Source organism: Chamaea fasciata, unplaced genomic scaffold (genome assembly GCF_029207755.1).
Source record: "Chamaea fasciata isolate MVZ Bird 193981 ecotype frontalis unplaced genomic scaffold, bChaFas1.0.hap1 SCAF_1, whole genome shotgun sequence".
Classification (NCBI taxonomy): Eukaryota; Metazoa; Chordata; class Aves; order Passeriformes; family Sylviidae; genus Chamaea; species Chamaea fasciata.
This window is the reverse complement of record NW_027094086.1, coordinates 125,645,015-125,751,000: the sequence shown is the minus strand read 5'-3', so window position 1 is coordinate 125,751,000 and position 105,986 is coordinate 125,645,015. Positions and strand designations below refer to the sequence as shown.

Sequence of the window (105,986 nt, the reverse complement as noted above, 5' to 3'; positions counted from 1 at the left end):
AGCACTGTGAAAGCCTCTTTTCAGTTCCCTCACATAAGACAGAGGAGCTTTTGTGGTCTCCTGGCCTGGACTTTTGAGTTTGTAATACATTGTTCTGGCATGTTGATTACTGATGTTGAGAAGAGCATTGAGAGCTCATAAGGGAACAGTGTTCTCCACTGGGCTTTAAGCACAACAGCTGCTAGCAACATTGTTCTTGGGTTTACTTGCCACTGAGGAAGTTTATTTTTCATACATACATGTGCAGTACACACAAAGGCGTATTTCTTTTTCTCAAGAAGAAGAGAAGGAGGGAGGACAGACAAGGATGGACTATGAGTGCTTGGAAGTGTTAAAGATTAAGCTGTTTTCAAGAAAGTATTTAAGCACCTAACTTTATGAATACACATATCAAACCTATCTGCCTTGTTTTCATAATAGGAAAAATTTTGCAGATCTGTGTACAGTCAAGAATAAGCTGCCTTGCAGTAATAGTATGTTCACTCTACTTGTAATGGCAAAATTAGACCCTGATTTAGGAGTTTCATTATGCTACTACCAAACAGAAAGCATTCATGTTCTATTGGTTGTAAACACAGCATCATTTTTCATCTTTATTTCATTTCAACAGAAAAGTGTTAGGAATCCTTAGAACTAACAGGACATCATAGTACTACATAGTATTTCTATTACATAAAATACCATAATCTTAGAGTACAAGTACAGATTATGCACAGGACAGGAGTCAGCTTCTGGAATCACTGCTCTAAATACCCATTTTGACCATAGTACATAGTGCTATTTAGAATTAGATCTGCTGTAAATGGTTATGTTAAATGCAGCTATATTCAATTGAGTGGTTTAATTTCTTGCCAGTGCAGACTCACACAGGCTTCAACTGCAGCAAGAAAATACTGGTGGTGGGAGATGGTAGACAGTAGGATTATGGTACTGTCTCTCACAGGAGAACTAAGAAATCATACAGAAAATGTTTTGCTCACTAGACTATAGCAGGAGATGCTCTCAGACATCTTTAGACATCTTTAGGCTGCAGGAACATTTCTTTTAATGAACTTTGTAATCTTCTTGTAGTCTTCATTTTTACTGACTGTAAAAGAATTAAAAAGAGGAAAATGGCCCAAACAAGGCTATTCTTTTCCATGGACTGAAATTCTTCTTCAGAGTTGACTTCTCTATAGGAAATCTTCAGAAAAAAACATTCAAACTTTGCTTTAGGATACAACTCCTTCAGCAGCATCTCACTGAAGTTCTGCCTTTATGGCTTAATTGAGCCAAAAGCAAATATATAAGCCAAAAAATTATTATCTAATAAAACCAGAGCTAGATAATACTTTGCTGTGCTGACTCTACAAATCCTTGCATTTTCTTTTTTAAAGACAATAATTTTATCTTTAGATAAAGAACTAGTTCACTTTTCCCTTCTCACGGCTAGGATTTCTGATGCTAAAATCAAAGGAACTTCTGAAAACACAATCAGATCTTTAATCTACTCCATGTCCTAAATGTCTAATTACATCCTCCCTTGACTGGCCTAAAGTTACATTGACCTTCTCCGCCTATTAGCCCATTACCTTATGCTAAAAATGAATATACTACACTCACTTCAATTACAGCTTCCAAGGTGCAAGGAGAAGGACTGACCAATGGGAACTGGGGGGGCCACCATGGCATAAAATTTATGGATTATTATTTTGGCCCTTCTCCATCTGCTTGTCATTTTCCTCTCGACTTTAAAGCATATTTGCATTACAGGGGGAAAAAAATTGCCCCTACAGAACATAATATGTAAGTTGATTTTTTTTTTTTTTTTAAGTAATAACAGAGTTATTCCAGGGGAGCAAGCAGAAGGTGAAACAGTCTATACCAGGCTTCTTCCTAAATACATCCACACTTTCACCCTGTGAGTGTTCTCTCCTCAAAGGGTTGTTATGAGTGTATTGAGAACCACAACACTGTACATTTTACTACCACATTTAATCAGTCAGCAGTGAAATTTGGGCCTCCATGCACATGAAATGAAAGCATCAAATGAAAGCATTGATTTTTATTGTTTGTTAGACTGCAGATCATTGCCTCAAAAATTAGCTGCATGGAGGCAAGCAGGAGAGACTGGAACAATCTGATCAGTATCCCACTGAAAGGCCCAGAGACACACAGCTGCTTTTGCAGTAACAATGCTTTGATTGTTTTAAAAAAGCCTCTTGACTGGTGCTAGAAGAGCACAGCTCTCCTTGCTGCTCTTCAACAGATATCACAGAGGTGACTCAGGGTCATTTACCTTGATAACATTTTGCTGGATGCAATCAAGTGATTTTAGTATCATTTGCCCAGCAGTTCACCATGCTTTGTGTTGTCTGATACCCTTGCTACAGAACAAGCAGCTACAGAAACAATTGTGATTAAAACAGACCACTGATTGGAAGATTACAAATTTCCCTCGAGCCTCACATTTTCACAGAGGTGTCTCAGAAAGGACACAGTGGGCCTTGCAACACATCAGAGTCCCCATTTAACCAGCTGAGTGGGATGCAGATATCTCTAATGGCACCAAAGATTACTGTCCTTCCCGACACTAACCAGCTATTCTCCTACTGTACTTGGGTAAGAAGTGGCAGTGAATATCCTACCAGCAAGAACAGGCAAGAAGCCCACTCTAACAATTCCCTACTCTCTTTCTAGATAGGCCCAGGCAACCTTCTGCTGCCAGACTCTGTCTCATCCTAGCATCTGCAGATGCATTCAGCATCCAAATAATCCCGTGTGTGAATTCCCAAAGCTCAAAGTGATCCTTTTTTAAGATTGTGTGAGGAAAGATGACAAAAACTTGTCTGATATTCAAAGCAGCAAACAGGGATTCTGGTACCTGTATTTCCTGTTGTCTGTGTGAAGTGAATCACTGAATTCCAGTCCTGTTCTCTACCTATTAAATGAGAATTTCCTCAATCCTTTCCCTGTTTATTTAAGCTGCTCTGTCTCTTACCGTGTGTTTGTACAATGCTTGACCTAGTCAAGTCAATTCTCAACACTGACATCTTGTAGGTGCTGCTCATAACCCAGACAGCTGCCCGGGTTGTTGGTGCCAGGCTGTGCAGACTTGCTCAGAGCAGGATTAGACGAGTACGATGCCTCAGAGACCTGCTGAAGAATGGGTGCAGTTCTACCAGCTGTGGCATCAGGGCAGCAGAGGATGGGCAGGGGCCAGCCCAACTGATAAGTAAAGCTTTTATGTTCTAACACAACATAAGCTAAAATTGGTCTCTTGCCCTCACCTGTTCAGCCTTGACACTCCATTAAAGCTGTAATTATGAGTATATCTGCATCAGGTCCATGAAAATTCCTCTCCAGCTTGGGAGCAGCTGCTCTGGGGAATAGAAGTATAAAACAAAGACAAGGCTCTTCTGTGTTTGCAAAGAAATAGCAAAATCCTCAGGTGCTTCTTTACTTCAACTTGGAAAATGAAAAGATTTGCTCTTAAAAAGGCTGGCATCTTGTCTGATTTTCCACGTCCTGAAACTTTTCTGCTGCTGTTGTTGAAGACATGAGGCCTCTCAGCAGTACAACTCATTTTGTTTCTGGCAGGTGTTGTTTTGTGGTTGATTTAAGGACTGTGACTGTTGATAATGCATTGGATGTTTCTTTCATTATAACTGAGTTACACTGGGTAACAGACAACCACTGACATGGCATCAGTCCAGAGACTGAGCATGAGGAGTCCTGTCCACAGTCAAGGGTATGAACTGAGAGAAACAAAAAGTGCTCACTGACTACAGATGGAGGGATGAAGATTATCAAATTTCTTGTTCATTCTGAAGCTTTGGTTTTACATTTAAATGTTGCCTCCATTTTTCAACAAATGTCTCCTGGCTGCTGCTATTGGTTTCACACAATTTCATCACTCTGGCCCAGTGACAACTTGGAGTTAGGGCCTCTGTGGTGACTGCTAATGGCTATTGTTTTATCTCAACTCTGACTTATCACAGGGGTGAAAAACAGAAGCACATATATCCTTTATGTGCCAGACTGCTGTGCCTTCAATCAGTCCTCAGCAAGGACTCAAAGATGAATGATTTGCAGGGAGTGCAGTGACACTAAGTTAGAAATCCCTGTATCTACAGTTGTGCTGAGATGAAAGACTGTGCAGATATCAGTGTCCCTAAGCAGAAGGGCAGGGCTCTTTAAGTGACCCTCAGCAGGCAGAATCTCTCAGATTTAGTAACAGGCTTTCACAGAATGACCTATGGCTTCAGAGGCCTTCTGTCAGTAAACCAGGAGGAAGGGATATAACCATTTGTCCTTTTTAAAGCTTTCTCATTCTTCCTCTGAAGATTCAGTTTGGGGTTGCATCTACTCATGTGTTGAATGTATCATATATTTATCATATACCATCTGAAATACAGAATCTTTAAACCATGAAGACTTCCTTAAATAGATTCTGTTTACAATATGCCCATGCTTATTTTTTTCATACATAAGGAGGTATTATTTGGAAAAGAAAAATCCAGCAGTAGAGGCCTTGAATAAAATTATTCAATTAGAAAAAAAATTGGTTTTGTTCATATCCCACTGCTGCTTCTCCTCCCTAGACTCCTGCCTGGACTCTTAATCTTCTATGATCAGTCCTGGGAGAGGTGAAGAGGAAGGCCTTCAGAGAGATGAGAACTGCAGAGCTTACCCTTGCAGCACTTCAACTACCAGCTCTTGCAGTATTGCCTCCACTCACTGGAGTTCAGTAACACAACTGAAATCTCAGCTAAACAATCTGTTCCTCCACAAGCTTGTTTATGTGCCCTCCTTACTTTGTTTAAAGCCTGCTAAGTAGTGTGTTGTGGCCATGAGAGATGGAGAAGGGGAAACCTATATTCTGGTAAAATGCTGTGATGTCAACAAAAGGCTTAAAAAAGTATGCATTAAAAAATTAGTATTTTGGCAGGGTTTTATGTGAGTTTACAATTCTAGTGGCAGATGCTGTGCCAAATTCTCTGAAAGGCTTTCAATTTTCAGTATTAAGGAACTGGAATGTATGATGTGGTTTGTTTGAATCATATTCCCTGGGAGAGGAAAGCAAAAATGATTTTGCAGGGACAGGTTTTATAAGGTCTTCAAAGTGAGTTTACTGTTGTTTTTCTCCAAGAATTGAAACTTAGGATGTGAAAGAAAGCTTTCTGCCTAGCACCCCCTTGATTAGCTTTCAAATCAATTTTCAAGCGACTTAGCTTTTAATATTTAGCAAGCAGAAGTCCTAATCTTGCATTCACTGAAGTAATTTTGAAATTTAGTGTTAACTTAAAAAGAAAATATTGTGAGCTGACAAGATTTAAAAAATCTAGACTACAGCTGAGCAAGGAGATGAAATTACTCCTCCCCACCCACACAGTGTTTGTCATCCCTGAAACCTTTTTCTTTCATCGTCCTCTCTTTGGTTTGTTTCTTCTTCCTTTTTTAATCTAATCATAAATACAAACCTGGGAGCTCCCTAGGATAAGGGTTGGTTTTCCTTTTGGTATAGCACACTGTAAGAGGCTCAGATTTCACATTGAAACACTTAGGTATTGTAACTGAGAAGAATTATGCTTTTTTTTTTTTTTTTTTTTTTTTGCTTACGTTTTAGAAACTGCAACAAATTACAGTACTTAAGTATAAGATGCTCATAATTTCTCAATGGAAGAGATTGAAACTTTCATGCCACAGTTCAGGCTAGCTGGTGAAACTGTCCATGGCCCTGGGGGAAAGTTCCTTTGCAGGCACTGAAACTCTGCAGTTCTTATCACTGGCAGCCAAACAACTCTGTTAGGGCTTGAAAAAAATCCAGTCTAGAATGCTTAGCTCTCTCACATTCTGCTGACTGAAGTTTACTTTTCACACCAGAAATCAAACCAAAGGGAGTATTTGATCTTTCCATTCCCTCCCGGAAGCTGATTTTTAACACCCTTTTGCTTCAAAACAAAATTTAATGTATTGGTCAAAATCCAAACATGAACAGGGACTGGATGCAGTTGCTACACAGCTGGCAAAGCTGTAGGACCTGCTACATCACGGCTTGCATGTACTACACTTGGGAGTGCTGTTGTGTCAGAATAGGGGCAAAGACAGGTAAGTCAGCTCAGAACTCCTCCACTCAGAACTATGACCTTCTTTGCAAGCAAAAAATTGGATCATATATAATTCTGAGTGCAAATTTTTGTTTTATTTTGCTGGGCTATATTAAGTATTTCATTGTGCACTTCAGATGCCTGTTGACTAAAAAGACATGTTAAATATCCAGCCCGTGGCAGAGTTTTTGAAAACTCACAAATACCTCACAACTATAGAGCTAAAATGAAGTGCCTGGGAAAGACTTCTGGTAGGAAGCAAAGCAAGCACTGCAGAGAATGAGACCAGTGGACTGCACAGATGCTCAGTAGGCCTTATCAGTCTTCTGTGGTTTAAAAAGATCAAGTTAATTTATCTGTTAAAGCATGTATCTGTTGTTTTTCTTCAGGAACATTGTTAATCTATTAATTACCTCACTAAAGATATTACAACTACATCTGAGCTCAGTTATCTGACTAAAATTAATAACAAATTGTTTCTTTCTTTAAAAAATAAAAATAAACCCCTCCCCTCTATCTGGGGAGCCAGCAGGTCTCTTCACTCACCTAAGAAAGAGGTGCTTTCAGAAAGCCAGAGAGTTGTTATATTCCATACTATTTGTTCTGTATGTGACCAGGAGTTATAAGCAGCACTTATAAGCTCCTATTATTAGGAGCACTGATAAATTTCCAAACAGGGGTTGGAGAACATCAAACAAATTGTTTGTGCCCTATTTCATTGTCTCAGTGGGGAGTTCTCTTAACTGTTGCCTCTGAGCACCAGACTTAAGGAGCTGCAATATTATCACTGTACTACTACCTACATTATTATACATTAAAGCAGAGACTTTAGATTTTTCACAGCCCTCTTGGGAACTTCGGCATATCTCCCATAAAATTTTATTTCCATACAGTGTAATCTCTGTGAAATCTGTTTCTATTGCTGCTGTGCCTTTTTAGGAGAGATGAGCAACCAAATTTCCTCTTCAAGGTGTGCACTTAACTTGATTTACACAAAGTTATTACAGATCAACAGCCTGCTCGTTCTCACAGTGAACCCTGTATATTGGAAGGGCATCACCTCTCACTTGTTGCCAAAATGGTGGGAACACATCCAAGAGCCAGCTGTGCACATCACACAGGCACAGGCTCCCTGCTCCAGCCAGCCACAGGAGCAGGCCAATCCCTGCAAATTAGTGGAGCTTTAGTGCTTTGTCTTTTGTGACTGTCTTTGAAATGCTCTCATGGCAGGTTTCAGTGCACTATATTTGTCATTTAAGCATTTCATTAACCATATGCTAACTCTGACTCTGTGCACTGAGTGCTGTGTGCTTCTTCCTGTCCTGGCACTTCCTTTTGGATTTATGCAGCACCTGAAGAACAAAGCATAGCTTTTAAATAAGTAACTGTTGCAAGCAGATGGATTGTTAGGAAATAACTTGTTTAAATCAACGTTTCATCCTATAAACACTTAGTCAGAAGCTTTAGTCAGAACTTATAACTTTTTTTCCACAACAGTAAATCAACTGAGATACAAATTTATCAAAGAAAAATTATTTGTTCTGATGTCCAAGGTCTGTTTGTTTGCTATTACAATTCCAGCAAATGTCAGCACTTTTATACATGTTAAATAGTTATACAATATTTGTAAAGTTCTTTAGAAAAGAAAAAAATATTTAATAGCAGGGGTTTTTTTCTTTCCTTCATTATTACTCTGTGCTAGCAATATCTCAAACAGCAATAGTTATACTACCAACGTTTCCATTATTATTTTGGAGCTGGGAAAACACCTTCACATATCAAATCTGTCTATACAGGGGCAAAATAAAACATATTGCTCTTATATTTGTAATTGTAGTACTTACAATCTGCTTGCAAACTGCTCCCGTCATATTAAAGTGATATATTTAAAAACTCTGCAACCCTTTTCAAAGGAAGCAATGCGAGAAAATGGCAGCTAATACTGAAATCTCAGCTTGATAGAATTTTAAACTGTTTAGAATTACTCTGGCATGAAAACAAAAACAAAAACAAAAACAAAAGAAACAAAGCAAAAAACCCCACCAAAAAAAACACCTCTGAAGTGCCCATGGCTTTCCTAGGGGAAAAAAATACTGGGGAAAAAAATATTGGAAGCCATTCTCTTAACTGGTAAGATTTTTAAACAATAGCATTGAGTCGTACTGCATTTCAGCAAAAGAGTGTGATGACTTGAGTCAGTAGTTCCAAAGGGAAAAAAACCCTATAAAAGCAAAAGTGCCTTCCACCTGGGGTAGGAGGTGGGGAACCTGTTGCTGAGGTGAATTTCAGTCTTTGACCAGTATGCAACTATTGAAAAAACCTGCAAGCCAAGGCTTGCTTGTGTGTGGTATCACACATTGAACACTGGAATTGCTCATGGTGGAGAAGTCTTACCTCATGTAATGAAGGATTAAAGTAGGAGTTATTTTGTCCATTTATTAAATAAACATATTTGCTGGGTTTTTTTAGCACCAGCTTCTCTGTGAAGTGGGGGTGGAAACCAGGGGTTTCTGCAAAAAATTAAAAAGCTTTAAATTCTTTAAAACTGCCCCATAACAAGTCCTATATCCAGTTTGGATTTTGTGACTATAAACTTTGTATCATATGAAGAGGGGATCTATGCTAAACCCTTATTAATTACAGTCTGGTATTAAATGAACAACCAGTGTGGCTGGAAGTTTTGTGATACAAGTCCTTAACACAAAGAGGCTGTTGGGGACAACCCTTCTGCTGTCCCACTCTTATCACAGAAGGCGCATTACTCGTACAACCACACGAACACAAAGTGGTCAGACTGTTCCCCATGTTCCACAGACATGGAGTCACCACCATTACAGCCATCCCATCAGAGGGTGAAACAACCAAAATTCACGGAGCTTGGAAGGTGGAGGTTGCAATTTCAGTTATCCTCAGTGTGACTAAGAACATTTATGAGTTAGTACAGCTTGCTTTCAGCTAACACACCTGAATAGAATTGAAGATGCAACAAAGTCTGACTGTCAGTATCAAAGATGAGGCTTTTTGTTTGTTAGCCTGCTATGTGGCATTATGTTTATTTATGAAAATGGAAGTGGCGAAACATAGATGTTAGACTTCATGTGAAGATATGTATGAAATGACAGTAAGTTTAATTAACTGGTGTAATCAGAGTGGTAACTTAAATTGTAACACACAGCAACTCTATCTCCTACTGCTCTAGAGATTATTTATTTTGAGGAAACAAATTAGATTTTCTACACCAACTACTTTTTAATAATCAAAGCACAGTAATTCATGCAGCATGTAAGTTATCATAAAAGAATTCAGCAGACATAGCGAAGATGATAAAAGGCTTCTTTGTGCAAAACATTTTGTACATCAATTTAAGAGATAGTCTTAAGAGCAAAAGTTGCAATTTGTCAGCTGTTTCATTCTTACTGCTTATATTCAAGGGGGTTCTCAAAATTCATGGTGAAACTGCTGTAATATTTTATGTACCTTGTAACAACTCAAAGCAGTACTTTCAGGACCATTTAACAATTCAAAGCAGTATTTTAGCTCTAATCTGAGATCTAGGGTATAGGTGAAGAGAAGTAACTTCAATTTTTGAAAGTACAGCCAAGCTACATCTGGTTACTGTAATGATAAACATTATTGCTATTACACAAACATTAATACATATTACCCCACCCTAGGTCTGCCATGTCATTGTACTGAAATGCAACTGATTTTCTCTTTCATACACATTGAGAAATCTGCTCTGTTTCCACATGGAGCAGCACTAATTGGTGGTGTGAGGTTGCTAACATGTCTCACTTGTGAAGACAGGGGGTTGGGATCCCATCATATCCTGTAGCTGGCAGTGCACAGTCCTTGCAATAATTCCATTCTTTTAATGACTTCATTCCTTTGTGTCTGACAACTAATTCAGCTCTCTGATGCCGCTGATTCCTTCCTATCCCTCCTTCAGCATTTGCTCAAATTTGCTGGTCTTTAGTTCTGGCCATATCCAGATCCATATCTGCATCTGCAGTATATGGCCAGATCAGGATCATTTGTCTGATGTTTCACTTTTCATTTCATTTGAATCAAATTTGCTACACACAACACATTGTGCTATTAAAAAATAACCCTAATTATTTGCTATTGAACTGGATAATAAATGCCATTAGCCTGTTCTTCAGAATTATGATATTTAATGAAAACAAAAGGAATATTGTGCTTATCTGGCCATGGAAATTCAAGCCCACTATCTTGGCTTTGGAAGGAATTTCTTATCTGCTGCATCACTAGATGTGGTTGTATAACAACAGTCATACCTACTTGAGTGGAATTTAACTTTAAAATTATCAGCACTAATGAAAGCTCTGATTTAATGTCCTGCTACAATGAACCTCTCATGAACTGCTAGATTTAATTTCCAAGAATTGCTATTTCCATATGAAAGACGATTTCTTGTGAAGAATACACGCAGCCTTGCAAGTAGATGTTTGATGATCCTTTGTATTTTTCTTATCTGGGCACTGAGACAGCTCCTGAAGTGAAGGAGGTGATATGTATTAAAAGGTAACCTAAGTCTCCACTGGGTAATAATATTAAAATTTCCAAGAATCTTATCTTTCCACTGTATGCCAATTCTTTCTTGGCAACACTTCATCCAATTTCATGGTCCACATCCCTAATAAGGACGATCTAAGTTTCTCAGAGGCAGTTAATTGCGGCATTGGAGGTCTGGCCCTCTCAAACCTGCCCTGAACCAAAATTATCCCTGGGCCATTAAGGATTTTTTTTTTAAAAAAAGAAAATACAAAAATGAAACTACCATAGTGAAGAAGCTGCATGTCACGCAGGTACTGCTTCTTTTTCTTGAAACACAACAATTTGTCCCTGGCCGTGTCTTCTTCTGTGTGGAAAATATTTATAGCATATATATAAGAAACCTATGTGGAAAACAATAAATTACTATTTATACTGGTAAACTGTGTAAACATGAAAGGGGAGAAGGGTTTTAGCCCAGATGAGGTTAAGTTGCAGTTGTTTTCATGAGCTAAGGAATGCTGAGCCAGAAAGAACTCAGATCAGCAGAGATTAGATAGGAAATGAGAATAGTATCAGTATGTGAAATTACCCCAACACAGAAATTAGGCACCTCCTTATTTTGCATTAAAAATTCTGCACATGGCTTGAGCCTTTCACCATTGTTTCCTCTTACATGTATCTTGCAGTTATTTTCAGCTATCATCTAAGAACAGCCCATTCCCCCCATTTAGCTACACACTTGAAAAGTACACTTCTTTCTGTATACCTCCTTCATTGAAGACTTCTACAGGATAATCAAAGCCTTGCTTTACCCTTACCTTCAATTACCAGAGGTTGAATGTGTCAACTCTTCTACACTCCCCCTAATTTAGATACCATTACTCCATAACACCTGCCCAGTCTGCACGTTTGACTTCTAAACTAGCATGAAGTGTACGGGAGGAGTTAATCCACTTGGATTGTTATTTAATAGCTGTTTTGCAGAAGTGCCTACAGGCATTAATTAAGATCAAGGTACAAAGAAGACTTACACTGAAAAATAGTCTCACCCCCAGAGAGATCATAATTCACTTCATAGCAAGTTACAACAGGTAAATGTGATAAATTAACACTGTAGGGAGTGTCCAAGCACTTTCTGGAGAGTATGGATTATTTCCATGTATATATTTACAAATACAGGTATGCTCATGTTGTTGAAGATGATAATTTCGGTCTAATCTTAACGTGATCTCCCTGATGTCATAAAACTTTTTTTCCAAATAAATGCATAATTTATGAGATTCCTTCTCCACCTACTGTGTTGGATATGCCATACCTTAGAAAAAAATCAGTTCTTTATCCCTCTCTTTTCAATAAAATACTATGTTCTGACTGTTTTTCAGCAGAATAAGAGATAAAAACAAGCCGTATGCATTTTATGTTTAAAATCAAAATACCTTCCACGGGGGTAGGAGCTAGCCAATATCCATTCTCATGGAATTAATTGTAAAATGTATTATTAGGAAGCGCTGTTAAAGTTTGAACAGATCTTGGTAACAATCAGACATGAAGGTTTAGGAGACCATAATATCTAACAGGCCAATTTTTCCATTAAAAATAGGGAATAGTTAATTTTGTAGGTGGAGATAAATGTCAATTTGATTTATTTCAGCTTGTCAAGCTTTATGAATAAATCTATTATCTGCAGTAATATTCCTTAACAGAGTATTTCTAGCTGGTTTCCTCCAATTTTGAACCACTGAAAACCATCCATGAAGTAATTAAGGCCCACTTTTCCTGTCACTGTAGATGCTTCTCTATTACATTGTATGCTGTGCAGTTCTTTATGTTATGCAAAAGTACTGTAAAATACTGCCAAATCAGAAACCTTACCAGCTGGCCTTAGGGGTAGTAACTTACCCCTCCTTTCCATAGATGCAAAATCACCTTCCTATACAAACAGGCCACTTCCTCCAAAGAGAATCAGTTGCAAGATCAGGATGTAAATAACCAACAAAGATAAAAGCAGTGAAATATCAATCTCAGATGTAAGCAAATTAGATTTTTGCTATTTTTAGTAACACTAGAATGCATATCCTAAGACTGTAATAACATTGAAACATTACCTACAGCACATAGTGGATTTTTTTTTTTTTTTGCTATTTTATGTCCTTTTACTATTAAATTACTTCTCTTTTACATGAAATTCTCAGTGATTTAAAATATGGAGTACAATGCTTTCAAAGGGTAAAAAAAAGAAGTACGATTGTCTGAATATTCTTGTAAATTAACCTTTTTCAGCAGCAACATCTAGAATTCTTAAAGTCCTCTAGACAAAAAGGCAAGACTAATACTGAAAATGCCACTCCTCTTTTACTGGAGCCCAGCCGGTCAAAGATTTGTGTGGCTGCCCAGAGTAGCTGTGGATGTCCCATCCCTGGAAGTGTTCAAGGCCAGGTTGGGTGGAGCTCTGAGCCTGTAAGGGCCTTCGAGGACGGCAGGGAGAGGGAACTCTGCAAACCTGAGACACTTATAGAAACAGGAAGTTTTATTGCAAGGGTCGTGGGTGAAAAGGGTCTTGCCTTCAGCCACCAGCCTCCGCTGAAGGGAAGCCCCAAGGAGAGAGAGAAAGAGAGAGAGAGACAGAGACAAGAGCAAAAGGGGTGAGAGCAAGAGAGAGGGATATGAGGTAAAAGCAAAAAGGGCCAAGGACCCCGTTACAATACATTATATTTCCTTTTCTATTGAACATTCTACTTTACAGTGACCAGCCGGTGCAAGATACAAAACTTACAAACTTTGCATACAGCCTATGAGAACTACTATATTACCATATCACTCTGTATTCTAAACTCTAAAGACCGCTTTTTCTTATCTACCTTTTCCCTGATACCTTGGCGGGGCTACTCTCCAGAGCCCCTTTGTTTGTTATCATCTAACTCATCACCAAATAATCGCTGTCTTCCTGCCTGCCCTGCCTACATCTCAAAGCTAGCTTTCATTTCTATTTCACTCACAGGTTTTATATTTTCAGTATTTCTTGTCAGGCAATCATGTTTGTAGGCTTTCCCGGTCTCACCTTTCCCAACATGAGCCACCTGGTCTAATGAAATGTGTCTCTGTCCACAGCAGCGGGGTTGCAACTAGATGATCTTTAAAGCCCCTTCTACCCAAAACCATTCTATGATTCTATGATTGTGATACTGAGTGCAGGAAAACATACCCTTGAACTGGGAGACTAGAGTAGCACAATAGCTTTAGCTAAGAGTTAAACATACGCTTTTATCACAAAGATTGATTATTTTTTCATCTAAGGGCTATAGATGAAGATTTTTGTAGCATGCTCTGCTCTGATCTTTCTGTGTGCTATTTTACACTGATCCGGGGTACCTCCGACACAGGCAGCAGTAACCGTCTGCATTGCCACAGATGTGCTAACTGCAGTGGCAAAGGTGGTAAGTGAAAAGAGCAGTGGGAAGGAACAGAACCATCGTACGACAGCAAGAAGAGCTGGGACAAAATACTCCTCCAGGCCTCCTCTAACACCTGTATGCTCTGAAACAGTAAATGTAGTAAATGTGTTATCAGACACTCGTAATTAGTTCTGGGAAACACTTCACTGCTCCCACCAGCCTGTGATATGAATATGCAGGATTACTTAACATATCTCTGTGCTGTGGGAAACCTTTCTTGCAACCTAGCCAGGTGCGTTCGCTCAGACCCGAGCACTGCTGCCGGGCATCCATCAGGACGGTGTCATCCACTACGTTATTCCCAGCTCCTCCCGGTCTGTGTCTCCGGTTTCGCGGGGACATGCCAAAGGCAGACACAACACGTACGATGAGAGCCCAGAGCCAGGCCCGGGGCACTTTCATTTAACAAGCACCGCCCGTGCCGACGGGCCCTCAGCAGCGGGCCGGCCGGCGCGCCCCCGGCCACAGCGCAGGTGCGCGGGGAGGCACGGCCGGGGCCGGCAGGGGGCGCGTCAGACTGACAGCACCCACACCCAACGAGGGCGCGCTCTCCCGCAGAAGGGGCGGGGCACCGCAGAGCCAGCCCCAGGGCGGCCGGGGGCGAGATGGAGTGACAGCACCCGCGCCCAATGAGCGCGCGCTCTCCCGAGAAGGGGCGGGGCACTGGGCTGCCGGAGGGGCGCTGCCGCCCGCCGCGGGGCGGAGGGGTTGCGGTAGGCGGAGGGCGCGGCCGCGCCGGCTTCCCCCGAGCGGCCCGCGTGAGGCTGCGGCTCCGCCTCCCGCGGGGGGGCAGGAGGAGCGGCGGGGGCCGTTCAAAGCAGGGCGTGGGCGTGGGTGGGGAGGGCGCCTTCCTCCGGCCGCGATCCACCCGAAGCGTTCGACGACTCGAGTTCTCTCCGTGAGTGGCCTGCGCCGCCGGCCAATGGGCGAGGCGGGGCGCGCCTCGGTGCCCGCCCCCCGCGCGCGGCGAGGCCAATGGGAGACGGCGGGGAGGGGCGCGCGGGGCTAGGCGCGCGCTGGGAGGCGCCCCCTCCACCAGATGCAGAGGAGAGTCGTGCGGGCGGCGGTGCCAGCGACGGGAGCGGCAGCAGCGGCGGCGGCGGCGGCGGCGGCGGCAGTAGTAGTAATAGCGGGTGCAGCAGCAGGAGCAGCAGCGGCTGCGGGAGCAGGAGCAGTAGTGGCAGCGGGAGCAGCGGCGGCGCGTGGGCATGGGGTCGCGGGCAGCGCGCGCCTCCCCGCGCTGAGGGACCAGCGGTAGGCTTGGGGCGCGGCGAGGGGCGGCTGCGGGGGCGCAGGTGCCGGGAGCGGCCGCAGCCACCGGGCGGGGCGGGGGACGTGTGGCGTTGCGCGTCGCGCTGCCCGCGGCCGCCCCCGCAGTCGGGGCGGCGGCGCCGTGGCCGGCGCGTTGCGGCCGCGCAGCCCCGGTGCTGGCGGAGCGCGGTGTAACGCCGCTTGTGTCGTTGGCAGGATCCGAGCGCAGCCGCGGAGCCGCCTCTGCTCGTGGCAGCCTGCTGTCACCTTCCCTTCTGGCAATGGGGAATGGACTCTCGGACCAGACGCCGATCCTCTCCAGCCTGCCTTCCTTCCAGAGCTTTCACATCGTCATCCTGGGGCTGGACTGCGCTGGGAAGACGACGGTGCTGTACAGACTGCAGTTCAATGAGTTCGTCAACACTGTCCCCACTAAAGGATTTAATACGGAGAAAATCAAAGTGACGCTGGGCAATTCGAAGACGGTCACTTTCCACTTCTGGGATGTGGGCGGCCAGGAGAAGCTGAGGCCGCTGTGGAAGTCGTACACAAGGTGCACCGATGGCATCGTGTTTGTGGTGGACTCCGTCGACGTTGAGAGGATGGAGGAGGCCAAAACAGAACTTCATAAGATTACTAGGATATCTGAGAATCAAGGAGTGCCTGTCCTTATCATTGCTAACAAGCAGGACCTGAGGAACTCTCTCTCCCTTTCTGAAATCGAGAAAATGTTAGCAATGAGTGAGCTGAGTTCTTCAACACCCTGGCATTTGCAGCCTACCTGTGCAATCATTGGAGACGGACTTAAAGAGGGACTGGAGAAACTACATGATATGATAATTAAGCGAAGGAAAATGTTGAGGCAGCAGAAAAAGAAGAGATGAGTTCTTTTTTGACCTTTCTATTTTAGAGTAGTTACATGGTCAAAATTTGACGTAAGACAGCTTCCAAACCCAGGCCAGCCTGTTTGGATGCCGTTAAGCTTAGTTACGTTAAACAATCAGTTGCACAACCTTGCTGTGTGCAGGAAGGCTGTGCAGTTGTGGATTTTTTTTTTTTTTAACTAGTCTCTTCTGAGTTTTTTGGCTCTGTATTATTTCAGAAGCCCTAATAGATGATGTAATGCTATCAGGAAATGGATGGGTGGGTATATGTGACATGGATGTCTAAATAGCCAAATAAAACGAGGGTTTTCTGCTTAGTGTTGTACTCATATGTTTGAGAGTGCCCTCTGCAAGCAATTTGCGTTGAAGGTGTTCTGTGTTTTTAAACTTCTAATGCTCGTAAGTGGAGTGCTTAGGTGAACATTATACAGCTTTAAAAACATGTATGAAGCTAGTAACCCATAATTTTGTTGAGGCTGGTTTTTTTTACCTTGTTTGAGAATTTCTATGAAAGCTTGGCTACACGTGTAGGTTTTTTTAATTTGGCACTTTTTGAAATTGAATCATATTCAGTTCAAACACTTGAAATTTTAAGTGCTGTGGATTCTTCAACTGGTAAAAGAAAGACTTTGACAAGTAAAAACTGTAAACAACACGATGGAGCATGAAAAAGTGGTTTCCCAACATATAGCATGTTTTTTGGTCTGTAAGGTTTTTATTTTTTAGATGTAGCCATTCATCATTATGCAGTGCTAATCAGGTTTAAACTGTTACTCAAAATTAGTAATTTATTTCTGAATGGTGAGTATTATGTCCTCCTAGTATCAAAAGTCAATGAATTGCAGTAAAGGAGCTATAAAGAACAACTATGGCTGCTGTGGTTCTAACCAGTGCACCATTCTTTGCCCTATTGGTGACTTTCCTGGCAATATGACATACTTATAATGAAGTAAAGATGGAGTTAAAATTAGTAGAGCACATCTTGTATCTCCCCAAAATACCCCATTTTATTAAAGTGGTATTGCTATGTCACTTTCAACGTATGCTTTTTTTGTTGTGACTCTTACAGTATTTTGTGGTTAGGAATGTAATAATGCTTTATACACTCAAACATTAGACACTACCAGGGGTGGGGAAGGGGGGTGGGGGGCGGGGAGGGAAAGGGGGAAGAAGATTTTCAAGATTGGCCTGTGTTCTGCTTTAATTATGCTTTAAGCTGTTCTTGTTTACAGAGTGTGCAAACAGTGTTAACTGGGCAGGATAGTGCTTGACCGAAAAGGGAGGGTAGTGTTTCTTACTGGTACAGAGCTTCAAGTGACTCTTTAGATACTTGGTTAGCAATTAAAAGGGCTAAAGCAGAGCCTGGATTTTTAAGACTAACTTTAGTGGTGCTGTAGAAATTCATCAGAATGTTAGATTATCTTTAAACTTTTGTTGGAAATACCAAAATAAATAAAGTAAAAAATAGCAAAATCAATTTCCTCCTTTGAACCAGCAAAGTAATACATTTTTCTTACCTGCTGCCATGTATCAGGAGGATGACAGCTACAAACCTGAATGTCAATCGATGTAATTTAGCTATGTTAAAAAAAAAAAAAATCAAACTTCTTAACCAGCAGCTGTTCGACCAGGAGGTAACCAAAAATGCACTTTAGTGTCTTCAATAACTGAAAGTGACAGCTGTTTGTTTTTTTTTATGACATCTTGGTCCTTTTTGAATAAACTGAAGTAGCTTCCAGTGGAGCTTTTGTATGTTGGTTATATATGTACCTGCACTGGTGACATTGTAAGTCACTTACTCAAGTAATGTCTATATTTATAGAAATGTGGATGACTTCTTAAACCTCAATAAACAATTCAAAACAAGCCTGCATAGAGAAGGTGTCTGACTTCTTGTGCTGCAGTGGTACATTCTTACCAACCTCTGTGCACATAGTTCTGCTGTTACTCGAATCAGTATTTCTGTTGAATAACCACAGTCTTAAAATGTGGTGAGGCTTATAAATGTAACTTTGTTAGAAATTGGAGGTATCTCATTGAAAACTTTGGATCAATGGTATGTCTTTATATTCACAGAAGAAATATCTGCTGCCATGATTCTTTTCCAAAGTGATGGCTCTTGCATAATTTGAAACATCTTGTATCTAGCTGAGCCTATTTTGTGTTATGTGCAACATTTAATAGGCAGTGTTGGGCATATATCACGTGTACTCTCAGGTGGTACTTGATTTAGTGTCTTTAGCCTTGTGTATCTGAAGCTGAGGGATTCATCTGCAGTTAAGCCTTGGGTGAATTTTCCTCTGGGTTGTTACACCAATGAGTAGAATATGTTGATATGGCAAGCTTCTATTTAGTTTCAGGACCCAAACATAGACAAGAAAAACTTTTTGTTTAGCCTGCAAATGGAAATGGCTAAGTTTGAACAAAAATACCCAATCCTCTCTTGAAACCCTGGTATTTAATTTTTGTTTATGTAACTGATGGCACATCAAAATGTAGGTTACTCTTAGTCCTGAGGAAAAAGCTGTATTAGTGATGCTGAGTCCTATGAATTTGGTGTAAAACTGGTATAATCTGGCTAATATTTTCCTTCCTATTCGATGCACTGTACTCCTAGGCTAAGGAAGGTGAGATGGCAGGCTGTCTCTTTGTTCCTGGTAAACAAACTGATACCAAATACTAATTGCTTCATTTTCAGTACTGATGAGGCTTCTGTTGGGAATAGTTGAAAAGGCATACTGCTTGAAAAAAAAACAAGTGTGTTTTGTTCTGCATATTAAACATGCTAGTGTTTTATCTGGTGGCAGTCTCCCTAAACTCTTCTATGCATAAAAACAGCAGTGAATGATTTTAATTACAAAGGCTTGACAGATCTGTACCCTAGCACTCTGGAGGAAAAAGTGAGAGAAGGTGGAGAGTACTGTTTCTAAAATGTTGTGGCTCTTACTGTTAATACTGACTTGGAAGTAGAAGACTCTAGGGGATGAGTTTTAAATTCAAGCTATGCCTCTATGTGTACTAGAACTCTTTTGCTTGAATTTTACAGTGACAGTTCTGAGAGTACAGTGTACAAATGTAGCTGTACCTCTGAAACTGTGTTTTTTATTACTAGCCTTCAGTATCTGAACTGATTGAGTTCCTGCTGGCACAGTCCTGCCAGCTGTGGATCACTTTCCATATGATAAATTGTCAATTCTGGCCTAAGTACTGGTGTGTGTAAGAAAAATTTTTACAGTAGCTGAATAAGCAGGTGTGATTTTGCTGCAATGCTGGAGTTACAAGTCTTAAATTGAAAATATTTTTGCTAAAAGGACTGCATCTGAACGCTGTGTTCTTCAAGATTTCAGGTGACTATCTTAACCTGCTTCTTTCAGGAAGTAAGGAATTGCATGTGAATTGGTGCTATTGAACAAACTACAGGGTCTTGTCAACTTATCACTTGTTTGAACTTAAAAAAGTTTGCACAGCATTGCCTCAGCTATTTATGTACGTGCATTCTCTAGGATCTCGTCTCTGTTTTCTAGCTGCGCAGCTGTGTGTTAGCATCAGACTGTTTCAACTATGAAAAATACTGCAGGATGATGAGGCTCCTTCATGTTCTCACATCAGTTTTAAGTTGCATTGCACTGAATGTACATTTATATTTGAAAACAAAAGAAACATTTTGCACTTCAAATTTTCGTGTTTTAGTGAGACACGATTTGTGTGTTGCTAAAACGTTTGTGTCTTACTTCGTGTGGAAAGCAATAGGCACAGCCAGCCCATGCCTCCCAGCCTGACCTGGGTGCTTCTGTAGCCCCTTTGACACAGCACCCTAGTCCTGCAGGAGTTCATTACCCAGGACTTTGTGGTCACAGACCAGCGAGGAGCTGGAAGCAGTCAGGTGGGGGCTGGCTAAACCCTTCGGGACCTCAGCAGGTCTGAGTGAAGGAAAGTTTTGTCTTCTTGGGGGATGTTATCTGTATCTTGGATCATTTGTTTATTAATAGCAGAGTGTTAATTAGTGTCTGGCTGAAACTTGTTGAGAGGTGAGTGCCATTCTTGTCAAGAGGGAGGATTTAGATACTACAAATTGATGCTACAAAGGACTTGGTAATGCAGAGTGTGGAAAGCATAGTCGACCTGCATCCACTGTATATGGGGCACTAGTCTGAACATGCAGTCGTGAGTCAGCTGTCAGATTGTAGTGCATAAAGGCTGGCAAATGTGTGCTCATAATGCTGCCTAACTTCTGAGAGAGAAATCTAGGCATGAATCAGTGCTTTTAGGATCAGTGTTTTCACTTTACTGGTGGGTGACTCATCTTTTGAGAGGGTCACAGTTTACAGCCCGTTCTGGTAGATTTGTGTCCCCAAGCCAAAACAACCCTTGTTGCTGCTGGGAGGGATGTGTAGGGAGCTGTTTGTTTAGTCTGGGGGCTGAGGTTAGCTTTTTCTTTTATTTTTTTTTTAATCCTGACTGACATAGGTATGTGAAGGCCTGCCCCTCATGCTGCTCTGCAGGCTGTGATTATTTTTAGGAGCAGTATGAGACTGCAGAGCTGTGTGAATAAACTGAAGGGAAATACACAGCCTGGCTTCACAGCAGGGTGATGCTGGGGGTTGTCATGTGTACTCTCACAGCCATCCTGCCTATCTGAGGACAAAATAAAGGGCCAATACACTGCTGGTACCTTGCCCTTCTTTAAAGCATTAGTCAGTCTTAAACCATCTGTAAAGAAGAAAATTGTAGTTTTGTAGACCTGGCTGACAAAAGACCCACAGCAAATGAAGGACTTAAGTTTCCTCCCTGCCAGAGTACTGTTCTATTCGAGCTGGCTGCGAGTGAGCCCAGGGCCTCTGGGTGAGTGAGTGATGCTGCCTGCCTCCTCACCACGGGACTGAGAAGTCACACACTGATTTTATTCCAAGCCAAACCCAAAATCTAAGGCCAAAAAGTAGGCAGGGTGGCTAGACAGACAGTACTTTGAGGCCAAATACCTGCTTGCAAACAGCTCAGGAAAGTAAGAGAGAATAATCCCTGAGCTTTGAAGATTATGGTTTCTTAGTTCCAGCTATATTTACACAGCTGCTCCACTAGAATTAAGAGCTAAAGATGACAGAATAGTTAGAAAGGAGAAGGTCAAATACAGTTGTTGGCTGTGGGGTGTGTGGAAGGAGAGAGGATTTGAAACTGTTGCGTTTTCCTAGCTTTTCAAGACACATTGAGCCCTAGGGAAATAGATATGATTTTGGACTGCTTAATTGGTTCAAAATCTTTATTCTTTTATACACTGTAGCTTTCCTATTGCTGAAATGAAACAATACCTCATTTAAGAAAGTCACCTAATCACTGCATTAATCTCAATTGACAAAAGAGAAAGCAAGGTTGTTGAGCCTTGTTAAATGTGCTGAGGACTCCTGGCTGGCTCACAAGCTGCCGTATTTCAAGGTTCTTTCTAAAAATACCGGAATGGTAGAATTTAGGTCAGACAAATTAAAGGTGTGTAGCCTGATACCTCAGACACTACACATAGTCCAGAGGTACCACCAACCCTGTAACTGCTTATCTTCTGTTACCAGTTTGTGAATGATAATTTAGGATGGTTTCCTTTGGACCATAACATTTTCATCCCTTTCCTGTTTCAATGCCATTTGCCTTGAAAGCTTTAACAGGTTTTTTTTGGTATTAGAACGTCAATGAATTTGGTGTCAAAAGGATGAGTTTGTGAATGGAAAGGATCAGGAAAGAGTATTCACCTGTGCTTTAGTGACTTGGTTAGGTAAAACCAGTCTCTTTGTAAAGCAGGCTTAACAGGATGAAGATGACCTTAAAGAAGGAAATTTTCTAAAAATATCCTCTTGTTTCTAACATTAGCTGAACTACACTCATCTTAGAATTATTGTATGCATTGAAACATGGGCTGCTGTTGTTCTCTTGACACCAGTTGCAGGATGACTTCTAAAATGCCTTCAAAAGTTTGCAGACAATAGGTGTAAAGTCTCCACAGTATTTCTGAATATGTATATATATATATAATGTATATTTTCAGTTGTCTTGAGGTGTTCCTGTGGGTCAAATTAGTTTCTAATAGAACCTTGATCCTTTGGGAAACATATCAATATCTCTGCAAACAAAATTTATGCCTATTACAAGGGATACAGTAAAATGGCAATCTATGGATTATTAGTAGCACTGTTTCCCTTGAACTCCGGCCAGTGAATTTCTATATAAATCAGATATATGTATAGATATATTCCATTGTTCTTGATTATGCTGTATTTTGTATAGGAGCTGAATTTTGCTAACCTAAGAAGTATTAGTCTTCCTGATTTTAATTAGCTTAGAAAATTGACTTGTACATTTAAAGTCACTGTAATTTAGCTGTAATCAGTCATGTTACACTGGAGACAAATGGGATTCATGGACTGTGCCCACACTGATGCTTTCTGACAGCTCTCCTATTGCCACATCAATACACATCCCTCACTGTTTGCTATGGTAGCACTGGTACCAGCAAACTGTGTTTCTGCATGGTTCAGCAATTGTGTTTCTGCCACTCTGTCATAGAACTGGCTTATACACAGTTTGCTTATGTCCTGCTATTGCTATAATCATGAGAGGAGACAGAAAACATTCTGTACAAAGACTCAGGTGTACATTGCAACTTTAAAACAAATACACCAAAGAATGTAAAGTCCCAGAGTTAATGCAGGAAACTGGAAGTTTAAGACTGAAGACTAGTGCATCCAGCCCAGCCACTGTTTGTTGGTCATTTTATCTCTGAAGTTTCTTCATTGATGTGTAAAACAAGAATCACGTAGTTGCTCTTAAATGTAAATCCATGCTTAAACTTCTATGAGATATTAGGATATTTAGAAATACAGTGAAATGGAAAGTAGTAAACGGTGCTACTAATTCAGTTTTTTCAATTGACTTGAAACATATTTGTGTTCAATAGTTATGTACGAAGAAATCGTACTATTTCAAAAGTAATGCATTTTAGAGTTTAAAAATACAAGTTCAACATGCTGTATTATCTCTGCATGCACTTCAGCTTCATGGAAAACAAAAATATTACCATAGTTGAAAATAATAATGTACTTCATATACATCAATGAACAAATATTCATAAACTGTATCAGTTTATGATTACCTGATTTTTGTTTGAGGTTGACAATAGCTATTAAACAGAAGTGGTCAAAAGTATTTGCTGTTATGTCTAAATTAAACTGAGATGAACATATGGTCTCCAAATCAGGCATATGAGTGTTTTCAAGTAATGGTGATTTGCAAAGATCTTGAGTTAAAATAACATTGTCTTAAAATAAGCTTTTATTTGGAATAATTATAAAAATGAGTGGAAATGCCTTTGAAAAAGTAGCTTTATTTTATATAGTGCACTGAGAAGAAGTATGTTAGTGTGATTTCAGACCTCAGGGTTCAGAGGGTCTCCTGTTCTCGCAGCCTTTCTTGGCTGTAATGAATCAGTCTGCACAGGATGTGGCTGCTAACAGATGATAATGCAAAGTGAAGGGCTGGGCCACAAAAAGCCCCAGGGTGGCTCAGCGTGGTGCTGAGTTCTCACGAAGAGCTGATTGCTTTCCAAAAATAAGAACAGGAACTAGGGCAGATAATCCATGTAAAATGCACTTTCCACCCTTACCCCTTCACAATAATTTATTATTTTCAATATTATAGAGCTTTACATGTTGATTACATACGTAATCCATCTAGGCACCCACATCAACCTACACACACTTCTGCTGTATTCTTGCAAACCATGCTTGTGAGAATTTCTCTGGGATCCTGTTTAGTGGGTGTAACTTGAGAATATATAAATAGATTCACGTTTTCCCATCTTTTAAACCCAAAGGTGACTGCAAACATGACAGCAGAAATATGATTCTTTGAAATTATTTCCTGGGATTTAAATCTTTCATTTTATTAGGCTAAGGTAATCTGGGCCGTTCATATTGCATGGGAAACATGCTCTTGTTGGTGGCACTACCACTGCTCAGACTTCATGTTGTGTCAGCACTTTTTATAAATATAAATCCTTATTTCAGAAGCTTAATAGCATAATAAGCCTTGCAATTCTGTATGTGTTTCAAACTTGGCACAGAGTATTCATTTTGCCCTTTACCACATTAAATAAAAAAATAATATATATATTAGAGGGGAATGTAAATAAACAAAAAGTAAGTTTGTGTTTTGCTGCTTCTTCTATCTCAAAGTTAGTTTTGTTTATGAAGTGAAGTGGTTTGAACTTGCAGCTCCAAATGGAAACCTTTGAATTTTTTTTTTCTTAAGTCACAATAGTTAGCATTTGCAAATCAAGCCTACACACATCATACAAACTTTCAGAACTCACTCACAGCAAGTGAAATTCTCTCATCAGTGTCAGTGGAGCCATTTCTGTGCAGTAACAGTTGTAAAATTGAACATGTACAGAGAACAGAAAGGTGAACATACTTTTCCTTGGTTTTTTTAAATTTATAATTTCGGGTCTTCTCCTTAACAAAGTTCATTTTCTTAACAGTGATGATATTGAAGTAAATCAAATGCAGCTTTTTGTCCATCTTGTGGAAAAAAACCCCATACTTGTAAAATTTCCAGGCTGTTTTTTAAACCATTAAAAAAAAAAATGGAGCAGGCTCCAGAGTCAATAGAAATGTTGAATCTTTTGATGTTTGCTCACCCCTTCTAGATAACCCTGAAATTATCCTGAGGGTTACTAAGGGCATAGCTGGCCTGGGTATAATATCTTCTTGCACAGACGTATATTTTTTCTTAAAGGCAGAACTAGTACAGAGATCCAATATTAATGATAGCTTTAGTCTGACCTAAATCACTTCCGGCTTTTTCCTTATGGATTCACTTAAGCCTCTGCACAGGGGGTAAAGGATCTGGCTGTTTGAATCTGCAGTACTTCATTCTTCCTTTGCATTCATTTCATCTGCACGTACATGCCTGCACAAAGCACTCTTCCTCACCAAGGAGCATTGATCTGCTCAGAAGACTAGACATACTCTTCAGTCTTTCTTTGCTTAGCCAATTTTATAAAGGGTACAAAACCTCTATAGTTGGAAAAAAAAAAAAAAAAAGGCACTTTTTTTTTTTTCTCCTTTCATTCAAATCCCACTTTCAGTGAGTTGGTCATAATTATCTACCTTGTGTTGGAAAATTCTTACTCACTTCAAGCAGTTAGGGTCAAGTTAGAGTATTCTTCCACTCAACCTGATTTCTTTCTCTTATTTACCTATGGGAAGCTTACCACATTTATAATATCCTTGCAGAAGAAATGCTGTGTGTTTTCAGTATAATACAGGCACAGCAGTCAGGATTCAACTTATTAAATATTAGACCTATAAAAATTAGGCATTCTTTTTCAATTTAGGCATCTCGAGGTCTTTTCACAGTTCATGGAAAGAAACATGTTTGTCTAGGGTGATTCATATTAGTTCAGGAGTGCTATCCAAAGGGGGTGAGATAAATCACCCATGCTGTGTCTTGTTTCTCTCTCTGCTCTACAGAAAGCATAAGCTGATTAACTCAAATATAGACACCTGCCTTTTACACCAACTGTCTATATTTATATCTGAAATGATAGCCCCAAATCTGTGCCAGCTCCTCTGCTGGAAAATGCAGGTGTCTGCCATTTGAAATCTGTGTCACTCTATGGCAGCTGAGAGCCTCATGCAGCGCTTTGCCTTAGCAAACCCACCCCAGTGCTTCTGGGTGTTGGTCAATGGCAAGAGTCTTTGTAGGAGGAAAATACAAAGCCCAGTGTAATAAATAATATCTATTTTACAAAGTGCAGTGAAATATTTTATTTACCATGAAGACTACATTTCACAGTCCAGATATTCTTGTTAAACAAATTGTAAACCAAATTACTTCCTCTTACAATGTCTCAGTAAAGCTACTTGTGCATGCAAAGGTAGATTTTCCATCAAATTCAGTGGGTGGGAGATAAGGCTGTATAATTGTGCAACAAAACTGTAGTCTAGAAAATCATCTAGAAAAGCTTTTAAGTATTAAACTTTGATTTTTTTTTTTTTAAATGCTAGTAGAACCCCACCTACACATTGATACTGTAATTGAGTCCAGCAGCATCTGCACCTGCTTCTGCACCTGTTGGGAGTTGCAATTGCTCTGGTGTGACCACAGAAAGGCTACTGACAATCAACCTGAAATTGTTAAAGGGTGAGAGGGAGTTGCTGAAAGAAAGTTTGCTAGTTGGTCTTTAGGCCTGACCTGAGCATAGAAACAGGGTGAGAGTACAGAGCTCCATAAACAGAGGATATTATAACCTGCTGTGATGTCTCCAGGTTTCCTTCTGTCTAATAAGGTATGAGTTACTGAAAACTTTTCTGATGAGAAACGCCTAACTTTGGAGGGGGTATGAAAAAGGGGCCTTCTTGTCCCTGTGTTGTGATAGTGTAATATTTTCTAAAGTATCTATAATGGTCAAACTTCTTGTTGCTTAAAAGGTTCAAAATCCACTACAGATAATACTCTGGAATTACATAAAACTCATTTCTTTAGGAAACCCAGCTGAAATGCTGGATACTAGGTTAGAGGGAGGAAGATACCTTCAAAGTAGAGATTTTAGGGTGTGGTGTTATGAGCTTTGGGTTTTAGCAAATGACTAAACTGAGCATATTGTGCATTCCTGTAGGCTTGGGGAAAGAAAGCGTGAGACTTTGTTTGGTTGAAGTAATTGCTTGATCTTAAAAGAGAGCCGTTGTGCAGGCTTATGGGGATTTCTGCATCCCCTAAATCACCCTATCATCATGTGAAAGCACCATGAGAGTGTACCTCCTGGGGGCTTATCTCTGATGTGAGACCAGGTGCTATGACATCCTATCAGATATCTCTAGTGAGAAAATAACTGTACAGAGTCTCCAAAGCAGATATTATCTGCTTCCCTAAACATCCTGTTCACTCTGTGTATTGTGTGGATTAAACTGGGTGGTGAAGACATCGAAACTGGAACTGAGACGCCTGCTGGAAACTTGCATTGTTCCTGTTAGCTCCCCTTCTCTGTTCCACTGCAGATGTGCTTAGAAAGCCTTTACCTATTGCTTCTCAGGCCTGGGGCAGTGAATTAATTATTCATAACATACAGAATTCAGCACTAGTAAGTGGTTGCGCTGGCATTTAAAGAGTTTTCAGTTCTGAAGAAGAGTGGTGCAGGGGTTATACTCCTGCAGAGGAGTACAGGACCAACAAGGCTGCACTTGGATATTTTGGGTAGAGCAGTCTGTAGTTTTCCTATTCCTAGGATTGGAACCCGGCAAGCATTCATCTCATTTCTAATATGGACATGGTTAGGCCATTGATGTTTAGTTTTTTTAGCATGTTTTAATTATTACAAAATGAAAAGTACAGATGTGGGAGCAAAGACTTAAACCAGTCCAAAAAAAAATACAGTCTGCAAAAAGATGTGACAATGTTTGGGAGCTATTGTTAAAACAAAACAACAACAGCCCTCCCTCCTCCCCACGCAAAAAAAGTCAAATCCAAAAAAACAACATTAAAAAAAAGCCCAGAAAACCCTTCAGCTAACAAGTGACTCTAAGTTTTGTTTAGTAATAGTAAGATTTCGTAGAATGAGGGATGTGGGTTTTGCTGTGGCATTTTCGGTGAGTTTTTCGGGTGGGGGGGGTGGGAGGGGTTAGTGTTTTGTTGGGTTTTTTCTTTTTTTTTTGTTTTTGGATTTTTTTGGGTTTTTTGTGGTTTTTTGTTTGTTTTGGTTTTTTTTTTTGTTTATTTTTTTTTTGTAGGGGTTGGTTTGTTCATTGTTCAAAGTGAGCTACAGTTGTACTCTTTTTATCAAGCCATTTAGTTCAGCAGTGAAGTTCCATTGATGCAATCTGGAAAAGGTCTGGTGGTGAGCTTGGCGGCAAGCACAGGAGGGCTGCTTTTTATCATCATGCAGAGCTGATGGAGGTGTTAGGTTACTTCTGTTGCAAAGCCAGAGCTTGTTGCTGGCACCCAGAAGCCCTCCTTTAAACAAACTCTAGCATGGCTTGGGTTCTGTGAGTCTGCCTTACCCAGCTCCATGGCGGGACTCCCCCAAAGAGTGTGTTCTGAGCAATTAAAAGCTGTCTCAGTGCCAACAGCAGGTCACCTGGAGGAAGGATCCGATTTTGTATTACTCCTTACGTCTCAGACTCCTGTCCCCTGCAGTGATGGCGTTGGACTATAATGCATTTCCATCCACGTACTGTATTATGACTCTGAAAACCTTGATTTAAATCATGGTGCAGATCAAATAATCCCATATCTAAACAGAGCCCCTGATTTTTCTCCCTCTTTCTTACCTTTTAAAGCTCAAAGCGAACACTGAGAGTATTGCAGTGACCTTGCTACTCTTCCATAAGGAATGGAAAACCAGGGTAGGATCTCTTGAGAAATATTTTGATGGGGAGTGTAGTGAGTAATTTGTTGTTACTGTGTTTAAAGAGCCTTTTGCCCCTCTTTGGTGAGCTGTCAGGTGTCTAGAGCTAGAGAAAGTCTGTGTAGGTGTCTCTGGCCTGCAGAGCAATGCTACCCTCTGACTGACCAGTCAGAGGCTTCATCTGACCTGTGAGCTCCAAAATGTGCCATGCTGCTCACAATCTCTCCTGGGGAAGAGAATTAGAGCCACTCTGGCATGAACTATTGGTATGGTGGCATCCCTGCTGGTGATTGGGGCTGATTATGACTTCTCTGGACATCATGGTGCTCTTTGTGCTGGTTTAGTGAAATGATCTACTTTTTGCTGAAGTTAATATATAAAAAAATCAATGACTGTTCCTTTTTGGATACTTTCACTGGTGACTCTTTGGCTGATAGGTGTTTGGACAGACTTTGGTTACAAACGGATGTATGCTTTCCTCCAGGGAAAATGGGGGGACTAGGAACCCTCACTATATCCCTGCCTCTGGGTGATGAGGCTGGAGGTGCTGCCCTTTCTCAGGGTGTATCCCAGGTCGCACCAGCAGCACCAGGGTGTCCTGCGTTTCCCCAGCACGGCCCAGGTCCCGTGGCAGTCCCGTGTGTCCCCGGGACACAGCCGTGCTCTGCTGCCACGTGCGGCCGCAGCCTGAGGAAGCCCTGCGGTCCGAAGTCCTCTGCTCCCCTGGAACAGCCACGCGTCGGAAGGGGTGGGAGAGCTCAGCCTGCCGACTCAGGAGTCTGAGGGGTTCGAGGTGCTGCGACAAGCTGGGATGAGGTGTCTGGTGTAATGCTTCTGACCAGCTCCTCGGCAGGCAGGGCTGGAGACCAGCTCCGAGCAGATCGTAGTCTGTTGTATGGGGGATATTGGCAAATGGCAATAAATTGTTCTCACTTTGGAAGGTGTTCAGATAGAGATACCTAGCAGGGACAAGCCAGTCTTCCCTTCCCCCTCCCTCCCCCTTTGTCCTTCTGATAACCGATGGAGAGTAAAGCACTTCCTTTGGAAATGCATTGTTAAGCCTTGCCCTGAACAGTGGGTCCTATTGCAGCTTCTGAGTGAAACATTTACAGATCTTATCTGCAAGCTCTGCGTTCTCTGTAAGAGAGCTGGAGATGGATCTGTTCTTACTCACTGCCTCTCCAAGGCACGTGAAGAGATCCAAGTCATGCGGAGAGGTCTGGTCTGGGCAGTGTGTACTTGACACCTTTTTCTAGTGCTTCAACACAACACAGTGCCATTTCTGTGCTTTGAGTGCCATTTCTGTGCTTTGTCCTGGGTGCGTGGTCTTTTTGTGGCAAGCTACTTCAGTGTCTCTTCTTACAAACTTGTCTGTGGCTTCCAAGTATTAACAGTCTGTAAATTTCTTCACTGTGATGAAGTGAAAGGAATATAATCCAATGGAGTGCTGCTTCTCCCAGGGAATATTGTCTGGATAAAGGCCTTCCTGTAACCAAAATTTTGGTTATTGTCTTTTAAGAATGGTATTTCCGGTATTAGCATTTCCCTATCAGTGGTTTTAATGAACTTTAAAAGTAACTTGAGAGGTTTATTCAATCTTTGGATTATGATGTATTTATTTCTTAAGCTCAGTATTAAGGCTAGATTTGATTTTATTTTATAGATGGAATCTCTGACTTGTGAATATGCATAGACATATGCAGAAGAGTTTAAAAGTTTTTCAAAAATGTAAACAACTAGATTTTGGCTCTTTTTATTGAATGAAGCATTTAATAAAAATGTTGATTTGCATGCTGTAGCTGTGCTGGCACAGGTACCTGTGCAGCTGTATTGTGGCCCTCACAGTGAGCTGATCTGGCTTCAGTGAAATTCCTGGGTTATCTTCCAGTTTATCAATTCAGACTGCAGCTGGCTGGACTCCATGCCAGCACAACTGGTGGGAGTCATGCAGAGAAGATAGGGCCGGATGGTGGGAGTACCTAAAACTAGTGCAGCTGCTGCTGAAGAATTTCGGATCATGAAATCAGGGCCTTGATATTTGCAAAGTAGTAACAATGTGCACAAAGCATAATTCAATGAAACGTTACTTTGTTTGTTTGTAAAAGCTGAAAAAAATGTTACTGAGTTGAAAGCCTTCCTAGGCAGGGATCATTGGTCTCACTGCCTGTCATCAGGGACGTAATGAGCTGGAGCTATTTTAAGCAGAACTAAGAGGTGAACCTTAGTTCTTAACAGTGTCTGCCTTAATCTAAAAAAGTTTCTTATGAATACCGTTTTGATGTTTTCTTCTGGAAGAAAATGCCACAGTGTACTGGTGGCATTTTTTTCCATCTCAAAGCAAAGATTCTAAGTTTCTGAAAACTGCAAATGTGCAATTTGCTATACTTACTAATGGTGATTTGCTCTCTAATTCATTGGTCAGAATACAAGCCTGTTTCTGCAAAGCAGGAGGAATTTTGTAGTCTAGTATGTTATAAGCCACTTTTAAGCTTCTCAATAACTGCCTGGAAAGTAAAAAGGGTAAAATCAGAGGTTGAAAGCTCTTATTACATTTTAAAATTTCTGAGGTACCAGGAAATTTGTGAGGTCAGTAACAAAATGTGATGACTATCAAACAGTTGGAAAATATTTTTTGTGGTACTTAAGGAATTTCTTGGAATTTGGTGTGGAGGTTTAATTGTGGGTTTTGTGGTTTTTTTGGGGTTTTTTGGTGGTTTTTTTTTTTTGGGGGGGGGGGGGGTTTGAGGGGGGGGGTGGTGTTGGTTGCTTTGGGGATTTTTTTTCCCTAACCTTCAAGGGCAGAAGGATTGATAATCTGATCGTCTTCTTAAGGCTGGCAAATAAAGTCTGGAGGCATCATGGTGGTTCAGGACAAGGAACTATCTGTTCTGAGGGTCATACTGTGGTACCTCAGCCTGACTGGCTGTTTCTTGATGTGCTTAAAGAAGGCAGACCTTGATCTTAATTGTACCTATGCTCATTCCTTTCCCCTTCTTGTTCCCCCACCACTCTGTTAGGAAAAAATTTGATCTGTTAGAAATATCACACTTTCTTAACTCATTGCTAGTTACCTTCTCTTAAAGTTTTTTGTCTTCAATTAATATGGGGTTGTTGAACATACACAATACCTGACTTCAGTATTAAGTGATGTTGCAGCTTACATTCTGATGTGAAATTATTGTTCTCCAAATTTCATATTCAGTTTCAGAAGTGATATTTGTAGAATCTAGTAGATATTATCTACTGACAGCTTCAACTCTTGGCTAGAGAATTTTAGACATGTATGAAAGCTTATGGTGATAACAAAGCAAACTGTAATTTTTACTTCCAGTTTCCTTAAGTTTTTGAATTGAATGTTTGAAGTGAAACATTATTTCTTTGGCTCAGATGGTGTTTATTTTCCATTCAGATGGAGGTGAGCTGTAGTTTCTTTTGAGATGGATATAAATAACTCTTTAAAAGATGCAGTAATGACAGTGCTGGCTACTGTTACTCTGTCAAATTGTTTGATTAGTGATTAGATTACCTAGTAATCCAGCAGTGGAGGGTGCAATTGATCTCTGCTGGCACCAGAGCTTTGCCATTCTCTTCCTTCCTCAGCTGGAGGGGCAGCCCATGGGGCAAGGGGCAGCAGGGGCTTCTGCTGAGGCTGGAAAAGAGCCATGTACCAGAAGGCTGCTGCGTCTGGCCTTCTGGACAGGCCAAATAGCTGCCTGTGAGGTGCCACTTCCAGGTGGTTTGGGTGCTCTCACTCCAGCATGAGGAGGTGCTCTGGCAGTGAGAGAGCATCTGTCTGTCTTGCTGGTCACATCTGACCCATGGGAACTGACGACTCACTGCTGAGGCCTCTCTATCTCTGGTGACTACATAAACTGGAACGTAGGCAGAGGAGCTCCCTCTGTCCCGGTAAACCATTCTTTCACTTCCTGTGTGTGGATTTACTAGGGTTTAAAGATGTGTGGGTGTGTACTTAAGGAAGTTTCAGCTTCTTCATTCTCTTCTAAATTAACAACTTGTTGTGGCTAGGAGCTTGGGCTGTCCCCGTTGGATGCTGCCTGTTCCCTAGCTTCCCTGGCAGTGATGTGGGCTGGGGGAATTGTCTGCCACTCACAGCATCCCTCTACCCCCTGCTCAGTCAGCTTGGGGCTCACCCACTTCTCTTCCCTGGTGCTGCCTGTATCAGGCCAGACACCCGGGCTAATAAAAGAAAATAGTAGTAACATATTCATTATTTTACAATGAATGTTATAAAATAACATTATAACATAATATTTGGTCCCTCATAGATTTTTACCCAGTCTTGCCTTTTCTAAATTTATTTAGAAAAAAAATGATCACGTTCCATTGAGGAATGCAGTTTGCCTTTAAATCTGGCTGACTTCATTGTGATTTCTGTGTCTGTTTGGGTAGTGGAATGACAAAAGATCTTGAAATTTCTGAAAACAAGCCTGCTGAGAAATATAATAATAAAAAAGAACTGGTATGATTCTCCTTACCTTACTTGTGTGTCTTGTGGTATACAGGTAAAGATCTGTTATGTTCTGCTTAGTCTGTTTTCTATGAGGTAATTGTTTTTTCTGTCACACTTCAGAAATCAGGAACTTATCCTCAATGGAATTGACTAACATAATCCTGTTACATGAGTATCATGTCTTAAGCACTTCAATAGGAGGCTTCACCATTTTAATCTATAAACCACCTCTATTAAGATTTGAATTTATGGTACTATAACACCATCTGTTAATTATTTGGTATAAATAGATGTTCATATATACTTTGTAAGGCATGATCACTTATTTAATATGCTCAGCCTCCTAAAGCAGAATTTATTAATGGTAAACCATATATATATTTACACATGGCATTTCTAGGGACATTCTAGTTTTCAACAGTTGAATTCAGGTTTATTATGATTAGCTACCCTTGGTGCCTACTCAGAACACACCTGGACATTAAAAAGATGCAGTACCTGCTTTTAAGGTTTACAGACTACTGGGCTAGACTTGAAATTAGTGGGAGGGCATTGAGGAAAAACAGGGATAGCTGGAGGAAAGAACAAAGGCTGTGCTTGCGTGGTTGTGTGGCTTACGTCACTTCGTTAAGCAAACAGGGTGGTTCTGCTAAGCCCTCTGACTTTGTAGTTGTGAGGATACGTGCCTCTTGTACCATGCCAAACCATCCCACTGATAGAGAAGTTAAATTGTTCTCCATCTACTTGTCATCTTGCCAAAAAACAAAGCGTAGATTGTGATGTGGGGGATAAGATCAAATGTAAGGGATCAGTAGTGCCTTTGGGAATATCTCCCTCACTCCTTCTCATGGGAGACTTGCCCGCTTGCTGTCCCCAGCTTAGTCTTATTGTTGCACTGTTAGTATTTCATATACATGTTCTTTTTGTAATCTTTTCTGCAGCAATCATTCCCTGATAGGGGGTAATGGGTATTAAAAAGGAAGATCCAACAAGGATGTAGTTATATCTCTTACATGCTGGACTTTGTGCTTCCGTCTGTGAAATTTCAGCTGGCAAAGCATTGATGCAGAATGACGCTTTGGCATTGTTTTTACATGTACTGGTGTCGTAGATGCAATCGCAACAGACAAAAATGCTGGTGCTGGTATAATTTTGCTAGGGAGGTAAGTGAAGTTAAAGCATTATACCACAATAAATAAACCTTTACTCATAACATGAAGTTGCAGATAAGGAAGGATCTTCCAGTTTTACTAGTCTGTCTTGGGTATGTCTGTGATCTTAGTGGGTCTTTCCCATCCTACCTAATCTGAATCTGATCACATGAACTAATGGGGATAATCAGTTAGAAAAGATTAATTTTCAAGGGAAGATTGTCACTCTTGCTTGAAACGCTTCTGCTTATCTGGAAGTCTCTTTCTTTCCAAGGCTTGTGAAGGCATTTGGGACCAATGCTGGTGCATTTGTTAGCACTGCTACAGCCGCTTACATGTATGGAGAAGTTGTTGCCAGCACCTAAAATGTTCTCTTTCCTTCCAGCATCCTTAGCCTGTCATCTGCCATGGTGACTACAAAGACTTGTTCCCTCAATGCGTTGCTGTCTTGATGTTACTGCCCTACTATCACCATATGCCTTCCTGGCTGCGTACAGTGGATTTGGGGCTTGTCTCCAAGATTCTTTTGTTGACTAAGTCGGTTATCACCCTCTGGAATGTGCTTGGGGTGACTCTGGCACACCTGGGAGGAAATGAAGGCCACTTTGCCCCCATACCATATACATTATGGCACATGCCACAGTCCAGCAAGGCAAAGTCCTTTCATCAATATCACAGGACTAGGTCAGGCAGCTGTAATAGCCCAGGTCTGCACAGGTCAAGAATTACATGCTTCAAAGGCAAATGGGGCGTGTAAGGAGCCTGAACAAAACTAAATAATGAAGATAGCCTTTTAGGAAAATTGTGGGTTTTGCACTCTTCCTCAGTCAGGGTACTTAAAATAGTTAATTCCGGTTAGTTTGCTTCAGATAGGCAGGTAATAGTATATAGTCTTTGTTGCTGAAATTAAATTGAATTCAGAGGGAATCTGTCTTTTCTTTATATCTGAATGTGCAGTAGGCTCTGGACTCCTTGTAGCAGGAGCCTTGGACTGCAACTTGTTCTGTTTGATGCAGCACTGTGTGCAGGGGCAGCTCTAGGCTGAGGAAATTATTCTGGAGTAGCTTAGCTGGCTAAACCTGGCAGCTGAATTATGTTAATCAGCATTCCTTGCTTAATGAAAACCAAAGTGAGTTATTGAAATATCAGTCACACTTCTTGATGCCACCTCAGCTGATGTGACCACTTTTTGGATGTGATCCGAGATCTTTGCTTCAGCACTTGCCTGACAGTCATCCATCTCTTTTTTTTCCTCAGCTGTGAGGAGGGGTGCAAATATGTATGACTGTTACTACAGTAACACTGTGATTGAATGTTCTAGTAGGAATGTGTTTATCTTAAAACCTATATTTATCTTTTTTGTGAACAGTCTCAATTTAGCTAAGACCCTTTCAAAGTGAAAGTTTAAATTTATTCCACTAGAAGATGCTTTCTTGTGACAAACTTAGAAATATATTATGAACAAATTGTGTGTGCAGAGGGGGCGTTGTCTGAAAAACATTCTTTTTAGAAATGAGCTAGATGCCTGAAATATCTACCTACAGTAAGCAATAAAAACTATTCAGCTGATTTTTCCCAACCAGAGCAATATGATAACAGATTGAACTAAATTGAAGAAGGCAAAACTGAACTTCTGGGTCTGATTTAATGTAAGTGGCAAAAAAAATGTATTTTACTTACTTGCATATACTTGCATCAAGCCTTGAATTAGAAATGGAGACAAGGAGAAAAACAGTGGGCAGAAAAGGATGGGAGCCTTTCAACCACTTTCAGCAGATGTTGACTCAGATTCTTATTCCATGCCCCCTTAGCTAAAAGACTCTCCTGTGTAAGCTAAGGAGAACCACGTCCTATCTCCTTTCTTCCATCTGCATTAAGTCTGTGGGCCTGCTACAGCATGAGCAGAAATAAGCAATCTACTGAAGCCTGTGGGCTATCTCCTTGTTAAGTAAATGCTGCCTATCACAGATAGAGCTTTAGGCTATTAACCAAACTTGTCCAGCACTGGGAATACTAATGAGCAACCATGGTTGGCAGTGATGGAGACAGGACTCTCAGGCTCATGAAGGCTAGGATTGGTTTTCCTTGGGAGGGTTTTTTGACTGAAATCTCTTGTCCTTGGCTGGCCACTGACTGTGTTTTGTTTCACTTTTTGAAGCCAGACTGCCTTTTTTTTGAGAGAGAAGTTCAGGTCCAGAATGTAAAGTAACTTGGGAGATTTATGATATGCGAATATGATTATATTGCAATTCATGTAATCACTGGTGTCTTTGTTCTTAGAATTGAGACAGCAAGTATATTAGAACTTGTAACAGGACCAGTGCTCTTCCAGTTAGTTGATGTAACTGGTCTAATTTGTATGAACATTGTACTTAAGACCTACTTATGGACCTGCACATCATTGTGCAAAGGGCTATGCAAACACACACCGAAATGTCAATATCCAGCCTCGTAATTTCAATAAGATGACTAGGAATTAGAGAAATACAGGATGATGGAAAACGGGAAGAAAAGAGCAGTGAGCAGATGCTGGTGTGCTATATGGACTCATGTAAGACAACCATCCTTCAGAACTGGGTTGGAACATACTGGTTCCATCATATACCGTACTGGTAATGAAACAAAACATGGGGGCTACTCTGCCTTCTCAGGTTTCCAACTGCTGACACCTAAATGAGACCCATTCTAACAGGAATGAAGTGATTTGAATATTATATTGGGTTTTGGGGTTTGTTATTTTTTTACCACAAAATTGAAATGCCTTAGAAACCACGCTGAAGCCTCTTTACTCATAGGTGTTGTCTTGGAGACTGGAGAGAGTAAGACAGTTCCAGAGGATGTACAGGAAAAAAATGGGATTTTATTCACTTCTGTTGATGTTCACTTCTGTGCTAACGCCTCTGACTTTGTAAAGAGGTGTAAGTAGTCTGTGAGAATCCATGCAGGTGCAGTGTCTGCAGTCCCTCCCCTGGGAAATGATTTATCAGCAGCCTAAAGCAATAACTAAAAGAGTCACCTGCCTTATGCCATTGGAGTTGGCAGTAATGTTGTTGTGTGAAGGTTGCCATGTGTGTAGAGAGGCCATCATCTCTTTCTGCCCTGATCAGGAAAGAACTGTGCTGAAAGCAGAAAGTCTCTTCCATGCTACTTGAAACTTCAGGTTAATGATTCATTTGACTGTCTGGCTTGCCTGTAAGTGCATTGTCAGGTGATCTTATTGGAACGACAGGGCAGGAGAGCTCTTACCTCTCCTACTATTAATGTTTGTTTAGGCATATAGGTATTTCCTGCAAAGCCAGCTCAACAGAGCAACTAGAGCCTGGCCGTGCAATCATCTGTGGTGCAGTAAAGCTAAAAGTTCAGCCTTTAGTTCAAGCTGTTCTGCAGTTTGCATAGTTTACTCTTTTGAACTTGGCAGTATAATCTCTTCTGCGTGTTTCTGGATTCTGCTTAAAATCTCAAACACACTGGAGTTTATCTCAAAAAGTAAATGGGAGAGTAGGGAGAACAGAGTGCCTCTGAAAGTCTTACTTCAAGTTATTTCTTCCCTTCTTTAGGTGAAAGAAACTTCATGTAAAGTTGTGCTGGGGTATCTTCTTGATCTTTGGACAAGAAAAGCCTGGATCTCAGCATTCATGATCCTTGAATCAAACTCTTGCAGGATGCACAGTCCATCTCCCAAAACCACAGCCAGCTCTGAAGTTGGGTACAGCTGCTCAGAGCCTTGCCCAGTCAAGTAGTGAATATCTCTAAAATACCAAACCAATAAAACACAAGAAGTTCCACCTTAATACGAGAAAGAACTACTTCACATTGAGGATGGCAGAGCACTGGAAACAGGCTACCCTGCGAGGTTATGGAGTTTCCCTTTCTGGAGATATTTGTAACTCACCTGTATGCGTTCCCTTGTAACCTGCTCTAGGTGACCCTACCTTGGTGGGGTTTGGACAAAATTATGTCCAGAGATCCCTTCTAATCCCAAATATTCTGTAATCTCAAAGAATTGAGATAATACAAAGGGCAGCCTGGCCTAATATTTGGTCATCTTTACTTTGATGCCTCCCCATGGGACTCAAGGGCTTCTGATGACTGACTCTTTCAGCCCAGTTAATCGCATTCTACTTCCTTATGTGCCAACCATCTATCCCATACCTCTGACTTGGCTGTTGTAGATGCTGAGGGAGACTGTTGGGAAAGCTTTGGGAGACCCAAGCTAAAGGATATCTACTGCTCTTTGTTCAAAGTCACCTTTTTCTTCATAGGAGGAGATCATATCAGTTGAGCACTATTTCCTTTTGTTAGCTCTCCATGATCTTCTCATTTTTGCTGTGCTTTAGAAATGGCTTTGAAGACTTGCTCCACAGTCTTTCCAGGGACTGTGATTAAGTCTGCGGTTTCCGAAGATAATCCTTCTTGAAGAGGAATATGACCTTCTTGCATTTCTAAAGTAATTGGGCCCTCCTGAAAGTGCCATGACCTGTTAAAGGCCAATTGAGAATGGCATCTCAGGTGTGCTGGCCAGCAGTCTCAGTGGCCTCATTTGTCACATGAGACCCTAGGACCAGACAGATATTCAGACTGCTCTCCCATTGGGCAGAGGAACTAGCAAGGCCTGAGATCAAAACTCTCCAGTAAAGGCCTTTTCTTCTTCTGTTTGCATCAAGTTCCCCCAGCCCATTCAGCAACAGAATCATTTTTTCTATAAAATTGCTTTTTATGACTCTGTACCAGAAGAAGACCTTGTTGCTTCCCCTTACACTTTTTAATTAATTTTTGGCTCTGAAGCAGCTTCAGCTTCTCTAGGACCCTCCCTGTACACTGGCATTGTTCATGTTTCCTTAAACCTTCCGCTTTGGTATGCTTTTGTGACATCTCATCAACTCATTCAGGGATGAGTTCAGTCTTTTTCAAAACTAACAAAGTAAGTACCTGCTTGACACTTTGAGTAAAACAAATATTTTTAAGATTAAAGCTCAGAAATAGTACCCTGACAGCATATATGATTACCCAGGGCTGAGGTAACTTGCAGTGCTTGAGAAAGAAGTATTGTGTGGGCTGATAAAGTATTTGTGGGTATGTAAAGGGGCTGCTAAAGGTGATCCTATTTTTGATGAGAACTTATGAATATTCACTCACTTCCTTTTCAGTTTTAGTAGCTATTTCCTATTGCAGCCTGCTGTGTATTGAATTGTTGGGGGTGTATTCCACATCCACTCTTCAGGTGTTGCCAACTCTCCCAAGCATTCGTTCTGATTAAAGGAATTGCTGGGCTATATTATCTGAATTCTTTTGGCCTTATTTGTGCTAGCCTGAAGGAGGAGCGAAGAAAAAACACAATTTTAAGGGCTTCAAGAGCTACAGCACAGGCAGCTCCTACCAGTGTGGTACAGGACAGGATCAAGGTAGCTGTTACAACCAAGCTCCTGATGACTGGTTACAAGTCCAGGAAGCAATTACTGCACTACTGATGGTTCTCCCAGCAATCAGGAGGAGGGGTTTAGCCTGTGCACTCATCAACCCACTAACTTGGTTTTGGTCTCTGTTCAGCCTGCTGAAACACTTCTGGCTGCAGAATCTCCTGCGAGTAGAGCATGAAAGAAAAATATAAAATTTCTCTGAGCTAGAATGAATATCAAACTCAGTTGTGTGCTGCTTGACAGATAGCTCTGTTGGAGATGAATGGAGATAAATGAGAGCTTGGAGCTGTAATGTGGCTCTTAGTGCTTGAGCATGTTTCACTGGCACTGAGTTTAGCTTTATTTAGCTTGGGAAAGCAGACAACGCTGTGACGTCCATTTTATAGATCTATTACTAAAACTGACTTTTTTACAGCTTCTGCTGCCTTAAAGGCTGCTAGAAATCCCCAGGATGAAGCCAGAAAGAACATAATCTGTTGAACTGTGATGCTGAAGCAGATTTGCAAACATCAATAGTGAATAAAATATTCTGCTTAGAAACATAAATCACTACAATCGCTGAAATAGCTGACTATGATAAAAAGGCGATGAATTTTTCATGAAGTACAGCAATAGCACCAGATGGCTACTGGGTTTGTGGGAGAATCTTTCCATTTCACATTAATTCTGAAAAACAGTTAATTAAAAGCAGTATGCAGTAATGAACTGGTCACACACAATGTTAGTTTGGAGCTAAAAGAAGTGGATGGAGTCAGACTTGTTCTAAACTGGTTATTGTCCTGGACTTCTACTTGAGATCTAGCTCCATGAATTCTTGTCTACACAGGTCTCTCTGCAGTGTGTAGGTGGGTGGTGTTTGGTTTAAATTGCTTTATGCTCACACAGTTGTCTTCTGTCCTTTTTTTATCTTGTCAAATCCTTCTATAATTAACCTGCTTTCAAAAGAGATGTTACTTCAACACAGAATGGATGAAACCACTGTAAAAGTTCACGGGAGCTTTTCCCATGTCATATGAGCTATGCTGGTAGTGTCTGCAGTGCATGGCTTTGTTATTTGAAAGTCATGTTAGTTTAGTGTTGTGCTTTCCAATGTTGAAGCAACATTTATATTGAACATTGGTATGTGTCTATTACTTAAATTTATGGCAGTTTCTAGCCAGAAGTGTATTATGTCGAGCATGTGCTGCCCTTAGTCATGCCTGCTGACCTGCTTTGTCACCCCTAGTAGGATAACAAACTAGCAATCTTAGAGTAAAAGTACAAATTGCTGTTGATGTAATGCTTAGTGAAGGAGTAATTTGGGGCTCAACTCTGTGACCTGTCAAAACCAAAGAAAAATGCTTGGTTAAGGATTCCTCAAGCAGAAAATTAATTGTCCAGAACTTTTTTTTTCCTTTCTTTTTTAAAATATTTTTTTCTTCAAACCTAGGTAATATTCTCGACCTTCATTTGGAAACCTAAATTAAATTATAGCCACCAACTGTGGTTTTTGATTATTCTTTTTCTTACCTTTTTATTTTCATAGTGGCTTCTCAGCCAGTTTAACAAAAGCAAAGCATGGTTTTTATCTATTGTACTTCTGATCACCTCACTTCTGAGTTGTGGGAAATGAATTTGAATATGTTGTGGCATATGTACAAGTAATGACTGCCTTAAACTTTTCCAGAGTAAGATTTAATGAACGCTAATCCATATGAAGTTAAAGATTTTTTTAGTAATGTGACTTTATTTTACTGATTTTGTCAAGCACCCTTCACAGCTTACACCCTCGCTAGGAGAGCCTTTTTATGGAGAATTTATCTGCATGTACTTTGCCCTCATCAACCTGCCAACACATGGGTGTACCCAGTCTTGGCAGTGAAGCTCAGAGTTCTTGTTCAGCTATGTGGTGGGTGATGTCCACATGGTACAGTACATATCATGGAATAGCTTTGGGGAGAAACAGTGTAGCTACATTAACCTGATGCTATTCCTCAGCTAATGTGCTGTGTCTTCCTGCAAACCTGTTAACAACTGAGGTTGGCTGACACAGCTTTCGAACTAGGGGTACTCTAACTAATCAGCATATACATTCCTGAACATACATTTCAAGAGCTACACACACTGATGAGTGAGTACACACATAAAAAGGCAAGGTATAGCTTATGTTCCTGTATATAAAATAAATTAAGATAATTAAGTCTAAATATTAAGTTATAACATTGCTTTAGATTAGCCCCCAAATTATGTTAGTCTGATGCCACTGCACTCTGCATGTGTAGAGATTAACATGTGTGGCTTTGTGGGTGGAAGTGAGGAGGGGATAGAGGGCACCTGATCTCCAAGTCTAGATGCATAGTAGGTGCTCGGGATTAGGCTGGGAAGCAGGGGGCTTGTGCAGCTCCTCTGGGGCAAGTAAGGCACTCCACCAGAGAGCAGGTGCTGTCTCCCAACACCGGCATCTTAGGGGCAAATTACTAAATGGTATTTCATTATGGGCTGTTTCTGGCAACAGACTTCTGGTTTGGTTGGTGGTGTTTTTCTTGCCTTCTCTAGAATATTGTACTGCAATATTATATAATCATTCTTTACAGGCCTTAGGCATACTGCACCACTGCAGAGCTGGCCAGCTTGGGTCTCAGAGCTGGGACTATGGCAAGAAGTGCTGGAGCTGCAGGGAGGGTACTGTGTGTCCCCTTCCTTTCAGGAAGCCGGCATCGTTTATGTGGTGAAGTGTGCTGTTATCTGAGCTGCAGCTCCTTGTTTCTGAGTTCATGAGTCTTACCTAAAAGCAACTGACCTGTAACTCCTGGGTTTTCTTTTGTTTAATTTAAACCCCCTCAGATATGACCCTGAAACCAAGCGAACAGGAAGATTTAAGAGCAGACTTGACAAAGCCTATTAAAAAAAAAAAGTAAGAGGGGGGAGGAGAAATGAAACTGTGCCAAGCAGTTATGGAGGGGTGAATGGACTAGAAAAAGAGTGGTTTGAAGTAGAGGAAGCTGGGCAATATGCAGAAGCAGACTTACAATGTAGGTAACGTTACTCTGGTGTAAACATGTGCAACATGCTAATCCAACCCAGCTCTGCAAGATTCTTGTATGAACACAAGGTTCAGAGCATTGTCATTCAGTGGTGTGCCCCAGCAGAACCAAGCGAATAAAAGCAGCTCCCTGTCGGTGTTAGTCACTGTGGCTCAATCTACATGTGTATGTTGATGATTGCACAAACAAGCTGTATTTCAGACGTATTTAAGTCTGTGTTGTAACTGTCTTGAAATGTACTCTGAAGATTTTATTGTAGTATTTAACTAAATAAAATTAGTAACAATGCAACTGTTCACTGCCAAAGTCATTCCACCTTAAACAAAACAAACCATTATCTTTCTCTGTCTACATTCTCTGGGTATAAACACAGGACTGCTTTTGCTGGCCGGTGAACTGCTCTGGCTATTTATAGCATTTGAAAAATATTTCCAGATTCTCGTTACCTATTAACAGGCTGCTCTTCTTGATGTGGGACAAAATAAAAAGTCTCAATGATCTTGAAGTGGACAGATAGGGAAAGGCTAGAGAATCCTGAGAGATACAGCATTTCTCTTGTCCTTTTTGCTTTTTGGCATTTGCTCCCAAATCACACTGCTGATCTACAAGATACTCATGAACAATTCTCTTGTGAAAATACTCTCTGAACAGCTTCATGATTCAGAGGAGAGGAAGATAAACACCTCTAGGGCTCTCACTGCCCCCTGATATCTTGTTTTACTGATGAATGCTGATTAGCTGGACCTGAGAAGTGGTGTTCTCAGTAAAACAAATGCCAGGCAGCAGGAAATGTGTGGTTATGTTGCTCTCATTTAATGTTTTCAATTTTTTTATTGCTTTCAAAGTCATATCTCTGTGTCTGCTTGCATAAAGTATATAAACAATACTGCACTTTAGTGTAAAGAAAACATAGCTGAACATCTGAAAACCTGTCTAAAAGTAAAATGAGACTTTGTGAAATAACATGGGAGAACTTCATACTTAAACTTCACATTCCTGACCTCTGGCAACTGTTTAAAGCATACTGAAGGAATGAACTCGGGGTGTTGGTGGCTCAGAGGTCTTCAGAAGTAATTTTCAAATAATGGTGTGTATATCTTCATATGCAAATATACACACGTGTATTTGGGGGAATGTGCGTGTCATGTGGCTGCCCCTCATCTCCCCTTCCCTCCCCTTGAACCTTGCATGCTGCGGCTGCTAAAAGCACGGAGGCAGGGCGGTTCCCGGCGCTGCCAGGGTTTCTATGGCCCTGCCGAGGTCCCTGCTGGGGGAGGGAAGGTGCGTGGCTCCATTCACTCCTCCTGAATTGTGCAAGGCGAACGTCAGCATGAGGTCAAAGAAAGAGTCAAGTGCATTGATGCTATATAATGTTTTTCTTCCAAGTGTTTTTTTTTTTTTTCCTTCCTCCTCCCTGTCCTTGTCTTCTTCTTCTTCTTCTTTTTTTTTCTTTTTTTTTTTTTTTTTCTTTTTTCTTTTTTTTTCTTTTCATGCTGGCAGTGCCCCTTTCCTCTTCTGCTATGACAGCATGAGACAGGGCAAGTGTGGCCTTGGTGGAGTTCTGAGATGGAAGCGCGTTTCCTTTCCCAGTGCGGCGCTGAGTCAGAGCGGCCGCGGGCAGTTCCTGGCAGCCGCTCCCGGCCGGGCTCCCGGGGCCGCGCCCGCTGCCGCATAAACAGAACACTCTGTCTGCTTACGAGCTCTGTACTTCGGCCAGTCCGGGGCGTTTTTTTTCAAAGCTGTTCTATTGTTGGTTTTCCTTTGATGTGCAAAGCTGAGCAGGAGCGTGAGTGCCTGTTTCTGCAGCGAAGAGCTCGGGAGATAACAATGTTATCGGAGCATGAGATGAATATCCGTGTAATGCTGTTAATATTCAGATAGCACCGGCTTTTAAGAGCTAATGGAAGACTTTAAGACTTTCTGCCAGGCTCTTCTGCTTGTAACGTTTAGGCTGGACTACCCCACTGAGAAAAAGGGATGTATACGAAATGTCTGAACTTGATTTAGTGTAGTCCTTAAGACGACCAGAACCAACCCAAACTCAGCTGTACATATGCTTCTGTGTGTAATTAGACAGGTAGTTAGAGGCAGTTCCACATCAGACAGATGTGTATCGCTGCCCACAGCTAAGCAAAGCACAGGCAAGGAGCAGGACTACTTCCCTGCTCTTCCTCACGAACAGGGAAGATGAGGAAAACGTGGTGGGCTAGAAAAGCCTCAGAAGAGTAGACAGCAGTACTGTTGATTTTCTTACAGGGGAGAGGTTATTTTCGAGCTTTTTTCATCAATACAATTAGGGTGAGGTGTGTGGGCACAATGTCAGGTGGGAGAAGGGCCAGTGTATTAAAATTTTAGGATAAGCTACACAGCCTTCTGTTCTTTGGGTGGATGCAGCCCTTGAGAAGGACATCTTTTAAACCAATGGGAGGTCAGTGGAAAGATCAGAGGACGTGTTCAGAGCTTGCTGTGAAGTTTGCAAGGATAATGAAGCTTCAGCACAGTCTGCTGTCTTTGCAAACCACCCATGACTCTGGTGGCAATCTTCAGACAGGGTGTTTTTTGTTTATTGTTGGTTTTGGTTGGGTTTTTTTGTTTGTTTGTTTGTTTTTGTACCTAGCTAAGGTGGGTCCAATAGCCTGCCTTATTGTCTAATGTTACTTTTCCATTCTGTGTATAATTTGAGAGATAGGCAAACATATTCTTCTAGATGTTGAATAGGTACATTGCCTAGATTTTTTTTTTTTCTGCAACTGCAGGGCTAACTGAAGCAACAAGCACATCCAAGATCTGTATTAGATGATGCAGTAGACTACTGGTGCCTTTGTAGTTCCCTTGTCCTTTGGTTCATAGAGCAAGGGAGTGAACTGGGAACATGAAGTACACTTTCCTGTGGAGACACCAGGTAGTGCTGAGACACTTGAGTGTCTGAAAAACCTAATAAAGACATATAGCATATCATTGTGCTATATGTGCACAATCCTTTGGTTAGATTTCTGAGAGGAAAACAAGGAATTAACACCATGCAGTCTCTAGCAGCCATTATCATTAATAATGTATTAAAGAGCAAGTTTATAACCCTGAGGCTATCATCTCAATGCATAATCTCAGAAATGTCAAGGTGACTCAGGATGATGTGATGGACCATGACATCTCTGAACTACTCTGAAACATGTTGTGCCAAATAGCACGCGTGGCAAAATGCACAGGGTGCTCAGACAAAAAGGCTTTGTTGCCCTCCAAATCATAAACACTCTTCTCCTTGGCAAGGATACATAGCAGCAATGGTGTGTATTGTCTTTGCCTTCTGAAAATGTGGGCTTGTTTTTATGGTCTGCAGCTAATTTGGGATTTGAAAGATTCTGTCAGCAAGTAATAATCTAATTCCCCCCTTTATTGGGATAGAAATACTTTTTGCTCATGTTCATGGTTGGGGAAGTTAAGTATGGCTCAAAAAAATTTAGGCCAATAGGGACGTATTTGCCACATTGTTGCAGTCTAGCTGGAAGTTCATACAATTAACAATGTCTGTCTGTGTTAGTTTTTGGCTCTGTCACCATACCTCTCTCTCTTAGATAACATTATTCTTCTGAGGACAGCAGCCTCTGTTCATACAGTGGGATAACCAGCACCGTGTTCTTGTTTGTAAATTGCGTTAGAGAAGCTTTGACCTCTTTCCTGGGGTCAGTGCAAATCAAAGTTGAGCACTAGTGCCAAAATCTCTCATCTATTCTTTGACTAGCAGTGCTGCGGTTTTTTAATTGGATGTTTTGGTGACACAATTCAATTTAACAACAACAACAAAAAAATAAAAACAAAAAAAAAAGTTGATGATGTGAAGAGACTGTAACAGAATGTTATCTATAAAGGGTAGTTCATCTGAGTGTCTTCATTTTTGAGTATATAGTTGCAAATTCTTAGGAAATAGCATTCCTAGTAGGGACCAGGTGGTTGAGCCACTCCTCCCACCCTATGACCTGATGCTTTCATATTTTTTTATATAGAGACTTTTAATAATAGCCTTTTATTATGTTTAGTGAACTTTTTTTTTCTTTATAATGGGCTCAGCTTCCTGAGCAGCAGAACATCTACCTCCCTTGATAATTACCCAGGAGTTTCTCAGAAAGCCCTTCTCTTAGAAAGCTTTTCTCTTACAGCACATTATATTCCCTCAATAAATTTGATCTGCCTTTTGCATTCTAAGTGGGTTTGGACATTTTAGCACCAGTTGACTTTCTAAATTAAAATAGCCTTGCCTGTATAAGAGTGCAGGTGCACGTTTGTTGAGTCTGGAACAAAACTGAGACGGACCCTTGCCACTTTCAATTTTTTATGTTAGAGGACTAACACCTAAGTTATTCTTGGGCTCTGGTGTGGCTGAGGCTGTGCAATGGGAAATTTGTCTCTGCCCATTGTGTGTTACAGCACAAAGTGACTTTGGGTAGTGTTAATGCGAGTCAGCACTCTGTGGTAAAAATCTAGCTTTTACTGAGTTAGTAGTCAAACTCTCATTAATTTCTAATCTCTATAGAGTCAGGCTTGTAAATCTCTCTTTTTTTTCCCTTTCTCCTCCAGCATCGGGCACAAAGGCACATATGAGCACCTACCTGCCTATACTTTCTGTTTTAAAGCCAGGTGACCGTGTTCGGTGAAGGTAGGGCCATGCCTGAGGCTTCAAAGTCGTGGTGAAAGGCTTTCTCTGCTAGGCTGGGCTTGGTGCTGTCTTAACATGCTCATGCAGACACTTCTTTTCTAGCACAGCACATGAACTGAAAACACTCTCATCTACTTGGCAGAAGCCTGCAGCATGCAATGCAGAAAGATCCCTGTCTGCCATCCAAGTGAATTATACACCAAGCCTGAATTCCTCACTTCTTCTCAGTTCTTCTCTGTAAAATGATGGCAATTCTTTCACCCTTTTGTAGGATGGTTTGGACGAAAGGTGTTTAATTGATGTAAAATGTAATGGTTAGGAATGTACCTCATTGTTTCCAGCTGCTCATGCTGCTGACATACAACCCAATTCCTTTCCTATCAGTCATTACTCCAGCAAGGAAAAATGAGTTTTGATTGCTCTTCAAGCAGTCATATCCCGAGTTCATGACACTGCTGCTGTTTTACCACCCTAATGAATGACCTTGATTTTACTAGTGCTTTTCCAAATTCTGACAAGAAAAGTAACTTTTGCTTCTGAAAGTTGACTCTAAATACGTGTGATTGACTACCAGTAAAACTGAGGCTTTATCTTTAAGTTAGGAGATTTCCTTAGCAAGGAGCTGAGCTGGCTGTATCTGAAACAGGTTTCTTTCCTGCTGGCTTTATCTCATTGAGACTCTGCTCATTGAGTGTGGGGCTAGTAACTTGTTCTACAGGCCATTGATCCATCACTAGTGTCTCACTGTAATCAAATTGCCTCTGATGCTACTTTAAAAATTTTCTTTGTTTTCTTTTCTGGCTAGGAAAGGTTGTTGAAAGTGCAATAAGTAAAAACTTATCAGACAGTGTGTTTAGAGCAGTTCAAAGTGTCTATAAGGTTTAATTAGCTGGTTTAGTCTACAGCACAGACAATTCTACAACTTCTAATTTCCTATGCATTCCTTTTTCAGAAAGGCATGGATGATAAAGTCACAGGAGTGGTAAGGAGATGTGACCTTCTTCTGAAATAATACCCAAACCAACATTATCACCCCTCCACCAAAAAAAACAACCAACCAAAAAAAAAAAAAAAAACAAACCCAAACCCCAAAAAACCCTACAAAAAAACAACAAAGAAAAAGCCCCCCCAAAAACCAACCAAACCCAAACCAAACACCCACACAAAAGAACTTCATATATAGTTCTTTTTAGCTCTCTTCCTTTTCTCTCCTGGGCCTGTGATGCTCTTGTGAGACCTGTTTGGATTGCAAAGTAGCAGTTTGCTCTTGGCAGGTCTTAGAAGAGTTTGATGAGAGAGAGGAGTCATTATCTAGTATCTGCCAGCAGCTCCGGGAAGAGAGAAATGGAATTTGGGTCTCCCTGAAGGTGTCTGAATTAAGAGAAATGCAGCCTTCAGGTGCTTATTATGTATAATCATATAACCAAGGGTTAATTAGGAAAGCCCCTGTGGTATTTAAAATGTTTGAGGAATCTCCTAAGGCTGAGCAAACCAGGATTTGGGATAGAACCTGAAGTCTTAAGAGGTAGTCCCGTGGGACTTTTGCAGCCCCACGTGACTCACTTTCACTGGCTCAGCTTGCTCTTTTTCAAGCTGTGACGCAGGTGTTAAAGCAAGAATAGGGAAGTATTAATGCCTGATAAGCAGCATTTTGCAAAGTCGCTAAGTAATTGAATTTGAAGCAGATTACCCTATTCACAGTCTGAATGCTAGCACATACACTAGCACAAACAGAGTCTTGTATAAACAGGCATGATATTAACTCATTTACTACGTGTTTGTCAAGGGTATGTATGGTTTTCTCACGAATGCCAAACTGCAGGCTAGCTCTAGCAGCATCGGATGTATTAAAAAAAAGGCTGGGGCTGTAAGAATCAGCGAGGTAAAACCTTTAGGTACCAATAATTCACCATGAGGAGTCCATAAGTACTGTAGTGTGTCTTCTGCATCTGGTATGCAACAGGTTTTTGAACATTGGCTTGATAAACCTAGAAATCCTGACTACATCTTTGAAAGCAGCTGTGTAAGAATAGTCTGTATAAAAGGAAATAGTCCCTTTTGTAGGAATATACTTGAGACAGCTGTGGAGCTCCTACAGAAATAAGGCTCTGTTGTGGGTTTTTTGCCTCATCAGATAATCTTGACAGAAAGTTCTCAATTCATTTGCTTAAATGACATAAGATAATTCAAACACTATAAGGCACTCCAGTGATTTCTGCTTTGTCTCTAGCTGCTGTTCCAGGAGGGTACAGGTCCCATAGTGTCTGATTGAATACACAACTTTAGGCCTTGGATATGCCAACAAAAATATAAAGCAAAAGGGAACTAATTTCTTCTTTTAGTACAGTACTGTGAAAAACTGTAGAGTAAAAATTTTTCAGTTCCTAAAATACAAGTTTCTGTAGCATCTTATCTGCTTGAGTAGCTGAAAAGTCTCTTCACTAATGATATAAGGGCTTTGAAGGTGGAAAATGCTTTGTTTGCTTCTTTTCTCAATGTCAGATACTTTGCAGCATCTCTGACCAAGAGTTTCTAACTGTCTAGGATGTGATATTAGGTTTTATGGGGTTTTATTTTTTTAATAACTTACTTTGATCTCATAATTTGTTTCCTAAGTTCTAATCAGTAATGAGTTAGTCTTGTGTCACTCAGTTCTCAGTTGAGATCCGTGTGTTAATGAAAATCAACATCAAGCTGCAGCACGTATTCCCTTCCAGGACTGTATTATGCAAGAAGCAGCAGTAAGCTGTGCTCAGGAAAGCCTGTTTGAGAGCACGTAGCTGTAAGCACGGGGCCAGAGACTGTGGGGCTGCACAGACCATAGCAGGGCTCCAGCATCACAGAGCTGCACATCTAGGCAGATGTTCTTTAACAAAGGGTTTGATGTATGGTGTTTATGACAAGTAAATTCGTTTAAACTCTTGTTCAAAAGCAGTTGAACTTAGATCCTACAATTGAATGCTGCCTCACTGTAGTCTGCTTAGTCTCCTTACTGTCTTCACAGTAGGAACTATTTCTAAATATATTGATATGAACAGGGGACTTTCCCTGACTTTGACAGTGATTGGACTGGATATCTACTCTTGTGCTGGGATTTTTTGACAAGTTTAGCCTGACAGAGTTTGTGCGGTCAAGACTATCTTCAGAACTACATCAATTACAACCAACAAAGGATCTTACTGTTTTCTCTTAATGTTGAATAAAATAAGAACACACCAACTTGCAATGATAGCAAAATGTGTCTGAGGAAGGTGTAGGCATAGAAAATGAAATATTTCTCTCTGTTTTGGCTCTTTGGTCAAAAATAAACCCTGCTCTTGAACCCAGCCCTGCAGCTAGTTCAGGGAAGTTCTAAAGACAGATTCTCAAACCTGTCACTGCTGGGGGGAGATGTGGAGGGTGAAGGTGGGAAGGAAAGATTGTGAGTTCAAACTTGACAAAATCTTGTGTCTTTGAAAGCTGAAATTGTTAAGACTTACTCTATGGGTTAGTAGCTGCAAATTTTTCATTAAAACCGGCATCAAGAGACAGCTATTTGCAGTCAATTTTCTAGGAGCAGGATTAAGTTTGAGAAGGATGGTTTCTAGTCAGTGTAGCTCTGCTGTTCTGCAGCTGTTATGATGTTTACTAGGTTGCTTATCCTCACAAGGCTGAAGCTGCACCTAATCACAATGTCACAAGTTCAACATGAAATTCTTGTATACTGTATTAATCCTTATCATACTATTCTATACTTATAGCGAGCCAGGCAACAACAGGAGTGTGCAACCCATCTTTAATTTTATTGGGTCTTTTTTAATCATTCCAGTAAGTGAGTAAGAAGGATGGGTCAAACTCAGTATTTGTCTGTTGTGGCAATGTACTCTTCAATAACACTGGGTTATAAGTGTTCAGTGGTGGGGCATCTGGCTAAAAAGGAGGTTAGAGTATTGCAAAAGAAGTTTTCAATTGAGTTATGGATATCATAAAAGTGACCTCAGTTGTATGGGAGTGAAGAGTAGAGGTAAGGATAGAACCCAAGAAAATGGCTGATCAGTCTCCACGAGGCAGGCAGTGGGTGTTTCTAAGGAAAGTGATCCGTGCTTTCCTCCTTAAGACTGTGCTGTACGGCCCAGTGCCACAGGCTGGGGGTGGCAATCAGGCAAAGCATTCCAGATGCAGGCTCTTGCAATGAAGCCTTTTTGTTTTGTTAATTGCTTGCAGGCAGGGAGGGGGCTCTAGGCTTCTACATCAATGCACGAGTACCTGATCAGCTCTCATGTCTATTGCCTTGGGGCAGTACTTCTTTCTTTGGGAGAGGTGCCTTCAGAAGCTGTTAGCTGCTGTTAAGTGCTGCTGAATAACCATCAGGTATTTTCTTCTTTCTTCCTATTTTCTTTTTTTCTTCCGAAATTAGCTCCTCGTTGACTCTCAGCCTTTCCACCCCACGTACAATCTGTTGTTATCTGTGTTTGAGCCCTGTTCCCAAGGCCTCTTTCTGGTTTTGGTGAGGACTTACTATCTATTTGCTTCTCTCCTACGTATTTTTGAGATGGACAGTAGCCAATATCAAATACCACAAGGAAAATACAAAGACTCTTCTAATACTTCTTGTATCTCTGGAAGAAAAAAAATTGCTTTAAAGTAACCTCTGCTCATGAGTTCGTTTTTCACTTTCCCCTGTTGCCCTATTTGCTTTCCTAAGGGCACTGCCTCCCACCTAATGCAGGTGTGAGCCAGGTGTTCCTTATGACTGAAGATGGTCTATTTGGGGCAAGCATGTGTCAGCCAAAGTCCCCACCTGCTTTCAGAGTGTGTTCTTCAATGTGAAATTCAAAGGATGTCTTTAAGGTCAGAGGAGATTTTGTTGCCGTTTGCTTTTGGTTACATGTCTGCATCCTTGCTATAGTAATCAGAAAAGTAAAATTGAGGCAAGTGCATATAGCTGAATTCTTGACAGATGATATAGTTTGAATGTGTTCATATATGTGTAGAGACAGTTTCATGAAAAGTGTAAAAATGAGTCTATGAGGCAAGAAAGACTTAGTAGTTAATATTGGAGAGCTGGTGCTGGTTTTGGCTGGGGTTAATTTTCCTCATAGTGGTTAACATGGAGCTATTTGTATGTAGTAGGTTAGTATGGAGCAGTGTTGATTATTCAGGGATATTTCAGTTCCTGCTGAGCAGTGCTGAGCCATAGCTGCTCTTGCTTCCCATCCCAACACTGAGCAGTTGGGGGTGCACAGGGATTTGGGAGGGGGCACGGCCAGGACAGCTGACCCCAAATGACCACAGGAGTATCCCATACCATGTGGCATTATGCTTGGCAATTAAACTGGGGTCGGGGGGGGGGGGAAGCTGATCGGGGAGCTACTGCTGAGGGACTGGCTGGGTATTGGTTTGTTGGTACTGAGTGATTGTATTCATTTGCTTCTCTTTTATTTCTTGTGCTTTGTTTCTTTTTGCTGTTTTCATTTCATTATAATTTGTTGTTTTAATTTTATTTCAGTTATTAATCTGTTCTCATGCAAACCCATGAGTTTTCTCACTTTTACGCTTCTAGTTCTCTTTCCTCCATTCCACTGATGGTATCGAGTGCGCAGCTGTGGGGTACTTAGTTGCCAGCTATGGTTAAACCATGGCATAGCTATTCCTGATGACTTCACTTTTTTATACTGGAAACCTTTTCATTAACTGCTCTAGATTTTCCTAGAGAAGAAATTTGGCTTTTCTTTCTAACCTCGCCCCCAACCCCCCCACATTTTTCTATTTTTTTTTTTTGTGATGTTGAAACTGTTCCCTTAATTTAATATTTTTTTTTTCATGGGTGTCAATGACAGTGGTCGCACTCTCTGAAAAATCAAATATTTTGATGAAGAAAATGAACAAACACACCAATTCAGTGGGTATATAAAAATGTATTGTAGAAAATTTTTTTGCCTTCATTTTAAGTCTGTCTCAAACTGACTGTAACATAGAAACATGTCCATTTCCAAACTGTTTTTTTTTTTTTTTTAATTTATTTATTTTTTTTTTTTTTTAAATTTTGCAGGATCTTGGCGTGCATTATTTCACATATGCAAACATGCTACTAGGTGTCTGAATACATATTACATTTTGGTCATTTTTCTATGGAAAGTCAAGATATCTGAAGAGAATTTATTATAAGACCTGAATGGAATTAGAAACTGAAACATAGCAGTGCTACAACAAGGATAAATTTATACCAAGGGCAGCTCCAAAATGATTTGCATAGCTTTAGTTGTTTTCTGCTACCTGGAAACCTCAAGAGGCTGAATATATTGTTACATACTTGCAATTTATAAGGGCTATAGGTATCTCTAATCCACAGTTTTCTCTTCATAGAACCGTGTTTTCTGTTCCTGAGCCTGGCCTCCTGCTATATTTGTGTAGCTAAGTAAGGTTTTTTTTCTGCAATATCTTCGGGCGTGCCTGAAAAATGTTTTCTTTTGATAAAGAATTTGTGGAGGTTTTTTTCAGAGCAGCCCTCACCATAGAAACATGTTTTCAATTTAATACTGATAGGAAGCTGTTTATTTACAAAAAATAACGAAAACCCCCCCTTTTTTTTTTTTTTCATAGTCACCTCAAAGATGATAATTTCCTAACTCACCTGAGGAGGACCATAGGGTGAGGATGACAGTACTGCAAGTTTGGAGGTCACTGCTCCCTTTGAGAGGCCACTGCTGATAGTGTCACTCCAACAGGATTTTGCTGAAAGCCTTTCCCTATGTTCTCGCCAAACATGGTGCTGGTGAAATCGTGGTTGTCAGAAGTGCTGGTGTGACTGAAGAGCTCTGTGTACAGCACTTTTGGACAGTGCAGTTGTGTGAACTTCCTGATGAGCCCCAGTAGCTCATGCCCTTTCTGCCCTGTGCTGGAGCTGCCTTTCATAGCCATCCCTGCAGTCAGGAGAGAGCTCACTTGTATAATCCTCCTGCCCCTTTCTTACACAGGGAAACAGAGGAGGGGGTGGGGAGGAATACACAGATGAAAATCCTGGCTGGAGCCCCTGAGCAGGGCTGTGCTGCAGCACTGATTCAACCTCTGTGTGTCATCTCTCTCACCTGGTCCTTAAAACTGCTCCTGTTGGTGGTCTGGTCCCAGACAAGAGTAACCATTGCCAGGAGAGTCCTTTTGGTATCACTGGTTTGGATCTGTTTCTGGCTGCATGGAGCCTGGGCTGCAAGCCTCCAAGTATGAGCCTCCTTCTTTGCGGTAGCTCCTGAGCAGCTTTCCAGAGAAAGATCATTTATTCCCAAGGGCATTTTCTCTGACTTTATAGAAAAGGCCTTGGTCTGCTGCTGCTGCTTTCCTAAGAATGATTTGAAAACCTTTGATATTTGAAAGCTGAGCTGTTGTGATCAGACAGATAAATCACATGGGTGTCTGGGCAAGAGTGTTCAGTGTTAGATAATGCTGCAGAAAACCCCTCCACTTCCTTTCAGTGTCCCTTTCAGCAGGGCTGTTCATGTAGTCTGTGACTTCAGTTTTGGATAACTATGGGAAGTCCTATACATATTGGGATTACAGCATCAAAATTTACTTTTTCTAAATGATCTTCAGTGTTTGCTTTTAATTTACTCCAAAAGTCCACATTGGCAAACTTACTCTGCCAACTATTTATAAAATATTCATGCAAACAAACAACCCCCTGAGGCTCAAACTGAAAAGTTCTTGCAGATTTCATTGAAGCGTTTTTACTTTTTATTTGCCTTATATTGTTTATTACCTTTTATTAAGGTGCTGAGGCATTTTTTGAGGAGCTTGAAGCATTTTTTTATTTTTTATTTTTTCCCCGCTTTCTGCTCTGCATCTCAGAAACACACAGAAGAATACTTAGGAACTGTGGCCAAAGACATTATTTTTCTTTGCTTTGTGGCCAGAAAAACTGAGTTATGAAATTCATGAAAATGTGAAGTCTGAGATGCGCCGTGCTTTCTCCCATTCCAAACATTGATATGGGATCCATGGACTTTCCAGGGTGCTACCATGAGATACTTGAGTAAGAATTAACAAATCAAGACCTCAGGAACCTTGTTCCATGAAAAGAATATCAAGACACGTGTAATGAGAAGACAGTTGCAAACAAATAACCTCACTTCTTAGTCTTGAAGATTGAATAACTCTGTATGTATTAGCAAAATAAATTACAAAGCAAATATGCTCAGGCAGTGCATCCGGAGGGACTTCATTTTGCAGCTAATTTATTACTTTTTTTCATGTCAGCTGGCTTGTCAGAAGATCTACTTATCTCCTGTATGAAGCGTTGTCATTCTGCTAACAGGAATAATGTTTTTTAAGTCAAAGAATGAGATCCTGTAAGGCCTGTGAATGAACAGCTTAGCATTAGGCAAATACCATTTACCTAGCAAACAAATGTGCCTTTTCAATTGTATGTGATTAGCTTAGGTTAAAATTTTCCCTGATGGTTCATGAGCAGAGCCACTGAAGGGACAGGACCACTTAAAGCACAGGGCGCTAAGGAAACTCGGCTCTTGTGTGCTGGGCAGGAGGCAGATGCTTGTCCTGCTGAGTCATCGGCTGTTTGGGTTTTGTCCTTAAAGCTTCAACTTCCCGAGTCGGGGAACATGTAATTAGCACAACGTTTGTCTTTTGTCTTGTCATTGTACTCTTGGAAACCCAAGAGCTTTACGCGTTTCAGTGCACCTCCCTAACCTGAACGATGCAGTAAACCTGAAATACGCTCTCAGAGGGTTGGTGGGTTTTTCACCCCACCATACCACGCAAGTAGCTGGGGCTTAAAGGAAATATAGTGTGTTCCTCAGCTTGCTGCAAAATTATCAGAGCTGGCATGCTGGGTGTAAACAACCCTGCACAAAACCCAGCAGGGTGTGCTGGATGGCCTTCTGGTCAGCCTCATGGCAGCACCCTGCTGGGGTTGAAGCAGAAGCCCACAGTTTGTACTCCATGCTGGAAATGCAACAGAGCTTCATTTCTGAAATGGGGTTTAAGTTTTGTTCTTGGTGGCAGGTCTGTTAAAGCATTTTCTTTTAAATGAGCAGGAGCAATAATGTGGCCATATTAGCTCGCTCAGGCATCTGGATCACCGCTAGAAGTGTCAAGCATGAGGGGACGTGAAGCTTAAGTCTCCCATAAGACCTACCTGTGAAACTGAGTTTAGTGTGCATAGCAAAACTTTTAAACTGTTCCAAGGTGAAACTGTAGATTAATTCAGAATGAAGTATCTGACAATAGTTCAGGCTCAGAAGGCCATCAAACTGTTATTCTGTTTTGGGGTTTGTTTTTTTTTTTTTTAATCTTTATTTGTATTCATTGTTGGCACAGTAAAGGAATGTGAATTCTTTCTTTTGTTTTTGCTATGAAGCCTTGCAAGCCTCTTTGCCCAAAGCAGGTTTTTGATTGCAAGTGAAGCCACATCGTTTAAGTGATAATCTCTTATTTTCTTCCAGAGAGGTGTAGATGTAAATAAATTAGTCCTAAATTACTCTTGGCAACCCTTTGTTCAAGTTCATGCATGCTCCTGGCACTCATGCCTGCATGCCAAAGAGTTCTTGGCTAATACTTGTCAACAGAAACCCTCACTCAATGCAGGCATCATGAGTTACCTGTTCCTAGACTGGCTCAGATGGAAAGGATAGTCTTTCACCTCTTTTCCCTACTAATTACAGGGCCAAGTATTGAATTATCCAGAGCCTTGTTAGGAGAGGTGGCCGCTCCCCTAGGAATGGAATGTTACATGCCCATCATTCTGAAGGCATCCCTTGCCACCTGAGGTTTATGGTTCAAAATAAGAACCTTACACATCCGGTGTGCTGACAACAGATATATGCTAGAGACAGGTGTGCAAAACCAAAGCAATTCTTTTCTATTTCCAAAGGATAAACTTTAATACCTCTCCCTCTGTATTAACCCACAATTTTTTTGAGGACACTCATGAAAAATATGAGTACATCATGCTAAAACTTGCCTTTATTGAAGAGGGCTTGCAGTTAAGATGTTGCATGTCCCCTTTCACATGGGAATTGCATAATTTGAGTGTGTACTTGACATTCTTCACTTCCCTGCTGTAAAATTCTTTATCAATTAATTATTAATGACATTTATTGTAGCATTCTTTCTACTAGGTCACTGACCTCTCCACTTTTTAAGGCTGGAACAGATTGATGCCATTTGGATCAGAGTAGAGTTGTTCCTGTCAGAGTAATGACTTCCCTGATGAATACTGAACTGAAAACAAACCACAGAGTGGATCTTCTGCCTAGCAGGGCCATGCTTACAGCAGTATGAAAGCCTAGTTTGGCACAGAAAGTATTTTTCCATATAAACCTATAAAACAAATGCTTTAGTATTATAATGAGTTTAGGTGATTTGACTCAAATATGAAAAATCTCCAATGTTAATAAATTTCTGAAACTGCAAAGACTGGAAGTTAGGAATGTTGGAAGTAGGTGGATTTTTTTCATCTGTGTAGTTGTCTTTCTCATTGCAGAGAAGATTCTAAAAAAATATTAATTACTATAGAACTTTTAAAATTACTAGAAACCAAGAAAACCTAGTTAAATTATAAAAGTCTGCCTCTGTAATTTAAAGCTCATATTTAATACACAGATGTAGGTGCAAGTGGGTTGCTGTGATTTTTATATTGAGCATGTTTGGTATGCTTTGTGCCAGTGGTGGGAAAGATGTGGGATTGAAATGAAGATGTAGTAGGACAAGGAAGGACTTTTTGGAAGGCTGACTGCTAACATAAAGAAAGAATCTGGCACAGAGCTGAAACTCCTAAAGAAATTCACAGCAGCTGTTAGTGACAGAGCAGGAGGTCAGTGAAAAGGGAAAACAGCAGGAAAAGGCATGAAATCAACAGGTAACACTTGTTATTCAGGAAAGTTCTGGGAAATCTGCTCGCAGCAACCATGCAAAAAGGGAAAGCAAGTGTTCTGGGTGACCCTGACATATGCAGCAAGGAATGTGAAAGCTTTTCTGAATAATTTTAGGCATGTTTGATCTTATATCCTGTTGGAAGAATAACTTGAAAGGTCTGGTTTGGATGAGACAGAAAATGAATTTTGTAATGAAGAAGTGATTTGGAATGCTATGCACATACAAAGAGGTCCACAGGGTACCTCTCTACACAGGCCAAAAGGTGTGTGTAACTTCAAAGTGTATAAAAGAGACAGAAAGGGACTGACTTAGATCCCTTTTTAGGCTTACAAATAATGAGCTTAGAATAGAGCTGTTTATCTTCACTATGGGCCTGAACGCTTCCCTCCCAAATACAGTTAGTCAAGACAGTATAAACTATTTCTGTTGCTTCATCCTTGCTGCTTGCAGGACAAAGTGTTATTGTTGTTGTTTTTAAATAAACTGCAGATTTGTGATTAGTTTCACGGAAGAAAGCTAAAATTACTTAATTTTTTGTGTGCATGGTCATTCCCCCACTAAGTTTAGCTTTCTTATCTGTCTCAGAGGAGAAGCTCCGGTCCCTGGGGGAGCTGCAGTTTCTTTTGGGCCAATGCTAGCATACAGTGGAGCAAAACTGAAATGTACTGATTCTTTTTTCATTATTTCTTTTGCTCAACTTGCAAAAGAGACACACCTTATTTAAGACAAACTACTTGATGGTTTCACAAGGTTCCTTCACAAAGTTTGCAAAAAGGAGTTGAAATTTATGGTATGAGTGTGCACTGAAGCTCTGTTGATTAATGAGGAGGAGCGTGTGGTAGAAAATTACGTCAAATCACAGCAGAAATTTCTGTTCCCTTCTTCAGCAACAATGTTGAATGTAGCTATAGTTTGCTGACTGCTTTAAAAGATAACATGATAGCCAGGCAGGCATATTGTGTTCCTTGGAGAAAAAAGAAGAACAGAAACTTGTTTTGTTTTTCAGATAAGACAGTTCATATTCTGTCTTTTCTACAAAGTCTGGAGCTGGGTGCTGGGGTGAATGTCAGGGGCCAATTAATCTGTGCCTCTGTGCTAGTGTGAGGTCAAGTGTACCCAGCCCTCCTTAAAACATGTTCTGCTACTGTCTGCTCTTGAAAACCTTCAAGAGTGATTTTCCAGTCTTCCTAGCTAGTCTTAACTTTGTGTTTCATCCCTTTCTCAGTGCCTTCATAATTCACTCAAGTATTTAATTTGAGTGCTAGTTATTGGAAATTAAGCTAATGTTCTTGTTTTCCTGTTCCTAGTGGCTATGAAAAATAATTGCTTTCTGTCTTATTTTATTTGGAAACTCATATTTTATCTGCCTCTGGCTTTTTTTTTTTTTTTTCAAAGCAACCATGGCAGTTCTTTGGTGGATTTTACTGCATTTGTTTGCCGCTGAATTTTCTATATGAAGTTTTGTTGCAGAAGAAATGGGATCTTACAGATCAGGACAACTTTGCTGAGGCTTTATTAGAGCTGTAAACTGAAGATATACACTTGCAGTTATAGTATACTTACAGCTTCCATTTCTGGATTTCCATTCTAGATATCCAAATGCTATTTAATTTCACTCTGTCCTTTCCAGAGCTCTCTTGCTCTCACTTGGTTTTCCTATACCCCTCCCAAGGGTGAATTTTACTGTAGTGTTCCTCTGATTTAACATGAACAGCTGCTCAATCAGGAAAGCAGAGGGGAGAGCCTGTTAAATATTAAAGGGGAAACTTAGTTCCTTAGCAGCCTTTTGACTCCTACAAAAGCATAAACAAAAAAAGTACACCAGATTTTCCTGTGAGATTCAGGAGGGGCTCAGAGGTGTGAACACCAGTCAGACCATTATGATCATCTTTAAAATTTCACCCTGCATTTCCTACAGGCATCTGGGTTCTCATGGCTGATATAGAGCAGGAATATTTAATTTAATGCCAGATGTCTCTTTCTAAAGGCTTCAATTTATTGATGATATCATATTACCTGTGTAGATTTCTTGCTTAAATATGACTGTGGAAAAACAGTGTAAATGTTATTTCTAGTTTGGGGTTCCCCATCAGTCCTTGCCTTTGTTCAGCTACTTTGCACTCCCTTTCAATCCAATGTCCTGTGCTCCTTATTAGCATTTGGCAGCAAACATTTGCTTTTTCCCACCACAGGTATTTATTAAATCAGCCAAAAGAGTCAGGAAATCCCCCATCACATCTGTGGTCAAGGTTTATTATAAAGGTGTAACATTTTTAAGTGATACACCTCAAGACATTCCAAGGGATGTCTGCTCTAAGGAAAGAAAATTGACTGAAATAATGCTCTGTTAAGTGTCTCTCCCGTCAAAACAGGATTCTTTGCCTATTTATCCCCGTATCCCTGTAGCTGTGAACAGTGGCTCTAGCAAGAGCAGAACAATTAAAAAAAATTTTTTGTGCTCCTAAGTGTTGAACAGAAGAAAGCATTTCACTTATGCTGTGTGAGTGGAACAGCCAGTTTCTCTCCCAAGGAGAACAAGCACAAAGCTCAACTGAAATTAGTCATTGTTTGTTGCATTTGCATTCAGCAGGAGTGCATGGAGGGCCCGTGTTGCTGAATCACTGACTGTGGCTTGCTTTCCTACAATAGAGAGAGGTGATGGGTATGAATAATGCTAAGGTCTAAATGTGTATAATTCTTATGCTGTCTTTATTCTCATGGATATGTGGGACCTTGCCATGTCAACAGCAATTCCTCTCTTCCCTGCTTCATCCCCATCAGTCATTTCTAAGGTTATTTGCATGTGAATCCCTATGGACACCTCTGGCAACACTGGGGCTGACCTGCTAAAAGTAGATCTCCTCGGCTTTCAATCATCTTGCCGCGCATAATAGCTACATAATCCTGCCTGGCTGCAAGAAAATGACTGCACACTGAAGGAAAGGGCAGATCAAGGTTCTTACTCTAACTACTCAGACAATCCATGCTGGTGGTGAGCAATTGATCACACAGAAACTATGAAGGTCAACTTCCTGATGTGCTGATACCATCCACCAAATTGCTCAAGGTATTGACTGCACCCATTAAGTTAAGAAAGCGTCCACATTCCCCAATCTATTTCCTGGGGGCTCCTCTGCATTACCCTGGTTTTGAACTTGTATCTCTGCTGACACTCACAACTGTTTAATGGAGTCCATTCTTCCCCTTGAGGTGGGTGTGTTATTAGGTCTTGGACATTAGATAATCTCACCTGACAGCTAAGCCAAAGTTTGGCTGCAGAAACCTTGTCTGAGGGTCGGTTGGTAGCACAGCAGGTTGTAGTGGGGAAGGTGCAAGTTTCAGAAGGGTAACATAAGAAAATGTCATGCTTAACACTGTAGAGGATTTGGAGCTCTTATTTCTGCAGAGGTGGAGTTTCACCCACAGTCTGTTGTAACTATATCATCACAGATAGCAATAAGAAAGCAGAATTGTGGCATTTGTGAAGCTGTTTTCATGAAGAGGAGGGTGCTGTGAATGCAGCTGTTGCTGGCAGCAAGAACAGCTTGGAATTGGGTTAGGCAAAGTGGCACTCACATAAGGAGTGTGTGGGGGGAAAGAATTGTAAAAAGCAATTGTAGGAAATACGGTTTGGGAAAGTGTCTCTAGATTCATTAACATGCGATATAATTAATTCTCTGCCTGTGCTGAAGCGCTTGTGGTTATATAATAAATAGAGGCTTGATGGGACAGTATGTAGTGCTGTCTCAGCAGGAAAATTGCATATCATGAAGTAAAGAAGCTATGAGCTATCTAGAAGCTGATAGTTTTATATACTGCTCTTATCATACTTTTCTGAGCATTGCATGGTGCAACACAGTGCAGAGAGTAAGAAATTAAGAGCAGTATTCTTTTCACTTTTAATTATAGGATAAATGAGTTCTTGGAAGTTTGGTGAGTGCAATGCACTCCTGGTCATTCTTCATTTAAGCAGTGGAAGTCAACAAAGCTTGTTTTTCAAAGTGTTCACTTGGTATTTTTTGAAAGATCATGAGAGGATGCTCCAGATGATTGTTGTCTGGGTGTAAAGGATAATAGGATGAATAGATAAAGAGAAGGGGTAAAATGATCAATTTTACATTTTCTAGAAGCATTTATTCTCGGTGTCCTCATGGAGGAGTCTTTACAATTACAGAACCGTGGGGAGAAAAAATGAAAACACATAAACTTGAGGATATTATGAAGCTGCTCCCACTGCATCTTCTGATACTGTTTTTCCATAGTCTGGATGTTGACCACTTTCCTCTGACCCCCTCTTTTCTGATGGGATTTCTAGAGAATTCTTTTTCATGACACAATTTTGGTCAGACCTATCTATGGGTATAATTGGGGATTTGTTTTTTCTCTTCTCCTAGTTTACCTATTAAAAAAAAAATTGAGAGAATTTTAACTTTATTAGGAACCAAACTGACTTTTCTAGAGTTCTTGTACTGGTTTTATAGAAGCATTTTGCTTCTGTGACTTTGGAGATGTTTGATAAATTTCTTATTCATGTCATCTTAGGCTCTGAAAGTAAGAGCTTAACTGATGTCTTTCAGCATGGAAAACCCTGTAATTTTCTTGTAAAAGAATATTCTTTTCCTGAAACAACTTCCTCAGTATTGTTAAGTGGGTTTCCTGTGGCTTTTTTTCATCATCTCTGAGATGTGAGGCTAGCTGTTCTACTCTTCAAAAAGTAGGACTAGCTTCTGAAAAATAAAGTGAAATAATTGGAAAATATTTAATTAGTAATAAATTTGCTGAATTTTAAGCTCTTCCTTTTTTCCCCCCCCTTCTTTTTCTAAAATACATTACAACACACACATGTAAAAGTTTTTTTCTATGGTTTAAATAAATAATTTGGACTACTGATTTTTTTTGTTTTGTCTTCTGTTGTCATGGCTTGGGAAAATAAAGACTATTTTCTTCAGGATGCTTCAACTTTCACATGCAAATATTCTCATTTACTTCAAAGACAGTAACAATCTGTGAAAGTTATAGTTCTGTTTAAGTCTTTGTAGAAGCATGGTTTTTGTTTCTGTTCTTTGATCCTGGAGGGTACAAGTTCCACATCCTCCTCGAAGAAACTCTTCTAAAGCTGTTCTGTACTTGCATGTAGATGTCTTCTTGTTCGCAGTGATGCAAGTCCCTCTTGCTGTTCACATCTGAAATAACAAACAGACTGCAATAACCGCTGTATATTAAGAACACTGTTTTTCAAGTTCACAATTCTCTTCCCTGCTTCCTGGTCTCAGCCCCACAGTCTCTTTGAAAATTAAGGAATTGAGTGCCTGTCAGGCTACATGTGCTAAATCCTGCTTGGGACAGGAAGACCTACTGGGTGTTAGCTTATGTCAATTAGCATCCCTTTCCCTGAAAGGGAAACTTCATGTCTCAAATTCACATGTGCATTCTGTTTATATGCTTAGAGACAACTTTTTTTTTAGCCAACAGGGAACAGTGAATTTTATAACTGTTAATTCCAGAAGTAGCTGATAAAAATTAGAATGAATTTACAATGCATTCCAACAACTGAGACTCAGTCCCTAGAATATCTTACTGAAATTCCTCTCAGGACTTATATTTATGGAGAAAAATAATGGAAGAGTATGAATGAATGCTCTATAATTTTGTAAACAAGAAAACAATTTCTATATTGTAAAATTTATGGTAAAAAGGGAAAGAAAACACCAAACTAGATGAACAGAGAGAATAAGCAATGAATGGTAAAACCTGATATTCTTCAACAGTCAGCAAATCATCTTCCTTCTGGTCATCTTTAAAGAAGACAATATAGTTCTAAAAATGCTGGAAATGTACTTTACTTTCGTTTGTCTTGTAAAAGGATGATCTTGAAAGAGAACAAGTAAAGGAATAAGTTTTCTGTTTTGTGCATATTCTACTACTTACCACAGAATGCCAATTTTGAAGACAATGCCTAGATGTTATAAGAAGACAATTGGAAATCCTGAAGGACCTGTATGCATTCTGCTTTAAGAATCGTCTCTCCTGAACTTTAACAAAATAAGGTAAAACCTAACGTTTGGGCTTTTTTTAAACTTCCTTTTGGGGAAAGGGGTATTTATAACGTCAAAGACTTCCACAAAAAACCCCTGCTGGTTCAGTCATAAAATCCAAAGGAACTAAATTGAGTGTTGAGTATTTTGTGGGCTGTAGATAGTACCTGACATCTTTTTTACAGAGGATTTGAATTCTTCAGGTTGCATGGTTCCTCAGGTTGCATCTATTTTACAGTCCAAGGCCAAATGTATGTTTTTGCAAATATGGTATGAATATGCATATTTGCAAAAATGAGGTTTTTTATTACCTGACTTACCGAAATCTACCAAAATTAAATACAGTTAATTCTACTCAGAAACTTTCAGACTTTGTATTTCTCTGGTGAATAAGTAGTTTTCTTTCACTTGGAAAACCCTGGTTTGAAAAAGAATCCTTTTGGGGACTGTTTTCTCCCAGAAGAAATCCTGCATTGCACTGTCTCTTGAGTCTCTTGCAACAGTCAGACACATTTCTTCTGGGAGAAAGCACAAGCCAGCCTTTGTGATTGGAGGAAATGATTCCTCTTTCCATGTTATTTTACATCCTGTGATGATAGACAAATCCATTAATGACTATACTTCATGTTAGACTAAAGAGAGAGAATAGTGTTAACAACCAGGCTGTGCTTTCTGAAAGCCCAATAAAAAAAAAATCTCAACCTTTAAAACAAACTAAAAAATTAAAGGTTGTGTGTCAGAACCCTTGGAATACTTCTGTTCCTCTGGCAAGTCTACCTTTGCCAGTAAATGTTTTAATTTATTAAGAATTATCTGACTATTTCTCTTTGAGAACTAGTTGGTGTTTTTTCTCTTTCTTATTGAGTCTCTTAAGTTCTCCTTCATTTTTACTGAATATTGTCCTTTAAAGTGGCATTAATTTACAGAAATATTTAAACAATGACTCACTCACTGAAATGTCATTTACACGGACCCTCCTTGAACAAGTGTCACAAAATACGTATTTTTTCTCTTTACCTATAACTCTGAGCACTCTGATGTTTTCAACCTTTTCTTCACAACCATAAAGTCATAAAGCTAGAACTAATTATTTTCAAATCAAACTAAATGAAAGCTGAAATGTTTTTGTAAGATACTCTGAAAACAAAATTTTACTCCCCAGCAAACTCAAGTTATAGGATTTGAAATAAAATGTTAGCAAGAAGACATTTAAGGATGATTTCAAGGAGTCATTATGAGTTGATGTCCAAGCTATGAGTTGCCCTAAAGAACTCCTCCAATAATTCCTGTAATAAATACGCTGCAATACAATAGATAAGCCTAACTTATTTAAAGATAATGCTTGTTCTGTCTATATGGGCACACATTGATGACCTAGTCCTACATTTTAAATTAAGGGTAAATGTTTGTTATATTTAATTTTTTTCCCTTAGTGTTGCTGGCAGTAGTCTTTCAGCATCCCTTGTATGGCTCCCTTTCAAACCTCTGGTGTCCTGTGTAGATATGTAATAGAATAGCAGACAGTGGCTGTGTCATGAAGGACTGTTTACTCTTGGTGTTGCTTTGGAACTTTGATGAAGTTGGACTCTTTTTGAAGAGCAGCATCTGAAAGGGAAATGCATAATGTATATCCTATGGTTAGCATGTATTTCCTGTGATGAATAGTCTGAGAAGGTGGTGAATTGTAGTCAAAAACCACCTGTGGCTTGATGCCACAGGACCATGCTGTGCTGGTTTTCGGTGGGGTAATTTTGTTCTCACTGGCAAGGATGATGGATTTGTGCTGAGCACAGGGTTGGTAATATAGAGATGGTTTTGTTATTGCTGAGCAGGGCTTACACAGAGCCAGGGCCACCTCTGGTTTTTCTACTGCCAGACTAGCAAGGATGTTGGGGGTGCACGGGAGGCTGGGAGGGGACACAGCCAGGACAGGTGACCCAAACTGACCAAAGGGATATTCTGGGCCATGTGACATCATACTCAGTGAGGGGAAGGAGCGGGTGGGGGAGTGGGGGGAATATTTGAAATGGTGGCATTTATCTTCCCAAGTACCCATTGCATGTGATGTGGCCCTGCTCTCCTGGAGGTGGCTGAAAACCTGCTGGCCTACAGAAAGAAGTGAATTAATTCCTTGTTTTGCTTTGCTTGTGTGTGTGGCTTTCATTTCCCTAATAAAGTATCTTTATCTCAACCCATCATTTCTCCAACTTTTACCTTTCCAATTCTCTGCTCAATTCTCTTTTTGGAGGACTTGAGTGAGTGACTGTGCGGGGTTCAGTGGCTGGCTGGTGTTAAACCATGACCCATTTATAGGTAAAAGTAAGTAACTGATCCGGTCCCCAGAAGGAGAATACGTAGGAGAAGGATCTACTATTGCTTTTGAAAACTTTAAAAAAAAAGCTATGATTGTAATAATTCAAAGAAAAAAAACCCTGATGCTTCTCTTGAATATCCTCTGGCATCTAAAACCTGACTCCAGCTTTGCATGTCCTTTCCCAAGCATGCTGAAAGACAAAAATGTTTGTTTTGAAATGAAACAATAATCTTGCCCTGACTTTAAGAATAGCTTTTATTTAATTTCAGCTACCAAGGTTATGTGCCTTTTTTATCCACTTAATACAGTATCATCTTATCAGTCTCCTGATGCAGAAAAATCAAAATCAGGCTAGGTCTCTCTCTTCCTTGGTGTTCAATCATCTAGTTGATGTGGACTCGTTATTAAATTGTTTTATGAAAGAAAGGTGGGGAGCATATAAAGGCCATACAATGAAATCTGTTATCCTAAAGATGTAGTGTGTTTGTGCATTTCCCCTCTCTCCTTGTTGTGCAACGTGGAAGTATGCCTGGAAACCGCAGTTATGGGACACAACAAAAAACCCCAACAACTTGGGGAAATAGAAACTGGTTCTCCTCTGTCAAAGGAACAAAAGCAGGGGAAAGTCTGCTAAAGCAAACATCTCGGATTGTGGCAGCAGGACTTGAAAGACTGGACCTGCCTTAATGACAGTCTGCAAGTCCTTGCTGAATGAATTTGTACAAAGCCCTAATGAAGACAAACAGTCTATTTAGGCCTGCTGGAAGGCTCCCATTCAGCCAGCAGCTGGCATGAATATTGTCAGTCAGAAGACACAAGCAGATGACAAATAACTGAATATGTGGAAAAAATGAGATGACAATGAGCTGATTTCTGATTAACACTTCTTTTCTTCTTCTATAGATATTATAAACACATTATTCAGGGTTGTTTGTAATGGCCTCCTAAATGCCAATAAGTCACGCTGAAGCAGTGTGCAGATGGGAGGCTGCTGCTGGATGGGAGGACAGTCCCTCTCCACTGGAGCCGCGGGGCCGCGGGGCACTTTACATCCCAAGGTATTCACAACTCTGTGCTCCCAAAATAACTTCTGTGGAGTACAAGAAACAAAAGTCCTATGTAAGCAGGGTTGCTATGAAGTGCTGGCCGACTTTTCTTGCTCTGATTACAAAAGGAACAACAATTTTATGAAGATAGGGGTAGGTTTACTGTCAAGAGTAGAGATGGCAGAATACTTTAAAGAGCATTATCAAAGTAGAACAGCCTTCTATATTTTTTCTTCAGTCTTCACAGACTTTTGCATGTTCTTTTTCTTAGAATAATGGAAACCATCAAATAACTGAGAACTCTAGGCAATTAAAATTGTCGAGGAATTGCCCGGAGAGGCCTTCTGCTGTATACCAGCAGTATAAATGGCCCTGGCCTGCAGTGCTTTGGATTCAGCCTGGCATCCAGTGAGACAAACAGGACTGCTGGGCACAATGGTTAATTTACACCTTCTAGAAACTGGAGATTTGATGTTTGGTATCTTGCCTTTCTTCTTCCCCTTGACCCCCATATCTGTCAGACTTGCCTTACACAGTCACAGTTCCTTCCTTGATATAAATTCAGGAGGTACCAAGCAGATAAGTTCCCCATTGATGTGTTGAGCTGCTTGCGGGTTTCCCAACTTCTTCAATGGAGAAGAGTTTGTGTTGGGCTACATCTGCCCATGATATCCATATCTGATGTTTGACTTCCTTGGAAGTTTAAATCCTAAACCAGAACACAAGAGTTTCTACTTCCTAAACTCAAGTGGTCAGTCCAGCTGAATGTGGCATTTCTTCAATATTTACAGATCAAGTGTTTATTTTGTACGTGGGACATCTTTTAGTTTGGTTCTTTTGCTCCTCCTTCCCCCCCTAAATCACTGGACAACTGCTCTCAAAATGTTTTCCTTATTGTATTGTAGGTTCTCCAGTTTAACAGGACTGAGATGTGTGTGTGAATTTCTGTTCATATGCATAGATAGATGATGCCTACATGGTCAAAATGTTGCTTATGCTTCCCTGCAGAGAGGATTGCAGTGGTCAGCTGATAGATCCGTTCCTTCCAGAGGCTTCAAATCTACCACAACTGACTCAAATTATTATTTATCCAGGATTCAGAGTACTATTTTTTCGCCCTTCTCTTTCTGTGTAGTCCTCAGTAGTCTGAAGTACTTATAGGCATTTGAAAATCCCACTTGGTGCTTATTTACTCTTTTGAAATCATGTTGAAAATATAGCTCTTAGCCATTTTACATCTATGAAGGATGATGATACTTTCTTTCATGGAGGATTTTTTCACAGCGGGGGGAACTTGGTCTGCTCCAGTAATACCCAGAATGAGGTTAAAAACCAAAAAACCAACCTAAAGATCAATTTACTGGGCCTCCTTCTAGTGCCCTCTGCTGTGCTTGAGTGTTGAGTCTCTTTCCCCATGCGGTGGGAGGCACCTGCCTTGGCTTCACAGGCTGTGGAGGTGTTTATATTTTTCTGACTCTGAGAAGTTCTAGTTTTAAGGTGCACTAGAGATGATGCAACTTCAAACTGATGCCAAAAGGCTAATTTTGTGCATCTCCGTCCCCCTCTCCATGTAGATTTTCTGAGTACTGAGTCAGCTGTGGTCTGGCCAGGGCTTGGGGGCTCAGGCATTAAAAGGGTGTTTTGCTTCTGCCCCTCTCTGCACTCATTGCTGCTTGTAGTGTTCCCACATGCCTGCACAGAGGCTGTCAACAGGAGAGAGGGACTCAGGCACACTTACTTGCAGTTCCTCTGCCAGGATCCCCTTCCATTTGGATGGGTGCTGGTGTGGCCAGACCTGGTCTTTGAAACTTCTCTTTCTTCTTTTCAGGTTCAATTTTTCATGTGTTGTGGCCTTATGAATACCCTGAATGACCAGTTATAAATGGTCAATAAATATAAATGGTCAAAGTGATAAATAAATCAATAAACCCCAAATAATCAGAAAAAATCACCCAAAAATCCTTAAACATGTGTTTTTCTCCTAAAAAGCCCCGTATTCCTGAGAGATGCTAACTGGTGCTCTACTATGTGCTGGATTATGTGGAGATTTAGATCTCTGCATATTTTAGCAGTATCTGTATCCATCAATGCACATTGAATCTGCCCCTTTTTCCTCTGTGTCAAAATACATGGTGACAGTTTGTGAAAATAACATCTGCCAACAAGAAGTACACTAGGCAGTGAAACAAGAGCTACACTGCAGGAACTGAACTGGGCCTGGTTCAGCCTTTTACAGGATGGCATTTTTTTTTTGTACAGTGAATGCATAACATATCTTCATAATAAGTAATGCCTGTTGCAGTGGTACTTTTTTAAAGGTCTTGGGGTTGGTTCCATGTAATTTGTAACAAAGCAGATGCAGGCCTTCACTATATGTGTTGTTAAAACACCTCCCTTTGCCTTCGCAACTTTTTAGTCATCATAAAAACAGTTTAAATATTGTTCAATATTTTTTTACTTTGGTATCCTAGACATATGTACTTTAAAAAATAAAATAAAAAATAGGCTTAAGCTAATATGCCATCCTCAGATAACTTGTACCCATTCTGCAAAGACTGTAGTTCATTTTATTTCTCTCTAAGTGATGTTTCTCAATGATTTTAGTGTAGCACACCGAATAGCAATTACATGGTTAAATAAGTATATTGAAATTATATTAATCAAGAAAATAAGCAAATGACAGAAATAATAACCAAAGATGGATTAAGATAGAGAAGGATGCATATAGGGCTAAATCCCTGCTTAGGATGAGCTTTCTTCGCTTCTTGTTTCTGCCTGTGTGCCCACCTCTTAAGCAAAAGAAATGTCAAGTTGACTTTTTTTATTATTTTTATTTTTATTGGTTGGGGTTTTATCTCATTGCAAGTTCTTCAGCTAGAGTATCTTACTGTTGATGTGTATGCCAGGGAGTACATCCTGGGGTCCTAGTTTGGTTACGCACTCAAAAGAGTACAGTAATAGTGTTTAATGATGGGAAGATGTAAGTTTAGCACTACACACAACAGATAAATTTTGGGAATGCTGTTGCTTTCATGATATGGGTGATGTTGATGGCATTCCATCATTCTGGCTATCCATAGCCACAATTTTTTTCTCATTTTGTTTAGAGGCATGCTTTTTATAATCACTTTTTTCCCAAAGGAAAAATGGCTGTGTAGTCCTAGAGAATTACACTAAGGGGAAATTAGCTGAAGCTGGTCTCATCTAAAACATGCCTACAGCATCATGAATTCTGTGGGCTGTGCCAATGTGTGGTTGGGACTATCAGGAATTTCCCAGGTTAGACTTGTAATTTGCAAGCAGTTTGAATGATGATCCTGTAGATTTAAATATCTCTAGGGTACAAGTACTGGAATCGTATAAAAGTATTGCTATGGGTGCGAGGACAAAAAGCATATATGAAACAAAGATAAACTCTGTTATGTGGCTGATTTTGGTGGTAAAAGAATAGACAGTCATATAAGCTTTTTGTTTGAAATAAAAAACAGTAGCAGCAAACTTGAAATTTTAAGATATAAACTCACTATAGCCTGTCAACAGGAATAGTGCCATGAGGAATTAAAAAAAAAGAAAAAAAAATCTTCTATAGCGAGAACTCTGTCTGTCTGTCTGCAGTGCATGTGATGTGATAAAGGGTTTTCTTTTCTCTGTGTGGTCCCATTTGATTACAATGCTAGGAGAGCCTGGCTGCATTCCATATATAATTAATTGCAGCTTTGGTTTTAGATTGCAGCGGGGCCAGGCTGCCTCTGCCCCTTGCGCTTGTTCACATCTTTAGATATCTTTCCACCGTGCCAGCTGGTGAATGAATGGAGCCTTTCACAGCAAGCCTAATAGGCATGAATGGTTGAGTCATTGTCCTTGCTGGCTCTCTAGTTAATCTAGTGACAAACAAGGTTGGAGCTGCTGCAGTTGACATTCTCTTTATTGCCTGCGTTTTCAGCGTAAACACTGTGTGTAAAGGGATTTCATCTTTTTGCCAACTCGTTTCTGTTTCTTGCTGGTTTTGGAAGGAATTTTGTACCTTGCATTCTTTATGAAGAGGTAGCTGTAAAAACCAGTATGTGTTAGGTTCATTTGTTTACTCCTAGTTTCCAGCAAAGCAGACAGTTGAATGCCTCAGGTTGTGTGTTTATGTTCCAAGTTTTACAATTATTTTTTTTAGTCCTTCTGAGGTTCAATTCTTTCTGCGTTGTACATGAAGTTAAGTTACACTAAGCTGTTGCTTCAGTTCTTGCCTGGTTGTAGGGATGTGTTTCTGAACTGTTATATATTTTTGCAGTAAACAAGCGTAAATAAAATTTAAAAAGTAGGTTTATTTTCTTACAGATAAATGTAATAAACGTGAAAAAAGAATATTTTTAATACCCTTTTTGATATGCAAAAAGCAGAAAATGTAATCTGACTAGGACATTCTATAACAATAGAATTTTCAGTTTATTTGAAAAGAACCATTTTTTTCTGAAATACTTCTAATACTCTTCTTATTAAATACTAACTGTTAAACTAACTTTAGATAGCATGTAGTAAAAAGACTTGTCAGAAATGCAAATAAATTCCATGTAGTGTTTGAAAACCATGCATGTTTTCATAAATTGTTTTCCTTGATCAGGATTATCTGACAAATTGGGGGCTTTTTTAAGTCAATAAGGAAAAGGAATGCATGCCAGTTTCTCATTTCCTTGTTTTCTAGTTCTGTCAAAATCAAAGAAGGGAAAGTGAGTCAAAAGGGCAAAACCAACACCCAGCAAAACTGTTCACTGAGGATCTTGTCATTTATGGAGCCAGGAAACAAAAATGGAATTCTGGCAGTTGCTTTTCTTCTGTAATGAATTGTGTAGTACAAAAGAAACCAAACAGAAAAAACCAAAAAACCAACCAAACAAACAACCCCCCCCACCCCCCCTGCCCCCCAAACCAACAAAAACCAAACAACAACAACAACAACAAAACCCACCAAAAAAACCCAAACAAAAACAAAACCCAAACAATGAAAACAACTCAATGACCTTTTCCTGGCTGTCCTACAGGAGAAAACTGTTTTGCAATGGGAAATGTTGTCACTGTAGTGGTGTCCGTGTAACCGGGTATGATGCAGGCATGCAGGGAGTGGCCTTGGCACTGTCAGGGACCTTTCATGTGCCTGGGCTCGTCAGTACCGCCACCAACATTGCTGGGGAGGCATTTTGTGCTCTGCTCCCCCTTATCCTGGAGAAGCCAGGAGGGTGGGAAGTATCCTGAGCAGCAGCATGGGGGTGTCTGGGCTGCAGGGAGAAGCAGGATGTGTTACAGGGCTTCTTGGACAGAAGAGCCATGCTCTGTGTCTGTGCTTTATGAGATTATCTTCAATTGTAGTTCTTGTATGCTTGCCTCCTTGTTTTAACAATACACGTCCAACGTTCTGGAACCTGCCTGGGCCTCTACCTATCTGTGCAGTTATAAATGAGCAATATGTGCGTGTCACAGTCCTTAACAGGCCCAATCTTGATTCACACAAACATCCTGCAAGTTGAAGAGTTTGCCTGGAGTAGGTGCTGTCAGAGCTGTACTGTAGAGGAGCCAGGAGAAAAACTCTTATTAAAGCTAGAGGAGAAGTTTGCCTAATTCCCTGCTAACCATGCTGAAAACCTCTCCCAAGAGACGCTGTTTAATAGTCATAATTTAATTTCATTTGCATTAGTCCTCTTTGCCTAATTAAAAATGTATATAAAAAAGCAGAAGGCACAGAGAAAAGAACTGTTAAACTCTTCAGTATTTAGGGCTTTCTGTGATGTTTCACCAATGCAGTAAGAGCAGGAAGAAAACAGCCTGTGTAGACTTATTTGAACAGTAATTTGAACATTAATCCCCCCTGCAAAAGATACATTTGAAATGTGGTGTTCCAGAGTAAAATGGGGGGGGGGGAGGGTGCAAGGGAGCATGGAGAAGAATTCATTCCTTTCTTCATTCTGTTGGGGAGCTTCCTCAAGAGCTGCACATGTGATGTAGCCTGTGTCCTTCAATCTTGATGTGCACCACTGATATTAGGCTGTCTGTTCCAGGAGTCTCTGTGACTAAAGGTCACAGGCTAAATATTATTTCATTCTGTATTGGGGAAGTACAATTTGAAACCTGACTAAAAGAAAAATCTGAAATCCAAAGTTGAATTATGCTCATAGAGATTGCTAAAATCTCAGTGTATGAAAGAAGTAATTTTTTTAAATTCTGCCTTTTGTGCAATAAATAGCTACTTGAGTCGGCATTATACTCTGCACAGGAGTTTCCTGCAGAGGGTTCAGTGCAGATTTGTTAGCATTAAGGAATACCTTGGAAGGATTATGATAAGAGTCTTAGCAGACTAAATCTCTGGAGGACATTCTTGATAACATGTGACTGGCTTCTGACTCTTGACCTTCCCCTTTAAAGTGCTGGCATCAGGATAATGATCACAAAGCCCCATAGAATATCAAAAATTTAAAATATTCCCTCCAATTAAGAATTTATTAACATGGAAATGAAATATGACATATGTGGAAGTCCTTATTGGTGGTGATACTTCATGATGACATAAAAATAATGTTTTCAAACCTTGTATTTTGATCCAAAGAATAACCTTAACTTAATTGAAAGATTATTATTCAGAAAAGATTACAATGAAAGCAGAAAGGAGCAGAGTTCTGGATCTGATTATTCCCGGTCCTCTTCTGATTTCCCTATCTTACCCATCACCCTTTGAATCGCACTAAGAATCTAAAAGATGGTTGCCTTGCATTCATGCTGCGAGACATCCATTTTTCTTCACTGTCAGCACTGATCCATCTCCACTAGTGCAAGCACAATCCACTCTGAGGCACTGTACCATCACCTTTGTGGAGATGAGCCAAAAATGTTTACATGAGGCTTAGAATTAAAGTCTAGCAGGCACCTGACATGCTCCCACTTGTTCCACTCAGAGGTGTTCCTGAGGTAGAAGCAGTTGGCATCTTTTCAGGAGAAAAAAATATTGGTCACACCCCAACTACCCTTAGAAATAGACCTTCAGAAGCAAATACAGAGCAATTCTGCATTTACTATTCCTATGCTGTTTTAAACAGAACTATAAATTTTTGTGGGACTTTGATATTTTTCTTTTTTTCCCACTGAAAACAATCACGTTTGTTCTGCCTAAAGAGAAGATTTTTCTTAAATCCCCTTGCAAATGGTCCCTGATCTCTGTTTATATTTCCAAATCTTTCTTCCTTCCCAGCAGAGTGCGTTTGAGGGAGGGGCAGAATCACTATGGCAGCAGGCTGCTTCCCAGACATGTCAGAGAAACCTGCCAAGTTTCTTGGGCTCGTTGTAAATGGTGCTGAGATTCGCTTTTGTGCTCCTCACGTCATCATTTGAAAATAGCAGTGTTTGAATGAGGATTTCACACTCCCTTATTCTGTCCCTGGCAGGGCCACTTGTGTTTCCTCGTCCATGTCAGTCTCATGCTTGTTCCTGGGAGGATGGAAAGGAAGCAGTGGGGCAAAAGCCTCCTTAATTTGCTTCTGAATACAAAGGTCTCATCATGCCTGTTGTACTGGAGCACTGGTACAAATCGAAAGAGCAGCCCCCGGAGAGTGTTCAAATGGGGTTTTCTGGAACTGTGTCTCATTAGTTTTCTCATTGGAAGGTCAGAAGGGCTCAGGAAAATCAGTAGCAGTGGATCAGTCCCATCGACACTGCAAGACTCAGCTGTTTTTTTAAAAAATTGTGTCATGGTCAGCAGAGCAGCTATTGCTGTTCAGTCCTCCTGGGAGCAGAGAAACTCGCAGAGATAGATGCTCTCCTTGGAGGTTGTGTTATTGTCATCAGGAAAACACTTCCACAGCTTAGGCATGATGTGCTTACTTCAATCTGTCAGATTTATTTCCAAGCTCTGTTTTTGGGTCATTCTTTCAAATTGCAACTGAGAGATGCTGAGATGCCACGCCTGGTCTTGGATTATGTACTCTTGCAGGCTGAGGGTTGTGGGAACGTGATAATACTTTTGAAACACCTACCTCTCAGTGCTGTGAATCCATGAGGAGTAGCCTTGTGTCCAGTTTTTGTGGAGTCCTCACAAGTTTTCAGCTCCACAGTGTGGACAAGTCCTTAGCCTCCAGCTGTGTCAGCTGTCTCATTTGGTGACACCAAGTCAAGAGAACGATGTAACACCTTTTCTCATAAGTTTGTGTGCTTTGTTTTGGGGATATCCACTGGAGAATAAAGGTGTTGGTCCATGCCTGTACACCAGGTTTTGATGTGTGCCTGTGTTTCAATTATTCGATGTAATTTACAGGCAACTCTGTTGATTCTGTATGAAATGGCTGAGTTTTGAGCCAAAGCTACCTCTGTTATATGCTTTAGAATTACTCTCCAGAGGTATCCATTTCTTTCTACTGAATGTAGGGGAAACATAAATTCCTAGCATAAGTTCATTGAGTCACCCTGTTGGTCTGTATGCCTTTGTAGTGCTGAAGTAAGTCATCTGAATTCACCCATAGTCTTTGAAGTGCCTAATTTAGAGGTTTTTGTTGCATTGTTCATTTGTTGTTTGCCATTTTTCTCTCTTTTGCACTGATAGCAACAAAGAAACCCTTATTTCAGTGCAATTCCATCAGTCATGTATAGAAATAGAACAAATACTTGGGAAATCAGAACAGATCCCAGAAGGGCCTTGTGGCAATTTCTATTCCAGCATCAAAAAGTACCATTTACATAACACAATATCTCCACTGAAAGGAATAAACTGTAATTTAATGCAAGACCTTTTGTCTTTTATATCTTATATTTAAATAATAGATGCATAAAATTAAAATTAAAATATTTAAAATAATGATGTTAAGCCAAACACCTCACCTTAATGAAGCTGTGAAATTGGAGCCTGTTTCTGATGCACAGCATCAAAAGTTTTCACTCTTGTATTAGCAAGCTCATATTAACTGATCTAATCCAGTCTGACTTTATATTGTCGTAATTCCAGGTGCACCCCCTGCTCAGCTTCAATTTATGTAGTACTGGGCTCCCCCTGGTCTCTTTTCCTCCCTCCCTCTAAGACTGTAGACAGCTCAGGAAGGGTCACTACCTGCTAAGACAAGCATGGACAAGAAAAGTAAGTATCTGTACTTTTCTTGCCTTAGACTCATACACCTGCTTTGTAAGTACCTCTCTAGAATCTCTAGTTATTATAAGGAAACAATACTCTTTTTTCCATTAAGAAGTGCTTTCCTTTTTTTTTTTTTTTTTTTTTTTTTTTTTTTTTTTTTTTTTTTTTTTTTGTGTGTGTGTGTGTGTGTGTGTGTGGTTAGATAATTCTCTGGAAGTGAGGAGAGGTCTCCCTTTGTTTTAACCAAAGGCTTTAGCCTCACTACTGAAGCTTCCCAGTATAGGACTTTTACAGTCTGTAAGCTCCCATGGGTTTCTTTCTTTATGCAGGATTTCCAAGGAGTTACTCTGCCTTTATTGACTGTGGGGTTGTTGGGGCTTTCCCCCTAAAGCTTTTGACCAACTACTTGCATCAGCTTCCATCCCTGTCTCCCTCATTTTCAATTCCCTCCTAATGCTTCCTCATTGGGAAAGTGTTTCCTTATAAGCAAGGAGCAGCCCAGAAATGCAGCCCTGCAGCTTTTACGCACTGCAACTGTCACATGTACCTCCCTGAACAGCCAGATTAAAGGAAGCCAGTTTCCAAAATGTTAAATGTTAGCAAAGATCACCCAGCACATGCTTGATGTGCCATCTGTTACAAACAAGAATGAGGCTTCAATGGAGGAAGAAAGAGAACAAATCCTGCTTCTTACTCTGTGCTCTGCATATCTTGCTGTAACATGATTTTTCAAACTGCTTCAGGTTTCCTTAGCTGATTTGACTTTCAACCTTTACCTAATACATGCAAACAGACTTTGCAGCTACTTCGGTACCACATCTCAGGCGTTGGTCATTCCTACTGCCCTTCTAGCTGGAAGCCTGGTGCTAGGAAGTCCCTAAATGCTCTTAGAATAGATAAAATTAAGACTCCTGTAGGAAGAAGCCCCAAGATTCTTTGTATCCAGAGTTTGCAAATCTGAGCTGCTCCTCTTGTTATTTCCTTTTGGTCTTATTGTTCTTAATCAGGTGATGGAGGACAGACCCATTAGTGCCACCACTAATTCTATTTACAATGCCTTATATGCTCCAATTGCAATAAATCTCAGACTACATTGTGCTTTGGCATCAAAACATATTGTATTGATGATATGAAGAAGGCTAAAAACCCCTGCAATGAACCTAAGTCTGTTCTTCTTTGACCCTTGCAGTTGCTGTCAAGTGGGCAGCTGTAACCTGACTTCTTGTTTTCAACCCTCCTCTCTCTCTCTCTCTTTTTTTTTTTTTTTCTTTTCTGAGTATGCTCTTAACAAAAGAGAACATGACCATCTTTCGCGTGGGAAGCAGAAGTTCAGATTCTGGGTGCTGTTTTACATTCCCTAGGACTGGTGATTTTGAGTTTTTACCTGCCCATCCTGCAGGTGTTGAGATCAGGATTTTCAACAGGTTCCCCCTTTCTCTTACAGAATATTTTATGTTCTTCTAAGGTAAGAATTCTTCTAGAGGGTGAGCGTTTCACAAGAAATGCCCTTCCAGTAAAGGACTTTTCTATCTTCCTGTGCCCCCCTTCTCCCTAAGCCTGAAGTGTGGTGCCTAAAAGAACAGGATTCTGTAAGATAGAAAGTGTGAAACCATGCGTAACTGCGTACATGTTTTTGACAAATCTGAGGAAAAATGCTTAAAAACACGGAAAGAATGACTGATCTTTGCATGGCCTCACTGAATCCTGATAGTACAGGACCCCTTTGCACAGAGAAAGCCCTCTTTGCACATCAGCAGTAACCCAGGAACTTCTGCTGAGGGTTGTGAGAGAAGCTAGATGAACTTTTTCAAAGTCGTTGATCTGAAATCAGGTTTTTTGTTTGGGGGTGTGTAGTATTTTTTTGCCTTTTCTTTTGTTGTTGGTTTGGTTTTCCTTTTTTGTTCAGGTCAGCTAATTAGGATGTATGCCAGAAACCAAGAGGCTACTGGAGTGTGGTAGCAGTGTTTATGTCTGTTGTTTATGACCCTGATAGTAGCCAGCTTTCAGACTACTACTGTCAGGAATACCATGCATGCGACTGGAATGTAAGTATTTGTGAATACAACACAACTACTTGCTTTTTCCATATTTATATAAAAAGAGATTTGTAGTTCTTCATAGTGAAATTGCCTTTCTTTGGATGCAGATTTTACTTTGCTGCAAGCTTGAGGGGACTTTCAGACTTCCTCTTACACAGGCATTATCCTACATTACAGCAGCCTTGTCACAGTTAGTGGGTACTTGAGATGTAGACGAGGGCAGAACCCAGATTGTGCACCTTCCTGTCAGAGTAAGGGAAATTATAACACCTTCCTATGAGGTTACAGTAAGGCTTGTACGTCATTAGGAGTTCTGCCAGGGGAAATCCGTATGTCTGACACCTTTAAGAGATCCGAGCTGCATTAGAAACTCTTCAGTTGCAAAAAAAGCTGTTGAATCTTCTTGATGCAGACACAGGGAGAAAAGGTTTTGGTAGCATAACTGAATGTACTTCTGAAGGTTAGAAATGTGCAGCACTGCAGTTAAACGCACCTGCAGAATTCCTGGAGTCTGCAACACTTCAGAGGTTTCTGTAAGAAATGAATTACAGAGCAGCTCCAAATAAGGGGAAACTGGGAGATTCTGTTTCCTGGTTTTAGAGCAGAGTCAAAGCAGACTTCAAAACAGAAGAATTTTTTCATACCTCTTCTGAATGCACAGCTCTCTTGTTTCTTTCTAGTATGCAACATAAAGTGACGGATTAATTTGTTTTTAAGTGGTTTATTGTTTTTTAGTGTTTCTTTTAGATGTGGATTGTCTATCCTGGAAGGGATTACTGCACAACTGGAGAATAAGTCCCATAGGGCAAGAATTCAGGAAGGGAAAATGATATTTCATTAGGATGCTACAATATTAGATTGAATTAATTGCTCATTTACATTACAGGCAAAAGACTAGAATGCAAGAGGTGCTGGGTCAGCAAAAGGAAAAAAGAATGATAGGAAGGAAACTTATCAGTTTGATTCTTTTCTGTATGATTGCTGCTCCCAAGTGGATTAGAAGAGTCCTACTAGAAGAAGAGAGGGTGGGCAGGAGGGAATTTCCAATCAAAGATATCCCCAATCTTGTTTATAAACAAGATTAATAACAAAGGAATTCTGATCTGGCTAAACAAAAAAACCCACTTTGGCATTTTGCCCTACTTATCTCCTTTGATACTCTTCATAAAATCAAGTAATTCACTTCAAAATGTAGAATAAAACTTATTTAATAATTTCCTTGAAACGTCAAACTGCTACTGGAAAGGACTGGTGAAAAGAAATTGCATTTGCATCTCTCATAGGAATCACACATGGCAACCAAAGTACTATCACTGTTTTCAATATTAAAACTCTACCAAGGTTTTGTCCCTGGTACTGCATGTTTATGTCCCGAGTGTTGATGTGGCTGGTTGTGTGATAATACAGAATAATGAAAATCCTGAAGAAGGTGTCACATTTTTACACAATGCTTGAAACTGGTGTAGGGAGCAATTGTTGTTGTGTTAATGTTTGGTTTTGATAAAAATGACAGCCATATCTAGACAGATGCGTTGAGTGAGCCACAAAAGAGCAGGTTCTGATATAACACTTCTGACAGGGAGTGTTTTCTGAGTGCCCAAGCTGAATGTGCATGGTGTTGTTACTTTTATAAGAAGTCGAGTAACACAACAGCATCCAGGCCCTCCTAGAATAAATCTGGAAATTCTATTCTATTTGGAGGAAAAACCACTCAACTATTCCTAAGTCAAATAGTTCCATGAGACAAAAGGTCTAGCTGTTATGTTGTGGCTTCTTAAGGTTTGTGTCTCTTAGTAAATTTTCTGATTAAAATGGCTTGTGTTTGAGGGTATCTGTTTCTGGTTTTGAGGCATTTGTCTTCCTCCTACAAGGATTTCTGGATTATAATGAGGGTTTTTTTTTCTGTTCTCTGAAATGTGTGAAACTTTTCACCTTCTGGTACATTTGGTTGAAACTGGTCAACATGTCCTGGAATGTGAACACACATGAAAAATCAGACAGCTTGGAAAAATGTTAATGTTCCAGACCAGTAACAATAATAGGAACATTTGCATTACATTTCATTTTGCCAGGCTTGAAAAAAAGCCATTGTCAAGACTGACTGGTTGCTTTAGCCCTCATTGAAACAGCTGAGCCTCTTTGTCTGAACCAATTACTATGGTTTTAGTGGGATTGGGCAAAAAGGCAGCTCAATTCAAACTGCTTTATTGGCATGATTAGTGTCGCAAGCTTTGCCAAAAGGCATGGTGCCATTAGGGATTTGAGAGATTCAACATGTCAAAATTACTTTGGTCTTAAAATAAGTGCTATTTGATACTTGATTCTGCGATGATTAGAACTGGAGAAGTTTTAGATATCTGCTTTTGGTCTTAGGGGTTTGGAGAAATGGTCTTAGTAAAGATTAAAAAACAGTAAAAACAATAAACAAAACAATAAGGCTTTTTCCAGTGTCTAGAGAGAGTCTAGAAAACAGAATTGGATTGAGGACACAAGGCACAAATCCCCTAACAGTCTTTTCTAAAACTGAAAGAAAGGTCAAATCCTTACAAATAGTCTATTAATTTGCAAGCAATTGCTGTAATAGTTAAATGCTCAGTTAGCTGTGATATTTGGGCACTATTTAGAATGACAGGATGAAGAGTTAAATCCTAGTTACTTTCAATCCAATATTAAGGCAACATTAAACTATAACCCAGAATATGTATGTCAATTGTAGCCAGGCTGGTTTGTACTTCTGGGAGTCTAGTGATGTGTAGTGGAAAATGTTAAGCTGATAAAGAGTAAAGAGCTGCACTATTTTAGGCTCTCTTATCCAGTTAGCTGACTAAAACTGTTTTATAGCTAGAACAGAGCATCTGGGCTGGTACACATAGCATTCATCAGAGACTCTAAATCTGTGAAAAAGAGCAGGGAAACAACAGGCTTGGAATAGATTCTGTCAAGCCCACAACATCTGAACAATTTGTAGTTAGAAAACCCTGCTGCTGCTCAGAAATCACAAGTATCTGCCAGTCTTTTGTGATTTTTTTTCTCTGTGAGCATGTGCTGTTTTTCTGAAGTTCCTATGTATCTTCTAAAAAAAAAAAAAGTGGAAGATGGAACATACTGTACTGAGCAGCAAGGAAATGAAGCCAGCATTCAAAGAAGGAAAAACAATTCAGACTGGGATGCTTTTGCTATCTCCCAATTTACCCTAGTTAGCCGATAAAAAGGATGATAATTTAGGTTGTTTTCTTTGTTCCCTTTAAAGTTTTAATGTTAATACCAGGTGATTGTCTAGTGCCCTGTTGGTCCCATCTAAAACCTCCAAAGAGGTCATGGAGTTTATGAAGGATTGTCAGCCTGGGGCAGGCTATTTACTGACTGTAGTAGTCAGGCAGGCCTTAATCTTATATGTGGTTTTTAACCTGAGCTGTCTTCCAGGCCCTGTAAAAGGCTCAGTAGTCTGATAACATGTGTATTGGTTTTCAGATTCTTAATAAATAAAAATCCAGAAATTTATCTCTTCAATATCTTTTCCTGCAAAAAGCCCTTGTGAAGCACTTAAATTTTTTGGTCTTAACAGAAGATGTTTGACTGCACTGATGTTTACTGGAATGAACTGAGGAATCCTGAAACTAACTCTGCATTTGTCAAGTTAAAGAGACCTAATTTTAACTAAAAATACTTCATTTATTAGCCCCACAAGTACAACATAATGATTTTTTTTTTTACCTTTTCAACATTTAAATATGTTATGAACTCCTCAGTTACATTCATAAGGGAAGTGTAAAGAAAGTAATATGAATTTTTGCTTTGGGGTGGCTGTGACCTTTTTGGATTCTTGCTGATATGGGTTTTATTTTCAGATTCTAAATACTTTTACAACTGAACTTGGATTTAGCACTCTTGAGGCCGTAAAACATAGATTTTCAGAGAAAGAGAAAAGGATTTTAAGAGGCAGGGAGTGGAAGATGTTGAAATAAGAAGGTGTGCTATAAGTGATAATACAGTGGTCTGATGGCACTGACATTTCTGCTTTTGGTCTTGAAAGAAGAAGGACTGTGTGGAGGGGAAACACGGTGTTGGATAGAAAGTCCAAAAGTCAGCTTTGGTGGTTCTTTTATACTTACCTTCTTTATAGATTTTCACTGCAGACATTTATTCTAACCTTTGCTTTCTGAGCACTTCAGTGTACTGAACTTATGGGAAAACCCTTCATTTAAGAAAATATTATTGTTCCACTCTTCAGCCTCTTCCCACTGCCTGGCTGAGGGGTGAGATGGGGAGAAGCTGTAGAGCTTTAGTTTTGCATGACCCTGAGGCCATGGGCAGCCTTGGTGGCCTTGACCGCAGGGTAACTATCAATTGGTTGGGCATCTCCACTGCTGTAGGCTGAGGTTATGTGTCATGGTTTAACCCCAGTCAGCCACCAAACCCCACAGGGCCACTCACTCCCCCAAAAACAGAACTGGGGTGAGAATTGGAAGGTTAAAAGATGGAGCACTCATGGGTTGAGATAAAGATATTTTAATAGGGAAATCAAAAGCCACACACACAAGCAATGCAAAACAAGGAATTAAGTCACTGCTTCCCATGGGGAAGGAGATGTCTTCAGGAGAGCAGAGCCCCATCGCATGTAATGGTTATTTGGGAAGACAAATGCCATCACTTCAAACGTCCCCTCTTGCTCCTTCTTCCCCTTACTTTATATGCTGAGCATGTTGTCATATGGTGTGGAATGTCCCTTTGGTCTGTTTGCGTCAGTTCTGCCAGCTGTGTCTCCTCCCAGCCTCTCATGCACTCCCAGTCCCCTTGCCAGAGTGGCAGCTGGAAAAGCAGAAAAGGCCTTGACTCAGCAATTACAAAGCCATCTCTATATTACCAATCCTGTGTTCAGCACAAATCCAAAACATAGGCCCCACTGCAAAGGAAACCAACCCTGCCCCAGCCCAACCAGCGCACTGGGGATGATCCGGCTCCCAAAGCGGCCTGGGTTCTAGGAGGTGCCTGAAACCCTGTCTCTCCAGGGAGCCTTTCTAGCTGAGGGCTGCTCCTCTGAAGGTTTACCACTTCTGTTTCCCTATCTCTCATCAGCTCAGCAGGCAGAGATCAGCTCTGAGTGATTCCTCATGCATGTGTAAATATAGACATGTTGGGTTTTCCCCACTCAGCAGTCCTGCATGAGCTGTGTAGATTGGGCAGCAAAATGCTGGTAAAGAGTGACTGCTTTATTCCAAATATACACCATGTAGCACTGTGAGTTCACAGGTTGACCTTCCTTTGTAAGAACACCACCAACAGTGACATCAGGCTAGAAGACCAGTTTCTTCTCTGTGGGGAAGAGTGAAAAAAATCTGTCACTTCAGACACTGAGCCTGCCGGGGTGGTAGTAAATGTTTTTCTTGAATGTGGCAGTGACGATTCTACCTCAGTTTAATGAACTGGCTCTATCTGGGAGTATACTGAGTTTGCCATTTTTTTCCTGGATCTATTAATCTCTAACACTTTTCCTTGTCTGTGCTGCTACCAAGTGACCCATCCAGGCTCTGCTTCCCCTCCAATTCCAGCACCGAGGTCACTGTCAGATGGGTGCCCTGTTGCGCTCCCACTTTTGCCAGCTGCGGCAGGACAGCACTTGGGACAGTGTCTGGCACATGAGAACATGAGCTCTAAGGATGAGTGCTTCCCTGAATGCCTCAGCAGCACCCTTGTATGTCATGGTGGCCCTGCACTGTCAGGCTATCAGTGAGTGTAGGATGACTTTTCAGCCTGATATGGGAGGATAAAGGCATTGCAACAGAACTTCTGTGAGTCTTGAGATCTCAGCCCAAGCCAGGGGCTTTCCTCTCTCCTGTTTTCTGCATGTGTTCTCTGGGCTGGCAAGATAATTAGCTCTTTCCTGGGCAATTTTTTTTCAGATCTAAGTGCTGTGATAAGGAATTACAGTCAATGCCCTTCATAACAATGTGAGGGAATTGCTAAGGAACACAAGGTTGTTTTAGCCAGGTGTACCTGGAAGGTGTCCATCTGCACTGCCAGCACCTCACTGCCAGTGAGAGAGGGAGTAGGTCAGGGTGGCCATGGCACTGCAGGCAAATGGATCTGTTTGGGAGGAGCAGGCTCTCCTGGCAGCAAAATCAGGAACCATGCAAAACTGAAAGAGGCTCCTATGCTTACACTGGGGGGTTTGCTTTTAAAGCTGGTGTGCAATGAGCTATTCTATTTTCCCCACCCTGTTGTAGTAAAAGCTGCCCACCAACCTTATTTAAGAGTATCTCCTGTCTTTGGACTGCTGCAGAGTGGGAGGGAGGACTGGCTCCCACTGTGTCTGATCTGGTTAGTTATTAATCCAGAATCTTGTCTGGTCCCTGCTTGCTACAGAAGTAGCATAGGCTTTCAGATCACTGATCAAAACTGCTTTTTATTATTTTTTAATGCAGAACTAAGTGTTCCAAGTAAAGCAACAGCAGGTGCATGGGAGAGATAGAGGGTGAAGTTTTAGAGGAGAGGGAAACTATATATGGAATTGAGTTATGAATTCAAGAGCTTGTTCTTACGGTTGAAAGAGAAACAGGTGATGCCACCCCATTCTTAGGAACCTGCTCTTGCCAATAGGTAAATTTGCTATTTGTCCATGATCCTGTTTGGATTTTATACCTGTCCTGTTGTGAACTCCTGAAAGGTCATTATTTCCTCACCTTCTACAAACTCAGTCTTGTTCATTGTTGGAGATGGGAAGATTTTCTGCTTTCTGTAGCTTTTCAGGAGTTTTTCTTAAACAACAATCCCTAACCACAGGTTGTCTGAGGTGGGATAGATGGTTAAATTTGGGAACTGTGGTTGAAGATAAACTTCAATCTGGACTGGAGAGGCTTGGAGGATCTCTTACATTAGGGTTTCAAGCTGACACCATGGTATGGACTTTATCATGATTATCAGATGCAAAACACAATGAGGTGTAACATTTGCCTTTTCTTGTGTTGAAAAGGAGAAACTTCTTGACTAAAAATGAAACAAAGGAAATTATGATAAGACAGAACTATCTAATAGTTACTTGGTCAAGAGATGTATTTAGATTTTGTTGTTGTTTTCTGATCTACTATCACATGCATTACAGCATGAGGTCCAGAATAACTCACTGTGGGAGGAAATTAACTTGTCTGTGCTATATGATTTTTATTGCATTTGAAGAAAGGGGAATGAAGCTGCTTGTGATTCAGCTATTAAATTTTCTTTTTTGCCAGTTGTGCCCTTTTGTTATGGACTGATTGCACCTGGCATCAACACAGTGTAGTAAGGGTTGTAGAAAGTAGGATTTTGTTAATTGGAAATAACCAAAGCTATTTTACTAAAGCAGTCTTTGCCAGCCAAACTTCTTGATGTACATGACACTGTCTAGTTTTAGTCTTGAATAGTCAAGATCTTGGAGTCAATGTGATTCATTGTACTCCATGTAAATGAGGCTGTACTAAATGACTAAGGGGTGTTAACCATGCAGGTCTGAGATGAGGAGTCTGGGGGAAAATGATAGTGTCTGAGTGATAACAGCTACCCACCAGGGAAGTCTCTGGCCTTCATTTCTGAAAAGATATGAGCATGAATGTATTATTACACTACTAAAAAGCCAGAGGAAGGAATTTTTCTCCCTGCCCTTTTTTGAGGGCACTTGGGTCTTTATCCTTCAGCCAAGAGCAATTTTTGCAACAATCTGTCTTCTTGAGGAATTAAGTCAGTGTCAAAGAGAGGGGAGGCAGAACTGTTAATTGCAGGCAAATCAGTTGGGGTGAAAATGCAATTAGAAGAGACATTGTGGGAATTGCAAATCCCAGGCACTGTTTCTTTATACCAAGATTTTCTATATTCTGATTCATGTGTTCAGATGTGCCAAACTACCCACTTAGCAAAGCCTGTAGCAAAAATGGGAATTTATCAGCAATTTATGGTGAAGACAAGGTAAACCTCTCAGGCATCTTATGTCAAATTTCACATGATAATGCACTAGTTTAAGGTTGTGCAGACCTACCTATACTTTGATTTTTAAAGATTTTTAAAGTTCTTTTCAAGCAGTTGAAAAGAACTATTCTATGAAAATGACTTTTTAAAAAGACGCTTACAGGTAAGAGTATTTCATGGCTGAAAGATAGATCACTGAATGGAATTAATAACTTGTTGACCTAAAACAAAATATGGTGGCTCAAAGGGTAAGGTCTGTTATTAGAATAGATGTTTTGTATGCACTATTATTTTGTGAGGAATTTGATTCAGAAAGATTCCTGTGCAGCTCCATTCAAATCAGGTTTTGTGCAGTAACAATTTCAACTCAGATCTGGACCTGCGCATCTCATCATCACATCCATCTTTTAGAATTCATCTATTGCAAAATTTAAATATAAAAACCCCAAAACATTAAAATTCATAGAGAGAGAACTCTGAAATGAAATGCATATAAAGAAACATCTCTTAGCATTTGCAAACATTAACTCATGCAGCTGAAGTAGTGAAGCTCCTACATGTCTTAGATCCTTCCCTTTCCTTCCCAGCATTCAAAAAGGGATTTTTTTGTTGTTGTTGTCTGGATTTTTGTGTTGTGTTTGTTTTTTGTCTTTTTAGGGGTGGAATAGAGGATTTTTGTACAGAGAAAATAAGGAAAGAAATATGCCTGTACAAAGACTCTTTTCCCAGCTCTTGGGACTCTGGCTCCCTCAATTACAAATACCTTATAATTCAGGATGGGATATACATAATTTTGGTATTGAGTTCAGTATCTATGTGACTAGACTTCTAGGTCTGGTCTGAAGAGATACTAAAATGTTCATAGGCTGTTCATACCTTACTAATGTTTCCTCTGATAGAAAGGGTAAATGCCATGGCATTCACAATCTATCTATTGCCTCCAGGCATGCTGTTTAGGATTGTTAAAAACCAAACCAACAAAGAAACCTGGGAAGGTAAGAGTACTTGAGAGTTGATCCATGACTGATGGTGAGAAATATAAGTTGGATGGAATGTACTTAATATCATGCCATGTGGAACAGAGTCACCAGAGGAGTGTCACTTCTGATATCCAGCCCTTGCCTGATTCTTGGTAAAAACTGAATGGAACACTGATAAAATACGTCCATCTCATTTTGTATGAGATGCCAGAGTATAATGAAGAGATCTGTGAAGAAACTGAGGAACTCTAAACAAAAAGAAAAAACCCCAATGTTTGGGAATGAAAATTACTGCTGTCTGGTACCTGTCCTGAACTCTGCAAGAAGGATTGTTTTTTCGGGGGTTTGTTTTTGGTGGGGGTTTTTTTGGGTTGTTTTGTTTCTTGTTATTTTTGTTTGCTTTAAAATATACAATAGGTGACAGAGTGTCTCTAACTTGCATTATGGTATTTGAACTCTATCTAGTCACCATGTCTCTTCTTACACTGTAGTCAGAAGAGGGCTGCAGCTTGTCCAGGTACATCTGAACTAGGCAAACTAGTTAAAAAATATGGATTTTGCAACGTGAAGCATCTTTAGCTCTGGAAGGCTTTTTATCTGTTTCCACATGAAAGCTGCTGTAGCTGAAGCATTGCTGTTGCTTGTTGGTTTGATTCCCTGCCAAAATCCAGAGGTCCATTGACTCACCAAGAAAAGTTTGAGCTAGTCCTATCCTTTTTCTTGACCCATCAGTAGAGTTGCACAGATTCCTGTTGAGCTGAATTGCTTGCTGATACAGAGTTTGGATTGAAAGCAGGAAGGGTGACTTGCCACTTCTCACAGCAGCATTGTCTTAAAGCATCAGAACAACAGTGCCCTGAGCTGGTTTCAAGTTGTCTCAGACAAGCCTGTGCAGGATGTAGTTACGACTTTGCTGTTTGTGTGTTCAAACCCAGAATGTTAAGGGTGTCATGGCATCATAAGAAAAAAATCACACTTAAGTAGTATTAATGGTGCTGGATTCTGGTCTGTGCTGCTTCTACAATCAAGTTGAAAAGAAGCAATCAATTTCTCTGCTGCTATAGCAACTGAGATTTAAATGTGTCTTCTCCTGAATGCAATCCAAAGCATCATGTATCATGTGCCTAGGATTGATATATGGGAGACAGAGGATGTCACAGATGACTTTGAAGAATGTGCTGTGGCAGTTTAAGAAGTTACTACCTGCAGTAGATACCTGCAGTATCTTCTGCTCTTCTGTAGGAATTTCTGGTGTCTACATTGGAGCTGGTAAAAGCAAAATGTAACCACACCAAAACTACCTCAAATCATAATCTGGAATATCAGTTTAGACTCATAAGGCTCTTTCTCATGTTTTCAGGGAGATTTGGCTCCTGATGCCCATCACAGTCTGTCCTGTCCCCATACAAATAGGTTGGGAAGGAGAACTGGACAGGACTCTTAGTTGGTTCTGAACTGTCACACTTTACACTGAACATTTACAAACTCTGGCAGCTGAAGTGTGGCTTCCCATCCTCTGTGGCTGCCCCTGTTACAAGGTGCAGCCATTGTAGGGGAAAGTGTGGGACAGTGGGAGATGCTCCCAGGCCGAGCTGCACCTGCCTAAGAGAGAAACCTGGAGATGTGCTCTGTCAGACCGAGTGGCAATGTGCCTGTGGTGCAGGCAACAAGTTCCTGTCTGCTAGTGCTGCTTTGGAGAGGTAAACTTTCTGCAGAGGTGTAGAATAAACAGGGTTTGCAAGAGCCATATAATTTAACTGTGGCAACAAGGGGCAGATAGTGTTTGTTTGTGGCATCTCTGGATATCTCAGAAGGCCACACGTACCAGGAGCATGGAGCAGGCAGCTGTCTCAAGTCACTGGTGCTGAACTACTTAAAACTCACTAATGGAATGCTGAGGAAGAGAAAACTACATGTCTACTCAGGGTAGGAGGTGTTAAGGTACAGTCTGGTGTCCTACAACCTAAATTCTACTCAATTTCTTCACTGTGGAATTGTTGTTTTCCTTCAAGGCCTTACCGTCTGAGTAATGCACTCAGCGGTCCTGAGCAGCAAGGTTAGACTATTAGAGTCACACCAGAGCAGCTTGGGTTGGTGCTATCTGGCAAAATACACGTGCAAAACTGTGTTTGAGACACATATTAACCATTACAGAAAAATCTTTGGTTTGCATGCATTGTAATGAAAGAGTTTCTGTGATCAAGACTAAGAAAACCAGTGATGCTGTTTTTGTGCCTCTCTGTTTTAATGGTTTGGTTCTTTTATTTAGTACTTAATTTTGCATCAAAACCTGACTAAATTGATTTCACAATTTAAAAAAAAAGGGCAATCAAAATTTTATCCCTAGAAAACCTCTTTGAACTGAAAGTTTGAGAAAGGTCTTAGGCAATATTCTGAACCCTATGGTCTTATATCTGCCTGTGGAAATAAGGCCCAAAAGCAAGACTCGCAGTAAAAAGAAAGCATTCAATCATTCATTTATTTTAGAAGTAACTAAAAAAAGACTAGACTGTTCTTCTGAAGGGAGACCATTTTGACAGAAAATAACTTTTCCCAACACACATAAATATTTAAGGTTTCTAGCATAAAATATTAACAATGGGAGGAAAAAAGATACTGTCTCCATTTTGGCTTTTTTTTTTTTCCTATAAAGCAAAAAGAAAAATTGAATAATTCAAGTAATTCTATTGAAACAATTATAATGTTAACTTCATGTCTGGTGTGTGTTGTGTGTATTGTTACATATCATACATAGGAGCAAGAACTGTAAGCTCATTCTGCTTTGTTGGAAACATTTATGATCAAGGATTGCCGAACAGCCTAGCAAGCATCAGTGCACAATGGATTGCCAGGTTTGAGAGTTCTTACAGATATGTTTGGCACCGTTTTAATTTCTTTCCATTAAACTTTCTTATACAAGGGTTGGATGATGATGGCTGTGTCTTGTGGATGGGAACAAATGAGTAGGGACTTAGAGGCACTCCAGTCGCCTCCTCCAGTCACCATTCCCCCTCTGATTATCCAACAGAAAAATGCACTTCTGCCTCACCTTGACTTGAAATTTAGAAAACAAATGGCTTAGTTGTTTTAGTCAATGACTGTGAAAACCATATAAGACTCATATGTGCTTTTTAGGAACAAAGAAATATTGGGTAGGAGCCTCCTTTCTTCTGAATGTGTGTCCAATGACCATTTGCAGGATCAGCCTACTCCTCTTGTCAGAAAAGCACTCTCCTAAGAAATATGTATGTGTTGTAGCTCCTCTGATTGTCTGTTGGCAGGCAAGTACCTAACCTCAAAGTTCCCTAAATAAAGCATGGAATCATTGAAAAATTGGAGTTGTAAGGGGCCTTAAAGATCATGTAGTTCCAAACCTCCTCCTATGGGCAGGGATACTTTCCACTAGAGCAGATTCCAAAGTCCCACCCAACTTCACATCTATAGGTTGATTTTTAATTTTTTTAAAAAAAATTTTAAAGGAAAAAAATCTGTCAAAAAGAAATAAACACAATCTTAGTTTACCTGCTGGGCCAGGTGCTTTGGGAGTTTATGCAGAGGAGTTGCACACCCTTGTGCATTTGGGGTGGGAGCCTGGTGCTTGGTGGCTCAGCCCAGAGTGGTTCTGCACCTGGTGAGGTTGTGCAGAGACTGGGTTGGTTTACAGTCTGGTTTCACACTCAGGATTTTTTCCACCAAAATTCTTTATGTAACTTCTCAATAACTCTAAAAACCTTTCAGAAATATTTATTCAGATTAAGGCAACACCTGTGTATCTAGCCTAATTTAAACAAATATAAATTTAGTATGCTGTAAGTAATTCTCACATTTTTCAGTTCAAAATTCAGGCTGGTGTTTTTTAAACCTTTATTCTTATTCTGTTAATATGTTTTACCTGACTCTTTTAAATGAGCAAAATTCCAATTTTCCTAGTTCTCTTGACTAATGCAAGTAGAATTGTAAATTTTCCAAATTTCCTCTAGAAATGCTACACTTCTGCAGACAGACTAATTTTAAAGACTTTTCAATATAAGGTGGAGATTTTTGAAAATAATATTCAGGTTCTTAAGCTCCTTTTTTTTTTTTTTTTTTTTTGCCTCATGTATTTCCATACAGTTATTCCCTAAGTGCCAGAGATGACAGCTAGCTGGAGGGAAATCAGATACAGTTTAAAATCCCTTCATGAATTATTTTGTCACATCAGTGACAAGAATGACCAGAGAAGTAATGGTGGTTTGTTTGCCAAATGAATTCCAGCAAGAGGCCTTCTAGATAAACACAATGAATACTTACAGACCATAAAGATCCTCTAATACAGACCCCCAGACATCAAGGGTCTGTGTTCTGAGGTACATCCCTTTAATTAACAAACCCAGGCTGACCTTTTTCCAGGCTCCTCACCTGGCATCTGTCAGATATTTTGTCATCAAGTCATCCCCTCCCCACTCTGTTAAGAAACTGAAGAAAACAATGAGCAACCACTAATGGTAGAAGAATTATAAACCCTGTCTTAAAAATTTGCATTAATGGAGACAATTTTGTTCCCCATTGGATGGAGGGAGAGCCAAGGACTCTGTTATAAGAAAGTACTTCACTGAATTATTATAAAATCCTTAAAGACAGATCTCTTCTAATATGATCATAAAATCATAGAATGGCCTGGGTTGGAAGGGACCTTAAAGATCATTCAGTTCCAACATCCCCCAGCCATCAACAGGGACACCTTTCACTAGACCAGGTTGCTCAGAGCCCCATCCAACCTGGTCTTAAAGACTTTCATGGATAGTGCAGCCACAGCTTGTTGGCAGTAATTTAAGGATCAATGGTAGCTCTGTTTTGCTGGAACAGTTTGGGATTATTTTAGTGCAACTGGGAGCAAAACAGTGGTGTAATATCCAGGGACTACAATGAAATTTACTGCCTTGTCCCCCTCCTCCGTCCCCTCAGAAGATCAGAATCCATGTGGAAAAGAAGACCTGTCTGGCATTTCATTGCATGGAAGCTTGGTGGGAAGCACTGTTTTATCAGTAAAAATGTCATATCATACTCCTAGAATATTTTACTCTTGTTATTCAGCTGTAAAACTGGTGACCTAGAGATTTGAACAGAAATTTGATTGTTTTGTATTGAAAAATATATTCTCCAATGCACTTAAATTTTCTGAAATCACCTGAAAGTTGTGAAATGCTTTTGTGAGCAATTGGTAGTGGATCAATGAACATTCCCTGATGTATATCATGGCCTCAAGGGTGCTTTTTCCAGATGAGTTGAGGTTGGAAATGGTGTAGTACAAGGTGGGAGAGGAGCAGAGGGGGTGACTCCATGCTTCAGCTGGATCATGGATGTCATAACTAATTTTACTCTGGTGTTGTATGCAAAACTGCTGTAGGCCAGCAATATTTGTGTCTCAGCCGAGGTTTATCATATGGCAAAGCTGAAAATGGCAGTGCAATGTAGATTTTAGGTTGCTGAGTGTTTGACTCATTGATCCCTCTCCTCTCATTTGACACCTCTGGGCTATTTGTTTCCTACAGAAATGGCACATGCTGGGCTTTTACGGATGGCTGCTGCCTCTGTTCCAGGCAATTTAATGCTTCATTGTGTCACCAGATGAACAATTTTCCTAACTTATGGAAAGTACAGTGGTTATTCTTCAAAATCATGTTAAACATTAACCAAGAAGAGGAACACAGTATGCACGATAGGAGGAAATATTCCCTGTGCATCCAGCACTGAATAAATCATGCCTGATTCTTAATGCGACATTGAGGTTAAGGAGTTTTTCCTACCAATTTTGGTAACAATAGGACAATTTTAAGAAGAAAAAAATGTCATCTGCTGTTGTACCTTCTAGTCTTCCATGGTGCACTCAATCTAGTCCTTAGTTTTGAGCCCTCTGGACAATTTGAGCATTGACGATGTTTATTTCAAAGGGCTTTTCAGGTGCAACAGAATGATTTTGAGTAAATGTGACTCTCAGAGTGGAGGGACTCTACTTCTGCTCTGCTTGAAAACAGGCAAAACAATGATGCTTTGACAAATATTTCTCTTGGCTATAAAAGTGGGGAGATGGGAAAAATACTTGGCTAGTCTAGGTAGTGCCTGCATTATGGATGTAGATATATACATGGATCTTGCATGTACTTGTGTATCCAAGTGGCACCAGAAACACTGAAGCAGAACTAATTTTAACTGAAAGAGGTAACCTTATTTTCAGTGTAATTTCTACTGTAGCAGATAACCCATCTACCTGTCATGCAAACAGGACACCATACAAAATGGTTTTGTTGGATGAGAGTGGGTGTCTCTGAATATTTTAGAAGCTTATTTCCTGGAAGTGTCTTGTAAGTGAGCATCTATGTAATATTCGCTAGGGTGACTACATTGCAGGTGTATGCATAAGCAAAAAGACTGCACTCCTTTCTGATACAACCAGGAAGATGATGTTGGCATTAAGCCAGTTAATTTGCTGTCACTAAAATGTTGTCCTTATTTCTTCCCATTTTTTTCTACTTGTCTCCTGCACCCAGCGTCAAGATTCTGTCATCTTCTTCTGTGTTGTCCTTGCCCTGTGACTCACCAGAATGGCTGGCGCTTAAATTCACTAACCCAACAAAAAGCTATTAAAAAAACTATGCATATTTGGGTTTGTTTTTTAAAATTATTTTTTAGACTGGACTAGTGAGTTGAAGCAGTTTGTTGTAAGATAGGTGTATTTATGTCAGAGCAGGGAACACAAAGCTGGAAGTGAATGGAAGGAGATATGCAGCTTTGAGCTGTTAGACTTGTTCAGTCCACTATTGTGTAATAGCCATAGGATGCCCTAGAATAAAAATAACTGACTAATGCTTAGTTTCATCTTTAGACAGAAAAAAATGGGAGGATCATAGAAGGATCACCTATTACCTCTTGTTTCATGGGTTTACTTTCTTTTCTGTCTATGTTTCAGCCTCTGTCTTATAAATAGTATCTGGTAGTTACTGCAGAAAGCATTAGCAAATATATTCCATGTAAATTGAATTTGTTCTATGAGTAATCATAGTGATCAGATTAGTTTTCAGTGGAATTTGTTATTTAATAAAGCATTTAATAAAACATGTTTGCCATTTTTGAAAGACTGGCTAAAGGAAAAAGATAGAAACAGCAGAAAGGTTGTAAATAAGTCTGAACTCTACAAAGATTCCTGGCTAGGATAAGTCAGTGCTGCTTCAAGTGTTTGAAGGGAGTTAAACCAATTTACATCAACTGGTTGCCTTCCATTCCCAATGGGGACATGTATTTGTTCAGCTGTAGTTCTAATAATTGTACAACTCATTAACATCTTCCAAAATTATGTATTCAAGTGGTATTTGGCCAGTTTTTTAAATAGCAAATTAATGTGAGTAATTAGAAGTGTGTCCACAGAATTCTTAAAACGTGGGGAAAAAGAATAATTTCCACAAATTTGGATTTAAGACTTGTTCAGCAATTTTAGGTAGCTTGCTTTTTGCCTGACTGCACAGACTGCCTTGGCTTTCAAGTTATGGCTTTTTGAACGCAGTCTTTGGCGTTTCACAGTCAATTAGCACAATCCTTTTCCCCCTCACTCTGAAAAGGCTTTTCTGAGATAGCTCTCAGGCCATTTAGCTTTTCCCAGTACCCATTGCAAGAGTAAAAGCAGGCTAAAGCTTTGCCCAGATATGAGTTATGAAAGAATTTAGATTGACATGGAGCTTTGTTAGCTGACGTGTTTGAGGTGAGACGCTGTTAACTTGTGGAGGGTGGGGAGGGAGTTCCCTTCATCAGTGTGGTTTCAACTGAAGCCTACAGAGAAGTAATAAATACTAGTTAGCCTTATCTTAATCTCTAACAGTTTCTGTCTTTCCATCAACTGCTTCATAACATGATGTGATTATTTCAGTAGGGGTGTCTGAGGGTTGGTCTCTGATGGGTGTTCACCTATTGAAGTGGAAGATGTTACTCCTTCTCTCAGGTGGGTTTAGTGGGCGGTAGAGGAAAGCGTGTGCTTGGCTCCTGCAGTGCTGCTGGTCACTGCCTGGCTGATGGTTGTGCACTACCAGCAAAGGCAGCCTTACATCGACACGACAAGTAGTGAGCAGGGATCCTTTTCTGCCTACTCCCCTCAGCAAAGGATATGTTCTGGAGAATATCGAAGTCCGCTCTCCATCATGTTCCTCTCCCCTTCTAGTTATCGTTTCAGATTACAATTATCAATTAAAGGCTTAACAGAATAGGCTTCAAGAAACATTTAATAATAATAACTCTGAGGATCCCAAATTCAATACAAAATAAAAATGAAACAGCCTGAGTTATAGTCTCGTCAAGTACTGATAAATTGGACAGCCCTTAGGCAAACACCTGCTACTTTTTCTTCTTGTAAAACTGTTTTTGTCATGCACTGGATGCATTCTTGCATGGTCTGTGGTGGAGAGGATATAAGACACAGTTTATGTGTGATTAAATGTTTACGTTATTTGATTTTTGCTGTTAACATTTTTATTCCAGTTAATCATCTGCCTTTGTAGAGAAGAAAGATCAAGAAAGTTTCAAATATTGGATTAATTCCAGTATTGAATTATTTTTATTGTCTTAATGTGTAGAGTTAATTTTGTGGGCAATTGAGAAGATCAAGTCAGTCCTTAGTTCACCTATGTTTGCCACAAGAGGATATTGTAAGTGTAGTACACTTATTTTTTAACAGCATTTTTATATAAAATGCAAGCACCTGCTCTTTTAGCCATTGAGCAAAATATAAAAGGTTGTGACCTGAGATTTGAGGGAAGAAAGTTCTGGGTAACACCCGAAGAAAGTATAATGCTGTTGATGGGGGTGCTTAGAGGTACTTGGCCCTTTGAGGCAGTTAAAGTGGGCAGTGCTCAGACAGGAAGGCGTCTTAATTTGGTGCTTCCTCATGCTCCGATTCCTCCAACTCCTCATTAGCAGCGCAGCTTTATTTGTGATCCTGGCTGGTTTCTCATACTGTGCTGGTGTGCTCACTGTGCATGTACCTCTGGCTATCAGTACTCCAGTGCTACTGGAGGCAAGCTAATCTCTTCCTACCGATAATAACTCTGTTTATAAGATTGCCTTCTAGTTGAAATAGTAGCCCTTGGGGTTCTGCTGGAGAAATTCTGCAATGTACTTCATTGGATTCTCTTAATTATACACAGCTTAAAAAGAAGGAAAAAAAAAAGCCCAAACTGTTCAGTAATAAAAATGAGTGATGCAGAGCTATGAGGCTGGGACTGATAAGGGTATGATTGGTGTGTTTGCTCTGCAATTTCTCTGGTATAAACAGCTTTGAGTTGGAATGACAGAGTTCAGGAGCTTTGTGTAAGTCCAGACCTTTGGAGGTTAAGGGAACGCATTAAACCCTCTGGTAAGATAGTTGTGTGCATGAAGATAGGCACATCTAGAAAAAACCCAGCCAACCTTGCCCTCCTCCCTCTTGGAGCATATCCACAGATAAGAACCTTACTTTTATAAAAAATTATTAAGAATCTTACTCCTCTCAAAAAGGAGGATTAATATCCAGCCTGAGGAATGGATAATATTCTAAATTGTCTGTTTTTCAGAAAGCAAATCATGCCGTATACTTGCTGCTTTCTGTGCTTGTTTTGTTAGAGCACTTGATGAAGTAGAAAGGCTTATCACAAATATTTATTGAAGATTCAGTACAAATTTTCAAAAGTGATCCAAGAAATTAATCTGTCTCTTCTAAGGCTGGGCATGGAAGGAAGCATGTTTAAACTTTGCACTCAGGTGTTGGATTTTCCAGAAACATTAACTTCCTAAATTCTCTTTTCTCATTATGTCGTCCTGCTACTTTCCTTTAACTAATCTTGCCTAATCCCTGATGAGTAGCTACTGCTTGTGGATGTAAACAGAGAAAAGAACTAGCTGTTATTTTCTTACACGTCTTTTAGTGAAATTAGTGACATCTGTGAAACATAAATTTATTTCTATTCAAAGTGAGAATTCTTTTCTACTTTGCTTTAGGATAATTATCTAAGTGTAAATGTTCTCTTTGTCTAATGAAACACTATTATGTTTAGGCTGGTTACTTCAGGAACAAGTGTAGTTCTTCCCCTTTCCTTTCTTCTTCTGCCTACTTCCTTTTTGAGTGTTAGAGGAAGAATTGATAAAGATCAAGAACTAAAAGACCTGTAAATTAGAGTTGGTTTTGGCCTAATCTGGCCGAATCCAGTTTAGGCCTGGGTTACCTAAACCTATCGTGCTGCTGGTCTAGAAGCATTAGGGTGAGTCTGGCTCCTTCTGCACTATGGAGCGTGATTCAGACCAGAGCAGAATTCAGTTCAGTAAGCACAGAGCTTGTGCAGTCTGCTCAGTGACCATGGGAGACCAAACTAAACACGCTAGCCAAGGTGTCCTTATTTAGAGGAGTTAATTCATCTCCATTTAACCATTTCATGAGGTAAAAACCAATCCCTTGGCAGTAACTGTTTTTGGTTTTTATGGTGACATTTTTTCTGTAGCTGGATTCAGGTTGCACAAGCCCTGCTAATGCACAAAGTTGGGTGTTTGGGCTTTCAATGATATTAGGAGTGATTTAAGATATCTGTGGGCACTTGGTAAGACAAACTCTCCAGTCCCTATTAGTGGCCATCTTGGCAATGTATTTTCATCCAGTGGTGTTGGCTTAGTCCCAAGTTAGTATTTCTCTTTAAGGAGGGAAGGAAAGAAAGAAAAGAGAGAGAGGAAAAAAAAGCTAGTAAAATATTTTAAGTTACAAAAAATTGCTTTTCTTAAGATATTCAAAATGTGCTTTAAGCCATGAATATTCACTAATGAGGCACTGAGTGTTTGCTAAAAATGGACGTCTCTTCTTTGAAAGAAAAAGTAATAATATCTCTTTGTGAAAACTCCTGAATATCCAAAAAGTATTTCCATTCTTCCTGTCTTTATAAACATGTTTTTAATAGGAGAAAATCGTAACCAAACCCAGCATGAGCTTGCAAATGAGATGCCAGCATTTCAGCATGGCTGCCTGAATGCTGCCAGGAGGAAAGGAGTGAGCAGGGCATCAATCTGTTTTTGGCATCAACCCACAACTGTCTCTTTTGAAACAGTTATGAAACTAAAGATACAGTTTTAGGATAGCACTAAGGAGGCAGAACCACAGGCTATTGTTGAAAGCGGCAGTCCTGCTTCTCTGCTCATTCCTGGTATGCTGTGTGCTCAGCTGCCTCCCTTGTTCCAGCTCTAGCACTTAACTGTGGACCTGTTCAGGCATCTTACCCAGCAAAGACACATAACATTGGCAAGGAAATGAATAGTCGTTTGCTTTGATTTCCTAAACCACTGTGTTATGGGTGCAGGGAAATCAGGGAGTATGAACACACAGCATGGGGCACATGGATTAGTTATGGGCAGTGGAAAACTATGACAGATTTAGCTGTAGAGTAAAACACAGACAGAGGGGATTTGAGTAAAATCTGTGAATTTGAGTCAAGGCAAGGAATTCAATTTTGGTGTCCCACTTGCTGTTAAAGAATACAGCTACTGTACTGTTGGATCATTTGTAGAATGTGCTGGAATATACACACGTGGCTGAAAACTAGGGGAAAAATTTTGTTTTAACTGTGCTAGGTTTTTGACGGAGATTGAATCTCAGTTATATAAAATTTAAGTGGTTATGGTGTTTTATTATTTATATTCCTTCTTCTTGATACATGACTTCTTTTTATGGACTTAAATTAAGCACACTGCATGTGTAGGACTCGAAAGATGCTCACATTATTTTAGTATACATGCTAGTTTCTGGTTGATTCATAATTTTAAAATTTTCCTAAATATCCCTTTAGCTACTGCAGTTTAAATAGAAATGATGTTAGATTTGAGGATCAAATTCTGCCATTCACAGAGGACCTGGAAAATGTGTCTATTCTTTATTGCTACCAAACATGAAAAAATTTGGCACTTCATATTAGTGTTCTGCTAAAGTTCCTCTGTACAGGCTTTTTGCTTTGGCTTGTTTTGTACAGCAGTAATTTTTGCTGGACATTTGGTCTTCAGCATGTAGTGTAAGACTTTCTCTTTAGTCTTTATTAGCACCTTTTTACACTCTGTCTATATTAACTGTACAAGCAGATGGACAATTTTGTCTGTTTTAATTGTATTTAATTTAGCCAAAATTTGGTTGCTGGCCAAGTACTCATCACCTGTGGATCAGACTTGGCAGCCTTTTTGTCTCTCAGCCAGATATTTTGTTCACAGGATTATTTCCTTTTGAAAGGCCACACCAAAGTAAAGCTGAAAAGCAAATAAAACACACTACTGGATTTCAAATAACAAGAGCTGCTGAACATTTAATTTCTCTTGTTTTGGTCCTTTCAGGATCATTATTCAATGCTTTTATTGGCATAGCTGCCAAAGAATAGGACATAAACAATTAGCTGGAAATTATCTTTTTTCTTCTCTCCTGTTCCCTGCACACAGGAAGTTTAACACAGTACATCCTGTTCTCTTAGAATGAACCTCCACTTATTTTTAATTTCTTAAACAATTTCTGAAATTCTTAATTAATTGCTTAAATAGTAATGATTAATATGACTTAATAAGGCTAATAAGACTTGTATGAGACAAAAAATATTGGCTTGTACTATTGACTGTAAAGCACCCTGGCTTGGATCCAACTCCACTGTTCCTTACAGCAGTCTAGTTTTGATGGAGTGATGTCTTTACCTCTTGTTTGTAATCACTGAAGCTGAGTGGGAGTTCTCTTATTTTCCAGCACAATTGTCCTGGGGGGTGTTTTTTTCCTCCTTGTCCACTGCAGGGCAGTTGCCAGTGTGTCTGGAAGAAATGATTAAGAAATAGGGAGAGCCTAATGAAGCATTCACTCATCTAAATCACAGCTACACTGACTGATGCGACCACTCTGTGTCATCAGAAGTTCACTTGATGCTAGACTGACTCTCAAAGGTCCTGTCAGATTTGTCTTAGATCAGTCAGCCTGGGTGATATAGTGTAATGGATTGAAACAAAGAAGAGGATCTGGGCTTAACAATGAGGGAAATTAACTACTGATATTACGGCATAAGCACAATATCTGCATGATATGCAGTAAGACAGGAGCAAAGCGTTTATTCCAAGAAGCCTTGGCTATCCAAAGAAGATTACTCTTTTAGGTGTCTATCATTAATTTTATTATCTGACCCAGGTCTTATGAAAAAACTGGTTAAATGAGTAACGGATATTCTATTTTTTTTCTATAGCTTATAACCTACAATATTAAAAGTGTAAAAAGTTCCTCTGAATGTGATTCATGTTTTCTACAGTGGTGGTATTAAGCCCATTAAAGGGTTTTTAACCTATTTGTCTTGGGAAATTCTTTGTCTATTTAAGCCATAACTCTGGAAAGGAAGTTGTCACATGTAGCTGTCCTAACCAACATTTCCCTCACAGGGCACTCAACAAAGTTGCTATCCTAGAACCCATTTTGTACAGCAGTCTTTTTACTGGTCAGTGTGCTTCACTTCTGTAACAGATTTGTCTTTCACTCCTTTTTCAAGAAGACCTGGGAAAAATCGTTATTCACATAATTTTACTAATCTAATTCCTTCTACCTCTCACTTTTGCTTTGTCCCGGTAATGACACTGCTCTCTTATTACACTCTTATGCCCTAGTGTCACAAGACTTTTCTCTGGCCTGACAGAGGGGCTACCTCCAGCATAGGGATGTCCTGCTTCTCCTTGCTTTACCTGGCACTGACAAAAGGTTAATAAAGCTTTGGAAACATCTCTTAAACCGGCTACGTAGCCCATTTTTCCCAAAACCATAACGGGTGGCTAGAAGGGTTGGCTTGAAGCCCAGCCTTTTCCTTAAAGAGGGATTACTTCCACCACTTGTTCTGATTTTGGAAACTGCCAAAGATGGAGTCCCTCTGGGTACCCTGGGTAACCCGTCCCAGTGCTGCATAGCCCTCCTAGATTTTTCATTGTAGTCTCTTTTGGTGGTGAGTTTTGTGTGTGTGCCTGTCTCAATGCTCACCTTGTGCCTCTGGTTTAGCTTGCTTACCCCTGCTCACAAGAGTTTGGCTGTGTTGTCATCTGCAACTGCCCGTCAATCCACAGTAGAAGCTCCATATGGAGTCATTAGGGACTACCTCTTCATGAAGCGTGCAAAGGTGCAGCTAACCTCCTTTATTTGATTTGTCTATTTCAGTTGAGACCTGGTCATGCCTCTACTTTTAAAAAGTGTCTTGTCTTTGTGGTCCTAACAACACTTCACAAATTTTCAGTTTATGTAACTTACTTGCAGACCAGTAATGACCTTGGACCATTCAAGACCTGTCTTTACTATAGAAAAAAAAAAGATTTTTGGAGATGGGAATATTAGGAATATTTAATGAAAAAACTACTGACTATGATGGTTTTTTCAGGTGAAAGAACCTGGGGCAGATAAAGCTACTCTGTCAAAATGATTGTTGTGGATGTTTTTTCTTGCCCAAAATAGAAGCCTTGAAAAGGCAAGATTAGCTACCACACAGAGCAACCTTAGCCAGGCTGCAGGTTTCTGGTATTAGCTGTCTTCATACTGAAATTCTTCGAGTTGTACAACAAAATCACTGGCAAAGTGGTTCTGTGGTCTCAAGATTTATAAAGCCTTCCTTTCACTGACTTGTGCATTTTCTCTTACTAACAAAGGGCCACTTTTTGACAGGGTGTACTGTGCTTTGCTGTAGCTCTTTCCCCAGTGGGGTCAATGAGTTAGAACATCTGGGAAAGTGGCAAGGTACTTTTGCTGCTGGCCCAAGCCCCTGCTGTTACAAAAGCATCAATACATTGCAACTGTCATAAAAGTCCATTGTAACTGTAAAAGCTTCTGTGATTAGTCAGTCTTTTCTCCATTTATCCTGGAAGATGGAATTAAGCACAATGGAAGAAAAAGCCTGAAATGGGTCAGTTATTTACAGTGCATTCAGCCCTCTTTTGTGTCTGAAAAGATTTTTATTTAGGTTTTGTGTGATTAAAATAAAAGACAGAGGAAGTTGCCAGGGGAAAAAGCTCAAAATTTTTAGTAACTGCTTTTAGTGATGTAAAAGTAGTATTGAAGCAAGGCTTCTAGATATTTAAGTCTTGCTGAAAAAAACCATATTTTTAAAAACAGATTTTTAAGCTGTTTAATAGTCTACTCTTTCCTCAGATTCCTGTTTTCACACTTCCATATTGACATAAGGATGTGGCTGGGGTCAGTAGCTATTTGGGAAAGAAAGCAGAACGAATTTCCTGATTGCCATGTGATAGTACATCTGCCATTTCAGTTTAAGCCAGCATCTGAAGCTACTCCATTTGCAGGCATTTGGCCAGTTTCGGATCTATCTGGCATCAGATTTAGCCTTGTAAATCTTCTCTGTAATTCAGGGTAACTCCGGTGTCGTCAGATGTGTAAGAGAAGTGTTAGGCCTATTTTTACCAGGTCAACCATTTTGTATGGTGTTTGCAGAGCCTTAGCAGTTCATCTTAGTCTTGTAGTTATTTCTTATCTGTTACAATCAGTCTACTTGAACCCTTTCTCTGCGGTGTCCTGGTTTACTCAAATGTTGGGTGTAGAAGACAGGATGCTATCACTTGTCTGTATCTTGAGGCAACCACTGTAATCTGCATTTTGAAGGTGAATTTTATGGGGCCAAGCAAAATTCCAATGAGAGGAGGCCTTAGCACAAGTGAGTACAAACTGTAGGTGGAGTGTCCTCATTCAGTGGAAGAAATGCTCTAATATAACGCTCTAATAAACGAGGACCATTTTGACAAGTAGTTGGGGTGTCTAATCCCTGCAGATCTGCTATTTTCCTGTGCTCCAGGAAGTCTGTTCTATGGCTGGATGTGTTTAGGATGGGGTGGGGGTAGCAGTGTTGTCTGGTCATAGGGAACTGTGTGCTGTAACATTGCTCACCTGAGTATAACCAGAACAGGATATTGAGGCTAAGAACTTGGCTTTCTATACTGCAACTTCAGTACACTCAGTTGAGGAGATGAGATATAGCCTGGACATGGTGGAAATTAACTGTTTTGTCTGAATAGCCATTGTGGAATAATTTACTTAATCCCAAATAATTTGGTTCAATAGGTTGATTAATATCATAAATAAGAAAGTGTAAGTATTCTGAAAATGAAATGCTTGAAAATAGACAGAGTTATAATGCCACAAAATATCCCAAAGGGATTAACATTGCCATTTATTACATTTCTCTGTGAGAATTTGGACCAATAGTTCTTCAAGAGCTATTGGCCTTGTCAGTGACATTGCTTGTGCTGATTAGTACAGCATGACCATTTTTAGAGGCAATTCTTTTTTTGGCAAAACTGGCTGGATCCTAAATATCAAATGATAAAATTTGGCAAAAGCTGATAATCCAAATGCTCCTAAAGGCACAGAACAAGAAAGAAACAATCATGTCAGAAGATGATAAATTACAGGGTGGTCCTCTGCTATCTTTTGCTATGAAATCATTTCAGTTTAATCTTGATTTAGGCAGATTTTTTTTTTTTTCTCCTCAGTGTATATTTATACTTCTGCAGCTAGGATAGACCCATGTAAATATTTGAGAGTTTTGCTAGTGCTCTGTGAGATGCAGCTTATTGTCATGTGTTGCATGAGTGGGAGAGACTGCAGAAACTGATTATTATCACTGATCTCCATGTTCTCTCTTCACTGTGTATTTTGTACCCAACTATTTTATCATTCCTAGAAAGTAATTTTGTAGGCTTTTAGGAAAAGCAACAATAGCTAATGAGACTTCCTATTAATTCAGAAATTTCTCTTCCAGGTTATTCTATGTGGTATTGGTACTACTGCACTTTCTGTTTTTTATGTAGTCTTCTATACAGACCTAATGATAAACTTACTTTTTTTTTTTTAGGGGATAGGAAAGTCATATGGCCATCTTCATTATAAGTGATGCTACTTATTAAAAAATCTTGAGGTAGTTCTCAAGGGTAAAGCTATCTTGTTTCTGTATTTTTTTGTTGTTGCTATTTTTAGTTTTAGATTTCTAACATTCTTTCTAGTGTCTGAACCTTTATTAGTTCAAATTTGTCTATGTCTTTGCAGTCAAGTAACCGAGTGTGTATCTTTTAGAAGATAAGCTTTCATATAATCTAATCTTGGGAATGAAACCCTAATGAAAAAGTTCAGCTGAAAATTTCAATATTTGACATTCCCATTTTTCTGTAAATAATTTCAGTTTTTATTCTTGAGGTATTTTCATTTAAACACAAATACATTCAAATTGTTCACAGGAAGTTCTGTTTAATATTGAATGTAATTTTAAATTTATTTTTGACACTTAAATAATATTTGGAGTGCTGTATTTAAAAATTAATTTGAAAGTTTTTCCTTGCCTTTAATTTTTCAAACTTCAAGTTCAGATTACACTAATAGTTATCCCCAAACAGTAAACCAAATAGCAGATAAAATCAAACAGGAGGTCCTAAGTGTGTCATGATCTTTGAAATATATATATCTTGGAGATGTTTATCTTGCTCAAGGAATGAGCTGAGTGTCTGCAGAAAATATCTTAATGACATGGAAAACTTGCTCCTGTAGGAGGGGAAGAGCAGCTATATCTATGATATCTATGCTCATAAAAGGAGTAATTTGGGTAATTTCCTGAAGCAGAGATCAGCAATTAGCATCAATAGCTATCAGCCTTTTCACCAAATGCTCCAAACTTAGTCCCATAAGGAATCAGAGGCTGTATCAGTAGCAATATTCAACTGAGTATTCTTTCCGCAAACGCTGGGTACTGGGCCTGTTTGTGTCAGGGATATACTACTGCATTTGGACCTAAATTATACCATCATATTTTAATTGACCCCTCTTCCCATTTCCTGATATTTGGATTAAATTAATCTGAAAGTGTTTTGAATGCTTCAGTTTGGGTTTCTGGCCATCATGTTTTATATGTATGCCTTTTACAAATTATAAATAAGCAAGTCTCATGTGGCACTCTGTCCAGACACGGGTAATGGCTATTTCAACAAGCTAGATGAGCTATAAGGGAGGAATGAACCTCCAAGAAATCATTATACTGATTCTAGTCATTAAGGACACTTTCCTCTTGATTATGCATCATTTGAAGTAATACCATAAAACTAATGTACCTTCACTTCTTCCATGAAAAATGTAATGGAGAATATGCTACTTAGATGTTTTAACTTACTTTTTTTCCAGCTATTTCCCATTACATGATGTTCTTTCTGTTCCTCTCCCTGATTCTCAGCTCTGTTCGTCTCACTAGTTTGCTTCCCTGAAGATTACCAGATCCTTTTTTGATCTGCCTTAACTCAGTTGAAAAGTACCAAAATGTCCAGTTGCTTGGTGTTTGTGGCTTTATTTGTTTGTTTCTTTTTTTTTTCTTGT

The 105,986-nt window shown here is 40.1% G+C and overlaps 1 protein-coding gene and 1 long non-coding RNA gene across 2 annotated transcripts; both read left to right on the top strand.

Moving 5' to 3' along the window:
- The first annotated feature begins 15,062 nt into the window (after positions 1-15,062).
- Positions 15,063-18,060, top strand: ARL4A (ADP ribosylation factor like GTPase 4A). Its single transcript, XM_066196679.1, is given in 4 exon segments — positions 15,063-15,201; positions 15,234-15,313; positions 15,527-15,539; positions 15,542-18,060. Coding segments are annotated over 4 exon segments (849 nt in total). The 5' UTR covers positions 15,063-15,098; the 3' UTR covers positions 16,195-18,060.
- Positions 18,061-26,394: 8,334 nt separating this feature from the next.
- Positions 26,395-88,009, top strand: LOC136290062 (uncharacterized). The gene is made up of 3 exons (XR_010720954.1): positions 26,395-26,527; positions 64,095-64,208; positions 87,566-88,009. It is a non-coding gene; the product is annotated as an uncharacterized lncRNA (long non-coding RNA).
- Positions 88,010-105,986: the final 17,977 nt, after the last annotated feature.